The sequence below is a fragment of the Phaenicophaeus curvirostris genome, chromosome 7, assembly GCF_032191515.1.
Source record: "Phaenicophaeus curvirostris isolate KB17595 chromosome 7, BPBGC_Pcur_1.0, whole genome shotgun sequence".
In the NCBI taxonomy this organism is placed as follows: Eukaryota; Metazoa; Chordata; class Aves; order Cuculiformes; family Cuculidae; genus Phaenicophaeus; species Phaenicophaeus curvirostris.
This window is the reverse complement of record NC_091398.1, coordinates 20,292,619-20,420,100: the sequence shown is the minus strand read 5'-3', so window position 1 is coordinate 20,420,100 and position 127,482 is coordinate 20,292,619. Positions and strand designations below refer to the sequence as shown.

Genomic DNA, 127,482 nt, shown 5'->3' with positions numbered 1-127,482 from the left:
GTGTGAAATTGATATGTAATTTGAATAAATGTATTAGGTCTGACCTGTAGACTTACAGTTTAATGTCAATTTATGGTGATTCTAGAGCACTTATCTTTCTCTTTTTCATAATGTAAATTAGGTACATGGAAATCTCTTACACAATCTGAATAATTCAGTATAGTAAGGAATAACAGTATTTGTAAAGTGAAGAAATTCTGAGGATACTCATGTGGTTTCCATTACAGAGGAAGAACTCTTCTTGTACACATGCCCAGCATAATTTTCTCTGCGAGCACTGAAGTGCAACATTAGTACAAGAAAAGAGAAACAAAATTGCTCTGAAAAAAACCCAGAAATAACTTATACAAGTGTAGTCTTTTTCCTATTTATGCATTCAGGAATTAAGTTGAATAAAATACAGAAGACAAAAAGATTCTTTGTTTTTCGTAGCAGTAGCTAACTGCTTTATTATCAGGAAACCCATTACCTGATAGCTCTCTGTTTTACAAAAATCAGACTAAGGAACTATTAGTGTGAAATTCCGAGTTCCCTTACTCCTTTGTGTTTCAGGGGGCGCTTACCACTCACACCACAGCTTGCAGATAAAGCCTCTAGATCAAATGCAGGTGCAAGGTGAATAATTTAAAAGATCAAATCAGAAAAGCTTATGGTTCCGTTATTTTCATTAGCACTCTCTTCTTATTGAGACAAACACCATTTACATTACCTAACAGTAACTCTAGATGCCAAAAACTCACCAGCAAGAAACTTTTTTCCTTATGGAACTGTGACAGCTGGACGTGATGGAACAGCTAAGAAACAAATTAACTTGCTCTGCAGTTATGATGAAGATTGCTATTAAGAATACCTGCTAGAAAGGACACCCAGGTAGAGTAGCATGTAAGCTGGGTGTTTTCTTACAGAACCATTGTGAGCAGCCGCTGTTTGCTGCTTCAGGCAAAGCCTCTGGGCACTCTGCCTGGAACAAGGGAAATGTTCGTCTAGTAAGGATTATGAAAAGGTCATGTGCTAGTGCGTTCATGTTGGGCTTCACGTAATTCAGTTGGGTTCCACCTAAGGATGTTTGATACAGGCTTTCTACTGTTGCCAGGATGTACAAACCCTAAAAGATATGAGCGAAAAAGGGGAAGAAGTAGTCAAAATGTGGTTTTCTAAGGTCAGACCACAAAGAAATTTAGAGAACAGCAACTGAGTTCTTCCATAACTGCCAAATACTGCTACAGGCACCAGTACAATGCCTTTAAATAGCCTTTTTTTCTGGAAGGTGTGTGAATTGATCTGGTACATATGTAGCAATGCCTCACTAATAGTAATTGCATGGCATATCTGAACCTTTTATTTTTCTCCGTCTACTGAGAAATTTAATTAGTTCTTGCTAAAACAAAGAATTCAGACATTTCCTGCAAACGTGTTACTTTTGAAGAATGGATGAATAGTATAGTAATTGTCAACTAGCCCTATTCATACCTGAAGGAAGTTGCTGCGTATCACATGAATTCCACGTGTCTCTCCCAATATAGAGATTGAATAGGTTACGAGTACTAAAAGATGGAAACAGGTATTCCAGTATTTAAATCAATGTTAGAGACATTTGAGGGAACATATTTGTTTTGCAGCTGTTTCACAATCTTAGATTTTCAGAGAGCACTTGAAGCTCTCTGGTTGTTAGACTTGGCATTTACTCAACTATAACTTTCATATTCATTTCTGCTTTACTGAAGCTACAAAATATGACCAAAATAACCATCAAGAACTCCAAAAGAATTTTCTGTCAATGCATTCTAATGTTTATGGATTAAATAAACTAGGCAAACTGCTTACTTTGGATAATAAGAGATTAAAATTAATTGCAGAAACAGAGTGTTTGTTTTTGTTTAATAAAGGGAAGTCAGTATCCTGGCAGAGTGAAGAGTTACAAAGATGCAATTGTTAAGAACTGCCGTGGTTGGTATAGCTTAAGCTTAACAAGTCTTTTAGTAAACTGGGAGTACAAATGCCTTATTCCTGCCTGAGTGGGGAAGGAACATTGTGTTCTTGGGAACATTATACTTTCAGGGAAGAGTTAAGCGCACGTTCTTCACAGGACCAGATAAAGGAAGCATGGAAGAGGAAGCTAAAATTCACTGGAATTACTCTGCACAATGGCTCAAGAGCTCTGCCTTACTTGAGATGCTTCAGGAGAAGCAAAGCACTCCACGTGATCCACAGGATTGCAGGCTCACCCGCCAGTCCCCATAACAGCTGCTTGCCAGAAGCCAGATGGGAAAATTATCCTGTTAACATGTTTCTTTGAACATTCCACATTCAGACTCACACATTGGCAGTCTTCCTGATTATCTTCTGGATCTGCAGTTAGTCTCAACTTTGGGTATGTACGTGTGTTGCCTGCTTCTAACACGCAACCCTCAGCTCAGTTGCAGCACATTTCCATGCTCTGGGGCAGAGAACTAGGAAACTCATGACTATCGACACCACACTTCTATTTTAGCCCTTCATATTGCCATTGCTCCTTCTTTCTACTGCCTGAAAGGATTTTCTGTCTTACATAAACGTACGTTTTGCAAACCATAGCAGCGTACGTCCAGCATTTCTACTTCAACAAAATCACTTTTTATTTTCACTTCAGTATGAGATCTCAATGATCAGCTATCTGGACAGAAAGCAAAAATGGAATCCCAGAATTGCTACCTCTGTAATTATTTGTATTTGATAAACGGAGGAGGAATATCCCAGTCAGTGTCTAGGAACTGAAAAGGTAGGATGGACTGGCTTCTCTTGAGAAGATTTGCTTTGAGCGTAAAAGCACATCCCGTCTTTCCTTTGTCATTGAGTCCATATTCACTGACAAGGCTGCTGAGCAGTGAGGAAGAAAATTAAAAAGCACAAGACAAATAAACATGCAAGCAGTAAAATTTTCTAATCTTCCTTTGGCAGTTCCAAATACCGCCCCACAGTTCTACAATTTTCAAAAAATTTTGTAAAATACTTTAAATTATTAGAAAAATATCTTACAACTCACAGAAGCAAAATGTCTATGGATTGAAGCACAATAAAGAGTTTCATTGCACAGGTAATAACAATTGGCCTATAATCAGTATAGCATTTTGGATAAAAGCTGCACTGTGTGCCTTATTCTGTCTCAGTGAAAGCTCTCTCCAGAGTGGATTATTGCTGGGAAAGGTCACATTCATTAGGCACAATTTTTACAAAGATAAACTAGTGATGCCCTCTACAGCGAAGTTCAAATGATTCTGCTGCTTAGACATGGAATTCAATGCCAAAACTAGTAAAAGAATCACTGTGGTTTGTTTGTGCCATTCAAACACTAATTACTTAAACTCCTTGGTCAGTATTACTCCTGGTAAGATAACATCTGAGTGGGTATTTCTAAAGCTGCCACTAGTGTCAGTTAAATTAACTGCCAGACCAAGCCTGGCTGGACCATCTCAGCAGTCTTGTTTATTTACAAGATGAACAGCCATTAAGCTTCTGAAAAACACATCCAAATCCTTTCATGGACACTGTAACTTATCTGAAATGTCCTGTTCTTAAGGCTTGGATCTTGAGTGATTTGTCCAGCATGGAAAAACAGAGATAAAGTCATAGCTGGTAAAAGAGACTCAAACCTCATTCTAACCACAGCTCTGCCAAGTCTGTTATGGATCACTGGAAACTCAGAACATTTCCTGTATTAAAAAATTTACATCAGAAGTGCAAAGTAATGATCTATGGTGACATGGTGTGTTGCTTAGATAAATATTCATGGACATTCATGTCTAGGCTGCTGCTCTCAAAATATATGAATGGTATAGCAATGACGACAGAAGTTGCCAGGTAGCCACATGCTGCAGATGCAATTCAGGCAGGAGCCCCTTGCTGCCTTTTCAAAATACTCTTTGCTTGGTTTGCAGGTCTTATTTTGCCTGTCTACTTTATAGGTTCCTCCAGGTCTGAGGTCACAGTCATCCCACTCCTACATCTGACAAGGCAGCAGCTGAAAGATAGAAGTGTTTATTAGGTGATGTCCCAACAGAACTGCTAAGAGGGAGCAGTGTGCTGACAGAGCTGATGCTGTATGGGAAAAACATCAGAGTGCTATGAGAGGTGGAGGCTCTGGGGAAGAATGGACATTATGAACTGCTGTGGCACCTATCCGCAGTAATGGTTAACAAAAGCAGGTGTTCACTGATCCCAGAGACTTGAAAAGCCCATACAGGCTAGTTTTGGTTTTCTGCCAGTGGGAGTTTATGTTCCAAACAGATTATCAAAGACATAATGCAGCCCTCAACAGTCAGCTGTATGATGCCGAGTTCCCACCCCGATGTAAACATTCAATCCCCTTGGATATAGTATCTGTGCTAAGGATTGCTTCTGGCTTCATAGCAATCTGACAGATGCATCAAGCGGAGCAAGAAGAGGTAGAAGAATGGGAAACAAGGGGAAATACACGAAGGAGTTATAAATTGTGCTGCCTGAAATTTCTTCTGCATCACAGCTGTTCCACAAAGTATATCTTGCTTTGTCTAACAATTTATTTTGCACTTTTCCCAGGTTTGGCTTCACATTCTGTAAGCTTTCACATTTCTTAAATTATGTTTTAAAAACAATTTGTTCATGGATATCTGCAAAACTGGTCTTCATTTTTCAGCACAATAAAATTCTGTGTATGCTGTTGTTATGGGCTGCTTTAATAGGGCACACCAGTTTGAGCTATAGGAATTCATTGAGATCTTCTGACGTATATAGTTTTAGGCATGAGTAATATCCACTTGGGTAGAAGGTTCCTGCATGTTGTGGTGATTGAATGCAACTAAAGCTTGTTGAAAACAGTAGGAACTGAAACTATTTTGCAGTCTGGAGATTTGGGTTCATAGAATGTAGCATGTGTTTATTTTATGTTAGTTTGTAGGCTTTACAGAGAGGACATTTTATAGGACCACCTCATATAACTGAAAAGAATGACATATTTTGGGGCCTATGAATTCCTTTTTTTGAAATTACACGTAATAATTCTGTGATTCCCTGTATGGAACTGACAAGCACTAAGACACTGACGCTTTGTGTTCGTAACATTTCAACATAAATCTGAAGGTTTTACAATACTTCCTAACTAAACACTAAGTTGTTGAAAATATAACTGAGATTATTTCATTGTTTAAAAGGCAAGGAGTAAAGGATTCCAGAGAAGTAGAGAAAAAGATATTTTTAATGGGTAAAAGTATATAGAGTTAAATCATGTACAAATGCTATGCTGTTCAAGCCACATGACATTTTTTGTGCATAGGGAGGCAGATTTAAGGTTTTACTATACACTGGTTTGTGAGTAAAGGATAGGACAACTCAGTTCATTTAAACAACCCACAGAAAACTTGGTGAAATTTTTATGAACATAATCTTGAGGTGACCCTGCACGCCTCCTGAGCTAATGACAATGTGGCATCTTTGGGAGTTCATGCATGAGTGCCTACATCAGAAGCTTCAGGACTCACGTCTTCACTTGTCTTAGACAATGTGAAAAGTATCGATGTTCTGGTTACTGTCGTTACTAGAATGAGCAGCCACTTAAATCCTGAGAGCAGGTAACACCAAACGAATGCAAATTAAAGCTAAATATCATTATAAAAGCAATGCTCAAGTCAAGTTTCACTTTAAAATGTCAGAGCCCAACACCTATTTTTAGGAGATTAGAGAGAATAATGAAGAAATATATTTGCATCCCACTCCAATCTGGCTTCATCTTCATGTTTCCATGTAGATGTTTCCAACGCTTCAGTAAGTACTGGGTTTGAATTGGCAGATACTCTACTAAAACTATTTTAAGTTCCATAAACAGTTTCCTTTCATTTTTTAAGCCTCCTTCATTTTTAAGCCTCTCAGCATGAGATATCCGACAGCTCAAAGACTGGCCAGAGTGAATAGTATTGCTTTCTCTCAACCAGTTTTAAGTCATATGTATTTTGACACCATATGTATTTCAAAAGTAAGCTAATCAAATACCAGAAAAATATGTTGAATATCTGTTTAAGCAAATCCTCCTACTGCATTTGACAGGCTTCAGAGCCAGCTGAACGCTCTATGGCAAAGGAAAAAGCAACTGGATACATGATTTGACAAAACTGGTCTAATTTATCAAGCTGTATTTTTGGCTAGTGCTGCCTGACATCTCTTTTGCAATTCTGTTTTGTTTTCTTCTGTTTTCCTCTCTAACCTCCCCGCAACAGGCCCTTCTGTACCTGTTGGAATTGCCTTAAGATTTGATATATTAGATGTTATTCAACACGACAGCACCCAAATATTTCATCACGCTTAGGCCAGAGTCCATACATGAAACTGGTCATTATCCGGTTTACATTTACGGTGTTTAGTGAATCCAATGGGAAGGAAAGAAGACTTTCACGATGGAAAGTGCGCTCCAAGTGCAGTTTTTACTGTCTTCAGGCTTGGTCCTGCTTCGCGCATTCCATGCGCCCTGCCCCTTCACCATGTCCCTGCTTTATCAGTTCACGCGTTTGGGTCTGCTGCCTTATCTTTATGGCAGGGCTGTAAACCTCCTCCCTGCACCCCTGCCCCATGGGGCCAGGCTGGGGCAGATGCAGCTTTTCTTGATGCAAGTGAGGGCAAGAAATGCTCACCAAGTGGCTGAAAAGCGCTGAAAGCAAAAAAACAAAAGGGCCCCCATGCCGGGTGACCAAGTCGGGGAGCAGGGCTGGGCAGAGCAGGGCACTGAGAGCAGTGGGATGAGGTTTAACAAGGCCAAATGCTGGGTCCTGCACTTGGGGCACAACAACTCCGTGCAGCTACAGACTAGAAGAAGCCTGTCCGGAAAGCTGCCTGGAAGAGAGGGACCTGGAGGTGTTGGTTGACAGCCGACTGAACATGAGCCAGCAGTGGCCCAGGTGGCCAAGAAGGCCAATGGCATCTTGGCTTGTATCAGAAACGGCGTGACCAGCAGGTCCAGGGAGGTTATTCTCCCTCTGTACTCGGCACTGGTGAGACCGCTCCTCGAATCCTGTGTTCAGTTCTGGGCCCCTCACCACAAGAAGGATGTTGAGGCTCTGGAGAGAGTCCAGAGAAGAGCAACAAAGCTGGTGAAGGGGCTAGAGAACAGGCCTTATGAGGAACGGCTGAGAGAGCTGGGGTTGTTTAGCCTGGAGAAGAGGAGGCTGAGGGGAGACCTCATTGCTCTCTACAACTACCTGAAAGGAGGTTGTAGAGAGGAGGTTGATGGCCTCTTCTCCCAAGTGACAGGGGACAGGACAAGGGGGAATGGCCTCAAGCTCCGACAGGGGAGGGTCAGGCTGGACATCAGAAAAAAATTTTTCAAGGAAAGGGAGCACAGGCTGCCCAGGGAGGTGGTTGAGTCCCTTTCCCTGGAGGTGTTTAAAGGACGGGTGGACGAGGCGCTGAGGGACATGGTTTAGTAGTTGATAGGAATGGTTGGACTCGATGATCCTGGGGGTCTTTTCCAACCTGGTGATTCTATGATGCTGTGGTTCCGTGTGCGGGTCTGGGAGCGATGCGGGGGTCGCTGTGCGGTACCGCCGCTCCCTGCGGGCTTTAGGCAGCGGGCCGGTCGGTGTCCGCTCCTCCGCCCCGCCCGCCGCCCCGCTCCGACCCCGCCCGGCCGGCCCCTCCTTCGCGGGGCTCGGAAGATGGAGGACTACGGGCGTTTCTTGGCGCTGCTGGTCTCGGCGCTGCTGGTCGGCTTCGTGTCCGTCGTCTTCTCCCTCGTCTGGGTGTTCCAGTACCGCGAGGGGCTGAGCTGGGACGGGGGCACGCGGGAGTTCAACTGGCACCCCGTGCTCGCCGTCACCGGGTTCGTCTTCATCCAGGGCATCGGTGCGTGCGGGGCCGGCGGGGGGAGCGGGGCGAGGCGGGGGCGCCCCGGGAGCCTCTCGCTCCGCTGCCGCTGCTCCGGCTCCGCCCGAGCCCGGGGGCAGCGGGGACCGCTCGGGAGACACCCGGGAGCGAGGTTTTTGCCAGAGAAAACGTAGCGCCACAAGCTTTGATAAAATGCTGTCTGTTAGCTCAGACGGAGCCTAAATTCTTCTGTAAAATATCGCTTTTAAACCCATTCTTAATTCTCTTGCCTGAATAACGCGCGAGGGTTACGATTGCAGGACTGTTTACGAAGGCTTGTAGCGATAGGGCACGGGGCAACGGCTCTAAACTGGAGAGGGGCACGTTTAGACTAGATATACGGAGAAATTTCTTCGTTATGAGGGCGGTGAGGGCCTGGCACAGGCTGCCCAGGGAGGCGGTGGCTGCCCCATCCCTGGGGGTGTTCAGGGCCAGGCTGGATGGGCCCTTGGGCAGCCTGGGCTGGTGGGAGGGGTCCCTGCCTGTGGCACGGGGCTGGAACTGGATGACCTGTAAGGTCCTTTCCAACTCAAACCATTCTATGATTTTTATTTTTTTTTAATGGAGTCTATGAACATTTGATTGCAGAGGGTTCAGCCTTGCACTGGCTTATAAATGTTCCCCGTGACCCGTATAACTTCAACAGTGTCTTCTTTCCCATCCCACACTATTTGTTAAGTCTTAAGTGCAAGGGTTGTTCCTCAAGGCCAATGGGAACACTGGAGTTTGAACTGTGCTTTTGCTGTTAGCATAATTGGCTGATTCCAAGAAAACAACCAAATTGGATACACGGTAGGTGATAAATGGTATGGATTTAGGAAAGAAAAATACACGCTCTCTGTAAAGTTTAAGAAACCAAGTAATGATAAAGCATCACAGAGGGGCTGATCTAGCCTGTAAATGTATTTAAACTAGAGCTAAATATTGCAAAAATAAGGGTACTGGAGTGTACTGTAAAAATCCTGACATCTGAGAGTATCTATTTATGCTAATGGCATTAAAACTACTGGAGAAATTTGACATGTAACAGTAAATGTTTATGAAGTCATTGACAAAATCCTCACTAGTTTCAACTAGTGAAACGAACTAAACAAAATGTTAGTAACATCTCCAAGGTTGGCAAATAAATACTGCAGACAACAGTGGAAGTTCTCTCATAGTTTTGCTGCTGACTTTTAGGGGTAGAAATCTGGGAAGGTTTTACTGTTCCTAAGTAATGAAGAACCTGTGAAGACTTACAGTATAAATGTAAGTAGGAGTATTTTTTATTTGTAATAGAAGACAGACTAGGATTTTGTCTAGACAAACTTAGAATTTCATTTTTAATGACCTTATTTACACTTGCTTCATTGCTGAATGATACATTGCATTCATCCATCCAGAAAACTTGTCCAGCGCATCCGGACATTCATGCCAGTGGCACATGTTGTTTGCATCACGTGTGTGCTCACTTGCTCGCTTTTTGTCAGGAGCCCAGCCAGTCAGAGGTTGGAAGATGCAGGAGGAAAGAGTGGCTGTCTAGTTCTGGCTATGAAAGGAACATTCTGATTTCAAGATAGATTGAAAATTTTTGTTTTTTTCAGTGGGAGCAGGGTGTGTTCTCAGCTTTGTGGCAGCAAGACACAGTTCACTATTGAGCAATGAACAGTATTTTGAAGTTGTTCTACATAATATTGCTCAATAGGTCATGGGAAGTGTATTTTCAGGCTATAAATAAGGAATGAGAAACACCTGTTGAATTCACTAATATATAACTTACTGTGACCAAATTACTGTGTTTTATATAAGCATAGACTTTTCGAACAAAAAGAAGGGAGTTTTTTTCCTACACATTTTCTTTTTTTTCCCCTCTGAAACTCAGTTTGTCCCTGGTTCACAGAGTAAGGATGTTGCCTCAAGTCTTGCATAAGTAAAAAATGTGGCTGACAGAAGTCTGCCATTGAATTCAAAGTAATTTGGATGACCCTGGCAAATAGGAAACCTCTTTGCACTCCTACAAGAGAAAAAGTCTTAACTAGTTAAAAGTGGAAAGGAGTAGCTAATATTAATAACTTGGTTAAATTTGTGTGGCAGATTTGATATAATAACCAAGTCAGCTGCTTCTTAAGTTCATTAGAGTCTGTACAAAGGACAGAAGTGTTGTATTGGTGGGACTGTAGGAGGCAGAGGGGCTGACTATAATAATGTGCATATTGGGAAGCAGACAGGTGCTGGTAAACGTGTTGTATGTATTTTGTCAATAAAGTAAAAAAGCTGTAGGCACACTAATATTAAGGCTCACAATTTGTGGATCAGCACCTTTAGGTAAATGATACTTGACAAAATAGTATCGGTGCACAGTAATTGTCCAGATGATTTTCTAGAATTAAAGTGGGAAAACCACAGACAATAAAAGTCTGTGTGCATACTAGTACAGCAATGTTTATGAAAAGAATAAGACAGGAAAAAAAATACAAGGAAAAAATGAGTTTTAAGAAGAGTTTCAGGAATAGAATGGGTGTAAATATAAATATGATAGAATGGCTTAAATAAATAAATCAGGAATCCTGTCTTATTTTACATGTCAAAACATTAAACAGGCTGTAGACACCAGGGCATACTCTGAAGGAGTATTCGCTGCTGATTTGTGTTTGGCCTGCAAATGCCAAATGCTTGGTTCTCTCCCAAAGGACTAATTAAGGAACCCATCAAGATATTATATGGAATAAATGCTTTTAGAGGATTTCCCTTACTTAATAAAAGAATATTTTTTTCTACAGAGATGTGACTGAGGAGCAGCATGGTGGGTATTGGGGTTGTGGAAAATTGAAGAGTGAGTCAGAACAAGGAGGGTGGTTAGTCTTTGTCTCCCATCCTCAGATCAGTCTTCTACTGCCTATGAGTCACACGTAAATTCCATACAATAAAGTTGTATGTTGACACTATGAATTCTGGAAGACGCTAGCACAATTAATATTCCTCATCATATATGCTTTATAAATATCCTATAAATCGTACTTCAAACAGGCTTGAAACACGAGGATGTTGCCTAACGTCAGCAGTATATTAATAAAGGAATATAACAGGAGTGTTGCTTAAGAGTTATTACAGAGAAAAGAGGACAAATCCTGGTCTGCCACATTACCATGTAGTGTTACAAAGTCAATTAAATTTCATCTGTGTGGATGAAATTGTCTAGGTGAGTGAGACAATCCAACAGCTCACTGTGGCTGAAATGTTCCTGATTTTTGCCTCCGCTTCTCCCTTTAGGCTTTCTCCTTGCCCCAGACATTATCTTCCTACTGTTTTGTGGCAGCTCTGGCCTTTGTCAGACCCAAAACCTGAATTAACTCAGGCAGCAGGAAACTAACACCTGCCCACCCACCACAAGGACAATTTTTACGGCATAGAAGGCTGAATTGCCTGTACAAAGGGTCTTAGAAGTGGGAGAAGGGAGATGGTGGTCAATGTGCAAGAGCAAGGAGAAGCAGTACAAATCTGTTTTAAAATAAGCATAGTCTTTCATCTTGAAATAACATCTAAAGATAATGCTTGCTTTGAGTTATCTGACAAACATTATTACCTCTGCTTCAAACATACACCCCCCCCCATCTGTTTGAAGGAAAAATTGCTAATTCCTGGAGTTTCTAACATCTAGTGGACTGAAGAATTCTCAAGAAATGGAAGGCCAAATGACTGCTGAGTGCTAGAGTCTCATCACAGGCAACTTACGAAGTGGCAGCTCTCTTGAGAAGCTAGTTAGAAGCCCTTTGAAATCATAAATGGGCGTTTGTCCATTCTGGTGTTAAAGTGGTTACCAAAGAATCTAGTGGGCATTCAGAACTTGCCAAAGGTAAGTAGCAGGATCAGCCAAGAAGGAGCAGGAGAGGAAATGGGAGGAGTGAAGAGGAACATTCCTTTCTGGCAGCTGTGAGGTGCTGTGCAGTGTGTTCTCAGTGCTCTAACAGAACTCACTGTGTGCCTTCTAAGGAGGAAAGCACATCCCTGACACCTCCCTACAGCATGTGCAGCACATACCAGGCAGAAATACTAAAGAGAGAGCCAACTCTAGAATTTTGCTTTGTACATTTGGCAAAGAACAGGTGTCCCATGCCAGGTACAAGATGCTGCAAGATCACTCTGTCTATGTGATGTGCTGTAAAAATCAGAGCTCAAAACAGGGTTGAGAGCTGAGTGAAGAGGGAGTTGAGGGAGCTGGAGTTGTTCAGCCTGGAGAAGAGGAGGCTGAAGGGAGACCTCATTGCTCTCTACAACTACCTGAAAGGAAGTTGTAGAGAGGAGGGAGCTGGCTTCTTCTCCCGAGTGACGGGACAGGACAAGAGGGAATGGCCTCAAGCTGCACCAGAGGAGGTTCAGGTTTGACGTCAAAAAAAAATTTTCTACAGAAAGGGTCATTGGGCACTGGCAGAGGCTGCCCAGGGAGGTGGTTGAGTTGCCATCCCTGGAGGTGTTTAAAAGACGGGTGGATGAGGTGCTGAGGGGCATCATTTAGTGGCTGATAGGGATCATAGAATCATAGAATTATAGAATAACCAGGTAGGAGGAGACCCACCAGATCATCGAGTCCAACCATTCCTATCAAACAAATGGTTGGACCCAATGATCCTGGGGGTCTTTTCCAACCTAGTGATTCTTTGAAGAAGCTGAGTCTAGGGATATCTAGGCTATCAATTACAATCCCTATACAAAAATTTTAGCCTGGAACTGACCTTCTGACATCAAAGACTGAAAACCGAGACTATGATCTATGTGCATCAAACTTATTACAAGATACAGAGAGTCCAGTTCTCTGCTGCACTTAGGATAAATTATTGAAAATCTTACAGTCCATATTGTATGGATGGAGCAAGAAGGATTTACTGGAATGGTGAAGCTTTTTCAGGGCCTTTTGGCATACCTGCTTTACAAAACTAGAAATCATAAACATAAGTACTAAATTAATTTATAATACCCTGATGCAGGCAATTATCTCAATATTAACAAGGAATAACTATCATATAACTTTTGGGGAACTGTTGAAGGTGCTTGGTGTGCTGAATCACACCTGTGGCATGTACATTGATTACTGTCAAACTGCCTAAAAAAACAAGGCTTCTATCTTCCTGATCTTGTAAGATTTACTATTGTTACTTCTTAAACATGTAAAGCTGAGAACTACCTAAGCGCTGTATTTATTTAAATATTCTAACGGAGCCTTTAATTCCAGCATTATATTTTCACGCAGTATGTAAAAGCAGACATTGGTTTAAAGTCTGATCATAGTCTGCAAATTTCACTTGTGAACAGTGTTTTCTTTGTGAATTATTTAGTGCAGTACTGCATTTCTTGGTGTGTGCCCAAGTTCAAAAAAAATGTGTAAACAGGACTTTGAAATTAATTTGTTATTTATTATTTATTCATCACAACATACAGAGTGAATATCCTATTTATTTTTCATAACCTATGCTTTTTGCATATAAAGCTCAGGCTATGGAGAAATAATGAGTAAGGCACGTGAGAATCAGTCAAGTAAATTCTTAATCCTTGCACTTATCAGGTAGTACCTTTTTTGTGGTGCACATCTATTTCTTAATGTTTGGAACAGGAACTTTTTAAAAAACTTGCATATATTCTTACTGCTTTGTTTTAGAATAGCTAATTAGATACAAAGATTTTAATGTAATTTCATAAGCAGAATCTTTAAATGAGGATATGATTAATCAGATGAACAGAGCTCAGTCTTCTTGCACAGATAAGGCATTATGGATGCAGGCATTAGCCTTAATTGGTCAAGTGATCAGGTGTCCTTGTATGTTTGTCCCCTGTTATCTGAATGTACTCACATGCTGTCACACATCCAGAATTACTGCCTAGTTTATAATTTGATGTCCCTGGGGCCCCAGTGATCTGATTTGATCTCTGTCTGTCGCCTGTGGAAAGGACCTGCATCACACGACAGGCTGTGATGGTCGTGACAGGAAAGGAGCAGTGGAGACCTCGAGGAAGGAGCTTGGCAAGAAGCTGTTCTAGGCTGTTATTCGTATGGACTATTAAATAGTTGGGTTTTTTCAGACTGACTGCTAGAGTTATTAATGCAAATATAGGCAACCCCCCCCCCTTACATTCATCTAGAAGTGTTGGAAGAGTTTTAGTTGCCACATCTTTTTGTCTCTTGAGTCAGATTATAGAATCATAGAATCACTAGGGTGGAAAACACATCTTAGATCATCAAGTCCACCCATTCCTATCTGCCACTGAACCATGTCCCTGAGCACCTCGTCTACCCATCTTTTAAATACCCTCAGGAATGGTGACTCAAACACCTCCCTGGGCAGCCTCTGCCAGTGTCCGATGACCCCTTCTGTGAAAAACTTTTTCCTGATGTCCAGTCTGACCCTCCCCGGCGCAGCTTGAGGCCATTGCCCCTTGTCCTATCACCTTTCACATGCGAGAAGAGCCCAGCTCCCTCCTCTCTACAACCTCCTTTCAGGTAGTTGTACAGAGCAATAAGGTCTCCCTTCAGCCTCCTCTTCTCAAGGCTAAACAACCCCAGCTCCCTTGGCCGCTGTTCCTTGTAAGACTTGTTCTCCAGCCCCTTCACCAGCTTTGTTGCTCTTCTCCTGACATGTTCCAGAGCCTCAACATCTTTCTTGAAGTGGGGGGCTCAGAATTATGATTCCTTTATGCTGAGTAGCATTTTCCCATGTAGTCCTACTAATATCAATGCAATGGATTGTCATATAAATATTTACACAACTGGAGAATAGCATTACCCAAAGTTGGCAAAGAGAATAAATATTAAAGAATAACCTTACACAGTTTTTCAATAGGTTGCATTTTGGATATAAGAATTGGGTCTTGTTCCTCTAATCTGACTAGTACCAGAAAAATCAAAATCCAATGTAAAATCACTGTTAGATCAATTTAAGATATGAGAAAAAGATGACACTGAGTTGTCTACTTCCCTTTTTTTGAAACACGCTTAAGTTGGTGTTTTTTAAATTAGGAAGAAATCTCTCTAAAAGCTATATTAAAGCCTCAGTTGTACATTACCAATATGCTGTGCCGTGTGTAGGAGAAAAAGGCTTTTAATAGACTTTTTTAGAGAATTAACAGTTGGATTTTCCTGTAACTTACAATGGAACTATGTGAATTATGCACATTTCTTAAAATCTGAGAGAAATTACCCTGTTAGACATAAAATCTTGTTTCTGTTCTTTCTTCAGCTATTATTGTGTACAGGTTGCCATGGACCTGGAAGTGCAGCAAACTCTTCATGAAGTTCATACATGCTGGACTAAATACCATAGCTATGATTCTTGTAATTGTTTCTATGGTAGCCGTATTTGATTTCCACAATGCCAAGAATATTCCTAACATGTACAGTCTGCACAGCTGGATTGGGCTGACTGCTGTTATATTTTATTCTATCCAGGTCAGAATATAACTGTATTTATAAACAGATTGTAAATGTGAAGAATGTCTTGAGTAATTCAGGCACAACAGGCACTCATTAATACACTATAACTAGTGGGATACACATTTTACGTTCTATGATTTGGCAAGTTAGTATGTAAACGTGCAAATACTGCATCCTTGACTTCAAAGAAAAATGTATTTTAAAGCATATTTTGTTTATTTGCTAGGATAATGGCAGTTCATTTACTATTCAGTTATACAGTGGTGTTTTCTAACTGTTGAAGTTAAAGCGAGGGATTTGGTTTGTTGGCAGCATATTTAAATAGTTAGAACTTTTATTAAAGAAGTCTGGAAGTTATTGTTTCTCTTTTTTTTTCCCAGCTATCATAATTTTAAGTATCCACTTCTTGTCCCCAAGGCTTTTGTTTATCAGCAGAACAAGTGCAGCAGGGAGCAGTGCAGATCTAAAGGATCAAGCTACTACTGGCTGAACAGTTCTCCTGAATCAGCAAAACTCTGATAAATGTTCATGTGCATGCTTTTAACTGCTCCTGTTGGCAGAGAACTAGCGTTATCAGAGTCTAAAATGAGCAAACTTTATGTGTTTTGCATTTGGCATAGAAGAAAGGCAGGCATGCCCTGACATTTAATGTACACATACAGATGTGATGTTTCTGCATATAAATACTGAATTCCCCATATTGTGTTATTACACTATGGAAATTAATTTTGTTCCTTCAAATTGTGATTCTTATTTTTTTTCTTAAAACACTAGGAACTAAAAAATAAGAATTTTCTCATGATCAAGCACTGAAAATCCCCTGCTGAGGGATTTAGGTTCTGGACTTTTATCCTTCACTGCTCAGGCTGGGAGGTACAGGAAACAGCCTTGAAATTGTGTTTTGAACACTCAGAAAAAGAAAGCATATTGCAGCATTGTTGAGTATATTCTTTACAGTTGATCAACAGCTTATGAAGAAGAGGGAATAATGTTAAGATTTTCCTTGTCTTGATAATGTGGTTTTCAGGGAAATTTGTGCTGCCACATTACTGAGTGTTAGCATTTATTCCGATGGTTAAGATAAAGAATTGCGAATAAGATCTTAATTCTTCTTTTCCTTTTGCTATTATAAACATGATCAATGGCACTTAATGCCTTGCCTGCCTCATGAATAGAACTGTGGTCTTACTCTCTCCAAGCTGGGAGGTAAGTCTCCAGTCAGAGATGGGTGGTGTTAAGTGATAGAGCATTATTGCTAAAAAATAGCCACGAAGTACTGTCTCTGTTAATAGAGAAGGTACTTGGCATTTGCCTAAAATGATATGTCCATCTCAGAACTGAGAAATAAATTGAGAGTGGATGTTCACATAGTACTACAACTACAGGAACAGTAGTGTAAATGTATTGTCTTTAAGCCAAATCTATGTTAATACAGTACAGCACATGGCCGTGGATTTAAGAATGGGGAAGAAATGTAAAACAAGAGACTGTCTCTTGGAAAGCAGTGGCTCTGGAAAGATGTATTGAAAGATGACATGAAGCTCGACATGAAGCTCAAAATGAGTTTTCATGTTGGAAAAATTAATTCTCTAATAAGAAATTATCTTAACCTCTATATATGGTGTTGGTGAAACTAATATGAAATACTATGGAATAATTTTTTTAAAATATAAAAAAAATACAAAGAAAAGCAAAGAAAATCTGGAAAAGTAACTTGAGAGCTGGAAAACCTGTCTTCCAGTGAAAAACTTAAAAAGCTCCAACTGTTTAGCAGATCTAAAGAAGATTAAGAAATTTGATGATGGTGTATTAAAAAGCTTCCCAGGGAGAAAATACCAAGCTTTTTAATCCACCATGGAAAGACAAAACAAGGACTAAGACTGGAAGTTAAAGCAGGATGAAATACAAATTAATGCACTGTTTCTAATTTAGCAGCAGGGGTGTGTACCGGTAGAACAAACTATAAAGAAGGGATGCAACCTCAATATGACAGGGCAAGCCTGTGCCTGAAACCACGTCAGATGATGGGTTATCTTCCATCACAAAATTAGCGCTAGTGGGAGGACTCTTGTCCCCTGAGTAACTTCACACCACCTACACATATCTTCACTCTGTAAATGCCAACTGATTGATATATTGAGATCCAGACTATTGCTTTTCTAAAGACACGTGCTTTAATTCAAACAAAACTCTAACAAGGTAAAAGTATTTAGTCTACCCAAGTCAGAAGGTTACACTGCCTTCTGAGTTTCAGTGTGTGTAAATCGGTAACAGAAGCAGAGAACAAGACTTGAAGGAACTGTAAAAATGTAGCTACTCATACCTTTAATATGTAACCGGATCAGTGACGTTGAAAACTTCTATTTCCAATACTTAGTTAGGTTGTAGTTTTAGGATTACCAATAAATTTGCACACTGACATTAGGCAGGATTATTTATAAGGTATTTCATGTCTGCTTCCCAATTATTAATACGGAATCATTGTTTTGGTTGTGAAGGGAAAGACATTAAAAAATAAAAATGCCTATTTTTAAATTTGTGCCTGAAGACATCTCAAGATAGAATTTTAATGATGATTTCTATTATGCTTGAGAAGTGCAGGTTGTTTCCCACGTAGCTTTAACTATGCATCTGTTTTGTGTTTAGCTTTTCTTGGGTTTTGCTGTCTTTCTGCTCCCTTTTGCTCCAGTTCCTCTCCGAGCAGCGCTCATGCCAATACACGTTTATTCAGGTCTCATCATCTTCACAACAGTCATTGCAACAGCTCTCATGGGAATCACAGAAAAGCTTTTATTTTCATTGTAAGTAATTTTTTTTCACTTTTTTATTAAGGTTATTCATTGCAAACTGTACTTCTGTTTGCACAGAATAGTAACCATCTAGTACTGGAACATTATTTTTTTTTAGAAAGACCTTCTGCCTAGCAGGATACTGCTCTTTTTAGAACAGGATTATCTTTAAAACAACTGACCTTTGTTTTTTCTTCCCCTTCCAAAGGCAAAATCCTTCATATAGTGCACTGCCACCAGAGGCAATTTTTGTCAACTGTCTTGGTTTTTTGCTTGTCATATTTGGTGCGCTAATTCTGTGGATGGCAAGCAGGTCCCACTGGAAGCGTCCCCCAGAAAAGAATGTTAAAATTCTGCAGCCCATCGGAGAGACTCCAGAAGGCACAGAAGCGGAATCCACAATGGCAGATGGCAGTAATGCAGATAAATCTGATCTGAGGATCAACAGTGAAGCAGCCAGAAACCAGAACCTCAAATTTGATGAAGCAGGCCAACGATCAACTATGTAAAGCAAATAGACAGGATAACGGTACCATTATACTGCCAACACCCCGCCCCCCCCGGCCCCAGGTCCTTCCAATTTATTTATATTGATATATAAATAGGTTGGGGTTTTATTTTCACCATGGCTTGTTCAACGGTACTCGAGTTTTCTGCATAAGAATTTAAATTCCAGTAAGTCTCAGACATTATATTGGTTCATGCTCAGTTTCTTATTTAAAAAATGAGAGTGTGAATGACATCGGATAATGGGAAAATCACATAATTGGGAAATGTTTTCCATATCACTCCTTAATTTAATGTTTATCTTATAGTCATGAAGAGTTAACAAGATTGAGACTGTATTTTGCTCTGAGTGATTTTGCAGGTGATGAATTGGAGTCGTGAAGTACACCAGACAGTAGAATTTAGTTGGTCACACATACTTTTTCTGGTAATGGTCACTTTTTTAAAGCTCTGATTTCCCAAGCTGATTAACCCCCTCACCAGCTGCTAAGATCTGTTGGATTAGAGATCACATCCTTAAATGTTATCTTTCCTTAAAAAACTTTTTTGTTTAATCAGAGCGTATCTGTTAACTTTTTAACCAGCTCTACCTAATATATTGCATACAAACATTTGGCTTTGGATTATGTATGATCATTACTGAAATCTAAGGAGACTCTAAGACATCCAAATGCAAAATTTGTCTTATTTGGAAAATTATGCATATACTTAAACCAAGTCTTCCTTTTATCCCAGAAGGCAGCATTTTCCTATCTTAATTTGACTGCACAGTTCTATTGATTTATGGCACTAGACTAGAAATTAGGAGGTTAGAAACCAGAGAAGACTGCCAGCAGTCTCTCAGAAGAAAGGAGCTTGAAGTGAGAAGTGCTTCCTCTGAGAAACAGCTGAGCTTTGCTGATTTGTTTAAAATTCTGCTCATTAACAGAAAGCCAGTTTTGGTATCTTCACACTTGTGTCAAAGTCATTATCATCATGGGCATAAGAGACACTTCAGTTTATAAGCGAACTATACAAGCTATACTATGATTTTTTAATTTCAAATTAAAGTGTTAATGCAGTTTGAGTCTCCACTAGCACTTTACTTCTATAGCTCTTTCTCGTACTCAGAATATTGATGTATTATGCTCATTCATTATTTTCACAGATATAAACAATATATTTTTACTAATATAGAAGAGTAAGTATAGTAGATTATTTTGATTGCACATGTCCAAAATTATAAGCCTTTCTATTATAATCTCTTGTAAAAGCTGCAGAGTTGACTACAAGTCCAAATTTACCACTGTCGATGTTGAAATACAGTTTCAGACAGTATATAATTTCCTATTTTTTTATGACTACACAATTTTGTATCTAATTTAGCTAATTTGTTTAAACAAATTAAGTTTTAGCAGATATGCAATTTTTGTAGTTCAGTGTTGCATTAGCACAAACAATATTGGTCATGAGTTATTTTGGATCATCTCCGACAAGAAGCACCTCAGTTCCCGTGATTTGATTTGTAATAGCATTTAATTAATAGGTGAATGCAGTATAGAAAGCTAGCATAGTAAATTATTTGAAAAACTTTTCTGCTGTACCATTTGGTGCTCAAGGACTACATTCCAGAGTTCTATGTTTTTGCTCAGATGTCTTTGTGAATGACTGGGACCAACCTAGCATCAGTGTATTGTTTCATGTGAGATAATACCTGTTTTAAATGCCTTAGTGTAGAATTCAGGTATGGCAAAAGAATGCTATCTACAAGTGTGAGCACTCCCCCAATCCCACTGTGTGCAATGGATCAGACTGCTTTTTCCCTGTTTTTCAAGTTCCATGTAATTGTCTTCCCTAAAATTTTTCTGCGCCTCTTCAGCATAAAATCCAAATGGTACCGATAGCAGCTTTCTGAGAGAAAAGAGAACTTGTTTTACATGACATTAGTGCTCAACTGACACAATTATGCATCCTATTACAAATGTAGATATTGAACTTAAGTAGGAAGAGGGATTCACAGTAGCTTAACGAGAACACAACTGTGCTCTCTTCTTCTGATCTCATTATGTTCTGCTCAACAAGTCGGCTTTTTTTGGTGAAATCAGTACACATCTGACAGCTAATGGATGCACATTTAGTCTTTGAGAGATGCCCTATTAACACTTGAAGTATAACAAGTGAAGTGAATAAATGAATTCAATCAACTGTTCTAGTAATTTACTACACTAACTTTCTATACTGCATTGACACAGGCAACAGCATTTAAAGTTGGTATGTACTGGCCTCTTTCTATGTCTCATCTACCTGTGGAAATGGGCTCAGTTGATCCTTGTATAGTACTAAGTCATCTAATAAAAGCGTGTGTTTGTGTGGAAGGTAGTCACTTGTCTAAGGATTGTTCTGGAAGAAAATTTACAGCATACTGGAAAACAAAAAATCTGTGATTTATTACAAGACTGACTGGGATGTATTGAAATCAACAGTTTTTAGCTCAGTGGTTGTATTTTCTGCTGAAGTTAAGCTGTAGGAACCAGTATGCTTTCTGCTTTCCATTTTATTCTATGTACTGTTGAAAGAGTAACAAGACTTGAAAAAGAATGGTGGCATTTCTTCATTCTGATGATATAAAACTAATTGAAAATTAAGGACTAGCAAACTTTTGAGGGTAGTCTGACAGACTATTTTGGGGTTGAGGTTAGATGTCATAGTAGAAACTTGATGAGATCTGGGAGATTCCATTTTGGGAAATTATCGTAATCCGTGATAGCTCATGTGTATGAACTGTAGGCTTCTGGGTGCTCTAGTCTTTGGAAGACCCCTATGAGATGCAGTGGCTGTGAGCTTCTAAACCTTGCTCAACCTTGGTCTGTGCAATTTAAAACAGACTCAAGGTGCTAGAGACTTTTGGCTTCTGTTCTGAACTGATTAAAAAGGTCTTTATGTATCCTTACATGGTATGAGGTTAGTTCAAGTGCTAAATAAAAATACGTAGGACTTTGAAAAGTATTTTTCTCTGGAAAAAATATTCCTGAAGCTGCTTCTCAAAGCGGGCTTCCATTAACTTTCCTTTCATGCAACTTTTCTTACCTGTTGCAACAGTAGCAACACAGAAAAGAAAAAGGTATATTTTCAAAGATATAAATGGAAGGTAGAACTCTAGCTTTTTATCAGGATTTTTTCTGCATGTTTAGACATCTTCAATGCTGTTGTTTTTACAGCGACATGATTATAAAGCTTACATTCCAAATTTGGATTCCTATAAAAACATAGGAACCTGTTGCAAAATCTAACACTAAACATTTTTTAAGATGCCTGAAAAAAAATTTAAAATATATTTACATGTTGGCATACAGTGCTGTGCACAGATGAAAACCAGTGTTTTTTTCCCAGCATTAATTAAACTGAGAAATGAGTGTGCAAATTAGATTATAAAATTGAATGTACAGTAATTACACGTATGCTTCTCACTACATGTAACCGAGAAGATTGCATATGATACTGTAAATATTGAATACTTGTTTACATCAATATTTTATTGAGCGACTAAAAGATATTGCCAAATATTTTCTATTTCAGAAGACCCTTTTGCTTCTATTTCAGAAAATTTCTTCCTGTTTCTCACTGTTCACAAGAACTTAAAGAGTTAATTTTAATGTTTTATTACTCACAATACTCATTTGTAGATGAAAGCAAATGTCTGTTTTCCTTATTACAATGTCTATTTTCCTTATTCTTTTTTGTATCTTAATAAAAATGATTTTTCAAGCTTATGATACTACTGAGTACAGATTTATATTATGGTACTAAAATACAACATTCCAAATCTAGCAAAAGATCAAATTATTCTTAGGATTACTTTTTTTTGAAAACAGGAAAATAGTTGTACAAAATTTCTTAAATATTTCCTTATTCTGTGTATTCCTGTTGATCTTTCTGATGAAATTTATGTACTCTGTAGTTTTAGAAGGATAATCATTATAAAGCAGAAAGTTAAGGAGTTCACTGTATGGAGAAATAATCTGTATTTCACCTACTGATCATAACAGAAATTGCTATTAGCAGAGAGTAATTCACTGTATAAAGAAAGAATCTGTATTTCACCTTCTGATCAAAATAGAAATTCCCCATAGCAATTGTTATAAGTGAAAAAAAAATCCAAAACTATCCTCAGTCATGACATTGTCACAGCAAATAAGGGAAGATCATAAATTCTGATGTATGACACTGCAAAATACAAATACTTTCAGATAAATAACAGCCAAAGTGAATGCTGAGCAAAAGTTTTGACACCATGGAATCTTCTGACCCAGATTTAACATCTGTACATCAAGTTATCATCAGTAGGTTGATCATAAAATGCTATCAATGGTAAAACTAGCTAAATGAACATATCTCTAACAAGTAAGAATTAAGTTATGTTCTTGAGCTTAGTAAGATTAATTGCAAACTCTTTTAAGTGTAAAGCATAAACTGATTATTCCCAAATATCATACAGATGTGGGCTCAAACGTTCCAACATCATCATCATAGAAGAGTAAAAAGTACTGTTATAACCACCAGTATAGCTGGAAACTTCCTGTGTTCCATCCTGACAATTCCCTGTTGCTGATAACTTCTCTTAACTGTCTCCTGTAGGCTGGGGTTTTGGGGGAAAGTTCTGGTAAAATAGTCCATATTTTTTTCAATACGTTGATTATTACAGAATTCAATAAAAGCTCGATTGTATTCACACTTGAAAGAGGGGACTCAAAAATTTTGCAGGAGTTCTGTGTTTGTGTGGAAGAATGTTTTTTTATAAGTAATTGATGGAACCTTTGTAACGTATGTACAGATTTTTGCATGGTGTTACGGTATGAGCAACATTTCATCTCTAGTGGGCAGCAATGAAGGGTAAATTACTGTACAGGAAGAGACTGAAATCCAGGTAAAAAAAATGGATTCCAGTTGATGAGGCTAACAGAAGGGAGCAGGTAAAGTTGAGAAAATCTACTGTACATGTACCAGAAATTTTGTTGTAAGAAGAACGAGAAGGCCACAGTTAACTAATAGAAGAAGTAAAAACAACTTCTATGAATCAATGAGCTCACTTTTGTTTGCTAGATATGGTGATCATAGACTACCAACCAACGTATATTAGCTTAGGCTTGAGTTTACAGTTGAGTCCATGGCCATGTATATTGACTACTTGTTGGTTGTCAGATTCAATCTTTTGCCTATTGCCAAGTCAGGAATAGCTACAGAGCTACCAGAAAATGGATAAAAGTTGTGAAAATGTTCACAATTTTTATTTCCATTTTCACTAGCATTTCATTCCAGCAAAAATATTTCCATCTAGTGGTATTCAGTGTCTACAGGATATTATTGAATACTATGATTAATAAGCAGATTTTCAAACATTCTTGTAGTAGATCATCCTTCTCATATGTGTATATAAGCAGTAATCCACTAGGTGGCAAGCATTACCAAAATGGCCTTTGGCAGATGCTCACCTATCATTGCTTTAGATACAATATTATGAGTCATCTGCCTTGTAATAAAATTACACAGTTAGCAGACATAAAACACACAGTCAGAATTTATGTATTTAGATTTATATTCTTTTAAAGGATCCACTTAAAATGCAGTATTTCTTCCTCTTTGATGGTGAAAATCATTCTTGTGCACTACTTCAGGCTCAAACTCTATTTGTAACTTCTGTGTGAGTACAAGCTTGGCTGAAAGATGTAACAAAGAGAACTTAAGAGCATGGATGTTTAGGGATAAGCTTATATGTAAGATATGACAGCAGCAAGAATTAGAATAAAATCAGGAACTTTCAATATATTAGCCTTTTGATCTTGCAGGCTCACATAAAATTTTACCCTGAAAAATTGAACATTAGTGCCAATTTCAAATAACCAGACAATAAAGTTCTCCCCTCTGACATATGCTAAGAGGTTCTGTGCCTGATTTACTCCATTTGTGGATACTGAATTTGTGAGCATGATTTTTGATATATTCCACAGAAAATACTAGTTTTAGTACTACTGAAAGCTATTTTGTACATGGTACCCTAGTGCTACTTCTTGATCTGACTTTCTTACCTGTGTTGTCAGGCTATGCTGGAAGATATTTTGTCTCCTATAGCTAACTGTGGCAGTGATTTCACGGCATTAGTAACAGAGGGAGAACTGATGTAAACAGGGCACTGTGTTGTATTTCCAGCAGACACCTGGTAGGTTCAAGTCCCCCAGAAGGACATGGGCTAGCAAAGAAATGTCTAGCTGTTCACAGGATTGTAATCAGCTCTTAACCTTGGAAGGAGAGCTTGGCATTGCTGTGAACTGCTCCAGCCATGTGTTTATCCATTTCTGTGTTAGTTCCTGAGTAACAACTGAAAATTTCAAGGAGGCTCAAACAGAGTATGCAAATCTCCCTGATGATGATGTAAGCTTGCAGAGAAAGAAATCAAAATGAGCACTGTATGTAATTCTGTGCCAGAATATTTGAATTAATAGAATAAACAGGGACAAACAGATACAGTCAGATATCAAAATAACATTGAACTTTACCATCTCTGAAGTCCACTAAAAGCTCTGGAAGCAACTCTTCCTTAAAGATACCTTTTTTCAAAACGGAGTAACACTACTATGTGGGAATGGCTGCCTGCCTGTGAACTTTCTCTCATTCATTTGAGGATAGGATAGCAGTGCTTAGGTCTGAATGCAATTTCTTTGAGCCGAATACTGCTTTTGGTTTTACACTGTATCAGAAACAGCATGGCCAGCAGGACCAGGGAACTGATTGTGACCCCGTACTCCGCACTGGTGAGGCCACACTTTGAATAATGTGTTCAGTTTTGGGCCTTTCACTACAAGAAAGACATTGAGGTGCTGGAGCACGTCCAGAGAAGGGCAACAAAGCTGGTGATGGGGCTGGAGAACAAATCTTATGGAGAGCAGCTGAGGGAACTGGGTAGGCTGGAGAAAGGGAGGCTGAGGGGAAATCTTATACCTCTCTACAAATACCTGAAAGGAGGTTGTAGCAAGTTCAATGTCGGTCTCATCTCCCAGGTAACAAGCGATAGGACAAGAGGAAACAGCCTCACATTGCAGCAAGAAAGGTTAAAATTGGATATTAGGAAATATTACTTCACTGAAAGGGTTATTGGGCACTGGCACAGGCTGCCCAGGGAAGTAGTTGAGTCAACATCCCTGGAGGTGTTTAAAAGAGGGGTAGATGAGGTGCTCTGGGATATGGTTTAGTGGTGAACTTGGCAGTGTTAGGTTAATGGTTGGACTTGATGATCTTAAAGGTCTTTTCCAATCTAAACAATTATATAATTCTATGATTCACATTTTCCCTTCAAATTGCATTATTTTGCACTTACTAACATTAAGCTTTCCAAGCCACTGAGTTATGTGCTCCATTCACTAAATAACATTTCTTATTCCAACCTCCATTCTCCAGTTCTTTTAAGGACGTTTTATTTCTAACTCTGTATTCCCTAAATCTCTGTTCTAGTAAACAAAACCTTTATATCTCTGAGTACATTTTCCCTGTTTTACAACCCCAGTAATCATTCTTTCATTTTGCAGAAGGCAAGACAGTTTAGTGTGAAAAAGACAGTTCCTTCTAATGCCTTAAAAGACTTACTCACTCTGAATTAAGCTCTTGTGGAATGTTATAATTGGATACAGAGACATGTTGTATGTGAGTCCAATATGTACAAACTCAGGTTATATTACAAACCACACTTGAAGTTTTATCATGTCAACATATTTATATGATAGTTATTTATACTATACTTAGTCTTCCTTTGCCTCTAAACATTTACAATGCCCCAATCAAATTACTAGTAATATGTTTTAATACAGCTGAATTTATGAATAATAAAGGATTCCTTGGGGTTTTGATCTAACATATTGAATTTTCAATTAAAAACATTTTTTGTGGCTTTAGAGTTAGTCTGTACATAAAATTCATAAAATCCATTCTGCCAGCTACATCCAACAATTTTTTGGTTACTTTAAATCTATAATTTGAAGTCTGACCCATTTTGAGAGTAGACAGCTTCTGTAGCCTCTATGCAAAACACAAGGAAAAGCAGAAAGTTCAATTTATTCTCTTTATAGATTTGTTTATTCAGAAAAAAGCTTTGAAATAAAAGGCTTTGAAAGGCTGGCAAGCTTGCTGAACAATGAGTCATTATTCTTTGAAAGCATATTATCTTAAAAATCACAAGAAAACCTGAGTGTTTCTAATGAGTAGAACTCTTTATTTTTGAGAGAAAATAAATGGAAGAGTTTGAGAGGATATTTTTTGTTGTTTCTTTTTCCTCCTGGGGCTGCCTGTTGCTCTTACGTGGAAGTTCCCTGCTGATTTAACTTTTTATTCTGCTGTGAGACTGATGCCAAGATTTACATGATTGCTGTGGATGGGAACAGGATTTAGCATAAGGAAGGTAACTGCTTTTCCCCTAGGGAGAGACAGAAAAGGGAAAGACAGAGTAGGGCATGTAGACAATATTATTTGAAGCTATATTCTTGGTCAATTATTTTATTAGGCCTATGCTGCACCTAATAAGAGGCAGGAAAGCTACTGGCCCAGAGCCAGGAACACAGATGAGCAAAGAAACTATTTGTGGTTTAATGCAAATGTCCAACTATAATGGAAGCAATATACTGCTTTTATGTAGTGATGACCATAGTGCATCTTGTAACATGTGTAATTAAGAGAAACTGTCATTAGAATTTGCCAGGTGGAGATTTGCCTTCTATACAACGTCCTTCAGCAGAGAGAAAAGAGTGATTGTAGAACTCTGCACCATTACAGTTATTTTAGCAATTCATTGTCTGTATATTCCTTGGCGCATTGTTTGATTTTGGATTACATGCACTGAATGCTGAAAAGGGGGTTAAGAGTTTTGCTTGTAAGGCAGACTTGTGCAACAGGAAATCATTTACAGCCAGTTGTCAGACTGTTGTCTTTTGTTAACCTACATTACCTATGGAAAATGCAACTTTTGAGACACTGAAATATGTTTGCATCACAATGCAGGGAACTCCACAAGCAAAGCAAGACACCACAGTAAGCAGACAATAAATACTGAGGGCAGAAGGCCGTCTGAGGAAGTTCAGCACTGACAATGTAGGTTTTCAAATATAATTATTAACAGATCATTTAGCAAAATTTTAGTATTTTTTCCAATTAAATCCTATACACTGAATAAATAAATTTAAATCACATATTTACTCAGTAACTAAACAAAACAGAAATAAATATTTCCTATTTGGTCTAATAGTTTAAATCCAGTAATTGGAAGATAGAACCATATTACTGAGGTAAATATTCTGGAGTTCCTGAACAGGATGTATGTAATAGAAAAATGGGTAAGAATTCCCATCATTCTCTTTTCCTTCACTTAGTTGCAAGGGAACAGTTTATCCTTATATTAAACTCATGAGATACACAGAATTTTAACGATGAAATTTAAGGGAAGAGGTCTTACCAAGAAGTTCAAAAAGTGTGAATTCCAGCTCCTGTGGACTATTCTGACCTACAAATCACAGGTTGTAGGCTTTTTATTAATAATTCCCATATCAGCTCAGAAATTGTGCCTCAGGTACATGGAAAAAATATGGCAATTAAAGAACTTAGATGACAGAACATTCCTGCTACCTAGATACATTGTTCCAAATTTTAATGAGTCAAATTTTTTTAAAGTACATAATTAATATTTTTCATTTATCTATGTTTAGCTTTCAATAATTGGATATTATGCTTTTATCTGGTAACTAAAGGATTCTCTACTATTGGTTGTTTTCCTTCTATATAGATGTTTACAATTATGACCAAGATAACTCATTATCTTTTCCATAAAGCTAAATGGAGAGTCTGCTTATCAAAAAGATAGACTGTAAGGAAAAAAAATGCTCATTCTCCTGTCCAAAATTAAAGACCCCACCTCACAAAATTGACTACACAGAGGAGGATCACTTTACACTCTTATACAGGGCTATAACCAAGCTAAAACCTTTTGTAGCTCAAGGCTGGGGTTGTCCCTGCTAGCTCAAACTGTCACCAGATTCATTATGTTCTAAGAGAATCCAGCAAGCTCTGTGCAGAAGTAAAGCAACTTCACATTTATTCCTGCAAAATTCAGTATCAAGCTATCCTATATATGACAAAGGCAGCTTTAGGACTTCTTTGAGATACACGCATGCACATAAATTTTCACAACTTCATCTGAAAAATACAGTGTTTTTTAGGTTTGTAAATATTTGGAATAAAACTGACTTTTGTAGCAAGGTAGCAGGTCACTTTCTTTCCAGTAGTTCTTTTGGCCATTTCATTAATTCCTATGGTTCAGTGCAGGACTGAGACAAAACTACCCACAGCTGGCAGCACTTCCTTGCCTCAATTCTTTTCTACGCTCGCAGTACCAGTCAGGGAAGTGAGTGACATCATGAAGATGAAAGACAATTCATCAGATTCATCCAAAAGACAAAACATCATATTTTATGTCTACCTAGCACAATCTGTACAATGAGATTTTTAGACGCAACCAACCAGCCATGATTACAGTTAGCAACAGAACCAGGACAGCCTTTCTGAACGGAAAGGAAAAACTGCCAATGAAAAGGAAACACTCTATGTAACACCACATCAGTGCAAACTAGCTAGAAAAATACCACTCTCCTATAAAACACAGCAAAATTTGCCAACACTCTTAAATATATACATAAACTGGATTTCAAGCAGAAAAAACAGAAGTCTTGCTGGCAGCTTCCCAGCTTTCCAGACTGCTGCTGCTTTATTAACTGAGACTTACTGAGCTATTTTTGCAAAATGAAGAGCATATTGCCCCTATACTTAATAATAAAATATAAGTAAGTACATACGGCAAAGACATTTTCAAGAATATTACTGCATGTTGTTTCACACCTGGTTAAAAAAACCTGGAAGGTAAACATGAGTTTATAACAACACATAATGCCTTTTTTCCACTACCAATGTCATCTGTGTTAGTCGTCGGTAGAACTGGAAATTTAGAGATGTCTAATTATGCTATTTCAATTAATTATGTAAATGCTACTGGTTAACCAGATTAGTTAAACTAACTATATTAGTTTTAGGACACTCAGTTTTGCTTTGTATGACCAATACATCTTATTTCTGGCAAGAGACTTTGTTTTGACAGAGTTTCATCTGACGACTCATCAAGTGGCTCTTGCTTGCTAGACTGTCTCATTTTCCTCCTTCTCTGCCTGGTCTCCCAGCAGGTCTAGCTTTGCCCACTGACAGGTTCGAGTGAATATTCAGACCTGGACTGAGGAGCTGGTCCAGCTTCTGGTAGACACACAAAATGGGCAGCAGAGATAAACCACTGCAATCTGTGGTTCCATATATATTTCCTGACATAGTTGATTTGGGTGTACTTCCTTCTGTATTTGGAACACTCAGGTTTCTGCACCACTGAACAAATATTGATCAGTCAGAGATGCCTGGAAAATGTTATTAATTTTTCGTGCTCCTTGACTCAAAGGTACAAGCATGGATATTCTCATAAACCAAGCTTATCTGCTCATTGTGACTTAATGGATTGTCCTGGTTTCAGCTGGGACAGGGTTAATTTTCTTCCTGTTAGCTGGTATAGTGCTGTGTTTTGGATTTACTGTGAGAATAATGTTGATAAGACACTTAAGTTTTCAGTTGTTGCTAAGCAGTGTTTATACAAATTCAAGGACTCTTCAGCTCCCCACGCTCTGCTAGCAGGGTGTGCAACGCTGGGAGGAGACATAATGAGGATAGATGACCCAAGCCAGCCAAAGGGATTTTCCATGCCATATAATGTCTTGCTTGGTGTGTGAACTGAGGAGGCTTAGTATATTGGCCAGGGAGGGTGATCACTGCCTGGGGACAGGCTGGGCATCAGTTATTGAGTGGTGAGCAATGGTATTGGCCATCACTTGTTTTGCATTTATTATCATCATCATCACCTCTCCCTTTTTTTGTCCTATTAAACTGCCTTTATCTCAACCCACAAATTTTTTTTTTTTTTCATGCTTGTCCCCATCCCACCTGCAGGGAGGTGGAGGTGAGCAAACAGCTGCATGCTGCTTAGTTGATCAGGATAAATCACAATATGGGTTTTCATCAAAAATGTCTGCAATGAAAAAGACTCAGAGCTGAAGCACCCATGCAATACACAACCCTATATGTCCATAGGCAGGTGGTGTCTGGATAATTAAGAATGACATGGAAGGAAAATGAAGTGAAGAAAAGCAAACAAGTAGGCAACTTTGACAGTCGTTCTCCATTTCAGAGACTGCTGTTCTCTGAGATAAACACTAGTTTGGAGTGCCATGATCACTTTACAATTCCAAAGCAAAGATGGTCAATAGTTGTAGGAACGTCTTACACCATAAGGTAAATATACTGTAGAACATTAGAGGAAACATACAGAGAGCAAGGCAGGTACAACCTTTTAGACTGAGGTTTCCAAGTACAAAGATTCTTCCTCAAGTGGAGTTTCAATGAAACTCCAATTACAAAAACTCTACCAACATATGACAATAAACTCATCCTATAATATAAAGTTAAGGCAGCACAAAAGACAGAAGTTTTCTAGAACATGCTGTAGGGTGATAAATTCTGATGCTGACTAACCTACCAAATTCTAGGGTATCTAGAAAACTATAACTAGATGCAATTCAATAAAACTTAGCTTTTTATCTGGAAGTCAGACAGTTTCTAGAATCATAGAATCATTTAGGTCGGAAAAGACCTTTAAGATCATCAGGTCCAATCGCAAGCCCAGCACTGCCAAGTCCACCACTAAACCATGTCCCTAAGCACTTTGTCTACATAACTTTTAAGTACCTCTGGGGATGCTGACTCAACTACTTTCCTGGGCAGCCCACTCCAATACTTGACTACTCTTTCCATGAAGAAATTTTTCTGAACATCCAGTCTAAACCTCCCCTGCCAGAGCTTGAGGCCATTTCCTCTTGTCCTGTTGCTTGCTAGTTTGGAGAAGAGACCAGCAACCCTCTCACTACAACCATCTTTCGGGCAGTTGTAGAGAGGAATAAGGTCTCCCCTCAATCTCTTTTTCTCCAGATTGAACAGCCCCACTTCCCTCAGCCACTCCTCATAAGACTCCAGACCCTTCACCAACTTTGTTGCACTTCTCTGGACACACTCCAGCACCTCAATGTCCTTCTTGAAATGAGGAGCCCAAAACTGAACACAGTATATTCAAGGTGCAGCCTCATCAGTGCTGAGTACAAGGAGATGAACACTCCCCTGGTCTTGCTGGCCACATTATTCCTGATACAAGCCAAGATGCCATTGGCCTTCTTGGTCACCTGGGCACACTGCTGGTTCATATTCAGCTGGCTGTCAACCAACACCCTCAGGTCCCTTTCCACCAGGCAGCTTTCCAGCCATGCTTCCCCACGCCTGCAGCATTGCATGGGGTTGTTGTGATGCAAGTGCAGGACTACTTCACCTCCTCTGCATTTGAGGCTGTCTTGTATCTGTAATACACAAGAAATTAAAGTCTGACCTTAGTTATACACTAAACGTTAACCTAATGAACCTGACTTACTTCAGAGTTTATGGATATAAGCTCCTTAAACATGACTGTACTTCATGAGTAAGCAAACTATCAATACAAAATATGAAGAAAGAAAAAGCACAAATGTAAGTGAAGTCATATACTCCAATAATTCCTTGACTGTAGGGAAATATCACACTTTTTTTTTCTTTTCCAGTTTTTGGGGGGTTTTTTTGAAATATATATAGCAAGGCTCCACAGCCCTTTAGCAAAATATTTCCCTTGGCTCATATAAGTTTTTTGGTAGTAGAAAAATTCCACTTTTTGTTGATCTAGGGACACAGCAGTACAAGATATTTGAAAAGGAAAATTGGAGGGCTTTACACTGTATACAGTGTTGCATACCTGAGGCTTTTAACTTATGCATTCCCATGAAGAGTAGCTAAAGGAGGGAACTTCGCCTACCCGCTTTGAGTTTAGACATCTTCTAGAATGAAAGAACTAACGCACAGCAATGCAGGCACATATACGAACAAACACACATGCATACGGCCAGCTGATGCTAGATGCTTTGTAGGAGACAGACATACATTCTGAACTCTGAATCTTTCTAAACAGCTTCTGCTGTGACATTAGTAAAACTCTAGTAATAGGCTACACACCACGCATGCATACACAAACAGCAGATTTTGCCCCAAGCAGCAGGTAATTTAAGATATCTCAAAGCCAGCATTTGAGCCTACTGTATGTCATGATCCAAAATATATGGAATAACTTTAACACCTTAAAAAAAAGTTATCTATAAATGTAGAACATGCTAGATCTATTATTTTTGCCAAATGTTAAATTTTCTTTTATTTTGGATAATTAAATTACATATCTAATAGTGACCTAATAAATCACCTCCAACTGCCTATGCAACTGTCAAAATGCACAGGTAGCTGGCTTTCACAACTAGGGAGCTCTATTCCTCTTCCTGGAAGCACAAAGTTTTTTCTTTAATGTGTATCCTCCTGACCAATAGATACTACATGAATAGCCTAGAAATAGCATAATTCTACAGACAGAAGGTTTTTCTGGAAAGGAAGTGCCTCGACTACTGAGTGTGCATGTGTGAATGTATGTATATATCTACATACGTACACGCACTACAGTATATATATTGTAAAAACCACGCTTTGCTACAGTTGTTCTTCTAACAGCTTCTATGGAAAGAGGAGTTCAAACACTGTTGTAGCCAACTGACTTCTTAGATTTTCAGGTGAAACTACTAAAGAAGGGTCCTAGTTCCGAATGCCCTGCCCCACTACTGTCTTTACAACCATACAACCTTAAGAAATTGGATTGGAAGTGCCACTGTTCACTCTCTCACCCTTGTTCACAGTTCTTGCTGACATTATAAGTAATTTTATACAATTTTGGCACTGATAGTGGCCTATCAAAAGCTTGAATGTTTGCATTCAAAGTTAAACTGCAACCATGAAATACAACTGTTAGTGCTGTTATAAAGTGCTACTTAACAAAAAAATTAAGGACATTCTCCTTGAAAATATATTTGTGTTTTCTTTCTTTTCTTTTCTCAATTATATCAAGAAGGGCATCTAAAGATTGTTGGTTCAAAGACAACAAAATTATTTAAGATTATTTTTTGCTTACTGCCAAAGTTATGCGATAAATGATACAGGCTGAATTTCAACATGCATTTTCCTCTGAAACAGTTTTCTGATACATTGAAGTGCAGCTGCATTTTTCCTCTGAAATAAAGGCAAAGAGGTTTTCTATGAATACTGGATAAATCCAGCATGTCTATTGTTTGCATCATAAGATTTTTTTCCCAACTATCCACCTCAAACTTGACTTAGAAATTGAACATTAAACACATTTTTTTCTTAACTATGAAGGCAGCTTTACATGCCATCATTTTGTTTGCACTGATGGACCTGACTGTTCTTCTAAATGGAAGGCAGGAATTAATTTTTGATGCCTTAAAAGTATAATAAAATCCAACTAAAGGTTATTCCAAGATGTATCTACACTGGAAAATTACTGCATAATGAGACAAGCTAAAAGCCCTCTACCCAAGAGCTACTCTGCACAAGTGCCCTTCAGGTGTTTTAGAGTACATTTAAGCACGGGTTAGCCTCTGCCAGTTTGAGAGCGCTCATCCTTGTATTCTATTTGTAGTAAAAGTAAAAAAGCCAGCCAGAACATATGAATGTCTTATGATTTGGAATGGGTCCAGAGGAGGGCTACAAAGAGGGAGGGAGGCTGGAGCACCTCCCATGAGAAGACAGGCTGAGAGAGTTGGGGTTGTTCAGCCTGGAGAAGAGAAGGCTCCAAGGAGAGGATAAGGTAAGAACAGACATGGACAGAAAAACATCTTAAAGTAACTTAGGGAATTCTGTAGAAGGGATCTACGGTTGTTCAATTCAAACTGACTTAAGTTATAATCAGAAGTTTTTTTAGTTAAAAATACCCTTTAGTTAAAACATGGCTTACAAATAAAAGATAAGGAAAGGATGACTTGGATAAAGTCACACTTTTTATACTAGCAAAGTTAATCAGGCGACAGTGTTTAAGACAGAACTTCAAAACTGTATTTCTAAAATTATATATATCCCACAGGTTTCCTGATCATATGGTAAGTACAAGACATATAGTGAGCCTAACATCTGAATGTGTGGTAGGAGGAATTCAAAATACAAAGTTAAAAAAATCCAGTAAAATTGCAAAGTATTTTATAGTATTGATCCTACAGATCACATTACCTCTCCAGTCCAGAGACAGAATCTCATAACATCATCCTTTTCCAAACAAAACAGGTGTCCAAGTAAAACAAAGTTGTGCTTTTGGCCACAGTTTTCAAGGGGATTGTTGACTTTGCATAAGTCCATTTATGTGTGTCTACTTGAGATGTGCTAGGACTTCTTCAGAACTGTTAAACATCCATAACTGACTGCTGAAGTCATTATAGTTCTTAGCGTTCATTTTAGCTACAAAATTAAACTCCAAAGTAATACCCCTTGGCCACCAAAAATCAGTGTCACTTCAAAAGAAATAATAATTTCCTTATTTTATCCTCGCTTACTTTGTCTTTGACAACTGTCAATATGTGTATATATTTTAAATTACTACGCTCAAGCCTTCAAGTACAAAAGGCTTTTTTCTGGCAGATATTTCACATATTCTATTGACATATCTGACTCACATACATAATAATCTCATTAAGAGTATGTAATTTGTCATTATCTTATTCAGCAGTTCTATTTTCTAGACCATATTGACAAATGTATTACATATAAACCTTTTCTTTCTTCAAATCATTATCCATGGATAATTTCTTTGCTCTAGAGTGCTCTACTGTGGTGTTCTGGAAGTTGTTCGAGATATATGCAATATATTTAGTACATTCCTGTACAAATATATTCTAGCATCATCATTTTGGCAAGGCCCTTCCGTACAAAATCAGTTGTGCTTTATACGCAACACCTTCATTCTGCAGCCTCAGAAATTTCTTCCTCCACACTTCCACAATCTTCTGACACCCAATTTCACAATCTCTTCATCTTTCTGTTAATTGCTTTGGACAATCCCCTCCTACTTAAAGCTAAACACGGAATAAAGTATTTCTCCTTAAATGCTTATCCTTTCTCTTTTCCTGTTGTTACTGTTACTATTGCAAGCTTGCACATTTGATAGCATTTTAGACCTTTCTATTTACCTTTCAAGCCATTCCAGAATATCACAATATTTTTTTCTTATTTTAGAACAGAAAATCAACTTCTTTCTTGCATTCAAATGTAAAGCAACAGCAAAGAGAACCTAGCTGTACTTTTAAAAACTCAGAACACCAAGGTCTGATTAGTATACTGAAGGAAGTCCTTTAAAAAGGGAAATGTGAGGAACGTGCTTTTGTGCACTATAGTACACTGCAGAGATCTTTGCGTACTGATGACAGAATCTTTAGATTCTCTTTTAGCTCTCTAGGGAGTCGTACGAATTTCAAATGCAGTAGCCCATGGTTCAATTTCTTGCTGGAATGGATTCTTCACAAGTAGGGATAATCCTTCATTTGATGTTTACTCACTTGGATACATTTCTGTATTCCATACTGGCCATATCAGGCTTTGCAATGTTTTTTTTATTCTTGCCAGAATGCACTCCTGCATTAGCTGATTCTATTATACTTACACGGTTGAAATGGCACTTTTATTCTATGACCTTCTTTTCATTAGCTTAAAATAACTTTTCAAGACAATTACCTGTAGGCCAAAGCAGGACTTGTTCTCAGACTAACAGTCACATTTTTAGTTTGAAGAGAATGCATTTGCTAGCTTTCAAGGATCATGTTTTCAAATATATACAGCTACATCTGTTTTTATTAAACACTTGTCAATTACAATAGTACCTTATTTCCATTCAAATTTGGGGTTTTTTGCCCCTCTTAATTATAAATAGGTAATATACTATAACTCCACAAATACCACTTGCAAAAAATGTTTGGTTTGAAATTCCACCTTAAGGTTGTCTCCTCTCTGGTCCTCTTATAAGGTATTTAGAGCATCATTTGACCTGACTCACTATCTGAATTTATGCAATAAAGCTAATATTAACCTCAGTATCTCTATGATATTAATTATAAGTTAATAAATGTACTATATACCTGTACTGATGTATTACCTACATTATATAATTGTAATTGATATAACCATATTGTATTGTAATATCTCAAATAAAATGTATCTTAATTACATTAAATGGATGTTAACATAATTTTAAATATATAAAAGCTATACAACTAGCTAAGATTTCAAAAGAACATGCTGTTCTTTAGGTATATACAGCACAATGTAACAATATATAACACAACACAATATGATCTCATAGTCAATATAATATTTAACAATAATGCAGTTTAAGGAAACAGATTGTTAAGCCTGAAAGATAGCAGGCAGGTGAAGATGTGAGAAATGGAAAAATGAGCTTTATGCAAACCTTAAGATGCACCACCTGGCAGCTTGTGTCATGTACTCTTCAGCCATCACCGAATCTCCTGTGAACAACAGAGGATTAAAATAAATCCAAATCAGAATAAGCCATGTATTTGTCACAAAAATTTCCTTGTTTTCCTTACTGATTACATATTGGGTGATCCACTATTACTGAACTGACAGATTTAGTATTGGTTAAGAAACTTCTAAAAGCATTTCCAACATTTTCTTAGCAGACACTGGTTCAGAATTTTCAGCCCCTACAGTATCATACAAAACGTCTATTTAAAATGTATTTCAAAAAGTCTATCTAAAATGTATTTCAGTCCAATACCTGACATAACAATTTCTCATCGCTTAGCTTTCTGGTACCAGCACGATTCTTCACAGTGCAAAAAAAAAACCCTCAAATACACAGAGTCACATCAGCATTTTGTTGACAACTACATGTTTCAGCAAATAAAACAAGGTGATTTGACAGTCCCAGATAGAGCTTCATCTTTTTGGATAAATAAAAAGCAGTAAATTAAAGCACTTCTTTTCATTTTACACAGTATTGTGAGATTTATTTTAATAAAATGAACTCCAATATCTAATTGATTGGTTTCCATCAGTAATTTATAAACAGATTTTCAAAGGCATGAAAGCCTATTAAGAACACATCTAATTGATTTTCAGAATGAGTTGAGTACTTGATCCTGCATTCACTGCAGTTAGCAGTGAAATTTCCATCGATTTAAATAAGAACAGGTTCATACCTGCAGGGACTGGCTGCTAGTTATGCCTTTCACATTATCCCTTTCATAGCTAGAGATCTCTTCCCATTTTTTGCACAAATAATCTCGCACTTGATGTGAAGTGAAAATGCTAAAAGCATTGAGTCAAAACAAAAGAGGAAAAAAAATGCTCATTTTGTACATACACTCAGTATAATTCTGCCTAATTTTATAAAAAAATAACAAGCTGTATTTGCAAAGAAAGAAGGAAAGTTTTAACATTGAAGATCAGTGAACACACTGCAACTACCATTCACTTTTACAGTGCCTCTCTCCATTGCAGTGAATGGAATTATTTGAGTAAAACAACCAAAATGTTGAATACATAGCATTGTTCCTAGGTATTTAGAATTAAATCAGTTTACTCAGACATGTTTGAGTACTTATACTTAGAAGTATTGCTTTACTGCTGCTAAAGTGAGGAAAATGTTATCAAATACTTAATTCTATCAAGTACATTATCAATAAATAAAATGTTGTGATCTTATTTGGTTTCATTTAGTAAAGAAATGCATCTGAATTGGACTCGATGATCCGGTGGGTCTCTTCCAACCTGGTTATTCTGTGATTCTGTGATTCTGTGATTCTGTGAATATTTAAACTGTATTACTACCTACAGAATAACTGACTTCTGAGAGAACTGTCACACTAATATATGCAAAGTTCAAAAAGTGGTGGTAGTGTTAGCATGCCAAATTCACTTAGATGAAACAATAAGATAATTACACTTAAAAAATTCAGTCTTATGTTCAACGCAGTAAAGGATCAATTTCATCTGAAGGCAAGTGGAATGTACACCGTATCATCTGATCCAAAGTAGTGACCTTCCTGATTCAAATGCAAAATGCCTATTCCTACTGCAGATGGAATTTATCAGGACAAAATGTTCAATAGAAAGATTACATTTCCAGTGGGGCAGAAAGGTATTTGTCTGTGTCTCATTACAGCTTTGATACAAACATCTTGGATTTCAATTAGCTTTGAGACAGAACAGTAATGGTCAGGCATCGAGACTACAGACAGATCTTTGTTTCTTACACCATTACAGGTGAATTTTTGTTTCATTTGCAATGAGATATTGTAAGATTTCCAAAAGAAAATAAATAGAAAGAAATAACACTCCAGTCATTTTAATGTCAGAGATATCACTTAGTGATGTCTGTCTGATAACTTTGCACTAGGAGGCAAGGGTGACATCATTTACATTTTTTCCAGCATAAATGAAAAATGCCAAATTCCTTGAACCGTAAGTGTCCCATCAGTTCTTCTGCCTTCACTGTCCCACCTCCTGTTATTAACATACCATATCCACTCTGATGCTTTTGATCCTTTTCTATGAAAAGTAATTTGCCTTTTCAATGGAAATAAATATGAAATTTGCTTTAGTACATTTCAGGAGTTTAATGACCCATAGAAATTCTACCCTATAGAGGTCATCTTTTAACTTTTAACAAATTTAGAATTTGCAGTCACTTTAAAATGTGTACTTCAAAGTATCATTTGATATTTAAGAAAACTAGTATGCTCTTCTGAGTTGATCATGGAATGAGAAGTTGGAAGGGCAATTTTTAACTCTAACTTGAATATCTGTGAATGATTATGAGGTAAGTCCTGTGAAACTCTAGATAATATTTGTCACTTTATACCTGTGTCATGAGAGTAACTGTCAGCTTATGAAATCTGTCAGGAGGGAAAGCTCAGAAATCATGCATGCATGATTCAGTTGTTGATTTTTTTGTTAGTAAAGAAGTTATGATCTATGCCATGCAGACATGATTTTAATAACACTCAAAATTATAAATGCTGTCTTCCACTCAAAATGCTTCCTTTCAAATATAAATTCAAATATTAATTCACACAGCTTTAGCTGTAAGAAATTTTGTTATTGAAATAAATACGATTAATTTGACACATTAAGAAACTGAGGCTAAATGTAAATAAAGATATATCTGTAACCTAGGAACCAGTGGCAAAAACTACTGGTTCCTCGGTTACAGAGGGAAAACACCACTGTTCCTCCTTCAGTATCAAGGTGAAAAAGATGACTTAAGTCACTTGCCCCCACAATTCCAAGAGCTGTGAAGATGACCCCTTACAAGTTGAATTGTTCTGCATGCTAGCCACGAGCTGCCTTCTCTGCAAAATGCTCGATTTATCCGTAAACATAAAAATGATAAATACTAATGTATCTGTATTTTTTACTTCATTTTGAACTCTTAAATAGCTGTTATAAATAAATATATCACAATAACTGTAACTGTCTGTGGGCATAAGCAATGAATTAACCAAGCACTTAAAGGACTTCTTCCACACTCCTGAACTGCAGCCATCTTTAAGGGAATGAGTAGCAAGAAAAGATATAATACTTTATAAGTACAGTGAAATGAAAAATAATTTTCCTGATTAATGACAGCATTGTTTAAATACCATACACTTCCACTGACCTTAAACACAGCTGTAAGTACATTTTGTTCCTACATACATATCTGTAAATACGCGTTGGAGCCCATCAGCATTACTAGCATACACAATACTAACAAAATGACATTGTTTAATTTTTGTCATATTGTTATAAAAAATTAAACAGATTAGACTCTGCTCTGTATACATAATGCAGAACAAAAACTGCCAAATCATACCTCTAGATTTTTTTCAAGGAGACTATCTGAACATATTCTGTTTCCTGTAAAATGAAACCAAGTCTCCAGCTATAAACATATATTTCATTTTTTATCATAATGAAATTAAATTTAAACTTTATAACAACATTATTCTGCAATTATAATGTAGTTGAAGAATTTAATTGTTTCAAATTGTTTTTTTTTTGCACAGAAGTGAGTTTTGATTGTAAACTACTAAAGCTGCATAAGATTCTAGACTGCTGCTTCACAAGAAAGTGCTGCATGAAAAGAATTACATCAGGGTTGGGGTTTTTTTTCTTCCTGTACTCACAATTCCACAGGGACACAGACTTGGAAAGGACATCCAGGTATCTAGTCCAACCTGCTTTAGCAGAATCAGTGTACTTAAACATAAAATAGCTGTCTAATGCCCTGTTAATCCAGTAGCAAATTTAACAAAACAAAACCACAAACTTCTTCCTCTGAAACAAACAGGCTCTTGTATCTCTCATATTTTATAAAACTCTTTCTGACAGAAATGGCAGATATTACTCAACAGAAAACTGAACGCTGACATACGTCAAAACCCGTGGGGACAATGCCTATGGTTAAAAGCATCTATTAGATAAAAATTTGCCAGTGGTAGAGTATCCACTTATACACATACATACCAGCAAAATATACCTTATTTGCAGGAAATTGTATATTTCTCTCAGCCTTTGAAACAATGTCAGCAGCAGCTATTTGAATTTCTAACATTATGTAGTGTGCACATTTCATTGTCTTATAGTTTTCTTGAGTCTTAAAATCATGTGTCATGGGACAGATGTACAGGTACTTAAGTCTATACAAGTTGACACATACATATTCCATTTATGAGCCTTACAGAAGGCCTCTTGCAGTTTTTTCTTTTTCTGTCAGTCTTACTACATATGCAGTAATGTAATCAAGGGCATTGAATTATGTACCATTCAAACCTAAACAGATTACTTTTGTTCAAAATGTGGGTGTTCTTAAACAAACCACTTGCATAGATCAGCCTATTTCACCAGAAAACATAATCCAAAACACTTGTTAAATAGATAAAATAACAGGATATTAATGTGGTCAAATTTTGTTCAAGCAAAGCAGAAAGATCAAATTTATCCAGATTTAAAAAAAAAAAACAGCAAACAGATCAAATAAATAAAACAAAGGAAGTCCTGTTTATTTGGAGTATGCAGAACTAAACTAACATTAGCAAGTAGATGGGTTTCCCTATCCAAATCTTGTTTTCTAGCACTGTATGTGGTTTGAATTTAAAACTTTTTTTATTGGTTTTTTTCATAGGAATGCATGCAAATTTTGCAGGTTCTCAGTGATTTTAATATTTTTTCAAATGCAACAAAAAAACTAAATCAAATTCAAATATAGTTTGGTGACAACATTCTAGATTGACAGCCAACTAAATTTTCAAAATAGAAGTTTTCTTGCAAGATCCACAGGAGATTCTCTTAAAAACATTTCAAATTACGTGAGGCTTAAACACCACTCTGAGCACATTAGCTCTGTAAACAAGGAGGATGAGTTCTGTGACACTCTGGTAAATATTCAGCCAGAGAAGGACTACTTCCAGTGTGGACCAAGTCTCTCTAGACTTGTTTGGGACATGGAATACATTCCGATTATCTTGTCCCCTCTCACTGCCTTTGCTCTGTCACTTGTGGTATGATCCAGCAAGGTGCTTACTATAATCCAGATGGCTGCAGTAATTGCTACAGATTTACTACACTGTCTCCTTTCGGCTCAGGTGCTTTATAAATACAGCCTTGGAGCTTGGGTTCTGCTAGTGATGAATACATTTCCAACTACCTACTGCCTTGTAACTTACATTAAAAGTAAAGATTTATTTAAGTTAAAAAGTAGGAGCTATTATGAGAAAAAAATTATATTAAAAATTGCTTTTTATGTGTTTACTTTAAAGTTTAATTCTACATAATTTTTCAGACCTACTTCCAACACATTACCAAGTTTCTTATTAAAGATCAAAAAAAGGAAGAAACTGTACCTGTACTAACATTGCTGTCTGCAGTAAAATGATTCCATGGCACCATTCTTTATTGAATAGAACTGACTGATGTGGCGAGTTAGTGACTCAACTAATTCTCAAAAGAATGTGAAAACATGAAAAGTTAACTGCTACAGTTAACAGCTACAGAAGAATAAATATTACTCTGTGGTAACAATAGAAGACCAGAACCTAGGAATCCTAAATTCTAATCCCTGTGGTATAGTTACTTAGTCTTTTTAACTTTCTTATTTAATTTGTAAATAATTATTAAGTATTTGGAATGGGTAATTATTTAACATCTCTAGAATGAGGTAATTTGATGTCACTGGATGAAAGCTTCATTCATTTTAGTAAAAATTAGTATTTTAGTATGCCTTTGTTAATATTAATTCTAGACCACAGTACACATTACTGTAAAATACCCCTTTTATTATTTACAGGAAAACAATTGAATCCTTAACAAAAAGTTTAAAAAAGCTCCTGAGAAAAGTGAGCGCTTTCTTTCTCCTTATTTATCCTATTATCTTTTTGTCTAATAATGCTAACATAATAAAACCAAAAGGAACTCTGTTATCATCTTAGTAAATACTCAAACTTATTCCTCTTTTGATGAATACACAAAACTTCCACAAAGGTTAATGGGAGACAGATGCACAAGCTGAGGGTAGAATATAGCCTGGCATACAACATACCTGAAAATAGTTCCTTTTGGCTGATCTCTTGGCAGCTTCCGTGCTCCCTCTTAAAACTATCAGAACTAGCATAGCTTTTGGTGCATTACAGGATCCTTTAAGGAGCTACTATTATCTCCTCTCTTCTTAACCATGTAATAGAAAAAAATGAGAGTACCATAGACAAACCACACTGAGGAAAGAAAAGTTGCCTTGGAATTTTTCAGCTGGTAAACCTATTTTCTATAATGCTTAGTAGTGAATCACTCTTAAGTGCTGGACCATTCACTAGTGCATATGTTTTGTGCCAAAGGTTACCAGATTGCAAACGTGTTCTCATCTCAGAAAGGACCAATCATTCACCACCACCTTATTTTGACACAACAGAAACTAAATATGTCCATCTAGCGGGAACAGGAAAGGGGGGAGAAGGACAGAGAGAAACCTATTATTAGCAATGCAGCAAATTTTCTCAGGGAAAATCACAGACTATTAACTGATCCTAGAAAAATTGTAACTTCACATTATGGGATGAGATCTTCCTGAGTATTTCAATTCCAGTAAGTCTGTAAAATGGATTTTAAATTTTCCTGATATATGGGAAGAAAAAAAAAGGAAACTAAAATGAAGTCTTAATGTAGAAAGGTGGGTCAGCTGCCATTTCCCAGTCTCTCATACTGCCAGGGGACAGCACAGCAGTGGCAGTATTCTGAGGATGGAGCTACACTCTCCAGCACAGATCTTGGGCTCTTGCTCCAGAGCAAACCACTATTCTTCAGCAGCACAAACCAAAGTTGACAAACAAGGTGAGGGCCCATTTGCCTTTACGGTCTACCCTTCTTCTGATTCAGGCAGCACATAAGTCTAATGTTCTCCAAAAGACAAAAGTAGAGGCTCTTTGGAATCAAATGTTATCTTGCATTTAGTCTGGATTCTTGCTCATCTGAAGCAGAGACCAGATTTAATTTTATCATTCCTTTATATGTCTCAAAATAACTTCTCAGTAATACACTAATTCTGTTTATGTGGGTACACAATTGCCATTCAAGCTGACGTTCATATCTTAACCAAGCCGTGTTCATCCTTGACCCAATACAGGATGGGTGCATAAAAACCCCTCCAACCTGTTTTCCTGGTCCTCCATACAGAAAGGGTCCACCTCACAGTAAAACTTCCCCACATTCTTAAAGACCATTATAAAATCGAGGTTCACTGTATCGAAAGACACTGTCACCAGGAAGCTAAGAATAAAAGCAAAGATTCACTTGTAACCATCTACAACCAGCTTTCTCAAGGCTGTCCTACCACAACAAACCTAATGAGCCTTCCAGCTAATGAGAAAAGTATCATAATATTTAAATTTAAACCACTATTACTTGTGAGATCAATGACTGCTAAAAAGCCACAAATATATTTGTATAGAGTTAGCATTCTGCCAGTGTTTTTGTCAGGGCTAAACAGCCCCAGATAGGGCTATTTGAAAAGCATAGCTATCCTTTACAAAGGGGAATGTCAGTGTCGCAAAAATTAGCTCTTGTAGTTACAGTGTTGTAAAATCAAAGATTAATATAAAAACCAATAACATGACCTTCAGCAGATATGTGTAGGTTCCAGGCCAGGAAATACGCTTCAGTATTGAAGACCAATTAGCAAAAATCAATTGGCCAAATTCATTACAAATGTGAAATATCTGGCTCCTACACTCATAATTTGAAATGTAAACTTGAAAAATATTACTGGAAAGCTTGAAATACAAAATTAATAGTTCATGGCCAAAAAAAGAAGCATATGTAAAATACAGAATAAAACACATACTCCTGTTCTCAGGTACACACATTATCCCAAGCGATATTAGAAAATTCCAGCAAATAAATTCAAAGATGACAGCTGTTTGTGGAAGTTCATTACTATCATCTTCTTATTTCCATCTCTGAAGAAAAATGCAACCCCTTCTCTTGCACATCATACAATTTTCCTTGACAGTTTCACTTATTGTTTTTCTGAACGGTAACACCCACACCCTTATGAAATGCATGTGGGTTATTCAATGATCAGAAGCCATCTAGACAACAGATATTTTTTCTAATTTTTTTCAAGGTATGGTATGAACCCTGACTCACATGGAAGACTACAGAGGAGTAAATAATCAACACTGATTCCTGCAGCAATTGAAGTTCTCCCAGGAGCTACCCCAGCAAAGTACCAACCAAACTGTTCAGTTTGTGATACATAACAGGACTGCAGCCTCACAGAGCCTGACTGTAAACGTAGTCTTTTCCCAGTGCCTGTCAGCAGGAGTTCAGAAGATAAACTCACCAGAGAGAAATGCTTGCTGATTTTGAATAAATAATTCCAATTTGTAATAGCAGAATATTTAACCCTCTCTGGAGCTGTCAGTTATTGCTTTAAGAACTTCATTTCACAGTGTTGTGAACACATGCTCCTCTTGAACTATACAAATTGTCCATATTAATTCTGCTTTGATAAACAAAGTTTTGGAAGATCATCAGCCTTAGAAATCAAGCCCTTCACTGAGATACTGGTCAGTGGCCACTGGACAGTGGCTCAGCAGTTAGGGAGAAGAGGTGAGAAAACTCAATGTATGTTTCCAGAGGGCACAAGTGGCAATTGACTCATTAATTTAGGACAACCAGGAACAGCAAAATCTTTTACTTTGGGTTGGTACTTGCACCAAAATGAACCGTGACATTTCATTCCCACACGACACCACCACTGCTGCGGGCTGGGTTTGCACGGCTTCACCCCACACCGAACGCAGAGTGAAGTGGGCTGCTGACGCACAAGACCCCGCCAGCCTGATGGACGAATGCTGCCCACTGATGTCCACGCAGAACAGGTTTACTGTGGGCCACTTTGCCCCTAGCCTGATACTTTATCCTCAGGCCACTGAAGTGACTGTGGCCACCTGCCTGTGCAGCCTATGATTCAAACCACACAGTTCAGTCGCTGTCCCCATCAGCCCGACACGTGTCACGGCTTGGCTGCTGGCACAGTGGTGTCCACTGTGGATACTCAATCCCTGGGGAAGCCAAACCGAAGAATTATAGAATTGTTTGGTTGGAAAAGACTTTTGAAAGCATCCAGTCCAACCATACCTGCCCGCCAGTAAAATCCCTGTGATACCAAAAATGCCAGCAAATAAACTCCCTAAGACTCATTTTGGAGTTTTAGAAAGCAAGCATTGTTTATTACAGTGCTGGATGCATGAGGGAATGATCTCCATCGATCATGTGTAGCTAGACAAGAGCTGGCTACAGAACATATTTCCTAAATGTATTAATTTTCCCAGGAATCTTATGCATATTCTGTTACTTTCCAAGGACTAATTTAAATGTTATGAACTTCACAATAGCCAAATCTTTGCTAACTGGAGCCAGTTCTCTGTCTGACCTTGCATTTGAGACAAGGAAATACTGCAAACAGAGGTGATTATAGAAGACCCAACTGTTCAGCACAGATCACACTTAACACAAGACATTATCATTTCTCAAAGAACAGTGTCTGGAAAAACACTGAAAAAAACATGCTATAAAAAATAATGCTATCAGAGGAACACTCTGCCTAATGCTAAAAAAATACAATTACTTAAACTAAACTTAACTGGCGTTAGAAAACTAACTATACAGAAAATTAACTCTATGTTAGATTAAATAAAAATATTCCATTTTTTTGCAGCAGTAACTACTTCTTGTATCACCTGAGCACCACATCTCTTTGTAACACCTCCAGGGATGGGGCCTCCACCACTTCCCTGGGCAGCTCTGCCAGTGCCTGTGAGTAACACTTACTCACTAGTAAAATATTGAAAAGGACAAAGTCTTCGAAGCAAAGGCAGTAATATTTTTATTTTACAGTTCAGCGCTGAATCGGATGCATACATATCTTAAGAACGGCATAACATCTTACAGAAGCAGTGGGAATGTATTCTAGTTTTAGACAAAGAACTGTGTAAGTCCTCAAAGAATGTTTATTTATTTTAGGTTATCGATCCAGGTCTGGAGACTTCCTTCAGGTTCTCTCCTGACCCAAGACAAACACATCCCACACGTCAATTAAGCACATCAATAAATTCTCACAGCCCTAAGACAGGTTATCTCCTGACCTAAACCAGCTATATCTTACAAGAGAATTAAGCATATCAATAAATCCTTTCAGCTCTAAGAGAGCATTTATTCTTTCAGGTTATTTATCCACGACTGGAGATCGCCTGCGTATTATCTCTTGATACAAAGCACAGAATCATAGAATCATAGAATCACCAGGTTGGAAAAGACCCCCAGGATCATCGAGTCCAACCATTCCTATCAAACACTAAACCATGTCCCTCAGCACTTCCTCCACCCGTCTTTTAAATAACTCCAGGGAAGGTGACTCAACCACCTCCCTGGGCAGCCTCTGCCAGTGCCCAGTGACCCTTTCTGTGAAAAAGTTTTTCTGATGTCAAACCTGAACCTCCCCTGGCGGAGCTTGAGGCCATTCCCTCTTGTCCTGTCCCCTGTCACTTGGGAGAAGAGCCCAGCTCCCTCCTCTCCACAACCTCCTTTCAGGTAGTTGTAGAGAGCAATGAGGTCTCCCCTCAGCCTCCTCTTCTCCAGGCTAAACACCCCCAGCTCTCTCAGCTGTCCCTCATAAGGCCTGTTCTCCAGCCCTTTCACCAGCTTTGTTGCTCTTCTCTGGACTCGCTCCAGAGCCAAAGGCAGATTTATACGACGAGGTAATTAAACATACAAACCGACAAACTTATCAATTAATCCTCAGACGCCCGATAACCTCTCGGCGATGAAGTTATCCCTCATTAAACCCGCCTCGAAGGCAGCTTTCCCCTCGCTCCCCGGCCGCCCCGCAGCGCCCCCCTCGGCCAGGCGGTGGCGCTCGCTCCCCGCCGCCACATTCCCCACCCCCCCGCCCAAACTACAGCTCCCGCCATCCTGCGCGCGGCCGCGCCGGCCTCACCCCCCACTCCCCCCGGCGCTCCTGTTCTTCCGGCGGCCCCGCCTGCGGAAGGATCTCGTCCTCGCGTCGCTCCCCGCGCCGACCTGCTCCCCGCCGACGGTGCGAACCCTGGGGAAGGGGAGAGGGGAGGGTGCGTAGGCGCGGCCCGTCCCGACCCTCCGTGTCCTTCCGCGCGGCGGGAGCCGCTTTGTCCCTCGGCGCCCGCCGCGGGGCGGCGGCCGGGCCCGGCGCGGGGGCGCGGCCTCTGGGTCCCGCCTGGCGAGCGGGGGGTTCGGAGGGTCCGGGCGCGGGGGTCCCGCGGGTCCCCGCTGCGGCGGCTCCGGGGGCTCCTCCGGAGGGCTCGGCTCACGGAGGCCGCCTTCCCGGCGGCGGTGCCGGTTTAAAATGCCGACAGGGTGTCTATTTACTTAAATGTTCGCAGATGACAAGGAGAAATGTGTACGTTTACCCCGATAGTGGGGTGGATGTGCGAGCCTTGCGTCGTTTCACAGCCTTTTCGGTGCTTAGGCGTGCTGTGCAGTGTTCCTTTTATGTATTAGTGAATAGTTCTATTACTGATGCTTAACCTGCCCTCCTTGTTCTCCAGCTCAGTGCAAAAGCGTCTGTAGATCCCTCGTCTGTTGTAGAACCGCTGTAACTTCCTCAACTTACTTGGATTCACCTAAAAATAGTAAAGTTAAGCTTTTATCCGCTCAGACCATTCACACAGTTTTTCATACCTGTGTTCTAAGTCTTTTCGAAGTTCTGAAGAGGGTTTTTTTCTCACTTCGTTGTTGACCTTTTTGTCTCTACTTGAGTTAGTTACGTAGCAAAACATTTTGTCTTATTTAAAAGATCAACCAGTTTCTTAGCAGCATGCAAAAAGTTTGGGGAAAAAAACCTGATAATGCCCATATTTTACAGGGGTTTTTTTTGGACATTACACTTGTATTTGCTTTGCCTTGCAATTTATAGTAATCCTGATCGATTTTTTTTTTTTTTAATAAATCTGTACTGTGACACCTACAGCTGTATGTAGGACGATATATAGGTTACATACTGCTGAGTTGTAGTATGCGAATATTTAAGGTGTTGAAGTGCAAAACTAAGAGATAGCGGTTGTGTTTGTACTCTCCTTGCTGTTGGCTCTGTAAGAGTCCTACACCAAGATCGGATGATCTCATCTTTGGTGCCTAATGTTTTTTTTCAAAACGTTTTTCCTTCTAGCAATGTCAGAGTTACCTTAGGAAGGGATGCTGTCACCGTAGTGTAGTTCTGTCTGTTTCTTTTAATTCAACCCCTTTAGTATTGAGAATATGTTAAGCGAATTAAATGTGGAAATAGAAATGTGATTTTTTAATTTTTTGTTTAACTTTTATTTTAAGACTTCTCATAGTTCTGGTTTTAGTTAACTGCAGAGTTCCTTTAATGGTAGCTTATTTGAAGGAAAGCTGCTATCATCAAAACAAGACAGAAACCCAAACCAAAGACAAATAATGATATCATTTCTGTTGATCGGTGTTGCAGCCATGTCTGACAAAAGTGAACTGAAGGCAGAGTTGGAACGCAAGAAGCAACGATTAGCTCAAATCAGAGAAGAGAAGAAAAGAAAGGAGGAAGAAAGAAAGAAAAAAGAAGTAAGAAATAATTTTCACTTCGAAATTTGACTGTTTGCATATGTAACTTGGCCATACTTTAAAGGCAGGCTCACTTAGTCTTTTGCTGCGTGCTACTTGGGGAGTGTCTGTGTAGTGGTGGATTGCTAATGCAAATGTAGCTTTTTTTCTTTTCTGATAAGAGCAAACACTTACTGTTTTCTCTAGAATCATTTGCATGGTAGGTTAATAATTTTTTTTAAGTCTTACACTTGCATAAAGCGTGGATTTCTAAAACCACTTATGTGCGTGGGACATGAATGAAATCACTGTGAAGTATTGCACAAAATCTCTGCTTAATGAGTTGTGATGGTGTTACTTGGAGAGCTCATTTCTAAAGCACAGTTCTGAGGATGTCCTTATGAATTGTCTGACTCTCAGTATTATTGTTGTACAAACAACATGCTGCGTTCTCCTGTTCTTTAGGCTGAATTTTAGAATTGGATCAGCCTTTGGGATGTATATGCTATTTGTGTGTCAGATGTAGTTTGTTAACAGACTTGTGGACTTCTCTCTGCTAAAGTATGTGACGGTCAGTTATTTATTACCGTGTTTCTCCTGAATGCCGATTATATCTCACAAGTGAAACTTCTGCTGGAATGTGTTTAGGTGATTTTTGAGACTCCTTTGAGGGTTTTGGTTATGGTCTTGTAGGTGTTCTAAATCATGACAACTGGGAAGCTGCCAGCTACATTATTTGGGCAAAGAGAAGGAAATACCTCAAATTATGTTCAGATGACCTTTTTACAATGTATTGCCTGTGTACATGTGGTTCAATAGCTTATCAGTTGAGAACTTGCTCTGAAATTTGGGAATTTCTTTTTTAAAAGTAATTGTGCAGTAGATTAGAAGCATCATGTGCAGCCATGTGAGGAGGAATTAGTCTTTAATTATGGCACAGGGATAGAATAGTTCCAGATTTTGCTGCTTCTATCAAAGACTTGTGTTTGCATCCTCAATTTAAATTTATAACTATATCCACTTGCCCATGACAGAGTTGTGAACACCTTGAACTATAAATTACACTTCTGAGATTCAATGAGCAGTTAAATGAGCTTGGAAAGACAGCAAATGTTCAGCATCATTCACAGTAGAGCTTGTGTTATTTCTGAGTTACAGGGGTGTAATTTTTTTCATGAAATCTAGCAGGCAGTAATAGAACTCAAAGAAAACTACTTAAATCTTAAATGCCCTGTAGACTTGAAGTTAACTTCAAGTTTTTTAAGACTTTCTGTATTTTTTTAAAAACTGAGGTCCGAAAGAAAGCCTTGTCACTAATCAGCTTGGTCATGGCTTTATTTTTTTTAAAAAATGGTTTGAAGTACACAAATACAGTCATCACTTTTACATCTTAAGCATATTTCTTAGTCGCTGCACACTTCTTAATATGTGCCCTAATTAACCAAAGGTCCTAATATTTTCTTGAACAGAGGGGTGACTCTCTACTGTAATTCTAACACTACAGTGTTTTCTTTGATACGGTTATTGTCATTTCAAAATTGGAATAATATGAGTGTGTCTTTAAAATACTTTTATACACAGGTACATAATGCTTTTTTTTTTTTTCATTCTTTGCATTTTACAGTGCTTAGCATTAGTGTAAAAAGGTATTCTTGATATTATATAGTGTCAATCACTTTGACAAACGAGAAGGCACTTCTGCATGTTGTGTCTTTTGAAGACAGTAGCAAAGCTAAAAAAAATCAGTGATTCTTTTCTGTTTAGTTTATTTACTGAAAGGACCATCAAAATTACTACAGTAAAACATCTAACCTATACGATGGTAGATTTCAGTAGCATAAAAGAATCTAGGAGATCTTACAAAAGAAGCATAAGTTTTTAATACCTGTTAAATGCTATGACTTAATTATTGAATTATTTTTAGACTGATCAGAAGAAAGATGTTCTTCCTGTACAAGAAGAATCTGATCTTGAAAAGAAGAGAAGAGAAGCTGAAGCGTTGCTTCAGAGCATGGGGTTGACACCTGAGTCTCCTGTTGGTAGGGATGTTAACATTAGTTTGAGATAAATGTTTGGGGATTTTGTTTGGGTTACTTTGGAGGGTATGGTTTTCCGGGTTTTGTTAGTGGTGGTAGTGGGTTTTTGTTTGCCTTTTGTTAGCAAATAATATACTCTGGACAGTATTTTTTTGTGGGTTACATGTCTGGATTGTGTACTGTTTTATTTATTCTGCATGATCTTTGTTATAAATGTTAAATGATGTGCTTCAGTACACATTAATGCTATTTTGTGAAAGATACGCTTTACACTTAGTAGATTATTTGGAGTTTTTCAGTTAAAATATGTAAATAGCATTTTTTGGGTTTTATTTTTCCTGTTTTCCCTGCATATTACTCTCCTGTATTTTTTTTCCTTTCTCTTTTTCCATAATGCCAAATTTTAGTTTTGATATTTTTATGCAGAATTGGCTTGTTTCCTTTTTGCATCATTTACACCCTAGTTTCCCTTGCCTCACAAACCTGACTGACTTTGGAGTAATAGCAAGGTCAAGTATAAAATTTCACTGTCAGGGATGATGATTCCTATCTTCCCCACTCTTGGATGGGTTACCATACTGGTCGTTGCTTTTTGCCTGTACATAGCCACAGCTCTCTGGAAGATGAAAGCGAAGAGGGTGGTAATTCAACTCCACTTCTTGTCTTTGGCCCTGAAATCTAAGGCGTTTAAAACTTGGGCTCAGTGGTGAGGATCTGTTTCGACTGGATTTGCAAATAAAAGATTATGGTAATTTGTTATGGATATAGTAGATTGTGACTACATCTTCATAATTGCTTTTGCATAGTCCTGATGTGTTCAAAAGAGAATGGAGAACCATTATAGCTGCTCCCATTCCAAGAGCCACAGCAGTCGCATTTAGTAGTTCAACCTGTTCTTGCAGTTTAGATGCTGCATTTGGGCTATGTTAGCACTAGTGTACAGCATTTTAAGTCCTCAGTTCTTAACCTACTAGAGATCGTGTTTGGCAGACTAATAGTTGAACACTTTCTTGTGTGAGGTTTTGCTAAGGCAGATGGTAAGACTCTTGCAGAAATACATATCATGGTTGTTGGTGTTTTTTTGAATCTGTTAGAGAGAATCTAAAAAACACAGGATAACTGATCCTCAAGGCCAGTCATTGCAGGGACTTAGAGTAGCTGTTCATGGAAAGCTGTTTCAAGTACTAGCATGCAAGACCAGGGCACACCCTTGCAAGTGTTGCATTTGATTCTATTGAGCATCTACTTAACCTCATCCTCCAATATGCACAGTTTCACAGAGGATTCATTCTGTTCCCTTCAATATACCCAGATCTGAGCTGGATCCTAAATCAAGCTAAAATGTCCTACTTGCTAGCTCTCAGTAGTTCTGCTGACTGGATACTGGCAAAGTACAATAAGTACGGCAATTGTACACCTGAATTGAAGCTAACTCACAGCTGACCACCTTGGTGTGCAGATAGCCTGAGCTTGCATTGTTGGTGTGGATGGATAGCTTCAGATTAGATTCCTTCATAGAAAGTTGTATTAAAAATTCCTAAGGCAATTACTGTCTTGTTACCTGCCAGAGAGGGGCAGATCTTTTATAGGAGAAGAGACCTCAGTAACATAAGTGTGCTTTTGGTATCTACCGTAATTCTTATGTAAGAAGCCATAAGTTAGTGAACCAAAATAACTTTCCAGAAGGTAGTAGAGTTTCATTCTCTGTTGGGGCAGGTGGACTTCCGCTTCCTCTTTTCCCAAAACTGTTGGTTGTTAGGTTTCATCTCATTAGTGGGAAAACTTTCTTGAAAAGTTTGCCCCGCAAGAGGGCACTGTATGATCAGAACTGAGCTGCCGAAGCCTTCTGGCCGTGCTTGCTGGAGCTGGTTCCTACTTAGTAACAAGACAGGTTTCTGATGTCACCTCTTTGGTTAAGAAAGGGTGACATGAAAATTACATCATTTCTGATAGCGCACAAAAATAATGGAGTAATAGAAAGGCCTATGGGCGTGTCCTTTAGTATAAATTGTGGCAACATACACACCCTATTTATGTGGATATATGTATTAAGTGTGTATTTCTATGAATTCATGAGATGTAACGCTAGACCTATACAAGAGTTTCTCCTGGAGGACGAATGAATAAAGTGAAGTATTCACTGTGATTTTATATATTAAGGGTAGAATTTTTAACCAGAGTCACAGCTGTATTTGATATGGGATGGAAGCATTCTTCAAAATTTGCAATATACCTTTGATTTCAGGAAATTTTGTAGAAATATTGCAGATCTAAAGTCAGAATTTTCCCTTGCCTGGCCTCTGACAGACTGGATACCAGTTGGTGTACACAACTTATGTTCAGTTGGTTAAAGGTTCTTTTTAAAGGCTGCTAAGGAGTGAATGTGTTCTATGAATGTTTTACATTGCTGAAATATGAAGTACATGAGGATCTTCAACACACTTTGATTCTTAAGCATAAATCTGTTTATTAAATGATGAGTTTCACTCTTAAAAGTTGAGAGAAATGTCAAAAATAGCTTTGTGTTTGAATCAGATTGCATGATATCTTTCACTGTTATGTAACAGTTCCAGAAAACATGTTGCTTTTTAAACAGTAATCACAATCTTCATCTACATACTGATAATGAGCTAATTATTAAGAAAACATTTTAACATAACAGGATTAGGCTGTTTGTTAAGTAAAAAGAAAGAAAGCCTGAAAATCCCTTAAACCCCAACAACAGAAACTTTGTTGTAGTATACAAAGTTTGGGTTAGTTTGATTCAGACTAGAGCAAAAATAACAGTATGCTGGATGACAAAGCCACTTTTTGGGAGGTATGTTTCGATGATTATATATTTTGAAACAAAATTACCAGTTAAATACAGTCAGTGTCTAATTAAAGGAAAACTGGTATCAAAGCTGTATTACAGACTATCTTGCTTCTATGTTTAAGCAACATGATTTGGTGGAAATTACCCTTTGAAAATCAATGCCATCATTTGTCAGAAGTTCAGTTTAAAAATATTTTTTTCAATTCATTTTCACTTAAATGTCTTCCCCTCCGTGTCTCTTCATATGCTCCAGACACATAAATGCCAAACAATTGCATGAAAGTCCAGCATGAGTTGTTAACATGGTCTTTTCCCCTCTCTTTCTACTGTTCATTTTCATCCATGTATTTTTTGTTTTGCCATCACTTTTTTTTTAATACTTCATGTTAAATTAATTTGAAAACATCCTAAGCTGTGCAACCTCTGCGAGTAGTAACAGCGGATACCTGTCTGTTTCACTATTTAGTCCCTCCTCCTACCTCTCCATCTTCCAAATCTGTGAGTACGCCAAGTGAGGCTGGAAGCCAGGACTCTGGTGATGGCGCTGTTGGATCTAGGTATGTCACTTTCCTTGTCATATTCTTTTGCTTAATTATCATATTATGAACAATTAAGCTTTATAAGAGATCAAGGTTAATTACTTGATTATAATATAATAATATGAGGTTACAGTGTTACTGAATCTGTGAACAGTGACTGTTTTACACAAGCGCTTTACAGTAAAATTCGAAATGCAGCTACACTTCCTAATTTGAAATCACCAACATTAATGCAGAGTTGCTTACACTTGCAAGTTTAAAGTAAAACGAGTCTGAATGTCTTGTGGTAATGTTCTTGTAAGCATGAAGGTCTCAGGAAAATCAAAAACTCTGAAGTCCAACTTCTGGGCTTTACTCAGCTTCTTCTGTAGGAGATTGCGTATAGATTATAGGCAATTTCCTTTTTCCCCTCTATACTAGTTGGTCTAATAAGAGGTACTATATACAAATTTTGCCTTCTGATTTAATTTTTTTCCTTTTTCTGAACAGTATTTCTTGTTATTTCACTCTGCAGCAAACCCTGTAGCACAACTGTACCACTCACAATCTCTCTCATTTTGCCAAAACATAGCACCATGTTAATACAGCCATAGTTGGTTTTTTTCAGTTCCAGTACTTGCCACATCTATTTGACTTATTTTTTGTGCATGACAGTTCAAGATACGCTGCTTTAGAGAGTCGGGTAAATATTTCTGCTAAACTGTGAATTCAGAGTGGCAGCAAATGGGCGATAAGGTGGGAAATGCTACTTCTAAAAGGTATTTCTACTCTTTCCCATGCATAGTCTATGGATAAGAGCAGGATTTACCTGATTAGTTTTGGAAACTTATGTTTTGTCAGCAAATTAAATTAATGTACTTAAAATTTACTGAGTACATATTGTGGATGAAGTTTAGTAAAACTACAGTTACTAAAGCAGTTACCTGTTACTTTTGTGCTTTTATGAGTAGATCATTTGGAGAAAGAGTTAAAATTTAAACCACCTTGAAACACCTTCTAAAAAGACTGCAGTAACATCTTATATGTGTGTATTATGCGTGCATAACTATATCCACAACCTTAATCTGAAAATATTCAAGATCATAATGACCTGAAAAAAGGTTACAAGATGTCTATTTCTAAGTAGCACCCATTAAGTTAAAACAGAGAGTACATCAGGCAGCAGACAGAAACCCAAATGCTTTTTAACAGTGTCCCGTTGTGATCTTGCACATAGCTCATTCCCTGTGCAGTTGAAGTTCACTGGTCATATTAATAAAGAACAAACCTAATTTTTTCTTAACTGAGGAATAACAATATTTTAAATTACTTGATATCTGATTATTGCTTATAAAATTGCCATTTTATATTTAAATTCACTGTCTAAAAGCAAAACCAAAAATTATTTGATGATGCCTTTTTTAAAGCAAAATTCTTCTATTCATCCAGAATTTAAATTCGATATAAAACAACATGTATAGGCCACATATCTGTAACTGAATGCTGTGTTGTTTACAGAACTTATCTCCACCTCATAGGTGTATTGTGCTCTTTGTGCATTCCCAAACGTGGTAACATATAGTTTTATGCATTCATTTTTTATGAAGCCTTGAGAAAAGTCGTATCCTAAGCCTCTGCAACTTCACGAATTTGCAAAGTTTAAAACTAAATGTGTTTCTTTACTATCTCCCAGATGTTGAAGCATAAAAAGACAGTGGCCTTGAAGGCATGGAGGTATGAATGTACAGCTAAATTGCAGGCTGCGTAGAGTCACTGCTAAGAGTCTCCTTGCTTATTCTCCAACCACCAGCTAATATTCTTCCTCATCCCTCGTAAAAGTGTCTATATGCTAATATATCAGTACAATGCACAGCATCCCTGATGGACACATATACTTGAACCTGAAAGTTAATGGGAAAAGTGGAACTGTGTGATATCACTGGCTTTTCACAGGTGACTTTCATATCAGTGTGAGATGTGTTAGAAAGCCAGAGTTGTTCCACTATGCTTGAGATATTAGTGTATTTTTTCAGTTTGGCGGTTTTTTTGTCTGTGGCCATGGTCTCTGATCGTAATGCAATTATACTTTGTAAAGATATTCCCCTTTAGTAGTTTAGTGTTTTCACCTCTATGATGCTGAATCTTCTCAGCAACTTTAATTACTTAGTAATTAATAGAACAGTGTTCAGACTGTTCCTGCAGTTCCTTCCATCTGTCTTGCTTCATTTTCATCAGGAAGGAGTTTTGGTTCCCAGTTTCATACTGTTCTTTCTCTCTTCTCCTCAGTTAAGAGCATAAATTCAAGACTGGACATTAATACAGTTGATTTACTTTTAGGTTAGGTGGATGCTTCACAGAATTACTTTAAACACAGAAAATAATTTTTAGAGATACAGGAAGTGTTAGAAATATACCTGAATACAGAGAAGTTTGGGCATATGTGGAAGAACAGGCATTTCTGTCCACTGAAGCTTGTAGATGAATTCACTTAAGGCACAACAAACATCTGAAAAGCAAAAGGATTAGTATTTTATATCATTTTGTTACGTGTGTAATTGGTGAGTTTTATCTCAGAATGTTACTATTATTGTAGAAGTGTATATCTCTGTGAAGTATTTAACTATATAGCTTGTCCTGCTTGTTGACCTGAACTGTTTTAAAAAGCAGGCTGTTCTCAGTACCACTGAAGCAACTGTTGAAAGAAGGTCGGGAGGTGGGGTAGGGTTGGGCAAGAAAAATAGAAATCTAAAGAATAAGGATAGTCAAAGTAGTTAACTTTTTGGTAAAATGGTGTGTTTTCTGAAGCACAACAGGTATGGAAAGGTTTTAGAGGTATTAACTGCTATTGCATCCGTGCTTATGTAGAATGACTTGCTAAATATGAAGACAGTGAATTTCTATTTCTTTAATAAACTATAATTAATTATTATTCTGATGCATGCTTTCTACAAGAATGGGGTAGTGCATGACACATCTGTATTTATGAAGTTTTATGGCATCGCCTGTACATTTTTGAGATCAAATTTACCTTTAGATATCCTGTGCCTTGTTTATAAGAACATTACCATGTGTGGGATGGAAATGGAAAATTACCTTTTGTTGACTTATCATAGTAAAATATTAGTTGTTATTGTTTATCATAAAACATGATTTTAAAAAAATACAGTAGTATCTAAGAAATTCATAAAACCCATGCATGTTCAACTGTTAATCTCTCTTATAAGCTTATTTTATATTCTGCCTAATCCTGATAGCAGGCTAAAGGAAAATTTGTGAAGGCATGAAGGCTAAAAATGGAGGGAGAGGGAAGATTTATTTCACCCTTCATATTTCTTCTGATACAAAAGTGATTTGAAATGGAAATATTCTGCTAATTATTATGCAGGACTTTGAAATGTCTTGTTAATATAAAGCCCACTATTTCTAAGAGATTTAAATATCTTAAATGGAGTTGGCTCTAAATCAGATGACACTTATAAGCCCAAGGCAGTGCTTAACCCATAATTGCTGCAATGTCACATCTAGGAAACTCTAGCAGTTCTCTATCCCAGTGGAAATGCATTTTTGCCCCTCTACCAAAAAGCTTGTGTTGACTCATTTCCTTTACCAGTATGATAGTTTCTTCCACATTTACTGCTGTGGGCAAGATTGTGTTATGTTGACAAATCTGTCTTCATATGACATGAACAGATCTGAACCTATTTTTAAAGGAATTTGATGTTTTTCATGGCCTTTGTCAGCATTTGAGATATTTCATTTGCCTCTCATAAAGGCTATGTTTTTGTATGGATCTTCTAGCATTCATTCTTTAAAATAATTTCTTTTCTAAGAGCTCCAAATTCTGTGTTTGCTTTTTAACTTTTGTATTTACTGCATGTATTATTGCACTGAATGTTGACCAGATATCCCTTAACTGATGTTGCGTTGCTTTGTTTCTTGTGAACAATGAAATAACTATAAGCTTACTGTAACTCTAGCATTTCATAGTGTGTATTTGCTTCACTAATCTCTGGCCTTTTTTGCTAATGCTGCATGATTGCTCAACCTGGGGTATCAGGACGCTGCATTGGGATACTGATCCATCAGTTCTTCAGCTCCACTCTGATTCCGATCTGGGGTATTGCATAGCTTTCTTATATTCCCCTCTTGCGTGTACTTATGGATAATAAGAGCTTATCTTTTCTTTAAGACTTCAGGTTGTTGTTAAAAGATTGTTGTGTAAATAACAGAAATTCTCTGTCCCTAGACTTAGTGCAATTTGCTTGCAACGGGAAATTTTTGTATTATTTTATATACCTAAGATGCTTATTTCTAATAACAAAACTTATTTTTCATGTTTTTCTTTGGCTAAACGTAAGCTTTAAAAAATCATTTCTTTAAAATAAAAGCCTTAGAATAATTTTAAAAATAATGACTCCTATCTTTTCTTATAAATATGTTTATAAAAGCTGTAATTCATTAGAAACACTTACTAAACCTCATAGTGTGCTATAAGAATTATGATTCTGCCCACCTAAACCTTTCAAAAGGGGTTATTCTTTTTCTTCTACTTTTGTCTTGGGTGGATAATAAGAAACTGAACTTGATAGAAGTAATGCAGTCAATGCAGTATTAATATAACGCATACTGAAATTATCTTTTATAGGAAGGCACAATGACTGAATTAGTGTTGTGTGTTTTTTTGGAAGTTTGTTACGCATTGTAGTTTGATACTAGCTGTGACTGTGTTTATGCAGTCTTCCATAAGCTACAGTCAGGAAGCTCAGAGTTTTTCAGTGTGGTATTCTGGATAAATCACTTGTTGGTGGGAGTTCCAGATTAGACTTGCAGTTCTGCATTCAAAATAGTATCTTAGAAGTAGACAAAAGTAGGCAGCAAAATTAAATAACTAGAAAATGCTTTTTCTGTCAGAATAACTAAGACAAATTTTAAGCTTTAACATCCTAGAACCATTTCTGTACAAACATGACTCATGAGCAGATCTCTTCCTCTGAAAATAGGGATGTGTCATGTGTGGCAGTACCCTAGTCAACCACAAAGAACAAATTTTTGAAATTGTCCTGTAGGATATATATATATTTTTTTTCCACATCTTTGTCACAGATTTCTAAATACCTGCTGATTTTAAATAATAATGATAAATTAAGTCATAATCACATGACTCGAGTTAGGTTTCTACTAGACTTAAGCTTGACTAAGCAGTGCTGTGGCATGGTGACTGGGTATTATTCTAGGCAAAATGTGAAGTAATTAATAAATCTAAATATCTTTTCTGATTTCTCTGTTATTTAGACGTGGACCTGTTAAACTTGGAATGGCCAAAATTACACAAGTTGACTTTCCTCCTCGAGAAATTGTTACTTACACAAAGGAGACACAAACACCTGTTATGACTCAGCCAAAAGAAGGTGAATGGCGAACTTGCTAATACTTAAGTTATTTTTCTTTTATTTTGTCATGACAATGGTGACTGACTGAAGTGGAACCTGCACTTGTGATCTTGAAATTTAATACAGTAGAATGAAGGTTGATCTGTGAGGTAAACTATATTATTAAATTATTTTTTTTATATATATAAATTATATATTTTTTATATATATTATATATAGGTCTTGCTTAAGAGTGTTACTGTCATTTTGCATCTAAACTGTTGTTGAACATTACTCTTACCACTAATACATGGTATCTTCTCACTCAGTGGGTGTTCAGATTGAACATAGAGTTGCTTAATTAACTGATAAATAAAAGTGGCCTATATCTTGCATTTATGACATTTTAGAATTCGCACACAACCTTCTTGAAGGCTCTGTATCCTTACAAAAACCTAATGATTAAACTCCTAAACTTTTTAAGCATTCAAATTTTTATACCTGGAGCTTATACACTGAGTTTTAAAATAAGGAACTAATTTCTTAACCCATGCAGTTTCTGTTCCCTGCAATTGAATACATGCTTTCTTTCAGACATGACTTGTTTGCTTTTAAGAAAATAATTATTTCCGAAGAAAACATAGTTAGCTAATAAACTTGCTTTTCAATATTGAAACACTTGAATGTAACTGCAAATGAAGACGCTAATTTTGACCTAGTTTGCATGTAGTTCCACAACAAAACCTTAGCTGTTTAAGATGACTGACTTTGAGTACGTGTCTCTGCTAGCAATTTTAGGACCTAATTCTGTCTTCATAATTTTGCATTTGCCTGCTCTGTGGTATGAGAACTTTGGGGTGTTTCTGTAGGAGGTGAAAGCACTTTTAAAAACATGAATACTCAACTGAAATCCTATGCTGGTGTTTCCAGAAATTGTATGATTTACCTGCAAGTGTAACAGAGATGATTGTAGAGTGTAAAGTGTAATAGTGATGCAGAATTGTTGTTGTTGCTCCAGTCTACATCAATATGCTGTTCTTGTCTGGAGTGTTTCTTGAAGTCACTTTGGCAAGTTTAACTCTATGCAAACAATACTGTGAATGAGTTTAAGTAGGGGAGACACAGGAGGGAAAAGGAAGGAAGTAAATTGCAGCAGTACTTTCTGTTGAGAAGTTTCTTCCCTTCTTATTTCTGTGTATCAAGTATAAGGATTTGGTGTGTCTTTAGAACAGAAAAAACAACTTTCAAACTTCGTTATTCAAAATAATAGAGGATATGCTTTTTCTCTAACTGTTTCATTTCTTCATTTTATCTGCATCCCTGCACAGACTGGCATTTTGGATTTTCCTACTGAAGTGTATTCTGTGCCCTTACCTTTTGCTTTCTCTTTTTTACCTCCTGTCCATCATGTTCATGGAATCTGAAGACTTTGTTCATAGTTTGTGCACCTGAAGAGTTTTTCTTCTGCTGCTGCTGCTGTCAGTAGAAATTGACTGGGATTAGTTTCACACTGATCTTAGTTTCACACTGAATGGATAAGTTGTAGTTGAGGTTTACTGCAATGGAGCTGGAAAGATGGGTCTTCTGCATTCCTGCGTTTACCAGCAAGCTTTCTCAATGCAGATGTTGTCTCCTTATCCATTCCACCTTAAAAATAATACCGATGTCTTGAGTGCTGTAATCATTATTTTGTGTATTTGTACTCCACAAAAGTCACTAATAGATGCTATTTCATCATTTCATCATTGAGGATCTTTAAGGTCTGTCTTGTGTCTACATTTGTTCATTATTGAGCTCTGTGTTCACAACTTATGGTAATGTTGAGGTAGGACATGATTTAAAAAAAAAAATCGTACTACCTCTACAAAAAGTGACTAGGTGAGAGATTTGATTTGGGAAGAAGTCTTTAAAAACAATTGACAAAGGCAATATGCTGCATTTCCAAAGTACAATTAGGAAAAAGAAAATTTGATAGAATGTGTTTAATTGATTCTTGTTTCTTCTCACAATCTGAGTTTTTTTAATTTATTTTACTTAGTATACTGTAAACTAAAGGTAGTCTTATGAAGTACGCTTCAAAGTTGAATTTACAACTTGCAGCTGAATTTACAGGTTACATCTCAGCTAGATTAGCTCCAGTGTTCACACTTTCTTGTAAAATGAGGTGGACTGAACCTTTCTTAATCGTATCTCTTAATTCTTAATCATTTCTTGTCTTTATATTTTTATATATATATATTCTTTATATATATATTTCTTTTTATATATATTTCTATATTTATATATCTATTTATATATATATTTCTTTATATTTTAAAAAGCTGTCAGAGCTGTGCTTTTGAAGAAAAGAAAATAGAAGCAGTTTTATTGGATATGCTGTGCAGTCATTCTACAGGTTTAGATCCGCTTGTGCTGAAGGTTGTATTGTGCTAACACTGATTTTGAAGAAAAAACCAAGCACATAAACAAAAACAACCAAAAAGATCACCAAAGTAAAAACTTAGTTCCACTTCTGTGTGCCGCAATGGTTATGTAGTTATAATGTAACATGAAATGGGAAACACTCTCTTAGAAATCAGTTTCACTCTGTCATTAGAGATTGAGTTACTTTTAGTGCACAAAGTATTTTGCCACGGGAAGCCATTCACTGTAGTCTGAACAGTATGGAATATTAAATTTCTCCATTTGAACTTAATAAACATGTTTTATAGTTCTTATAAGATGATGTCCACGTCCAAAGTAGATTTAGAAGGTAAATTGTAATGCTTGTTTTATAAATTCTCTGTATCGTGGGTGCAACCCACAACTGCTCTTTCCTCAAGGTCCCATGTATACAAGTGACTAAGGATATGGAAGAAGAGAAGCACAGTAAGAAATGGTGTTTGGATGGTGGTCTTGGCACTCTCAAACTTCTTGCTTTGATACTGACATGTGTCTGTCTTCAGTACTTCTTTTTTCCAATTTTGTTTTTTTTTTCTTCCAGGATTTTCAATAGCATTGGTCTTCTAACACTACTGTTTCTGTAGCAGCTCTATGTACTATGTAAAAGAAATTAAATAGTGAAATGGTTCATTGTTTCAAGGAATATAGCAGAGACAATACACCCTTTTCTTTCTCTTGTTCTCTTGGCATGTCCTGTTCCTGGTTTTTGTCAGTCTGTGGCACAGAAGCATGTCCATCTTATTTATTTAGGGACCAAATAATTTATTTTGACTTGAAGTATTGTGCCATACTTAGTGCTTATCCCCCTTATTTCATAACTAATAAGTGTCTAAGTCTCTGCACCATTACTACACTTTAACTTTTGTCACAATCGTAACAGGAACGTCTTGTCTTTAGGCTGCTCCATTGCCCCGCATCCTTGTTCTGCCATCCCCATTTCTACTATCTAAATCCATTTCTCGCTTCCCACGATGCTGTGTGTAGCACTGCTGCCTGCTTCACTCGTCCAGTATTGGTGGACATGCTTCTTTAGTTAGTGGTCAATCCAACCTGTTTGGCATGCTCTATCAGACAGCAGATTTTCGGATCTGATTGCTGAAAATACATTTGAAATTGTGTTCCCTTCACACACTCATTTCTTTCTAGCAGGCAGCAGAAGCAGTTTCAGCAAGAGATGCAATTTGTGTGTGAACTCTGGTATATGTCTTAATGTGCTGCAGGTTCTGTGTTGGCCACCCCGCAGAATACTGTAATCGTTATTGCTGAATTTTTTTTTTTCCGACTTGTAGAGATCTGTGTAGCAAGAACTACTACGCTGTTCAATCTCTTCCTTTCTGATTTGCTAACACATTTTTCAAATTTACATGCAAAGAAATTCAGCACCAATACACCCAATAAAGATGTGTTAGGTCCTTGAAGTAGTTAATCCAAAGACAGATAAACACATAGGGGAATATGATTCTGCTCATCTGTCACAACTAGGGCTTTTCCTGGGCTAACTTATTGAGAGCTGCTGTACAATATTGTGCATGTGCAATCACCACTAGCTATAGACAGTATTACTGCATTAGCTCTACTCTTTGAGATGTTATTATCTGGTGAATTCCTCAAGACACAAATGAAAATACGAAGCTTTTTCGTCCTGTAAGTTCTAACTTAAGGAGAGTGATAACAATTTGGTATATAGGATTGGCTTCTTGGATGCTATTGCAATGAATATAGCATCTTTACATTTTACTATTGTAAAAAGAAATAGTGGACCTTTATATAGTCATGTATTATCCCGTACATGTCTTAAATATACAGTGAAATATAGATGGGGAAAACTTGATATGAAGACATTCAGCTTAACAAAAGCCGCCCGTTTCACAGATGATTTAACTTAGATTAACCTACTCTGCAGCAACAGATTACTTAGACAACAGGAACTTCACTCTATAGTGTTATTGCTAGGTGCAGCCTCATTTACAGCACTACTTTTCTTTCTGTCTTGCCAAAATAGGTCACAATTTTGATGTTAACTCAAAGTAAAAATTCAGTGGTTCATTAAGCCACTGTTTTTAGTATTGTCTGGCAAGAAATTTGTCGCTATTAAAGTAGCTGCTGGTTTTATGCCATCTTTACTGCTCAGTTTGTAACATTAGGTCCCCTGTTCCTCTGTCAGAAATAACGTGAAGTTAATCCCATAGCAAGCTATAATGAGTAGTCATCAATATATTGATGTGACAGAGTCCCATTTTCTGTATTCATGATTCTACAACTTTTCTGAGTCTTAACAGCCTTTTTTTTAAATGCAAAATTGTACTGAATGTATACTGACCATGGAAGTGGTGTAAAATGCCAGTAGGTGCAGTCAATAATGAATAAAGAGTGTGAAGTTAGACAGTGCCTTTAAGGTTTCCAAATTTATGTAGCTGACTGTAAATAAATGCAGTACAGCACTGTGTCACAGGTTCTTGACTGAACTAGATGTGGAACTTTTTCAGAAATAGTACATCCAATCTTTCAGTGTTTACTGGGAAATATATTATTTTTATGACAGTTCCTTGCATATTGTTAAATAATTTTAAGATAAAGGAGAGACAAGAGGAGTAATTAAAACAAAAATAGTCATATCTCGTTTGTTGTCCAACAGCTTCACGGTGCCTTTTTAGACTGTAAACTTCTCTTGGAAAGTATCCTGGTTTCAGATAACAAGCCATCCTAGTCGCAATAATGAGGACAAAATCTTGGGGGGGGGGGGGATGTTGTGAGGTTGGTTGGGGTTTTTTTTCTGCCAGATCTCTTAATGAGAAAGTTTGCATATGACTTTTTAAAGAGAAGGTTTTAGATTTATGTAGTCACAGATAAATCACAGTGAGATGACATGTTCAATTTCAAGTCTGATACTTCGAGAATATTTAAATAAGTGCTGTATCCTGCATTTAAATTCAGTAATATCAGCTGGCTGTATGCAGTGAAAGTGCTATGAAGGAATTTAGATCTCTGTATAATATATGCCATTTATGTTTCAAACATTAAAAGGCAGGAGCAATCAACTATTTGATCCTTTGAATAAAATATGTAGATTAGAAGGTCACTTAGCACTAAGGGGTTGACCATCTGCGTTTGACAAGAATTTGACTCCTGTCACTGAAAATGGTACTTAGAATCAGTGTAGTATGACTAATGGGGGGTTGGGCTGAAATTTCCAATTTGGGACTTTCAAAGCTAGAATAATGTATCCAGGGTGACCCAAAACCAAATTTCTGAATTTGAAGGCATCATTTAAGTCTGCAAGATTGATTGGCAGGGTGAACATGATGGGGGGGTTTATCCAAGTGGCTCAAACATGAGTATGTTGTCCTGTATTTGTTGTTCCCGAAGTCATGTGTATTAAATGGTATTACATTTTTTAATTAATCGGTGTTTGCATCTATAGTGATTTGCCATTAAGAATTCCGTTCTTTAGAATTACTACAAGTTAGACAGTTTTCAGATTACTAGTCTGCTGTACATGCGAATCCATCTAAAAAGGAGCAGTATCGTTCTGTTTCTCTGCGTGATTATTTTGCCCAAAAAAGCTTCCATTTTTTTTTAAGTAGCACAAAAGCTGTAATTGGCATGCTTTGTAAGGAAGTGTCAATGTGCAAGAGAGTGGAGATCACTAAGAATTCTTTTACGTGTTCTTTCCCCTTTGCACCACCGCCTCCTCAGCAGGGTCACTGAGATCACTAGCTTTTCTTGAAATGGCCATTTTCACTGGCAGGTGCATTATACCCTGTATTTTCAGATTGTTTTTCCATTCTGAATGTTTGGCAGGTTGATTGCTCTGGCTGCATTGACAGAGAAAGGGCTGACAAATGCGGTTGGGCTGGCTGAAAAGACAGTGATTACTGTTTTCCTTTGTGGCTGATTGAGGCCCTTGAAAGGAAAGATTTTAACCTTCACCATTTGGTTCAAAAGTATGAGCATATATTGAAATCATTCATGCCATTTATCCTAGTTCTGTAAACTTGTCAGAACATAAAAATCGCTCAATTTCAAGTAATGTAGGATTGGCATACGTCATTATCATTTTGATTAAGTTGGAGTTTGTATTATTGTGTGCATTATACAGTGTCATTTAAAGCTTTCTTTCCTACAGGTACAGTTATATTTTTATTGCCTATACTATGGAGTTAGAAAGATTTTCAGACCTCTTTAAACCTATCACTATGTGTGTGGTTTGGCAGCTGGTATGGCCTACAAGCTGTATTTTGTTTGCAGGGTAAAGGCTTGTCTGTAGACCTCCTGGAGTGCTGGTAATTGCACAGGCTTGCCATTGGGGAAAGACATGATTGGAAGCAGTCAGGCAGAAAAATGTTGTGCCATCCCATTGCCACCTCATAGCAGAGAGACAAACCTAGCAGTACCATCTGGTTGTTGCTATCTAGTCAGCTGGCCTGGCTGCTGGGACCATGGCTTGGCAGCTGGTTCCCATCCCCTGACCATGCTTTTTTTTTTTTCTTTCTTTTTTTTTTTTTTGTGTGTGTGCGTGCATGTGGATATTTTTTTTTTTTTTTTTTGTTAGATAACTTTGAACATGGGTCGGGGAGATGGCTGCAACAAACAAGCCTGGTCGTTGTTGAATACTGTCTCATTACTTGTGATGAGGCGTGCAGCAGACTCCTGCTGCCAGTCCTTTATAGACAGATAACATAGCTGTTTAACCAATAAAAATAGTCTTTTCAGAAGCTTATTCTAGACAGTGGATGAAGAAAAGCCAGGAAATGCATATTCCACAACACTAATTTCAAGATATTTTCTGGTTTACAGTATTCAAAGTATAAAATGTAAAAATGCAGAAAGTGCTGGAAACCTTGTCAGTATTCCTGAACATTAACATTTTATGTTATTCATTGCAATTAGGGAAAACACATTTTGCTGTAAAGTTCTCATTGCCAAACATGATACAGATAATGAGACTTGCATTTAGAATGACAGAAAAAATGTAATGTCTCTGCTATTATCTTTAGCAAAATTTGCCTCTCAGAATAGCAACCTGAAAGCTAATGTAAGCCATCTTCGTGCCATGTGAAGACCCATTAGACTCTGATGGTTTCAGATCACGAGTAAGCAGCTGCTCTGTAGACTATTTTAGACGTTTGATTTTTCTTTATTCTCAGCATTAATATGTCAGTATGTTACGTGGAACATGCATCCGCCATATGGTTTTGTGTGGAAATATAAATTCTTTCAAGAGAGATTTCCACTTCGGATTCTTAACAATTTCTTAGGCATCGTATTTCAGTTTATACAACTACGTAATTTAATGCAACTAAAATCTAGGTGTAGGCAGAGTTCCAATTATCTTTTGGTATGAGATAACGTTATCCTGGGGACTGCCTTTACAAGTATAACCATTTTGAGCTAAATTATACCATTTTGCATAGCTTATTTGAGATTCATATGGAATGTTACTGTTCCTCTTTGAAAATATTGACAGTCTCACCGTAATGTTTCTCCTCAGATGAGGAAGATGAAGATGATGTGGTTGCACCAAAACCTTTAGTTGAACCTGAGGAAGAAAAAACATTAAAAAAAGAGGAGGAGGAGGAAGGTACAGTTCACCTGAATGTTCTGAGCATGCCTTAAAGAAAGGCATCAATAATTTTTGGGTTTTGCTTATTTTCTTTCCATTAAGTTTAAACTAATTTGATTTACAGTTTGGCAATCGGCTAACAAAATTTTTTAAAATCTATGGATGTTGGGAAACAAGTTTTCCAACATCATAATACTCAGTTTTTCTTTCTTGGAAAGAACTGGTGTAAGTATGCAGTCCAGAGGATATATGTGTACTTCTTTTCCAGCTGCCCCTCATGAACTTACTGAAGAGGAAAAACAACAAATTTTGCATTCTGAAGAATTTTTAAGTTTCTTTGACCACTCCACAAGGATTGTCGAAAGAGCCCTTTCTGAGCAAATCAACATTTTCTTTGACTACAGTGGAAGAGACTTAGAAGACAAAGAAGGGTAATGTGAATGTGGAGTACTTTATTGAGAATGTGCGATACTTGTAATTGAAAAAGTGATCTAAGATTAATTTCTCTTAATTGCCTTTATAGAGAGATTCAAGCAGGAGCAAAACTGTCCTTAAATAGGCAGTTTTTTGATGAACGTTGGTCAAAGCACCGTGTTGTCAGTTGTTTGGACTGGTCATCTCAGGTAAAAAATAATGCTTACGCTAAGGAGTTATTTATTCAAATGCTTTTGGTTCTGTGTGTTTGATGCTTGTATGAGCACAGTTGATGCAGGCTGTATTTCTAAATGTGTTCCTTATGTGCTCTGTAATGTTCAAAAAGTAAATAGAGCTGTTAATCTTTAATGAAAAGCAGCAAAACATCTTCTGAAGAAAGTCTTGGCATATTTGCTTCTAATTTATGGACTGCTTCATGGAGGTAAGTGTTAGCTTCACTAAAAAAGTTGACTTAAAAATACTGGGTTTTACATTGAAAGCAAGTTATGAAAGAATGAGACTCTAACATGTATGTTAATACTGGTTTATGAGCTGAAGTTGAAACAGTTGAAACAGTTCCAACTGCTAATTTCTCATTCATATATAATCTAAGGTGGCTTTGAGGTTCTGATGGTTCTTTTAATACTATTTCCATGAAAGAAAACAGATTCTAGGATTGTCTGGATTATTAGCTAGTCATCTTACTTACTCTGAGTCTCTTTCACTTATTTTACAGTACCCAGAATTACTTGTAGCTTCTTACAACAACAATGAGGATGCACCTCATGAGCCTGACGGGGTGGCCCTTGTATGGAATATGAAGTACAAGAAAACTACCCCAGAGTATGTCTTTCACTGCCAGGTATGATTCTGTCTCAGGAGGCTAAAGATTTTACGTTGATGAACTTGGACAAGTACCTTCCTTATGCTTGTCAACATAATGATTTCATTGGGCTGGCACTCGTTTTAACTGTATGTATTTGCAAGCAGATTTTGATAGCTAGAGATTTCAGTTTAGAAACATTATTCTGTTTTAGAATTTCTGATGCTGTTCAGAACTCAGTCTTAAACATTTGAGAACTCATTTTCATATTTTTGTTTAAAAAACAAAAAAACTTTCTCGTGTCATGGTTGAACCACAAAGCAGGCGTGTACGTAAGGGGATTGAGTGGGATTGTATACTAGTAAAGCTTAGTTTACTGGATAAAGTGAGGACAGCCTGAGGAGAAGGAGCAAGGATGAAAATTAGAAACACATGCATCAAGAAAAGGGCAGGTAGAGGGTTTCTAATAGTTTTCTGAAAGATAAAAACATGCAAGTCTCTTTCATTATGCCAAGTCTGGGTAAGCCACTTTATTTCCAAAATGCCATGATTCTGAAAAATTACATGGTTAATTTTTTATTTAATCTCATGTTGTCAGATTACCGTCAAAGACCAGATTACAAAAGTAACTTTATTGCATCAAAATAGATTTGCACACTTTCCAAGAAAATGACCACAAAATGTGGCAAAACGTTATTAAAGTCTTGTGCACTACTGGAACTTGCCTTGCTAACAAACTGATAGGAGGAATTACAAATGTATACGTATGAAAGAAAAGAGGAGGAAAACTTTGTTCTGTGAATACAAATTAAAAGTAAAAGGCTGTTGGGGGCTCACAAAGAGTTTGAATTCTTAAGTAATTGCACAGTAAAATACTGCGTCAAATAAATCTAGGCAAAAAGCTTACTGTGATGTTTGGCGCCATTTCTTTAGTTTGAGACATAGTGTCATTGGATGATAGGTTTTTGTGTGTGTTGTTGTGTGTGTTTTGCCTTTCAGTCAGCAGTGATGTCAGCTACATTTGCAAAATTCCATCCCAATTTGGTGGTTGGTGGCACATACTCAGGCCAAATAGTGCTGTGGGATAATCGCAGCAATAAGAGAACGCCAGTGCAGAGAACTCCGCTTTCGGCTGCTGCTCACACGGTAGGAACTGAAATACCTTCAAGGACTGTTCCCTGTTGAGATGTAGGAAACTGTCCAGTGCACTTCGTTAATAATGCTTAAATGTTTATTTCTGTATTTTGCCAATGCTATCACCAAAAGCTAAGCTATTCATAAAAATCAAAGTGTCAGAAAAACAAGTATCAGTCTTATAGGGGAGTATTCCTTGTACCATACTGTGGTCAGTCATTTATGCTTCATTAAATGGTGAAGTTGTATATTTTACTGTGTAGTAATTATACTAGAATTGATTATTACATGGAAATTCCTTTTTCTGATAGTATCTTACATTTCTTAGCACCCAGTGTACTGTGTAAATGTTGTTGGGACCCAGAATGCTCATAATTTGATTAGTATCTCAACTGATGGGAAAATATGCTCGTGGAGCCTGGACATGCTTTCCCAACCACAGGTAAGAAAACTTTACATACATATAGTATCTATTCCAGATGACTATTCTTTAGGTTCATTAAGTTTTTACAAAGCATTAATAAACATTTTTCCAGCAGACTGAACTATACCTAAGGTAGCTTGGCAAGTCTTTGATAAAATATTTCCATGCTCTTGGAATCATATATTGTCTGTTGATCCCTTTGTATATTTTTTGTTGCACTTGTTTTAGTGGTGAACACAATTTTAACAGGAAATAACTTTCGTATTCCTGCCTAATTCTATACAAGTAAAATACAAAAATGTACTTACTATTCAGAAGTCTAAATGACTTCATAGATATTTCAGTTTTCTTTAGAAGTAAGTTGCTGCTGTTTTCACTACAGGATAGTATGGAGCTGGTTCACAAACAGTCCAAGGCCGTGGCTGTTACTTGCATGTCCTTCCCTGCTGGAGATGTCAACAACTTTGTCGTTGGCAGTGAAGAAGGCTCAGTGTACACTGCGTGCCGTCATGGCAGGTGAGTACAAACTTTTATTATTCAAAGGAAATAAAAGTAGTGAAAGGATGAGCCCCTACATACTTTACGGCCCTAGAAATATTTATAGTGCCTATTTACTCCTTTATCTGGAAGGAGTTCTAAATAGCGGTATATTAATTCCAGTGCATACTCAGGAAAAAGTAAGAGCTTCTTTAAAAGCAGAAGTTGGAATATCCAAATGGTACTATGCTGACTTCAGTGATTAGGAGTTGTTGATGAGAGCAGAGAAGGTCACTGTTTTTATTCATTTGAATTGTAGCAGAACATTCCAAACTTTGTATCAGTTCTGTAGCTAATTGTACAGTAACATCACGCACAAATCTTAAATTGGCTGGCTTTTCTCCTGCTGTTCAATCTAGTTTGAAATTGTCTGACTGTATCTTATCAATTGCTTTCTTAAATATAATTGAGTGCCCAGGTTTCATTTCAAATACACATCACCCTTGCTGCACAGCTTTTTGGTTCCAAAATACCCCAAATTGTATCACTTCTGTGTAACATCCTTCCCATCTCCCCCACCCCACCTCCTTTTCATCTGATAGGAGACTATTACAGATATATTGTTACTGGTTTATGTTTGAACCCCGTGTCCATAAGGTGCATGCACCTTCTCTTAAGCCAGTGGGAGTTTTATGCTCATTCCTGAGGACTGGATTTTGTTCTTTAAATGAATGGAAGTTTTAGATATTGCTTGGAGAACAGTGTAGTTAAATGTGTGGACTGGTACCTGCTGAACGAGTCTGTTTTCCCTGCAGTGTACTTGGGCATTTCAGGTTAGCAGAAAATAGATGTTGAAGGTAAGGTCCATGTTTAAGCCTGGTCTTCTGCAGTCCTGTTGTGATGAAGTCTTTTGCAGTGGGGTAACATCCATACAAAGCAGCAAAATCTTCTCGTGGCTATATTTAAATTGCATTTCAGTGTTGTCTTTGTCTGCAGATGTATGATTTCCAGTTAAATTAACCTTGGTTATATATTCTAAAACAGCAAAGCTGGAATCAGTGAGATGTTTGAAGGACACCAGGGACCAATCACGGGTATCAACTGCCATGCAGCAGTTGGACCTGTAGACTTCTCACATCTTTTTGTCACCTCTTCTTTTGACTGGACAGTAAAGCTTTGGACCACTAAGGTAACTGAAATGGATAGTTCAGTGATTTTCTTCATAGTCCTTGACACAAGATGGTGCTATAATGTAAGCTCATTGAACCTCGGTAAACTGAAGTCAAATCGAGTGAAGTGCTCTAGGTTCCTAGCAGCAGTCCTGCAGAGAGGAGACAGATGATGAACAAAACTGTAGTTAACAAATTAAAGCTTTGCTCTCAGATTGTACGTCATTTGTATACTTCTCATCCATTCTGTTCATCCTTTTGCCCTTTGTTATCAATGTTTACAATGTAATCAGTGTAAATCATGTTGTAAAATCAGTTACTTCATATTATGCATAAGGCAAATGTTTTGCTACAATTTTGTGGAGGAAGGGACAGCACCAAACCTGATGTCCATTAAACGCCAGGAGGCTCACAATTGACATGTATATCATTCCTATTGCCAGAATTGCCTCTTTTTCTGTTAGTGTGATGACCTGAGGAATGTGAAGCAGAATTCAAATCGCTCCGTAACAGTCTGAAGCACTGTCACTGAATTATCCTTGGCTTAATATACAAGATTCTTAATGCATTAAATTTACAATCCCTTATAATATTGGCTTGCCACTGATTGTTTTGTAGCAGCAGCCAGCAAAAAGGCTGTCTCTCTTTAATAGTAGCATTAATTTTTTGCTGCTTTTTTTGCAGAGACTTTTTTTTTTTTTAATGTCAGTCAAAATGGGAATCACTTTTTAGCTACTACTGATAATCCTGTCGAGGAGTGTTCTGTATTTTGCCTTACCTGTTAGCCCAAGAATTTTAAAGTGCAGATTTTGGGTATTGTGTTTGCTTTTTTCAGAATAACAAACCACTCTACTCCTTTGAAGACAACTCTGATTATGTTTATGATGTGATGTGGTCTCCAACTCACCCTGCCCTGTTTGCGTGTGTGGATGGCATGGGCAGGCTTGACCTGTGGAATCTTAACAACGATACTGAGGTGAGGCAGTCAGGCTAGCAGTCAAATGCAGCTGGAAAAGTGTACACTTGAGGAAAAAAAAAAAAAAGAGGTTAAGAATTTGCCATAGCATTTTGGTTTATTTTTTTGTTGTTCTTTGTCTGTAGTTCCAGTAGTTTCTGCATAACAGATATCATTCTTTGATTACAGGGTTGTAACTCAAATGACTCCTTGTAATGAATAACAGTGATAATTAAATTGGTTTAACCATAACAAGAGCGCAAGATGTTGATCTGTGTAACACTGATCCATGTTGTGAAGGTGATTATAGACCTCCCTTAATACAGCCTTGGCAGCCTATAGCTTAACAGTATGGACAGACCTGTTATCCACACGCCACTGGTGTTCCTGTTGTTGTAGTTATACTGCAGGGACATTGTCATTTGTTTCTAAACCTGGAGAATTGAATGTTTGGGTTTTCTGGTGAGAGTTATAAACCTGATTATAGTATAAATCTTTTCCAAGACTTAAGCTTGTTGGAGGTAGGCAAGAGGGGAAAATCCAGACAGATATTCAGTACCTTAATTTCACCTTCTTAAAACTGCATATAGGAGAAAGGGCAGTCTATAGGAGCATATACCAGCCTATGGCTTAAAATTGGAATTACCTGGTTCTGGCTTTTGGGCAGGATTTGACCTGCCAAAGCAGCTGATTTCATCTCTGTCCTCTGTCATAATCTTCCTTGAGATCCCAGGGCCTCTCCGTGCTGCCTGACTCAATGTGGGTCTGTGCCTCCTGTCTCATGATTGATTACACATGTGCTTTTTGATAGAGGACGTTTGGGCAGGGGACAGAAGATAAGCTGTTTAGGTCCTGTCACTGGAGATAGCTTAAGGTTGCTGAGCGTCTTTGAGAGCTACGCACTCTACCTTAGCTGAACTGTTTGGCAATTCTTTTGATACAATGCTGAGGGGACCGGGTGTGTGTTTTGATCTGTAGCTTATGGAATCTTCATGCATTTTTAACAACGTATTTTACATGGATATAGGTGCCAACTGCAAGCATTACCGTGGAGGGCAATCCTGCTCTGAACCGTGTGAGATGGACGCATTCTGGGAGAGAGATTGCTGTGGGTGACTCAGAAGGACAAATAGTTATATATGACGTGGGAGAGGTAAGTATACTGTGTTCTGCTCAAAGTGCATCACAAAACACTCAAGTTTCTTTGACTTTTATTTAGTAACTTTTCACTTTTTTCCCCTGTGATTAAAGGAATAGGTTTTCATTTTTATTTTCAAATTAATGTCATTTTTGTGTCTGTTTCAGGTATTCTAGAGTACTTTTGCTGCTAGCTGGCATGCTAAAATCAAAAAGTAAAAACATTATCGTAAGGCTGATGGGGAAAAAAAGATGAAAGAATCAGTGGGTTTGTTTGTAGAGATTTTATTTGGCTTGTAACTCTGGCACGTGTGAGTTCTGACCATAGCCTGAGAAGTACCAAGCAAAAAGTTTTGCAACAAAGCAGTCCTGGCTTCATTTCTACAGGGAAGCCGTTGCTACTGCAAGTGGGTGTGCTGCTGTAGTACGTAACTAATTGATTGAATGAGGACACAGCATTAATATTCCCTTTGAGAGGGAGTCTGAGATGTATCATGCGGGCTTTCAGTAGCATCATCACATACTTATATACAGGATTCTCAAATTCCGCTTCTTTTATTGTTTATAACTTTTGATGTTCAGACTATTTTAAATAAGTTACACTAAGTAAAGGTAAGCTTTTCTACCAGAACCTTTTCTGAACATTACTGAAGAAGCACTCCGCTGTTCAAAACGAGCTCAGTTTTTATTTATCAGTAGGTTTAAATAACATTCTCTTTGTCAACAGCAAATTGCTGTTCCTCGCAGCGATGAGTGGACTCGATTTGGTCGAACGCTGGCAGAAATAAATGCTAACAGAGCTGATGCAGAAGAGGAAGCTGCAACTCGCATACCAGCATAGATCTTCAAAACCAGGCTGCAGTGCTAGACTTGCGAATGATTTGATGCAGTTCTTAACAGTGTAAGCATGTGTCAGTTCAAATAATAGCTTAAAGGAGGAATATATGGATTCAGCTATGGACTTTGAAACTGTATTAAGATGACTGAAGATCAGATCTTGCATTGTCACTTTTTATATATAAACTACGAGCACATTCTTGGATTTATGTAACTTTTAATACAGTTAACTCAGAATTTGCAAGGAATTTCTTTTGCTGCAACACTAACCTGGTGTAAATTTGCTGTTGGCCTTCTGGAATTTCCACTTTGTAACAGTATCTATCTCTGAAAAGTAAAAATTCTGTTTCTAAACTAAACTTTCTATATTACACAGACTAGCCTTCAGTAGGTAGTAAAGCTTTGAAGCATTCTTTAAGTTGAACTATTCAACTTAACCAAGGATATGCATGTGTGTTCGAAGTAAGTTTCATTGTTTATGTATAGACAAGCCTCAGATTCTGGTAGTGGGTAATATATGTGAATAAAAATTTGTCTGTAGTTACAAACTTACTTGATAATTGGACCTGAATTAATTAAATACATATTTAATACCAAGCTCTTTGTTTGAGTTGGTGCATTAAAAGGTTAAACTGATTCATAAATAAAAATTAGATGAGCACTTGTCAGCTGCCCTAACTTCTACTCTGTGTCCCTTTAGCAGTTTGACAGTAGAAAGTTCCTGGGAGCTGCTGCTTTCATTTTACTACACATAGGACAGAGTGCATTTCTAACTCCAACCCCCACCTTGTACCACAGCAATCAGCCAAAAAGAAAAAGGCTTCTGTTGTCAAATTTTTCTTTTCCAACAGAGAAGGAAGTAGAATTTAACTTAACTGCTATAGCATAATGGTTTGTGTTCTGTTAACTACAGCCTTGCTACTAATTTTCCAATTAAGTTAAAGAAAGGTGTTTTCATTGTTTTTTAACATTTTTATTGAAACAACCTCTCAGTGGCTTTTTAACAGAAGGGTTAGAATTTGTTAATGGGTAAAATTTTTTTAGTACGGAACCTGAAGTTGCATTCTACCACTGTGGTACACTGTACTCGAGGACGCTTAACCCTGGAAGAAACACGTAAAACTAAAGATTGGAGAATTTAATACTCAAGTAAGCAAGGCTGAAAACCCACCCATCTCTTTGTGGGGTATGGCTGTATGGGTATTATAACTACATTTCCTTTAGGATTGTAGAAATCTAGACTCCCCCGTTTCCTCTAGCAGTTTGAGCATTTAACAATTACACCAGATCAACCTCTGGCAGACATTAAGCCAGAAACAGATCAAACTTTTCCTTTCTCCTCTCTTCCTGCTTAGCATCACACTCACCTGGAAATCTCACTAATCAGTTTTGCATACAAAACTATAAAGGTATTTTTTTTCCAGAATAACCTTTCAGTGGTAAAACAATCTAGCAATAAGGAGAACGCCTTCCATTTTTGTTATAAAACTATTTCCATTTGGAGAAAAAGCACTGAGTAATAAATCCTGTAATTATGGAGTCTGCTACTAACTGGTAAATATCTCATTTTGTTTTAAATATGCTACTGTAGAGGTAAGGTCTATTACATATTCAGCACTGCTGTGTATTTTGAGGGGATTCCTTGTTGGAAGGTAGTCCTGCAAAATAAAATACTGCATGTGCTCCTCTAATTACTGTGTTCTCTTACACCTACAAGCCAGCACATGCTGCAAGCAGCAGTGAAATGCTTTCCTTCAGAGGCCACGTCCTGTGCTGTATGTTCATTAAATGGGTGCCTCTAATCATTACATTCTAATATATGATCCATAATCTGTGGAGGGAAAAAAAATAAAATCATACTCAACAAGATTTTTGTAAACACAAAGAGGTGAACTGACTGAGGTGGTTTTAAATATTTTATTGTCACATGATTGTTAACAAAACACTTTCAAAACATTCTGTACATTTCAAGCTCTTTTGAACTGCAATATCATAATATAAATGTACGTGTGGAGATGTAGTGATGTCTCTGTACAAAGATGTACAATATGTACAGTCAGTAACACTAAACGCAAGCTGTGCAAGGCAAAGTCTAAGCTACAGATTCATGCCACTGGTTAGAACAAGGCATAGAACCACAGCTTCAATCAGTTCCTTGTGTGCAAATAAACAAATAAATGCAGGTATTTATTAATATTAGAAAGGAGTAATGAGATTTGCAAGCTTAGTTCAGCTAGAACAACATGCAGCTGACTGGTAAAAATACAGTACTACACTTGTGACCTTTTCCACTGCATCACTTTGTTAAGTTGAAACATGTTTGCGGGATTCAGCTGCTACTTTTTGCTTGAGCTGAGGCGATGCCAGGAGATCGAAACTTTGGAAGATATAAACCAAATTTATTTTCTATACCAGCAAACGTAGCTGTAGCAAGTCTGTATCCACCGATGTGCTCAGGGTTAGCAGGAGGCAGATCTGAAATTCGAGTTTTTGGGGCAGGTTCTGATCCAGAAGGTTTGCTGTTTGAAAAAAGAAAAAAAGGCTTTCCTTTATTTAAAGTGTTTTCTTAAGCCTGGATAACTTGATGAAATCTAGACTAAATACTTAGGCTTTTGCCTGAGTATGGAAGACCATTAAAGCTGACCTTAATTAACTCACTTCTACAGTCAAGTGAAGTTGTGAGTTCAGACCACTACTTCATGTGAAAACAAGGCCAAAACTCGAGTTACATTTTTACTGATAGCTTTGTAAATTCTTTTCATTTCCCGTGACATGGGGAAAACGGACAAAGTATCTTGCTGCAATGGGAAGACAAATTTTAGGTAGTGTATTAAAATAAATATTAAATTATTCTTTATCTCCTCGTCTGTTTAGAAGTAGCATGCAAGTTTCTCTCAGTTATGTAAGGATGGGGGTGGTCTGCAATTTTAGGTATAGGTGCTCGAAGTCACTGATTTTAAGTGGTCCCATGCATGAAAAGAAAGTAAGATCTTATTTTTTTTTAACTTAGCAGGGGGGTTGTGCAACCTAAAAAGCAAATATTTGACTTACAGGCCTCCAAAATCAACATAAAACCATCTCTGCAGAAGTTCATAGGTGACCAAAGTAACACCAAACTGGGGTGAAGATCTGAACACACGAGCTGTCAAGTATTACAAAGCATAGTGTCAAACAAAGACTCGCATTTCTCAGCAGAGAAGCTAAACATTTTTAACAAGACATTATATTTTTCAGAATCAGATCTCGTAAGGACTCAAATTAGAGCCGTATTTAACAAAGCAAGTGCTAATTTGCAGACTCTGGGTCCACCTTAATATACAGAGTGCGTTTCTCACCTCCAGCTCCCTTCCAAAAAGCCGAAGCACCTTCTTCCCTTAGAATCTTTCTAAAGCAGTCAATAACTCCACTGTATGTTGTCTGACCAGCGCGAGCTGCCACTTGCAGTCTTGTCTTGATGACATCAGCAGGGGTTACCAAAGAAGCAGCAGGCACACCTTTTAGAAGAAAACCACATTTAATTTGCACAAAGAATCTTGTAAAAGTTGGAACACTTCTAACTGAAAAATACAACTGCAAACTTTAATATTTTTTGCAAGAATTAGACTTTACAAAAAAAGCAAGTTCTTACACTTGACACTAACAAACTATTGGATTTGGTACAATCCTTTTGAATTTCTTTTAAAGGTTATAGCTGATAGTAAAGAAAATAAATAGTAATAAAAATCTAATGCTCTTGACATCTTCTAGTGGTCTGTCATTAACAGTAGTTTCAAATAGATAAGAGCAATTTTTAAATTCACAGATCTATATATGTAATAAGAGATATCTACGACACAAATTAGCTGTGCAACCTTATGGCGTTTGCTAATACGCTACAACATATTTTGCAAGTTACATAGATGATCAGTTTGGGAACTTGAATCCTACAAATCCATTTGTTAAAGATGTTAATAAGAAAATTACTACTTAAACCAGCTGTTCTGCAGGAATACATCTGTACTGCTGCTTGGATTGTTCTGTAGGAGAGTACATGCTGCTTACTTCAGTAGGCAAGCCATAAAAAGACTGAGGACAAGGAAGGTGTTTTACAAGTCTGCTTACTACCAACAGCGTGGTATTAGCCAACAGTGAGGGAAGAACAAATCTCCACTTCCAAGGCACCACTCTCAGCTTTCTAGTCAAAGGAAAGGAGAAAGTTTTCAGAAATGTACTCCACAGTATTGAACTGTATCTGAGCTATTTCTGAATACTTCTGAATACTGTAAAAATTTCAGCCTCTTAGAAAGAGGAACCACCCTCTGACTTCGAATTTTGAATTGATTTTGACTTCTGTTGAACTTCTATTGTTCAGCATTGAATTCAAAGTTTTACTCGCTGATTTGCACAGGTGATCATAAACTCGCAAAAGTGTTGCTGATCAATTCACGAGTTTTTAAAGGAAAACAGAAACGATGTAGTTAAGCCTACAAGCACATGCTAACAACAACCATATGCAGATTTCCCCTTACAGGCAAATGCGTTCAGACTGCGTTCTTCCCTGCTGCGCATGCATAATAGGAACAGATCAAGCAATCAGGAATTTGAAATTTGCAATTTGGAAAAGCAGATTCCTGTACATGCCATAAAACTGCACCTACAAGACTTACACACATTTTTAATAGGGTTCATCACTTAGTAGGAGTGACCCAGAAACACTACGTCAAACACACAAAGAGAAGCTGTGAAGTTTGCCTTCATAATAAAACCAGTTAAGTCTTTACACAACATACAAGTCAAATAATAGTATTTATACGTGCTTCTGAGTACAGTAAGCTAAATAATTTCTTGTTTTGGACAACTCCACGCTAAGTGAGAATAAACAGGGCTACAGATCAATTAGTAGTTTCCTAGCTGGTCTCTCCTGTCCCTCTGGCCTGAGGGACACCCCAACTGGCACAGAGCAGGTGCAGCTAAGCTCTGTACCAAGTCCCATATGGGAAACTGCTCTTCACACACAGATGACTATGGCCCATGCTTGTAAGTGATTCCTTACAGCTGTAACAAGTAACAAAAGGTCTCTTCAGCCCAACAATGTTTCTAAACTGCACAGATTCCAACAGTGAATCCTTCAGGACTGACAGGCTGCAGATACCCGTTTTTCATCCGAGTGCTCTCATACTCAGCAGTGCAGAATCTGGCCATCTCAATCAGTGTTTTAAAATATCCACTTCTACAGTTGCTATATCTAGTATTTTTATATCACTTGCCATTTAGTAAGAACAACATTTTATGACAGCTGCATATTCTCTTTATAATAAACATCTTTGAGAAGACTTTATAATATTTTAAACTTCAGAGCATGATACCTCATCTTCTTTACAAACTAATGACCTATTTTTAGCAATTACATTTGAACAAAGTTTCTTCTCGGTTATTCAGGAATCCACAACTACATAAGTAATTTTTCTTCTTAGCTCTTATGGTACCTCATTTTATGTTCATCAAAGATTCAAATTAGCCTTCAACTCTGAGAGCACAGTAACAAGTCAAACCCCATTGAGACAGACAGATCAAATTTGACTACAAGTTGCTGAGTTGCATTACGCTGTTTATCCACATTATGCAAATGTAATTAGCTCTCATCAAAATTACATCACCTCCCACTAAGGATAATAGTGATCAAATTTAAATTAAATCAGATACAATGGTACAGTATCCTTCTTTTATGTGAGGCTCCTGAATGAATATTAAATATTACTCGCTAAAAGAAAAAAAAAACCTACTTCTAGAAAATATTCTGCAAAATTACCTGCAATGGCTCCAGCTAGAAGGAGATTAAGCCCTCCCACATGGCCATTTTCATCAGCAAGCATCAGTTTACTATGAGCATAAACAGGAAAGTAGATTGCAGAAAAGGGAATGTCTCTGAGGAAACAGGCTTTGGCCCCCTGTCACACAGAAGAGAAACATAATACAAATAAACTTTGTAAATAAGGTTAAAATTGATATCCAGCAAGCAGCATGAGCGAGCCCAGGAAGTACCAACTCTCTTGATCCATCCAGGAAATAACACAGAAAATAAAATGTCTCAGGTAGGGCTGAACTTGAAAAAAGAACAGGGCTCATCTAAAGTAAGTTTCTAGCGTGAGGAAGATTCAAGGTTCGCGTCTAATTTTGGTAAGCAATACGTGACATCAATCCTGACATCAATACCTGGGATAAATACATTTCCCATATGATGTGTCCAAGTGCGATGAAGAGAGTAACAAAAGCCTGCCCTTACGTCTTGCTGACAACACAACCACGGAAGCAGCAAGACACGTCCTTGCGTGCCATTTTCTCTACCAAACACAAAAGCGCTACTGAAAGATCAGGGAGAACTGTAAGACCTCATACCAATCTCCACTGATCGTCATCTGGTTGACTGAAGAAGCTGCACTGGAAGGTCAGCAAAAAGAGGGAAACGGATATAAAATAGGAGTCGTGTGGTGCAGGGAAGACAAGGAGACAAAACTAGTGGGGTACAATGACGCTGCATGGAGTAGCTCCTGGCCACAAACTGGCATTAAATAATTTTCCTCAACAGAAAACTGCATGCTGTAAAAACAGAATAGTAATAATAAAACATATCTAATACTCCTCTTTTAGTAACTTCTGTCATCAGTTTCCTTCTCTACAAAGCTCCAACAAGCATTTACATGTACAAAAATCTCATTTGTGTTCCCTGAAAGCAGAAATCATAGTACTAAACCACCTCCGTTGCCTAAATACCCACCCGGGATACTCCCAACCCAACAGCTCCCAGTCACCCAGCAGCTGCATTAACAGAGAGCACACACCACATGGCTTAAGCAGGAGACCTGATAAAGAGAAATTCATTCCTTCAGCGCTCTTCACGCAGATACTTTATGCCTTATAATGAGTTCTTACAGTTATTCACAAATGATAATGCAATTCTCAAGAACAGCAGAATTTTTAGTAAGCTCAATTGTTTAACTTCTGCAAACGCAATCGGTAATTTTGTCCCATGTAGCAGAACATCTGTGATCTTTAGGCAATGTAACGGTTGTGAATCTCATCTACTGAATTCAAAACAGAAGCTTCATCTCTAAAAGTAAATTTGCACATTTTTATAGTATTACTGCAGGTCTATGGACAAAGCACCTAAAACAATGTCTTGTAAGTGCAGAGCAAATACAGCTGCTGAATTTACGCATCACCCCTTGCACTGGCAGAAGATACAGGAAGAAATACTTTTCCTTGTTTAAGAAAACTAATAGCTTCTGCTCCATTACATCTGATCTGTAATGATGGTAGTAAGTGTACCTGCAGGGAAGGAATCTGTTGACTGGCATTTTGCTGCAGTTCGGTATGGGCTTTTTTTCAGTGGAATTTGTTATTGACAAATCCCACCACTTAACTTCTTAAAAATCTGAATCCTACTAAACTCCACTACTGTTTCACTGCCATCAAATTATTAAGACAAAGAGAATATCCTGCTGCAAAGATAACAATAGAGACAACAGAGATTCAAAAAAAAAAGGTAAGAAAAATGCACAGGGAAAGCTAAAGAAACTTTTCACAAAACCCCACCAAATGAAATTATCAGTGCCAGAAGGCAGCAGGTCTGCAATATAGGACTCCCTGTAGATTGGTATAAAAGCCCAAAGGATAGAACAGGGGAGTATTTTTTTGTATCCCACTGCCATTAATATAGAAGTGGGTTTTCTTCAGTTTTCCACTGTGGAGCTGCCCTGCAGGAAGAGATTGGTTTTAAATTCAAAACATTTCTTTGTTTTTAACAGTTTTTGTTTCCACAGTATAAAAGTTTAACATAAAACGCTGAAGCCACTCAAAGCAGAGATACATACCTTATAAAGACCGAGAAGGCCTAAATCTTTTAGAACAGAGAGGGCACTGACTCTGGGTCCTGTAGTAATTTCTCCTGCTACCTGCAACCGAATCTTTACAATCTCCAGAGGATTAGTGAAGATGACCTGGGAAGCTCCTGCCTGTAAACCCAAAGGAGAAGAAAGTAAATTGCATTACTAGAGCATGTGGTGACAGGTTGACTTCTGCAAGGTGCTGGCTGCCTTCACTTCTCACTGCACCAGCTCATATTCTCATGTAAAAATGTATGAGAGAGATTTAATAAAGCACCTGTCTGGAAGTTAAAAGCCCCAAATCAGAAACTGTGGGTTTGTATGAATTCTTTTTTACGTTTATAGGTTTATATTCCACAGAGGTGGATTAATTCAGTTTGCCTCTGCTTCTCTCCTTGACATCACTTTCTAAAAGCCATGGCTGTGTTTAAAAGTTTAATAGATGTTACATGAAATACTAAACTAAAATAACCATTAGACTTGTGCTACTAGAGCATCAAGCACATATAAAGAAGACTTTATGTTTATTCAATAATAATCCATCACCAGTGGGCAGACGTGTTATTTGCATTTAGCGGTGATGCTGTTTAAAAGGTAAATTTGCATTTAATGGTGCAATTTTAAATAACTAGAAAAGGTGTTTAGAGCTTTGTTTAGCAGCCTTTAATTGTCCTAAGTGGAAACAAAATATAAAATTTAAATAGAAGAAGCAACATTTCAAAATATACTAGGTATTAATGGGAGTTGTGTCTCTCTCTGAGCTGAGTAGGATAGATTTACATGCAGGAAATTTTCTGTTAGTAGCGCTGAGGACTATCTTGTGTACTAAGCAGCAATAGTGGTGCAGAGCTGTTTCAGATTCTGCACTTTAACCCAGGACTTTCAAAGCACTGTGTTTCAAATTTGAGAGAGACTGAATCTGACAGTTCCATTTTAGACACATGTAAATCTAATTAAAATGACATGTTTAGATTTTTCCCCGGTTTACTGTAGTCACTACCACTCACTCCTGGAGAAGCTTCTCAATTTTACTAAGCTCTCTTTTTTCCCTCCCTCTTCCTAGACCACCTTTTCCATTTAAAAATTAAAACTACTTCCTTAACAGTTAGTCAACTACTTGAAAACAGCCAACTTTTTAAAAATAATTTCTTCCACAATTTAAAGCCCCTCTTAATGCTGATCTATTCATCCATCCCATCAAATTTTATTGAAGGAAAAAGATGCAGAACATCTGCAATTAAAGCTTTTTTCTCACTTCTAAATCGCCAAGGAAATAAACTCTCTTTGTGACAGTGAGGGGGGGGGTGTATGTGTGTGAAGGAAAATCAATAGTCTGCTACAGCACCTCCTGGACAGCAGGCACGGTGTGCTGTGCTAATTGATTCAGAACTAATGAATACTAATCCTTTCTGCCTAGAACACAATCTTCCTCTCTCTCGCAACAGACATAATAAACTTGAAATCAGCCCTGAAGCATGTCGTCCAAGTTGGTAACTTGAATTATTCTAGATTTCAGACAAAAGAACATTGCAAACCTGGGCAGCTCTTTTTGAGAATGACCAAGCACTCGGGGCATATCTACAGCATGAGGGGCATGAAGCATCAAATTCCTCGCTGACCAAGCACCCGATAGTTCACTGAACCTTTACCAAGCACACTGCCATCCTTTTATTGCAAGCTTAGTTTATTACTTCAGACATTATTGACATTTTAAATCACCATTGTTATGGCTTTACTAAAGCACCTTGACCCAAACAGTGGGAGATCAACCCCTGCTTTTGATTAATTATCTCCACTGTAGTAGCTACTTTTAACGCTTCCCACTCAAATAATCGGACTTGATTGATAATCTTCGTTTTATTCCCTCACTTCTTCATCTCTCTGAAAGAAAATCAAAGTCTACATTTTTGTGGGCATTTATTGCAACCATCAGGAAGATCATGAGAACTCCCAGACCAGCCAAACTGATTCCAGCTTCTCCGTTCTTTGGACTTACTGCACTGTGTTTACTCAGTCACCTGGCACCATTCATGTCCAAAGCCAGTCTTCTGGCTCTCTTTACTTCTCATCTCACCTTTTCCTTCCCCGTTCATACACACCTATGCATGTAAGATGAAACGGCTGTCCTGCCAGGCAAAGTTCCAATCCAAATAAAACTTACAAACTTCGCATCTGGCAAGTTCTGTTAAACAATAACTGATTTTTTTTGTATTGCATTAAAAACAGAAAACCAATTCCAAATGTTTATAAATCCCCTACATAATTTTTAAAACAATCGTGGTAGATAAAACATTAAGCAGATTGCTCCTGCTATATAATACAATGCAGCACACAAAAGAGTCAAGTAACTTTAAATGTAGACGCTAAGCTAGAAATTCATTCCAGCTACCGGCCTATTAAGTGCACATTCTTTGTTTACACATATATGTGAAATTTCATTTTTTATTTTTAATGTTATAAATCAGCACATCCTGCAGAGCAGCCAAAATAGCTCTTCCTATTTGCCTAACGCCCACCACAGAAACACAAATAGGCCAATTCGCAAACATTTCTATTTTCTATCCCGAATTCAATCTTCCTGCAATTAACATTCTCTTCTCCTAGGTGCACAACTGTCTTAACCTTCTGTTAAAATCAGCAACAGCCCCCTTCTGATAAAGAGATGAAAAGAGAAGGCTCTAAACACAACACATTTTAATAATTTAGTAGCAATACTAATTATATATACTACATTACAAATTGCATGTTGTTAATGCAGAATTATATATGATAATATTAATATTAAAACATGACTTGATGATCGAGTTATTGAGCAAAATAAAATATAATGAAAACCTTAACATATGCTTATATCATCAGCAGAAAACCATTTGAAAACTCTTTAATTACATTAACATTTTGAACACTGAGTATTTACAGTGTTGACAAACTTCTCAACGGGCGGCTTTCTCAAAAAGTGCTCTAACTGTCAAGCTGCTCAGCTAATGCTCCCTATTAGCAATATGTACTTCTGTCCAGCTCCTGACTTTTCATACAGTTGTTCTTGGAGCTCTGCAAACTTTTCTGCACAGTAGTGATCTGATTCACAGGGTGAAGCACTGAATTCACTGAAGCTGTGTGAATGAATTAGGTCCTCAGATGTGTCGCAAGTACAGATGAGACAAGCATTGGCTTTAATACAGAGCACCTAACACAAGAAAACTCACTTTCCCATTGTGGGTTTTTTTTTAATTAATGGAAGGGTTGCATTTGTTTATTTGTTTTTTTCTTTTGAAGTAAGCAGTTGCCTAACTATCCTGAAGAGCATGTGAGGTGGAGGAGAGAGCTGCCTGGGGAGCAGAGGAAGAGCGCTCCCCAGAAGAGGGTGCACAGGAGAATGAGACAAAGGATCTCCAAATAAAAATGAACTGGCAGCATGCAGGGTTACAATACAAATCTCCATGCTTCCGCGTAAATCATTGGCAATCATCATCATTCTTTTTCAAAGTATCTTACTTCAGCTGTCAGCCATCTGTGTTAAATACACGTGCACATGTACATACACATAGTGGTATACATTGCAGTCCTTGACTTCCTTTTGGAGAAGGTGCATTAAATCTAGTTTTTCCCCCCATAAAAATTTCCCTTCACACATAAATTACAACAGACACTTTAAAAAAGGTTGACAAATTTGTTTCTGAAGGGAGGTTATTCATACACATCAAAAATACCAGTAATAAAAGCTTCTACTTAACCTTAACGTCATGTAAAATAACTCTACAAGGAGCAAATAAAGGAACTAAATCTGACAGCAAAGGTTATGAGAGAAAAGATGTAGTCTGAGATCCCACAGCAAACGCCCCATGACATGCCAAAGGCTGAAGGAAATACACAAATGACCCTGCAACATGAGACCTCTTGCCCTTTCCAATTCCACCCCAGAGGCATCTGCTACAAAGGGGGAGAGGCCTGTTTCAAGCCCTTCCTTCCTTCCTTCCTTCCTTTTTGAAAGCACCACATCCTGGACCGCAACTATGTCCCATATAAGCAGCAAAAATAAGATGTTACTTGAAACAGTCTGGTTTAAAGACATCGTAAGAACTTGCCCTTCTTTCTCAAGGCAAAGCTGTCACTGTTCATGCACCTACCATAATCTTGCTGTCTCTTTTACTAAACAATACTTTTCTCCCTAACTTTAAACATACGAAATCAAGGTCAAGTAGTAAAGTCTAACCCTGCTTATTACTTTATGGGTTTGATACACATTAATAGAAGCAGAGTATTATCAAGATTTTAAAGGAAAAGTACTGACAGCTATAATTCTATGGGTTTGTGTTTGTTAAATAAAAAGTTATGATTTTAATTTTTTTTCTAAAGTAAATATTTGACCCATTCCTATTTGTCTGACTAGCCTATATACATGTTTGTGTGTTTGTATGCACATATAAATACACATGAAAATTCTTTTTATAAATAAGCCAAATATTTAGTCTAAAGCTTACATTTAATGTATAAATATATAAGGGATTTTGAATTGGAGGTAAATCTGGATTTATATGTATATGCATGTGCTTATATCATCACCCCCTAATGATCAACAGATGCATTGCCTACACCTCCAAGAAGGGTTCTTAGACCCTCTCTGGCACCCCACATCCTCTTCCTCCCTGCAGCGCAAATCGGAAACATCTTTCTGATGAAACAGGATTCATTCATTTAAAATGCTAAAAGCACCATGCACACTGCATTGATGGGAAGAATTCATTTTTTCCCAGTGTAACTCATAGGAATTATACCTTAAAATCACAGCATCTTTGTCTACTGTGACAGCACTTATGAATCATTTACATGGCATTAGATGTCTGCTTCAATATCGCCTCCCAACTGAGGATGAGCACTCGCCCTACAGCTCCTTGCCCTTCACAATGTACTCCCATGTGTCACGTGTGTTAAGTTCCTCTGAGAAGCCCTGTCCATATCAGGTGTGTGCTCTCTGCTTCCCCAGACGCTGTTGGGATACAGCAAAGCACTGCCGATGCCTCACGCAGTCCCCCTGCGACTCAAAGCTAACGGTAGCTGAAAAATCCAAACGCGAAGGGAGTGCAAGCTAATCACTGAATTACAATGAAGTGTAATTCAATTAATTACAGTAACGGTAGGGAAAGAAATTGTTTGCTTTGACCCTGTATAAGCGTGGATGGTGCTGTTGATCATTAACAAACCAGCATGCTCTCGGGAAGGCAGGAAGATTGGAGATCAGTTTCATCCACCAGGGACTGGAGCCCTTTCATTGACAGGTATGACCTGACCGCTGTAACTGGGCTGCCCCGTGGAGCTGTTCTGCAGATTTCAAATATAGCTACAGCTTGGAAGCAGCTGGGAATATCTGGGCTCAGGCCGAGCAGACCCTACACTTTCCAATGACATTTACATTGCCCAGCGGCTAGCAGGTAGGTTTCAAGGAGCACAGGGCACAGGCTGCCTGCGGGAGGTCCCTGCCCTGCGGTAAGGAAGGAAAGAAGACAGACAGGCAGCTGACCATACAAACAGGCCACCGCATAGGCACATGTCCATGTTAGCAGCTACAACGAAGACATTTCCTTTTACTGGGAACAGGGGCATATTCCATAACCTTACAGGAGCTGAGACTAATTGGAGCCTTGAGAAGAAAGACTCTGGTCAAAGAGATGCTGTCTCTTGGAGAGACTGTTTCTGGAGGAGGCGCATGCCTGCAGGTAGTCCCTCTGCTGACAGTACAGCACTTCTTGCAGACACTCCAGAGCTATTCAGCCTATAGAGGTTCCCTTGAATCACTGCTCTCTTAATGTCAAAGGTTTCACCTGTACTCATGTGCGGATTTTAGAAGATTGTAACACTTTATACAGGCTTTGATACGGCAGCACCATCCAGAGAGGAGAATTCCCTTGGTCTGCTGGAGCCTTTCCCAAGCATTCCTCAAGCATTTTTTTTTGTCCCTGGTTGAGGACTCTGGTGTGCATAATGTGCCTTTGTACGGCTTGCAAGAAGGTGAGCTGTCTTCAAAGGGTAGGAAGGTCTCTGCTGCAAACAGCTGAAAACAAGGCTCGCTCACCTTGCTCATCCACTACTAGTTCCATACCAGAAATGGTGAAAAAGTGCATTATTCCTGTTAATCAGAAGGTTCAACACTAAACACAGGCAAGTGATGGTCAGAGATAGTAATTAGTACATGGCCGAGAACTAGATACAAGAGTAATGCTTTTTCTTCTGATGTTACAACAAGATGAAAAATGTGTTTTGAATTTAGCTTATATTTGCAGAGTATTAGCAAAATGTTTATGTGTCAAACAAAGAAAAGCCACAAATAACAAGTTACCCAAATTCAGAGGCTAAAAATAATTTTGGCATATAAAAACCCCAAACAGTCGCACAGTTTCCCATCATTTTGTACTAACACAGAGAGAAGGAATAGAATGAGGGACAAAATGAATAAGAAAGGTAGCATCACCCAAACAGAAAGTCTTGCATGCCCCTGCACGTAGAAATGGACTAGACGTGCTTGTGGCACTTCCTTTGATGTAACTGTTGATTATGTCTCACAACATTTTGTAAAAAACCAGTACACAACGAACACCAGAAGGGCAAAGATCAACACTGTTTCCAGCAAGTCAACATAGAAAAGAGCTGTCACAATGAGGATGAAAAGGACTGAGGATGAGAAAGACTAACATACCATCTTGCTACTGCTTTAGTAAACTTTCAAATTTTTGAAATAAACTTTACAGACTTGCTAATAAAAATTCTGGTATTTAGGAAGAAGTGAAATTGCTAAAATGAAACTAACCTGCAGTACAGACAGAAAAGTCAGCAACTGGTAAGATAGGAGATGATCCAGAGGAGGCTCCAAAGAATCAAACAACCCCGAGAGTGCTAAACTGTGGTCAACTCCTCTCCTACAATGGCCAACTTTGTTTAAAATTCTCCCAGACTGAATGAGATAATACTGATCTTGAAAAAAGTGGTGAGAATATCAGCTAGAACAGTCAGACAGAAGGAAGGGTTGTCTTTGGATGGATTATAAATTTATTCTACTTCACAGAAACATCCAAATTTCTGAAAGCTTATCTGAAACTCAGATTTCTCCCCAAGTTTTGATTGTTCACTGAACTAAGACAATAAAATTATTTTGAAAAAGGAGTGGCTAAAATATAGGCTAATATCAGGAATTGGAAGAGCCTCTAATGTAGACTGAATGTAATATTCTACATTTTGGTACAAAAGAATAAAATAATAAAACTGATTATCAGATATTTGATTTTAATTATGAATTTAAGCACAGCACAGAGAAAAATACTACTGAATTTTATTCCCTTCTGTTATAAATTACCTGTATGTGCTTTCTGTGTTATTGAGCTTTCCAGAAAAAGGTTAGTCTTTTGCTAGCTTTGCATCACAGCTGCTTTCTCACATTTCTCAGAAAATAAACTTTGTACACTGACAGGTGAAGACTCAAGCATGTACCAGGCTGCCAAATTCAATCAGCCAGAACTATAAGCAGCCTCCCTTCAGGGCTGCTTCTTTGAATTAAAAGTTTGCAGAGGTCAACAACCTTTCTGCCCCAGGTTTTGTTGTACACTGAGGAGGTTCTATACCAGCCTGTCAGCCTACTCAACTGGAAGTTATTAGTGTTCTCAGCTACAAAAGAAACCTAACTAAAGCCTTAAACATTTTATAGGGTTAACAACTGTTGGGAAATACCATAAATGAAATTAGCCATTGTGCAAATAACAATAAAAAAATCTATCAATATCAATTAAAACTATTTACAGAATGCTAAGAAATCTGCTGAATTACAGCCCTCAATCCCCACGAAAACACAATTTGGTTTTGAGTGGTATTTAGATGATGGATGTAGTTAGCATCTGGAGTAATGCAATTACATTTTATATGAAGTCATTTAAACAGAAAATTCACTCACACTTGTTACCTGAAAGATAAGACTATACCATTCAGGTTTTCCAGGTTTTCATAAACAGAAAAAAATCATATATACCAAGTTGAAGAGTATGTTTCCTTTCCTCATTAAAATCTTCAGCAAGAAATTTTTTAAACTGTCCTAGCTCCACACCCCTCACCGAAGAAAACTCAAACATCACTTCTGTAATCCATTGTCAAGGACTACCTATACCTTTCCGAACTAACCACGAATGCCAGCCTGGGCAAAAGTAAGGAAAGGGAGAAAAAACACCTTCACGTTAGCCTGTTATGAGTAAAATCACTCCTGCAACCAGAAGTTAGAAACTGGGCCAAAGGAAGTTGTGCAAGCATGGAAATCCACGGGAAATCAACTCAGAAGTACACAAAGCTTTTCAAGCAGAAAAAGTACTTTTTCTAAGTTCTTGTGTCTGGGAGGAAAAAAACTCAGTTCTGTTCAAATCGACAAAGCACACCCATTAACTGTCATTCCAACTATACCGCACGTGACTAAAAATCAATTGTTCCTAGGAATACAGGAGAGATACTTACACAGCCTCCAGCAAGGACCTCTGCGGGAAGTGGAATGGAACCATCTCTCTTAGTAAATTTGTCTCTGACAAAGTCATTAACCTAATAAAGATACAATACATTACACACAATTTTAAGTTCTTTTTCCTCCTTATTAACATATATCAAGTACATCCATAACCATACATATTAGAGCGCTTGTAAGTGGTCACCTTTCACACATTTTAGGAAATCAATCCTGTGTATGTTAACAAACAAAAGGATGCCAGGGGGAAAAAAAGAAACCATACGTACAGTTAGCTTAATAGCCTTTTCTGGAGCAACACCTATCAGCTGTGGTAACAAGCCTATAGAAACAAAGACATCATAAGGCAACATTACCCTCCTAATACAGAAAATGGTATTTTATAAGAGCTCTACAGAAATGCCTGTCTGCCCATGGGATATCCTGTGAGGTGGGGGGCATTTTTTATACGACACTGCTAGCACACTGCATATGCATACTAATACAATTTTATATTAAGGTTTCTGTTGAAAATGGTAATGAAAAGGGTGACCCGATCTGCCTTCCACAACCAAGTTAAGGCTGATGCTATTGGTACACAGAAGGAAAAAAAAGGGTCAGGACTGAATATACACCTTGGATATGTCTATGACATAAAAGTTCATTTGATTTTTCTAGTTCCTTAATATAATTCTCACATAAAGCTTGCAATTAAATTTTTAAAATAAGAGAGCAATTGTTAAACATACCCATGACTATGATAAATTATCAGCTTACTTCTACTTGACTCACTAACCTGAGTTTTCCAAGGGCTCCAGTCAACTCAGGATATGAAGGATTTTCTCTTGTTCAGTCCAACATGGTAGCCTGAACTTCTTTAAACCCTATTACTATTAAGTATCTTTTATCTCACCAAGTGGAAGCATTAGCGTACAGAAACCAATTTGCAGAAGGCCCTTGCTCCTGGAAAATAGCTACTATCAAAATGAACTACCATTTGACAAAAGCACATACACTTTTCTAGGAACTAATAGGTTTAAGAAAAAAATCAGTAGATGGCAGTCTTAACTTCCTAACATACAAGATTACAGCAGTATGTTATTTTTAAATCCATTTTCTCCACAGTCGTTTTGGCATATATAGAGATTATAAAACTTTAAAGGCTTACTTTTATTACAAGTAGTCAATTCCTAATGCCATTCCATGTTTAGGGAATATCAATTTGTCAAAAGTGTTTGCTAGTTAACTAATAAAAAAACTTATGCTAATTATACCTAATATCAGATAACAGCAACAAAACTATATCAATGCAGCTTTCCACTATCCATTAACTGAAAATAGCTAAAACTTCATAAAGGATATTCAAAATTCCCAAAAGTACTTTGACTGTAGAATTTTTATACTACTTCCTTAAAAGGAAGCTTAAAGCAAACGTACCTAAGTAGAAAGTGCAGCAGATAATATATGCAGTGTAGTGTTTTCTTCCAACATAGTACTTTCTATGCGACTTACAGACATACTATGCTGAGGAAAGGTAGTTATTAAATACAAAGAAAGGTTGACAACAACAAAAAGAAATGCCACCCTCCCAGCCTGAATCTCTGATCTACCATGAAAAGAAAATCCAGCTCTGCAGTGCCTACATTTTAAAAACCCAAAACTACCAGACAAAACACCATAAGACAATCCCCCCCTCCTTTTACGCAGCTGAACTTGTTGGGTGCACACATTTGGTGTGCCAGAGAACATGGGACCCTGCGTGGTCTAGTGAGGGACTTCAGAAGACACTTCATTAGTCCTGAAGCTGCATTCGAAAGCGTCACAATTTCCTTGACCATAAATTGTCAGTTTTATTTAAAAATACGAAATTTCCAGTATGCGCTCAGATCTACTTTTTAAACTGTGGCAAACAATTACATTGTGCCGCTATATTACAATACAATTTAGGATAATCCAGCTCAGGAATATTAAGAACCCAGTAACACACCCGAAGTCAAATCCACAAATGTTTCTGTTTAGTTTAACATCCTTCCACAGATCATCTAATTCATTCTGTCCAAGGCCTTAGTAACACGCTGACCATTAAATGTAAGATTTTCAAAACAACTACGTGAACTTCTTATGCCAGACAATCTTAAAGACAATTATTAGGTAGACTATTAAGAAGTTCAATAAGCTGACATTCTTTCAAACAAGCACATTTTTTCTCAAGTGTAAAGCATTGCTTTTAACTCATCAATGGAACTATCATTGATTTCAAAGTGTTTGAGAAAGGTTAGAAAACAAAACTAAAAATAAGAAATGATCAGTTCTAGAAGCTGCGATGCAATCCTATGTGTTTAGGGGGTGGGAAGAGGAAGAAAACGGCACTGTAGAAACTCAAAGAGTGTTTGGTTTTGTAAGATTTAGTAACAAAAGGAAAACAATTTACCAGTAAGACTTAATTTAGGGAGATTACAGCTATTTCATTAACACTTTCACTGACATATCCCTCCCTCTACTCACTTGCAGAGCAAAATCTTGCAAGATTACAAAAAAACTCATTAGCCAGAATCCACAGATTCTCACATGCAAAAAACTTTTCAGATATGCCCTTAAATGACACTGTCCAACATCTTCATTGACAGAACACACCACAAAGCAGAAAAAAAGGCTGTGACCATCACAGAGGTGACTAAAAAAAGAGCGTGCCAGTTCATAAATATCTTACTGATCCTTACGAAAACCATGCACTTCATTAAGTTATGTGAAACAACAACTAAAAATAGAAAATTCAACTAAATATCAATTTCAGAGAAGTGGCTAGCATGCACCCTCTATGTAAGTCACCTTACTGATGTGAAAAAAAACCTTTCAGAATCTTCCAAGCTAAAACAAGATATAAGATAGCTTTCAGTCTAACTGATAAAACTGATAAAAAATTGCTTTGAATTTTTAACCTGTATTTCAGAGGAGGGCTTTTTCTTTTTTTTCTTTTATTACAACTTTTATGAGTTCCATTGCTTTTTGTAAGTAAGACAGTGCAACATAATACAACAGCAGGATGTGATTTCTTGTTCATGGGATAAAATCATAAAACAAGTCCCACTACCTGCAAAACTATAAGGCATAACATCTGGCATCCAGTTTAATAGATACATTTCAAAATTACTGTCTTTCACCTCTTTTAACAAAAAACATTTGCAGCAAGATGGGTCTTTGTTCCACAGACACTCATCTGCTCCTGATGGTTGCCCCCAGCCAAAAGTTACAATCCTCAGTCTCTGAGATAACAACCACTTCCACAACACTCACACCCCAGAAATCAGGACTTCAAACCACCTAAGCAGCAAGAAGCAAATCAGTAACAACAAAAATATGCCTAGGGTTAACCAGCATTTTTTATGATGAAAGGTAAGATAAATACTCAGCTCTACGAAACAGAAGCAATATTGTATATATCAGGTTTCCTCATTTTCCCATAAAAAACTAGCTGTTGAGATATGGAAAAAAAGCAGAAAATCCTTGACTCAGTACATATGTATTTTTTATTCACTTACCTCTGTAAAGACCAAAAAAGCCTTCAAACCGCAAAACTTTTTTAAAGCAGTCAAAGCTGTTTTTATACATCAACTCTCCTACAACTGAACCGGAGGAGCGCTGATTCTGCATACGAGTTTTCACCAGGTCTATGGGATATACTGCAGTGGCACCAACAGCTGCGAGAAAGCATTTGAAGTATTATTTCTGCAACATCCTTGTTGCTGTAGTATATAATTGTTATGATAATTTTCTACATTTATTTATACATAAAGAATACAAAGCTCTAAGATCTCCAATGCGCTGGAATTAAAAAAGGACAGTGCTGAAAGTCTAGAAAAAATTCTAAAGGAGAATGGATTGCACTATTACATAAAACAAGGTGCGTAGAACAAAGAAAACCAATCTGAATTACGAATAGGGAGGCAGAGTTACTGTTACTGAGGCAGAGTTTCAGCAGACTGTGGAAGGATATTAGAACAGAATAGATAAGGAATGAAAGGGAATGGCACAACCAAAGGTGCTTCCACCTCCAACTCTTCACATGTATAACCAAGAAATGCACCCTAGGTGAGACCAAGCAGGCTGGCATGACAGTGTTAAACTAACCCAAGCTTGAAAACAGAAACCAGAAATATTACTCACCTCCAGCAATTGAGCCCAAAGTGAACCTGTAAGCTGACTCAGCTACCTGGAGCCAGATAGGCCTGCCTAACTCTCCATAAGATTGCTGTGAGGAAGAGAAAAGGAAAAAAAATGCTTAAAATCTGCATGGGAAAACAAAGATGTCTGTGAACTGACTTTGATGACATTACAGAAAGAATCTGATAAAAATTGGTAGCTTTATTTTATGAAGAAAAAAAAAAGAGAAATTACTGTATAACCTCCACTGTGATGAATGAATAAAGCACATTTTTCAAATATTCCTTTCAGAAAATATTCTTCCTTACCCATTCCTACTATAACTGAAACAACTATGGTCACAAAAAAGTAGACAAAGTCAAATCAACTTTGTTACTTTTCATTCTGTTGCCTTTGACTTTGTAAGGCATGGAACTTTCTCTTGGCTCAAATATAACCCAATATCTCAAAAGGAATTCAGTATCTCACAGACAGCATCTTCCAGCACGGGATGTATTTTAACATTACCTATACATTAATACATAGCATAAGGATGACATTTCATGCCTTCAAAACAAGGATAAAGTCAATTATTCCCCAAAGTATTCTCCGCAAGACTTTTTCAGGCAGTTGGTAATTTACAGACACAATGATGACCACACTCACTTCAACCACATATGCTACCACAAATTTATCAGTGTTTTAAATAAATACAAGACTGCGCAGAAAATATTTGCAAAGACTCATATTATTAGATGGTTATCAGAAACAAGGTAACTGGTAAACAAGATGTAAAGGTTCATAAACTTGCATTATGAAGTATGCAAAATGGGCCATAAATAAGAGGATAAGAGAAGAATTTACAGTATGTAGTATAATCTGTCTAGGTTACTTAAGTGGCCAAGATAGTGACTGTTAAATTCCATATTAAAGGAGGTACTAAAGCCCATCTCCCAAATACAAACCCATTTTGCTTAGAAGCCCCCGTATTGTTAGCAGATGTGCTCCTAACAGCACAGCTGGAATGTATATAGACCTCAGACTGCTACAGGAGCCTTTGCTCTGGTGCGTATTATGAGTTCTCCACCAAGATTACCACATGCACGTTTCACAGCTAACTCACCAAACATTCAGCTTACTGAAGCTCTGGGAAGTGGAATATCCACAGAAAGACAGCATGTGCCTCACTGTTAGCTACTGTGATTGGATTATGTTGCATGTACAAAGACCTGACTCTGCTGCATAAAGTTGTACCGTACACGCACAACATAGGACAAAAGCCTATGAGATTAAGATGGGATCACTACCTACAAAAACCACCAATTATATTTTATACATTTTTCCCACACAAGAAAAAGATATGGCTACCACCATTTCCTTCCACAAGACTTCTCCCTCCCCCAACAATGCAGCTTAACAGAGAAGAACAGAGAAATTCTGGATAGCATCAAAATGCTAAACTGCACATATGGACCAGCATAAAAAAAGCATAGATCAAACATATTGCCTTTACAAACAAATAGAATCAATACAGAGATATCACTTTTGATTAATGTAAATAAAAGACACGTGAAACAATACCGCCCCAAAAAGGCTTAGAAACAGAACTGGTTCTTCATTTGACAAAAATTTTCTCTTAATGTAGCACATCTACTTCCTTTTAGCTGTTTTAAGGTCATTCATTTTCTTCTAAGCTCCAGAGTTATTATCAAAATCCAGTCATTACATTCAGACATAAATCGTAACGAACATGCCATTGGATGTTAAAAATCGAATTCTTTGCGAAGGAAATGGTACATTTATATTATTAAATAAGTGTCCACAAAGTTTGCAGTTTACTTGTGTGTTCAGATAGATATGTAAATGAATGTAATTAATGCTATAGCTTTCAAATCATGAATATTTATAAACAGAAAATTACTGTAGCTGTCATCTTCATAGGATATTCAGCTGCTAGGCTTTAAGAGAATCTTACACAATGAAACAATTGACAATAAAGTAAACATGGTTGAAAGCAGGCTAATTTCCATCTCCACCAAATCTAAGAAGATAGACTAAGTTTATGTAAAAATTTAGATTTTCCTTTAAGAAGGAATTTTAAAATCCCATAAAAGTGGTTACAGATTTGTTTTCACTTTCCAGGGACAGCTGGACACCACTGGGATGATATTCTTTCTTCCAAAGGGAAGAATTTTATCAATACAGCTAACCTAGGATATTTTATCAATAAAGTTTACCTATGATAGGATCTAGTAAAAGACTGTTCCTCATAAAACAAACAAACAAAAAAAAAGACTTTGCTTTCTGCTGTGCTTTCTTCACAAAGAATGTAAAATAGGATGAAAATACAATGTATTACTCCAAAAGTGTAGAGTATATTCTGTTCTAGTAATGCGTGAAACTTTAATCAATGAGTTCATTTGTAACAGTATCAAGCTACAAAGGTAATTATGAGGTGTAAAACACAGCAAGCTAATATCCTGTCTACTCAGAAAGGTGAGTGCCACAAAGACTAGTTAAAAAAAAAGTTGGCAGTTCAGAATCATCAAAACGTCATCAAAAATATTTCTTATTAGTACGGATAAACATTGTCTACACATTTCTGTGTCAATCCATTCCATCATTCTTGTCTTGAGGAACTCAGGAGGCTGTTACCATTAAGTAGGTTTTGGACTCTTATTTCATTAGCTCAGACATGCCTAATCACCTGAGGACCGCAGACAGGTAACAATAAGAACAGATCAGACACTGAGTTCCAGACAAATTTGTTCTAAAGAGAACTGAATGATCAAATCCACCTGTAATAACGGAGACCAAAAGATCGTCTAAGTCCCACATATTGGGACTTGGACTTGCTGTATTCTGCGTAGGACAATTTTTCACCCATAGCAGTTGAACTAACACTAGATCTTGTAGTGGATATAACTGCTTAAAGGAACCTCTTTGGAATATGCATAAAAAGTGAGCTGAGAAGTAAAACGCTTCATAAATGCAAGCTTTCATTTTCAGAGAGACTCCTAAGACCTCTCATTCACTGGCAAACACCGGACATTCACGTGGTGAACAAGGCACAGGTGAATTTGTCACTGTATTTCAGACAACCTGCAGCAGTACTGTCACTGGCATCACAGGGGAGAGAACCTGAATTCCACTTTATGGAAGACAGTGTGACTTGCAATGGCCGACAAAGTTATTAGTGCCAGCTGCATCATCTCCTGCCTCAACATCCCAGATGGCTGAGCTATTGGGAATCAGTTGCTGAATCACTGCAATTCAGGAGCAGCGTTTTAATGCAACTCATTGTAAGATGTAGCTGCTCAGCTGCTGATTCCTAAGCAACTCAGCTGTTTGCGTGGCAAGCAAGGTGTGGGCAGCTGGGAGCAGAACCTGACCCAAGCCGGGCTATGCCCGCTTCGGAATCAGAGCCCTTGGATGTCTTGATAGGGACCCCATAAACTCTTAACACAGACTGAAAGAGAGAGAATTGAAGATAAGAAGATGGGAACCTTCAGGATGACAAACTATGTTTATCTACTGACTACACAAAGATGTATTTAGTCAGAACTGCGGGATATGCTCATACAGGATCTAAAGAATTAGTTATCCTACTTCACTTTTATATTACAGAGAGAAAGAGGATGTGAAGACGTCCTTGGAGCAAAATGCATTTGTTCAGATGAATCCAAATGTATTTTCTTGTAAAGCTTATTCAAGAATGTACAGCTCTGTGTGGAACTGTCATTTCTCATTAATTTCTAACAGTACAAATAAATAAAAGATTGAATATCAGAAGCTTTTAAGATCAGATGGCATTTTTTTTGTTTTGCATAATAAACACTGATGTGCAACTGGCCTATGTATTTTATGATTATGCAGCCATGGAATTCACCACGTATCCTTGTCTTCCTTGCTGAATCTGCTGTGTAACCATTTCAAGGATTTTCTTGGGTGCGTTATTATCTTTAAGCTATAAGCAGTTGAATTAATTCCTCCTGAACCACTCTCATGAGAGCAGTCTCCTACAAAATGCTCCAGAAAAAAAAGATTTCCCTAGAATATATCTGGAATGGGATGGAATAGAATATTTCTGTTAGCAACACAGTAGATGCCCCATTATGTTGTGAGCTTCAATATTAGCATTACTTCAGATTCAATCTAAGAGGAAGGTTAAGGTACAATTTAATTCACAATTAATTCACGATATTAGACAGATCTGCTTGCAAAAGAAAACCTCTCAGATTATATGTTGAACTAAAAATACAATGAAGATAAGCTCCCAAAATCTAGATTTATTTTTAACACAAACTTGCAAGCTCTGCTCCTGAAAGTGAGAAGTAGGGTACCCAGCGACTGTGGCGGGAAGTCAAAACATAAAGCTAAACACCTGCATTTCTCACTGTAGTAAAAACAGCCACTGAACTAAGAAAAAAATTATCTTCCAAAATAGCACAGCCTGGGACTCTTAACTGTACTACACACATTTATAAGTTTAACAAGGAAAGAAACTATGATAAAAGCAAAGCTAGCAAACATGAATGTAAAAGTCTGATGAAATAGGAGCTTAACATTCTACTGCAATACTTTTCATCTTCTATTCTACCTCTTTCATTAGTTCCAATAAATTTGAGTTCCCCTTCTATTATCTAGGTCAGACAGCCAGTAAGTACAGTAAAATTCAATGATCATTTTAGAAAAAATGGTTAGGCCAATAATTTAATCCTTTTAAAAATATATATATATTTAGAAGTCTTGCATTTAATAGTTATATTTTTTACTGTCTAAAAATAATTTTATAATTACAGAGTTAGATTACCTAGTGAAGTGAAAAGCCTTTCAGGAGTTAACAAAAGTATTCACAGTATGGAATCCAAGTATCTATACATGCTTATATCTAAAAAGGCCACCCTTCACTAATACCTTGTTTAAACACATACTTAATAGTCTGCCCTATTTCTATCCTTATGACATTAATCACAGTATGTTTCATTTGTTAGTAAACTGTTCAAAGTGCATTATTCTTATTTTTCATATGCAAGTATGTGTAAATATCCACTTAACTTCAACAATTCTATTTTATATATCACTTCTGCCTACCTGCCTCTGGAGTTCTGCCAAGTTGTAAGGTAATGCACCTTCAGCCAGCGGAGCTATTCTCTCAATATCTGCCAAAGTTAAGCGCCTTTACACAAGACAGAGAAAAGCAAATTACTGTTAGACAAAATATCTGACATATTCAATGCAGTATTCCTGGCCACACCCAACAGAATATATTCTGAGTTCAAAACAAACGTCTGTCGTACTTGAATGCACATCTAAGAAGTTTGCTACACTGCTATAAAGAATCCTTAGATTTGGAAGGGCATTCTCTTCTTGAAGCTTGCAAGTGGAGATAAAGGAAGCTTGTGTTATTCAGTAGCAAGTTCTTGATTATGAATAATAAAGAATATAATACACAAATTAATTTGTTTCAAGGTATTCTTGCCTAAGGTTTCACATGCATTAAAGACCCATTATAGCTTTATCAATACTTGAAGTTAGCAATACCAGCATATACCAGGCTTTTGGGACTACTGTAATGTATTTTGCTATTTTATATGTATACCTACAACACGACAATAATAGTGCTTGATGCACACAATTCACTTACAAACAGCATGCATTCACAAAAGTTTACATGGAATACTTGAACTGTAATGACATACAATAGAACACAACTTTTCAAAATTACAATGAAACTGTGTAGTTTTCACAAAAAAAAACCAGAAAAATAATGAATGTAAAATTATAAAATTATTATGTTACCCAGTAACACTGTACAAATCAGCAAGTTGGTAGAGAATATCTATTTCCAGTGGTGTAACTTGCCCAAATCGGATTGCAGAGTGGGTAAATTCCTCTGGATTTAAAGGGAAAGAGAAACAAAGTAGTTGTGGTATTTGTCAAATTTCCTCATTGAAGCTATTTGTGGGCATTTAAAATTATAAAAATGAGATCTATCACCAAGAAACGAACTTCACAATGCAAAGAGAAAAGGTATCTTTAGGAGAATATCTGCCTTGAAACAGGCCTTTTCAACACAACTCTGATTTATGGTAAGAATTCATCAAAGCCAACAAAAATCCTCATATTAGCAAGGTTAATAAAACCAGACCCACAATTTGTCATTCTTATTTCTGAAGTTCTGCAAAAGAGAACAGAACAGAATATTGGTCCATTATTCACAGCTTTAAGGGCAACTGACTCATCTGTTGCCATCATGTCCATTTCTTTCTCTGCAAGCTCTGAATGACCCCAAGCGTAGGTGCTCATCTAGCCGAATTACAAGACATGTTCGTGTAGCCAAGCTACAGTAAATACGTCTGAGCAGTGAATATACAGTAGCTTTTTCTCACAACGCAAATCCAAGCAGGATGTATTCATGCATCTGTACCAAAGAACATTGTTAGGCACAATTTGGAGGATGAGGACAAGCGTTTCACACTTTCTTTAAGGGACAGAGGTACATGGAGCATATGAACATAAGACAAACGAAGAAAAACAAAGGAACTGGGTATGCTTTTTACTATACACAGGCCTGGCTGATCCCACCCACAGAGGTAATAAAATCAGTGATAAAATCTGTCATAAAATTACTACAAAAGCCACCAACACACGCCTGTGGCAAGACTGAAATATGACAATCTTTCAAATGCACAAGGATTAACTATGTCCTAACAGAAATAGACCATAGATTAAATTACTCATGCAAGTAAGCACTAAGAAGTTATACATTATTGCCACTTTTCTAAAAAAGATTTAATCATGGATAAAGTAACTAGGGTCAAAACAACATAAAGATTACTCATGATAGATTTTCAAACTCAATCCATTCTATCGCATTCCCTAGGAATTTTCTATCTCTAAGCAACTGTGCATCCCCTTCCCAGAGCAGTAAAATCCTCAATAATATTAAATACTGACTTGCAGCTACCCATTCAAACTAATAAGGGCAACAGGGCTCCTGCCAAAATCCCAATTCTTCTCCTTAATAAGCCAACTGAAAATCATTACTAACCCGTGAGAATTGAAAATCACACTTTAAGTACTTTCACGGTAACCCTCAGCTTGCATACTATTGCAGCTTCAGATTTGCCTTAACCCATATGCCACACCAGATCACAAATTGCCCACTAATTGGACTGAACAAAAAAAATTTATAAAATTTAGGAAATATACTTTACCTTTTGTGACTTCAACATCTTTTCTTGCACCTGCTATATTACTGTATATCTTCCTAACAAGATCCATGTTATTCAAAAGGGCATTAAATGCATTGAAATAGGAGAAGCTGACCTGATGTGAAACAGTTCCACCAGCTACCTTTAAAAATGAAATGAATGCAATTAAGTGTCTTAAACCCTCTTACAACATCTTATTACAAATTACCGAAACATCCATTTGGGCAATTAAGGAAAGAATTAAAGATATTTTTTAATTCCTGTAATTTTAAGATATTTTTAATAGCAACATGAGGGGAGAATTATTAGACAGGTTACTATCTTCTGGTAAAAACTGCAAATTAGGAAACAATCAGGAAATAATCATATAAGTAGATTATTATTCAATTTATCTGATATGTTAAATGTGTCACTGCGTATTTTTCTAATTGAGAAATGCATGTAAATGCTACTTTAGATAAGCACACTGACTTCTTGTATCACATACAGCAGTGACCATTTATTTCAAAGCCTAAAGTTAGTACGTACTATAAATTTTACAGAAGATGCTATGCTTTATTAGTTAGGCTAGGCAAGATTTATAGGTAAAATATTAAGAGAAAATGTATCACTTTATATTTTATATAACTTTCATTCTTAATATACATTTGGCTTATGGCTTTCATGGCATTACTTTACCTACAGATCTTGCCAGACTATCACAGCTGTAACCATTCTACCTCTAGAATTTACAAACTGATGTTCCAAATTCTGATCTGAAAAAGAAAAGAAGGTAATAGTACATGAAAGGAAAAAGACCGTAAGTAGTCTCCACTTTTTGAGCTCTGTCATATATTCAAATAATTAGACACTTTTGTCCTAAACAAACGTCCTTTCTGTGCCAAGAAGAGTTTGCGCTGCTCTAGTGGAAAGTGTAGTAGACCAATGCAAACTGTTTCCAACTTTAAGCACGTAAACCAGACTTACAAACTTTCCTTACTGCAGCCAAGGAGTGTTGCCGCGTTTCACCCTGCCCGCCCTGTTGTGAAGGTGATAAACTCTTGCACCAAGGCAAAGAGATTTTTCTTACAAAGTGGGAGAGAAACAGTAACATCTTAAATCGTTACACCTATGAAAAGCTGAATTAAAGGCACATTTCTTGACACTTACTGAAACTAAATTTTCTTCCACGAATGGAGTTAGCATATGCGAGCGAAGGGTTACCATGATGTCATTGAAGTCCAGCCCAGTTATCATACCACTTTTATTTTTGTCCTTTAATGCAAAGGCTTGTCTTGCATGTTCTGACTGCAGCTCCTAGAACGAATATTCAGAAAGAGCAGATTAGAAGTAAATTCTGTAACTCACTGCTCATAAAACTCTCACTAACTTAATATCCTTACAGCATAAGTCAATATGTCAGGGCATGTAGACCACAGCACAACTGCAGTTTAAGCTTAAAGGCCAGCTCAACTAAAACTACAGATTCATTCTTCTGCCAAGGAAAAGCCTCAAATCGACTGAAAGGAAATATGCACTTTCACTAAATTATTTGAGAAACAAAATTCGCATACCCATGTCCTGTCTGCTACCTGTTGCTTTATTAAATACTTAACTGCTAGAGAAACACCTGATATTGATCCTAAAGACTCAAAGTGAGCTGATCTCTTACACATTCAAGATGAAATATTACTGGGTTATTATAAACTAACTCATTGAAAAGTACTTGAAAATAAAGAGGAGAACAGTGAAAATTATATAATACAGATTTAGATTGCCCCCAACAGCTACCTCCCATAATGTCAAAAATAGTCTCTCATTTCAGACAATTTAAAGCTATTATACAATCTGTAAAAACCTTCACATAAAGCACACTGCAGTAACCTAACCTCAAGATAACAATGACGGTTGTAAATTCTACGTCCAGAAAAAGTTGTTTCATCCTATTCAAGCAAACAATAAAGCACATTCAGCTGTCATTCACACCTCTAGAAGCAGCTAATATAACCATGTTCTGACAGACAACAAGAAGAGGGCAAACTATCTAGCTTATATCACCTTTACAGTAACTTCTCAAGTCTTACAACCTCAAGATCAAGGTTTTCTAGATCAGGGTGCAACAAGTCTGCTCTGATCCAAGTCCCAAACACCACACAATGCTGTTAGACCAAAAAATGAAGCCAACCTGATCTAAAAGGAGGGACCACAATATCCAACTTGTAAACATACTGAAATTACTGCAGCACACACTACTTTTTCCCTATGAAAGGCTTTTATTATATAATAACAGTAAGAGGTTGCTGTACCTTACATGACAGCATCTTGGAACAATAAACATAAAAACAGAATAGCTATTTATCACTTTGTTCTGCGTTCCCAACAAAAAGATTCTTCTCAGTAGCAATCTGGGGTTTTTCTGCACCAGATTTGTGCTTGGGATAACTTAAAATATGTAGTATCAAATGCAGGACAGTTTATTCCTTGAAAGTAACAAGTTATACCACAGCCTTGAAGAACTGTGCGAAACTCCAGTATTTCTACTTATGATATAGACTACAGATCCTATCTGGTTAGACATGTTTTTCTAGAATCTGCTCTAGATCTAGTTACAGCTCAGCACAGGAAAGACATGGACCTAGTAGAGCAGGTCCACAAGAGGGCCACAAAATTGATCAGAGGGATGGAACATGTCTCTTGTGAGGGAAGTGTGAGAGAGTTGTGGTTGTTCAGCCTGGAGAAGAGGAGGCTCGAGGGAGACCCTTATTATGGCCTTTCAGTACTTAAAGGGGGCCTTTAAGAAAGATGGGGACAGACTTTTTAGTAGAACTTGCTGTGACAGGACAAGGGGCAATGGTTTTAAGATGAAAGAGAGTAGATTTATATTAGATATAATGAAGTAATCTTTTACTATGAAGGTGGCGAAACACTGGAGGCTGTCCAGGGAGGTGGTGGATGCCCCATTCCTGGAAATGTTCAAGGTCAGGTTGGACGGGGCTCTGAGCAACTTGATCCGGCTGGAGATGTCCCTGCTTATTGCAGGGAGCTGGACTAGATGACCTTTAAAGGTCTCTTCGAACCCAAACCACTCTCTGATTTTATGATCTATTTTTATCCTGGATAATAATTACAGATTATATTAAAGCACATCTTTACTTTTAAGACGGTACATCCAAAACTCTTTTGTACTGCAGGCCAGCTCTGGAAGTACATAGTCTACTTTTCTTCAGGTCTACTGTATAGAAAACTGTAAGTAGTATCATGAGGTGATCACTGCACATTAATTTATGGAATTCAGTACAATTACCTACAATTCCTCTTTCTCATTAATTACAATGTACATTTCTCCTGCTGCTCTCTTCTCTTTTATAACTGATGCCTTCCTCTAGTTCCTTCTAGTATAATGTTCAATTCAAAATATGTTTTTACTGTACATTTTTGGCTTAGCATGAAGTTCAGTTTTAGGAGCGAAAGCCTTTCAAGCCTGATCCCTAGAGGGTGCTTCAGCAACATTCCAGGAAAGCAGATTTGCCTCCTGTGAAGCTGGCTGCATCTAAGACCAAACTCCCAATATACATGTGGTAGCATACAGGCCAGTGAGAGCAAAAAAGGGTATTAGGATAACATTTATAAAAGTAAAAGAAATGTTAAAGAAGCTAAAGCCTTTATATAGGGAGTTATACAGTTAATAACAACTGATTATATAAAGGATGCAATCTTTCTCTGGCTGAGGTTAGTTTTGCTATTAAATTCCTATGACAGAAAAAGTAAATCTTCAATTCACTTTAACAACAATCAGTAAAATAGACAATTTTATAAACAGTATATATAGTCCCATTCTTTTATAGGACAGTATTAAAATGCAATGAGTACACACTGCTTCCAGAGCTTGGATGGAAATACAACAGCTCATCCTAACTGTCAGGGTTAGTATCACGTAACGATTATCACTACTGGAATAAGATCAAATTTTTTATGGTATTAGAGTATTATTAGAAGTGAGAATGAATTTCAGTTCTGTTTTGGGAGAAGGTTAATAACTGACCTGAAGAAACTGAGTGAACTCTGAATAGTTAAGATGCTTCTTCCTGTTATGTCCAAAATGCAGTCGAATGAACTCACAGTCCCAGTTGAAGGGGATTTGAAGATGAATAAGAGTTTGTTCAAATATTTCTTTGACGTTTGCTTTTGGGGGAGGGAAAAAACAACAAGTGAGCTTTGGGGTACAGTAAGTCTGCAAATATTCCTTGAAGGATACAAACAAGTGATGTTTTAAGCAGTGTTTAGGAAGTGTTTTAGTTTGTTAAGAATAATTGCTAACTGAACCTTTGGAGACCTGTGTAAGAACACATTTGCAACACAACATGATACTTTCTGTATTACTGCATAAAACCTTGGAGTGAGTGTTTTATTTAGTTTTAATTAAGATGCAATTTTCTTCTTATATGACAAATAAGAGCTATTTTGCATTTTGATATAAAAATCAATAGTGGTTCCTTGTCTGTGCTAGGAGTCAAATTAAGCCTTTTATCAAGAGCACGAATAACTGTACTATAATCTCACACAGTATTTGTCATACTAAGTATGGTTTGATTGAAACTTGATTATTACAATCACACTGTCTGAATATGTCTATTGAAGATAGGTATAAGAAATGCCATCTAAAACATATCATTAACTCAGCAGAAAGCACCTTATTAAAAGCTTTTGATAAGGCTTTAGCACAAAAATCAAATCCTATAAAACATAATTGGTAGTCTCAGTTATTAAAATGTTTTAAGATAAGTGAAGATAGAGATGTCCCCTTTTAAATGAAGTAAAGAAAAAAACTGTCATTTCAGAATATGGAATTCTCCATACGTATACTGTACAACTGAAACCTCAGTGCCAGATGTATTATCTGAATTCAGTCAAAAACCTCATCTGCAAAAAAGCATGCATTATTCATACACAGCATTGTCATGCTGCAAAACAATCCTGCTTCTTGTGCAGATTATCCAGCCACATAAACAATATAACTGAACACCTCTCCATATTATGTGAACACTTCCCAAAATCTACCTCAAAGTAATTGAATTATCAACTAACCCGTAACCTGCTAACAACCAAAATAAAATGTGGAATATAGCTTATATTTAGAATAAAGTACAAGATATTTAATCTGGAAACACCTTTTATGTTTAAATAGTTCTGCTAAAGGATAAAATGCAATGAGAAGAACTTTAGTATCATTTGATAATTCCATTGAGAGCTATTTACTTGGAGTAAATGTGTTGCTTCCACTATGCTAAAGGACTAGTTGATTCATTCATTCCTTCACTTCTATATCCATTCTATTCTAGACCTAATCTAGGCAAATCACTGTACGGTTTTATCTTTTCAGTGAGGTAAGGAAGAGGAATGTTCAGAACGAATCTATCTCAAAATGGGGACACACAAAGCAGATTCCTTGGCTAGATCACCTGCTTCACAGTTAGTTTGAAATTATATATTCAAAGGGCAGATTATGGCTAGTAAGTGACTTAACTGTAACTTAGCCCTTACTTAAAGATCAAATATAGATGACAGTCAAAAAAATGCAATCTCAACCATAGGTTCCACTATGCCAGATGTGGGTTGAGAAAATTATAAACCACCCAATACATAGTGGTAAACTATTTTACTTTGCCGTACTTCCACTGAATGTTTTGTCTGCAGTAGATTTATTGATCATCGCTACAGATCACGGAACCAGGAAATTTAAATTCCCCACCTACCACTGATCCACTGCAGCTTCTGTTCACACTACCTAGAGACATCATGTACTACAAACCCAAACAGATCAGTGCAGCTCAGAGCTGAGCTTGTCACATGGCATTGAACTGTGAATGGAACAGAGGACAGGTCTGCTTAATTGGATCTATTGGCTTGGCTACTAATGCACAGAGTGTCAGCTAGTGACTACCAACATGTCTGTAAAACCGATTTCTAACACACACCAAGTTCTGCTAATGAAAACTTAGGGAAGAAAATGCTGAAACAGCTAGGAAATTTAAATTTTACTTTCAATTATTTCCAATGATTGTTTCTTTTAAACTTAGAGTAAGGTTAAAAAAATCCTCACTTTTTTGTTATAAGAAATTATTCCTACATGTTCATATAGAAAAAATTTCCAGTTATTTTTAATTTTTTAATTTTTAACTCTCATTCAAACATTTAATTGTATTCCAGTTAAACAACCAAGAAACAGTTTCCCACCCTACTGATTTTTTCTTCTCAGAAATATTTACAACTAGTCATCAACACATCACAAGTCAAGATTCTTCAGCACATAGAAATAATACAGGTAAATTAATTAATAAATTCATATTCAATAGTCAAGTGTATTGGTACTTGAAGAATCCCAGTAATGGCTAACCAACTTTACAGAACAGTATCCAGATTAGCCTGCTGCTCCTCTGCAAATTGAGAAGCCTTATCCATTTTTCTTCCACAGGCAATCACTTGCCATCAGTAATGGACACTGCATATATTACAATAGTCTGGGTTTAAGGGTATGCTGTTGTATCTAATGCTAAATTAATTCCATATTTGGTTTATGAAACACTTGGAGTACAGGAGCAAAACTGTGTACCCGTTGTGAATAACTGATTTAATTAAAACCACTGAAAATCTAAATGAAATTTTCCAAAGCCACTTGGGGATTCTCAAATATCTCTAGATAAGCACTAAAATTTTCTACTTCTACCCAAGAGTAGCGATGCTTTCTTTGCAATATATCAAAAATACCTTTTTAATCCAATTTTGTTGGCTATTCTCTTACATTAAAGGAAATAGCCATCACCACAACTAAGAACTTGTGTGATGAGAACCAGCAAACAGACAATCACATTTTGGAAATTACACATAATATGATCATCGTCTACAGTTTCACCACTTTGAATTATGATCAAATGTCTTATTTTTAATTTATTTTTTTCACAGCAGAAGCAAGGCGCTGACAACAAAGAAAACAGGTAATATTAAGGTACAGTCGCTGGGGGGTTTTGCTTTTTTTTTTTGTTATCTGACTCAGTCAAAACCCAGTAATGCTTCTAAATTAAGATAAACTACAAGTACTTCAAATTTCCAACAGAGCTATTCTGCAGGGGGCAAACAGCAAATTATTTTTAAACCCTTTCATTTTAGGATGACATTTTACAGAATGCATTCACTGTCCCTGTCAATACATGTTGCTCATTTACTAATGTCTTCTCCTACTCTCTGCTCACCTTTCCATAGTGGAATTCTTTCCTACTGAGCTGATAACTTTCTTTGCAGACTTATAGCAATGCATTTTCTTCTCAGATAGGCATACAAGTCAGCAGCCTGATAACATACTCAACTTACCATCAGCCCCAGGAACAATAAACCTACTTCTCTAGTGCACTAGTACATTACCTCCAAGGCGACATGCATTCTCTCAAGATTGCTTCAGAATTTCCCCACCCAATCATTTTAAACAAATTATAGATGCCTGTAGCAGCTATCTGCAGGCAGCATACACATGGCTGGCTCAACCTCCATCAAACATCATTATCTATCAGGCACAGAAAAACGATATAAGAAAAACAAAGTTTTAAAGCAATACTGAATTTCACAGAAGGAGGAAGAATACTTTAAGTTATAAACACTATGATGTCCTGCTGATGGCCCACGGTGAGGATGAGCTCAGTACCCCAAGTAAGCCTTGAGTTAGTACCTATTATTTATTTTGACTTATCAGCACACCAACATGCAGAGGTGAAACCTCACAAAATTCCAGTGCGATCAGCCTGTTAACAGTTTGCCATTCCCTCCCACCGGTGATAGAACATCGCTCGCACTTGTTAGAGACACAAAATAAATAAATGTGATTGTTTTAAGTACTAGGGTAAGTATGCTAAAGGTTTGTTGTTTTAACAGGGCTTTTTTTTATAAAATGTCTAGTCAGTCATCTACTGTCCCATCTGTACACATTTCAACCTTAATGCACACGATGCATTTTAATGTATACTGTGTTGCTATTTTTCACTATTTCTGCTAACAGCAAATCCTATGTACTTGCGCTTTCAAGCATAAAATTAAAAAATCACAGTTAAAGGCAAAAAGATTTTTTTTGTGGCACCTGATGCAACAGAATTATATTAAGAGTGATCCAAATGTAAATAATACAATAATTACTTTGACATGAGAGCAAAACAACAAGTGGCAGGAAAAGTGAGAAAGCTTAACTAGAAATAGTTACACTGAATTTCGAATCACATTTTAAAAGGACTAGTGATTCCGTTTAAGGTTAAGATTAGTGACACCCATAACCACAATTTATAGATATAGATAATTTTATAGATATAGATAGTCCATATAGATAATATATAGTCCATATAGATAATTTTATTGCAGAGTTCTCCTTTTCCATTCCCTCCTGCTCATCTATGGTTTTGAACTTAATACTATATTATTATAATAAAAAGTCAAGAGGGGCTCCCATTCTGCACTACTCACTAATGCTTAAAAATGTGGTTTAAACATGAAAGAATCATACAACAGGAATGAAACAAAGAACAACAAAAAAACCCCATGAGGACAAAAGAAGTCATAACATACAGTGATGATTCCTACATTATCTGCATGTGCTAAGCAAAAGACATCTTGAAAACAGGCAACTAATGTCTGGCAACCAGGAAGCAAAGAAAAACAGCAGTTCTAGTTTACAGCATACTTAATAAAAAATGGTGGTTTTCTTATATCCTCACATCTGTAGCCATGTGATTATGAGATATTTTCCGTTTACATTTTAAAAGGTTTCAGCCTTTATGGTTGCAAATAATATTTTAAAGAGCAGAACTCTCAAGATAAACCCAAATCATGGCATTTTCAACCCAAATGCTCTTTTGGAAATGATGGAGGAGTGAGTACTATGAGTGACCTGTGTTTCTTGAAAAATAATACTCAAAGGCAAAGATCTATAACAACATTTATTTTACTCCTTCTCAATCACCTCCTTCCACTGTTCTCTATGTCCTGATGAAGAGAAATCTGAACTTTCCCTCCCAGATTAAAATTTGTTTAATAAAATAGACAAACAAGACTTCAGTATTACTGTATATGCAACTTCTGAAACTATTACATTGATGTTTATTATTTCAGTTCACCAATATCATGGTAATTTTCATATGGTTGCATACTAGGTATCCATTCCCCTTACTTCCTCCAGTGTCTTTAAAGAAGACACAATTATATTCTGCAAAATATTTTTAATTAGATGGTGAGCTGCAGGATGTTTTTAAAAGCCTGGTGTGCAGCTCCATAAATATTTTCCAATTATCTCCAAAATAAAGTAAAAAGTCTGGACGCAGAAGAATCATGAATATGAAGGCAGTAAAATTGTTTCAAAATCTCATTATTCTATCTTTCTTTCCATACCAGCATGTGTACTTAACTAAAAATGTGTTCCTGAAATTGTCCAGTTTATCAGAGAATGGAGTTCTTTGTGGTGACTCTGCAAGGAAGAACGGCTGGAAAAAGCCTTGAAATTGTACATTCCAATTAAAAGTGATACAGCCCAGATTATTGTATAGTTTGCTGAAAGGATCCTCAGAGATATAGAGATACAGAGAATCCTCTTACTTCCAGTTAGACAGCCCACTTCCGAAAGAACTTTCAGTGATAGTCACAGATTTCATCTTTTGATCACAGTAAGGATTACTTAATTCAGTATTGAAGGAAACCAAATAGCTTGAGCAGATTTAATATGCAGGTTTGCTTTAACCTGAATTCAGGTCAAAAGACCTTCACAGAATAGCCATTAAAAGAAACTTCCTTAGTACAACACCATTAATTTTACAGAGCATTTTTAAATATTTCACTCATGTTAAATAGCTTAATCTGTTACATCTCATGATCAAAAAAGCAAAGTGGTTGTCAGTCTTCTCTGGCTACAGATAGAACAAGAAAGACAATGCATGAAAAAAAGAAAAACCCAAACAAACAAACCACTTTTTCTTTATCAGCTTTAGCTGTTATCTTTTAAATATTTCATGGTTAAAGAAACATTGTAAGGGCTTATCAGCAGTGCATTTCCCATAAAATATTCACCTAGGAATCATTTATGAAGACATCCTAGCATCTGATCAGGACGATAAATGCTTTTTTTCTGTTTCTCCCTGATTAAAAAGTAATTTAAACTACACTGTCACTTGTATCAATGGGTTATTAAAATAATAATTTTATTGCTTTTTATTCATCGAGCTGGCAGCAAGTCCAGTGCAGCTGTAAAACATAAAGACTATTGAATAGGCTGACCGGCTTCCTCATACAAAGTAGGTCCAATTTCATGTTCTTGCAATGGACTCACTATACCAATACTGCAGTGCACTACCTGCACGTTCATGGCAGTCATTCATACAGGACTTCTGGATGTCCAAAACTTCCAGAAAAATGCTCCAGAGCAATAAGAAAGTAGATGACATAGAAGCGACAGAAGGCTTCCTGTTTCAACAATCCAAATTAACGTAAGATATTGCAGAGACAAAGACATGGATCATCATAGCACAGCCAACAAGTATTTCTATCGAACAGTTTCTAAATAATCATAAACCCTTTGTCCTCTTCTGTTTCTCAACTTATAAGACACAGGTTCTTCTGTAATACAACTTAATAGTTTTCTCATTGGAGAACTGGAAGCTAAACTTTTGAAGACAGAAGTGGCAGACTAAGTAGGACTGCAAGAAGCTAAAGTGCTCAAGTATGGTTGAAGTCCATGCCAGTAAATAAATCCTAAAAAGGAGATGTGAACCTGACTAGAGCAACTTGCATTCAAATACAGGGACAGCTCTAAAATCAACAAGTATACTTAACTTTCTCCAGATAACTGAAAATCTGAGTAGATCAGGATATTTTTTGAAAATGCCATAGTCCTACCTCAAATGCTTTTGAGACATTATCTCATGTCAAGCAAGGCTGGTGTTGGGTTCAAGTTATGGCCTAACAGACCCAAGCTCATTCTGTGTTCCATTCTCCAGTACCTCCAACCCTCGTTCCAGATGCTCACTGCAGAAAAACCTCAGTAAATCCATGCCACTTCTGGCAAGACTTAATGGCTTGAGTTAGCCTTGGAATCAATGCAATTGCATCCACAGAGCGCTGCATTCGAGCTAGAAAATCCTGATTCACATTTGCTCCCATAAACAACATGGTTTATCTGCGGACTGGACGTACTACATGTTCCTAAAAGAAAGCTGGCTTATCTAATAGCAATTCTCACGCTGATTGTCTAAATTTACTCCATTTCAGTATATTTCTAATAATCTATCATAACTTTTAACTTTAAGATCTAATTTTATATATTCTCCTGTTTTCACATGAAACTAAACTCTGTACCCTTCCGTTTATGTGGTGTAAAAATGAAAAAGTACAGGACTAATTTATAAACAGACTCTGTAGGACAGAAGACTGACTTGGAAATGGACTGCAGTTACCAAATTCTGAACATGTCATATATCGTCATTCACACTTTTCCCACATGCATTAATTTGTATGATATGCTTATGTAGTAGAAATAAGTAGCCCATGTTACAAACAACAACAGCAAAAAAGCACAAAAAAAGCAGCAGTAAATGTGGGAATTGTAGCACAAAAATATGTACCACTGGTATGTTACAACATACTACTCAATCTAGTAGTAAAAACAAGAAACCAAAAGCAAATTTTCAATTCCCTCATTTCCTACTCACGATTTATCAGCCTTACAAAAAAATTCAGTGAGAAAGATATGGAAAAAACTACGCAATTTTCCGCTTTACTGTTTCTCGTCTGTGTTGTTCTTTTAGCCTTTAACATAATGTTGTGCACACAAAACTAACAAACCTCAGTCTGATTAAGGAATCTGTATACAAGCTGAAATTACTTTTTCTTTACAGAACCAGCTATCTCAAGTGTGTGCATGAGAGCTATAAAGCACATATCCCTGTTTTGTGAACTTATTAAATGTACCATAATTAACATGGTCACATTGATTGCAGTAACTTTCTTATGACTGCATTTACTGACTTCACCTTAACTTATAAAAGATCTTCTTTTCAAGATGTTGCGTATCCAAATTGCTTACTATTTGACCCTTCAGTTAACAATGCAATTTCACAAACATTGTAGAGTCAAGTAGTTTGTTTCCATAAAAAGATCCTTGCTTTTATTTTTTCAACAAGTTGAAACAGTTCTCAAAGGAATGAAATAGTATAAAAGGCAAGTGGTTACAAATCCAAGCATAGTTTCTATTTTCTTTATTGTGAGCTTTATTCTTTTAGATAGAAATAACATTTAATTCTCATTCCATTTTATTAAAATTCTTCACATTGATTTATCTAATTTTCATAAACATATTAAGTTTTAAAAATAAAACCTAGTCCTCCTTAAACTGCAATGTGAATGACAGTTATTTAGCAATATCATAAAGCAGTATAGTTAGCCTAAAGAATTTTGCCCAATTACTGATTTATGTGATTAAAGGGAAAAAAAAGGTAACAAAATTTTCTTCCTAATATTTCAATTATATGATCTAGTCAAAAGTTACACTCATAACATTAAAGTAAGACTTGCTCCTCAAGAAAAGGAGCACTAAATTAGGAACTCAAAATATTATACCTCCTTTGTGTCTATATTGAGATCTTACTGTATCAAATGACAATTCTTCAAAGATATGTGGAGCTTCACAATATATTTTAGAAAGCCCTCAACACCGAAGGGTTTCAAGAAGTCCAAGGCATAGAATTAGGATGACAATGGACTAAACAACATTGTATTTACTACTTCAGGAACATGAAAAATCTTGTTTCAAGATGACAGAGCAAAATATACTTTGTCTCTGCGTATTTCTTAAGTTTGTACCACTTGAACAAAAAAAAATATTTTACTCATGCAAAGTCTTAAGAAATCAGTACAGCATCACTCAATATGCATTTCTATGCACCAATGGTGATGAATGATTATTATGATTTATACTACTGTAATCACGTTCTTAAACTGTTTTTCTTTAGGTATTCTTACCAAATGTTACTTCTCCATTGCCACTCTTGTCAAATAACTGAAAAGCAACAATAAATATTGCATCTGGAGTACACAAAACAGATTCAAATGCCAAAAATTCTTGAAAGGAAATCAACCTACAAAGGAAAATACGAAAGTTATAAAGATTTCAAAAATTATTCACAATACTAATGACATTTTGTGTTTGATGCTCTAGAAAACTATATGATCCAATTACTAAAATAAAACTCCAATACAAGAAAGTTAAGACTATACCTTAGAAACTGAAAAAGTATTTGTTACATTTAAGTAGTTTCTTAACCTTTATGCAATTAAGTTTCTTCTAGTATAAAAAAGACTGAATTCTTCATATCCATCAACAACAAAATATAATCCATTCTCAGGGAGTGTCTACAATTTATTACCTTGTAATTACAAAGGTAAGCAGACAGCACTTAAAAATCAAGACATAAACCCACAGAAATTCTACCACCAAGAGATTTACAGAGCTGTCATTGTATTACTAATTCGTATATGTATCTCTAATGAGAAAGAAAAGACAGTTTAATGTAGGCATAGAAATATAATACACAATATATGTATTTTCTTAAAACAGCATATAACATTTATAAAAAACCACACGTTTGGAAAAAAATACACTTTACTATGTATATAGAAAAAATATTACACTTCAAATATAACATGAACCACAAAGTCATGTACTTGAGGATGAGAAAGAAGGAAACTGTAAGAACATCTGGACATACAGACAGACATGATGAAGGCAGGGAGGATTTGTGTGTAAAAGCAGATCACAAGACTGAGCTCTGTACGCAGGACAGTCACCATATAGAAAAATGTAACTCAGGATGCATTAGGAGAGCTGTTTCTGTGCAAGAAAGGAAGCAGCAGTAACCCCAGACAGGGTTCCCACAACATCTCTGTAACGTTGCATAGAGATCCAAAATATATTAACTCAGATCTGAATGTATGCAGAGCTATCTGTAAGGATAATCATAAATAACTTTTCTGCAGAAGTTAGCCTACTCTCCCTAACAGAAAAAAGGGAATCTAATGCTGTATGTAAGAACACCTGCAGGAAGATAAGTCCTAAGCCATGAGAAGATAAAGGATAACATTGGCACAAGGACAAAATCACATATCCATAAAGATATTTAGAGCAGGCATATACTGTGGCTTTTCCAGAATACTGCACACAAAAGCCTTAGGTTTTAAGAGCAAACTCCGTTTATTAAAACTGTGGTGTGTCTTCATCCTTGTAAAACTAGGAGACTTAGCTTGATGACATAGAATATTCCTTCCAGTTACAAGTTACTGAGCTCAGTTTATAGAAAAAACCAATAGGATATCTATTTTAGCATCAAACAAATTATCAATGGGAATAAGAATTTTAATTACATTTAACTAAACAAAAAAGTACTATTAAAGTAGATGCTGGTAAAACATAGAATATCACTGTAGATGGTACATTTTCCTAGAATTTGGTACTCTTCGTAGGATATCATTAGCTCATAGCGATTACTTCATACATTGCTTAGAATTAATGAGTCAAGTATAAACTGTTCCCTAAAAAAAAAAACCACAAAAGCCAGATTATTCCTTAGTTTAACTAGTCTTTCTCTGTCAAAGTATATACCGAGCAGAATTGAGATACTTTAAACAAAAAAAAAAAGGTTGCATATGCTAACATTCTTGTGTGTGTGCATTATACAGAAAGTACAGAGAAAAAACATAGTGGTTTTGAAAAGAATTAAAATATGGCAAATACAGAATTATGATACTAGTTTATCACACTTCAGCCACAAGAATCAGAGATGTAAGAATGGCTCTTCAGATGCAAAGTCAATTTCATCCAAAGGGTGGTCTTGATAAACAAAGGTTTAGTATCAGAGAAAACAATTTTAAATTTAATACTAACATTTTCAAATATAGCTCACATACAAGCGTAAACTGGACATGCAAATTAATTCCTAACCAGGAAGCTTTATAACTGACAGAAGCAAGTGATGGTCTCTGTAGAATGCATTCATAGAAGCCTGAACCTGAAAGAAGCCGTCTTCAGTGGTCTCACTTTAACAGTGCCTACAGCAAAAGGAGACAGACATGTTCAATTTCCTTTTCATATACTCCACTTGCAATGCCTAAGATTTCCCCCGTGATACTCTGTTATCCATTGGGGCAGAGATAACAGGAGCTGCATTAAACAGAATGACTGAGCTTCCCACCCAATCGCTACTTCAAGTATCACCCAGTGAACCCACTGCATTAGAGAGTCCATAACAATATCAAATCACTCACCTTTCATTTTATCTGTAACATTTTAAAAAAATTCCTTTCCTCTTATTTCTTCTGTACTGCTACCCTTCAAAAGCCCACAAAGCAAGCCACCTGTTTACAGTTCTTCTCTATCTTTCCTTTCTTCCTACAACTCTTTGCTCCTTTTCCCCCACACAACATAGCCTTTAGATGTTACGTATAGCTCTGTTGTGACTCTCCATCCTGTGAAACATCAACTCTTTCTTCAGGACTTAGCTTAAGAACGCACTTCCAACTTTTAAGAATGATATGCTGATAAAAAGAGTATCCAGAAACAAGCAATTAAAATGAAGAATTCTGAATGACTGCTGTGAAATTTTGAAGGTTTGAAGGGAGAAAAAAATCTTTGATTTTAAAACTGCAATACCAACTAATGTGAATTGACTCATGTAATTGGGAAGCTGGCTTTGGTACACATATAGAGTCCATTATTCAGTGAGGATACTTATCCTAATTTAAAAACTAGTGCCTCCAGGCCAAAGACACGGAAATGCTTACAGCATCAGTGAAAGCCTGTTGTATTGAACAGAAAGCAGACAAGGCAGTTCAGGCCAAATTCTCATTCAGAGCTCATCACATTAATTTCTCAGAACACAGATTTGTAACAATGAGGAAAAAACCACTTTGAAAGTGAGCAGTGTTCTGTTTTAAGAACTACCTTACAGAGTTTCCCTACAGCAAATCAGTCTTGTGCTGTAGTAATGGGAGAAGGCAATAGCATTCTGGAACAGTTAAGTAAGGATCAAGTTAGAAAAAAATTAGAAAACATTTTCTTAAACGTATGCCTACAGACAAACAGCTCCAAGTGTTCTTTTTTCCTAAAGTGCCAGACTGAAACATAAATGAAATAAAAAAATATTAACAAAGAACAGTTACCGATAACACTTTGAGAATTTCTTTGAAATATGAACAGATAATGGGGATATAACAAATTCTTGACATTAAACACATATTAGAGATAAAGACAGATTGAAAAATTTAGGAAAAAAAGTTTCAGACAAGTATTGAGACAAACATTTTGCATTGCAAGCAATATGGTAATAATTCCTATTTCCACTGTTCCCATACAGTACATAAATCATACATACCCTTCTTTTACCATCTCAATTCAAACATTACCCAGATTAAAAAAAAACAAAAACAAAAAAACAACAAAAAAAATCCAAGCCAAACATATTCACAGGAAAAGCAATAAAAAAGTGACACCTCAACATAAAGTTCTGTTGTAGCAATAAAACAAATTATCGATTTCTTACTGCAAGAAATACCCTTTTATAAGACATTTTCTGAAGAAACACATACCGTAGAAGATAACCAACAGTTGTCAAAGAAACAAGATACTCAATGTGTTGGTTTACTAATCATCAATTAGACTATTATTTCAACAGATGCAAACAAAATAGCCTCTACAATCCATAACAATGCAACGAACTTCAGCCATGTCTTGCAAATACAGAGACAGGGTATCTAGGTTTAGATTTATCAAAGGTATGCCTGTATTAAATGTACTACTGAAATGCTGCAGCTTTCTAAAAAAAAAAAAATCATGTAACGTTACATCAAACAGGAGATCCTACATTCATTTACTTAGTGTAAAATGCATACAGAATATACAGTTTCATTGGTAAAGCACAGATATCGTGCAAGCTGCTCAGGATATTATGCAAATTAATAAAAATTCCAAATCAGAATACAAAATCAAAACATTTAAGTGATGTCAAAGGTCAGTTTTAGACTCTTCAATCCAAATTACATCTACATACTCACAAATGTATTGTATACTACTTTAACAGCAACTTTTTTTCTCTTCTCTCCCACTCCTTTCTGCATTCTTGACCTTTTCTCTGATCCATCTTAACCTTCTCACTTTAACAATGTCCATGTTTCCTACTACAATCCAAGGCCAAAACTAGAAGCCTACATACAGCAAGAGAAAAGGCTCCTTCAAAGACAAGTAAGGCAGAGGGCACTACCTCAGTGGAGTGGATGACTTGTTAGTTTCAGAGAACTGTCTAAAAGCAAGTAATACCATCTGCAAGCAGAAATGGAAAAGCTTTACTGGCACAACCTTATCTTGTTTAGACAAACACCTTTTTCCTTCAGTCACTAGCGTCCCTCTTTCCTAATAACCAGCACTTAAAAATATACCTCAATGGTTTGATTTGAATTGCACACTACAGAAATAAGAAAGCTTTTCCTATTTCCATGTTTAATTACAGGTACTAAAGTCTCTACATAGTGTCTAATCATGGACATGAGTATACAGAGAAGAACTTCTCCAAGGTAATCACACTGCATTAAACTGATTCATGTTTGACTTCCTCTGCATTTGTGGTTAATTGTTAAAAGCCCATAAAGAAATCTTAATTTTAAAAAATGTGCGTTAAACACTATTTTTTTCCCAATCACCACAAATTTACAGTCTACTGTACTTCAGAAAAACCTTATCATCTAAATAACCTTAAAGTGTAATAAAAGCAACAATATATTTTAGAAGATGAAATTCCCAAACTCATTCACTCAGGCATTTACCAAAGCATTACAAGCTTCTAATGGAAAGCAAAATTCTCACCCATCCTTCGTTTGATCAGCCACTCCGGCCAACAGCTGCACTGTTTTAGGATTGTAACGCGGATCTGTATAAAGTCCTAGGTATCTTTGCACAAAATCTTCCGGGCTCATGAAATGCTCACCATCTTTCTCAACACTGGCATACTAGAGGGAAAAATAAAAAACAAAATCCACACAAACAAAAATGAATACATTTAGATGCTAATTATCAGTGATTACCAAACTAGTATCTTTACTGCATATCACTTAAAATAGTGCACAACTGTCTGCACCTAACTGCTCTGAAATTAAAGGGCTTGATTAAACTAATAGTGTTACTATACTAGCTGCGAACCACCACCAATCAGATTACCCCTGTAGAACAGATGTGTTCCATAATGACCAATATCTTCTAATAGGAAGACAATTATATATTTTCAGAACCTGTCAGCTAATTGCATACATTTATAAAAACTGCAGTCATGCTGTAGCTTTCCATTTACAACTATGCTGTGAAAACACAGTACACAAATTTTCTTACGATTTCTAGTAGCAGATACCTTCTCAACTGGTGACTGCCAATCATTATTATATTAAGCTTCAAAAATACATATTATATATATGTGTATTATTTATTTTCTCTTTTTCTGGGAAATAAATCTTCATATTAATTTCTATCCTGAAACTAATGGGTTTGGCCTTTTTCTTTCAAGTAAAAATTCACAGAGGCAGGCAAAAAGGATGAGTCAATTGCAATGTTTTAATTTTATTTTGAGTTTTAATTTTATTAACAAGAAATTTTCAAATAAAATCCACAGGCAAATTTTAAGTTATAGAATTTAAGTACTAATAAAATTAACTAAACATAAAATAACCACTTGTAAACCAAGACAACTGTCACATATGGGTATCCGTATTCATACTGATCACTTTTCTCTCTTAAATCATTAATCACTGGTTCTTGTCCACAGGTCAGCTTCAAATTAAAAGTGCACTTGTTAGCATAAAGTAAACTCCATGCCTCAAGTGTCCAGTTATGCTGAGTAACACCAATCTTCAACTAAGAACGTGAGGAGGGAGGAGTAGAAATCATCACAAGTGATGAAAAAATGGGAAATGTATTGTGGAAGTTCATACCCTTCAGATCTGGTTTCAAGGTGGCAGTAGAGTTGCAGGAAAAAATCAATGCAGTTTATTTATGATATGTCAGTAATCTTAGAAATAAAACCTAAGATTTCAGGTTGCAAAGTTAAACTATGTTTGCATCCTGGAACACAGGGAAGTATCTCTCAAAAGATTTCTGGTTCCCTAAACTACTGTGTTCCAATCTAGTTTGATGACTGAGTTTGTTTCTCAACATTTTTGCTCACAAAACCTGTATGCTAACTGTATGCTAATAGTTGAAAATCCATCTCTTCTGTTCAGTCTCTGCTGTACAGGCTACTTGTACATGCAATGATTTAGTTGCAGACCTTTAAATATAAAAATAGAATTGTGTTCATTCTAAGAAAGTGAAGTTACAAAACTACAGAGTTTTTATTAGGTTCTTGCCATTAAAAGATGACTTCATAAGCATTCTCTGCAGAAAAGGCACTGCCCCCTACAAGACCTATAGTGCAAATCTATGCTAGTGAATTCAAACATCCTGTAATTTGTAACTTTTCCACTATATACTGCAGTATCTTGAATCAGTTGACAGAGCTTTATGCGAAGGAGTAACAAAATGAGCCCTCATTCTGCCAGGGGCCCACTGGAAACAGAATATTAGCACTAAGACCTACTACAATACCTGTTAAGGTGTAACACCCTATTACAATAACAGAGATAATTCACTTCTCGTGCTTGTTTCAGCCACATGCAACCCAGTCAATTCAGTCAGGACGCTATTTCAGTGTAAAGGAGCTTGCAACAATGTCAATGCCTGCTTAAGCATCTCCTTCAGCTCTTCCACAGTATCAGCCCCTCACGCCACCTCAGCACCTCTTTTACCCTACAGCTGCGATGACAGCTGTTTGGAAGACTGCACTGTAAATCAGATTATTGAACTAATGCAAAACTAAAATAAATTATTTCCACAAAAATAGGAACACAAAGCAGTGGACAGGAATCCTTTAATTCAGCACTGCTGCCAACATGACAAGATAATGAAATTGTGGCTTCATTGAATCTGAGTTGAAAGGTTCTCTTCTCAATTGTATAAACAAGTGACTAAAAATGTATTTTAAAGCACAATTCTGCTGCAAGACATGCACTCCAAAGAAAGTTTTACGTATGAAGGGCTATCAAACATGCAGAGTGTTGAGCATATCTTCAAGAATAACGGAATTTAACAGTATGACAGTAGAGTGCACATCAAAGATAGTCAAAATCTAAACATCATCATTGTCTAGTCCTCAGACATCAATTTATCAGAGTTTATTACAAGTAGTAAACTGTTACACAATAAAAACTCTCTGTGGGAAATTTTGTCAAAAAAAAAAAGGGACAAATATAATTACTGACAGATACATTGAGTTCCATATGAGAAGGTCATGGTATTTTGAAAGAGCTTGGCAGTGAGCCAACAAATTAAGGCCTGACAAAGTAGCTGGGCTATTCTCTTTCAGCATGTATTTACACGTGTCCTCAAGTTATCTCTTCACCATATAACTTTAGTCAAGAATCTTTTAGCACAAAATAGGCAATTGTAAATTACATCTCAATTTTCATATAAAACTTAACACATGCCTTTTCCTCAGTCTTTAATTATTTTACTTTATAACACAGAATTTACTCTACATTTATCGACTGTCTCAGGTAAGGACTTAATGAATTTGCATGAGACCTCTTTTTTTAAACCAAAACACATAACATGAACACAGATAAACTCTACTCTATTTGTACAATATAGTGCTAGGTGTGGCCACACTTTCAGAAACAATGCTTTTTTTGAAAAATTTGTTAAGTTTCCAATTTAAAGGGGTTTTCTATCCTAATTATTTTGTCTGGACAGAGAAATAAGTTCCAAACCAAAAGAGACGTATCGGTACTCTTCATCTTTATTGTTCCTTTACTTTAATTAAGCTAAGCTACGAATAAGAGATTCAGGACTTTTTTTTTTTCTTTTTTTTTTGGGGGGGGGGGGCAGGGGGTTGTTTCCTGGATTAAAATTGGAGCTTTGGTTTTGCTTCTTTCTCCACCTTGCTGGTACAGGTTCCACTTATTCCCCAAGGGCTGACTGTGTGTTGCCTAAGAAAAAAGAATGAGGTCTCACTAATAAATGTAATAACTTCTGTTCTACATAGAATTTCGCTGAACAGTAAAAAAGTTATTTTGTTCTTTATGGCTGTTACTGACATCAGTGGTCAGCAACACCTGAAAGGTGACTTATTTGATGGTGTACAAACATGAAATTTCAATGCCTGAATTTCCCAGTTACAGGTTTACAAAGAAATAATAGCACATCTTTTTAATGCAAGTCAAGCTTAAGACTTATAACAATTCAAAATAATAAAAAACACATAGCAAGCTTCAGAAAATCTAAGAGAAAGGTATATATCGAGCATCCATTAAGATACAACTAAAATGGATGAGGAGAAGACAGGTACCACAGCAGAGGATACGCAGGAACAGAAGGAAATTTAAGTATGCTCTCTATGAATAAGGCGGATGACGAAGAGGCCTAGAGTCACATCTTCTCTTGCATCCATTTCCAAGAGAGGCCAAATTTAGGAAGGAATGCACGCCCTTTAGCTGAAGCTCTCAGGACAGGCCGGCAGGCTCTGCAAAGAGCACGACATATCTGACCCCTGGTGTGTGCAACATTAGCAGTATTTGGTAACAAGACTCTGCAATTTAGTCTTGGAAAGAATGGGTTCTCTTTTCTTTTAAGTTTGCAGCTAAGTTTGCCTGCTACCTATCAAACAAAAGCGACCACTTCAAACTCAGTTGGAATCAAATATAATCCAAAAGAAATATAAACTCTCCTTCTATGCCAGAAGTGTCTGTGTTGTTTGCCTTTTCCTACTGCAAATCTCAGATACTGAGGAGGAGACAGGAGAGCTTTTGTATCTTTCATTCCTCAGAGTACAAAATAATCCACGACTTAATTTGCATGTTTCTTTGAAGATTGTAAGATAGACACAGAGACGACCAAAAAGCTGTTTTAAAATCAGACTGTCTGCTTTTTAGGTCAACAAAACTCATGTTGTCAGAGACAGTTTCAAGATCCAGTTGCCCGATGTTCTTCCTCTCCACTTTTCCCTGTATGACCAAAATCAAGGACTTCAAACAATTTACTTACTTCCAGAGGAAAGCACTTCTACTGACTGGAAGTCACATGTCCAAGCTGAATAGAGTATGTAACTTCTCCCTCTCAGGCCAAAAGGTAACCCTGTCTACTTATCATATGTAGAAACTTTAGATAATATGGTAGGCCCAAAAGATACATGTCAAAGATGAAATAATAGATTTTATTACTCACAGTATTAGCTCTAATACTTAACATTATATTATTTCCCTTTTCCATAGAGGAAAGCTTCATGATATTCTGTGTGATATCTCAACATAAAGGGAAAAGGAAAAGGGTAATTTAGTGATTTCAGAAATATCACTGGCCCAATTATGGATCTAAGCCATGGCTGTTGTTCTTATTCCATCTGCCTGACTCACAGCTTATTGTCAAAGTTTCAAGACTGACTGGATCGTGCTTCACTGTAGCCAAGGGGAGTAGAGAAAGCTTCGTGCTGCTATTTAGACATGTTAAATCTAAGGCCCTGCAAGGAACAATATTATGAAATGCATCCATTTTAAGAAACCAGTGTTATGTTCTAAAAACACTGTCAGTTGTCCATCCACCTGTAAGAGGAATACATGTGAACCCTGAGGACGAGACATACAGCCACAGAAAAAGAATTTTTTAGAACCTTTCAAAAGCGTATTGAAAAAATAACAGGATTTAGTTGCAGTTATAATTGTTTGCTTTACCGGAAATTAGAAAACGCTTAAGAAAACTATTTAAGATCGGAATTTGGAACCAGTTAATTGCGATTTGCGCCAGGAGCAGTTTCTGCTTGGCACCTGACGGCCCTTTGCAGAAACGCTCCGACTGCAACACGAACTTGCAAGCATCTCACAAGCACGACGAGCACGCGATGCCAGGGCGAACCGCTGAAAGGGCGAGAAATGAGTAAAAACCGAGCGTCTGTCAACTGGACAACGTTAGACGGGGCCTTTTACCTGCAGGAAAATACTCCGCAGCTCGGCAGGGTCCGCCCTTTTGGTGGATTGCACCTGCGAACACACCCAGGTCAGCGCTCGCCCGGCCGCCCGGCACGGCCCCGCGCCCCGACGGGGACAGCGGCCGCCCCTCCGCACCCGCGGCCCCCTCCGCGCACCCGCACCCCCTCCGTACCCACAGCCCTCTCCGCGCACCCGCAATCCCCTCCGCACCCGCAACCCCCTCCGCGCACCCGCGGCCCCTCCGCACCCGCAACCCCCTCCGCGCACCCGCGGCCCCTCCGCACCCGCCTCCCTCTCCGCGCACCCGCAGCCCCCTCCGCACCCCACTCCGCGCACCCGCCTCCCTCGGCGCGCACCCACCGCCCCTCTACATCCGCACTCCCACCGCGCACCCCCCCGCCCCCGCTCCCCGCCGCCGCTCCCCGCGGCCCGGCCGCCTCCTCCCCGTTCCGCCCGCGCCCCGGCGGGCAGCGGTCCCGCCCGTCCCGTCCCGCTCGGCGGCGGAGGGCGAGAGTCACCTTGACCGCCATGGTGCGCCCGGCCAGGAGGAGGCGGAGCCGCCCCCCCCGCCGCGCCGCCGCAGCAGCCGCCGCCCCGGGGCGAGCGCCCGGCCCCGCCCGCTCCGCCGGGCCCCGCGGGGTCGGAAAAGACCTTCGAGAGCGAGTCGGGCCGCACCGCCCGGCGCCGAACCCCCGCCGGGCACCTCGCCTTTGAGCGCCTCCAGGGATGGAGCCGCCGCGCAAGCCTCGGGCGGCTGGTCCCTGCGTTTGACATCCCTCTCGGCAGAGAAGTTTTTCGCGATATCTATGCGGAACCTCCCCC

The 127,482-nt window shown here is 37.4% G+C and overlaps 3 protein-coding genes and 1 long non-coding RNA gene across 6 annotated transcripts; 2 read left to right on the top strand and 2 right to left on the bottom strand.

The window, feature by feature from the left end:
- Positions 1 to 7,633: 7,633 nt before the first annotated feature.
- On the top strand, positions 7,634 to 20,912 carry CYBRD1 (cytochrome b reductase 1). Its single transcript, XM_069861145.1, has 4 exons — positions 7,634 to 7,842; positions 15,069 to 15,277; positions 17,909 to 18,063; positions 18,260 to 20,912. The coding sequence occupies exons 1-4, from the start codon at positions 7,656 to 7,658 to the stop codon at positions 18,558 to 18,560; spliced, it is 852 nt and encodes a 283-aa protein (XP_069717246.1). The 5' UTR covers positions 7,634 to 7,655; the 3' UTR covers positions 18,561 to 20,912.
- A 3,268-nt stretch (positions 20,913 to 24,180) lies between these two features.
- LOC138722686 (uncharacterized) lies at positions 24,181 to 48,033 on the bottom strand. Its single transcript, XR_011337741.1, has 3 exons — positions 47,943 to 48,033; positions 37,076 to 37,133; positions 24,181 to 24,251 (listed from the first exon to the last, which is right to left on the bottom strand). It is a non-coding gene; the product is annotated as an uncharacterized lncRNA (long non-coding RNA).
- A 210-nt stretch (positions 48,034 to 48,243) lies between these two features.
- Positions 48,244 to 76,468, top strand: DYNC1I2 (dynein cytoplasmic 1 intermediate chain 2). 3 transcript variants are annotated; one of them, XM_069861139.1, is made up of 17 exons: positions 48,244 to 48,262; positions 49,670 to 49,779; positions 51,683 to 51,797; positions 55,076 to 55,166; positions 59,185 to 59,244; positions 60,420 to 60,535; positions 68,430 to 68,519; positions 68,770 to 68,932; positions 69,025 to 69,124; positions 69,652 to 69,777; positions 70,738 to 70,884; positions 71,201 to 71,314; positions 71,679 to 71,812; positions 72,818 to 72,962; positions 73,778 to 73,918; positions 74,925 to 75,050; positions 75,762 to 76,468. In XM_069861139.1, exons 2-17 carry the CDS (start codon positions 49,672 to 49,674, stop codon positions 75,873 to 75,875), a joined length of 1,890 nt encoding a protein of 629 aa, XP_069717240.1. In that variant the 5' UTR covers positions 48,244 to 48,262; positions 49,670 to 49,671; the 3' UTR covers positions 75,876 to 76,468. The 3 variants fall into 3 exon arrangements, with proteins under 3 accessions (XP_069717240.1, XP_069717239.1, XP_069717241.1); XM_069861138.1 differs by lacking the exon at positions 48,244 to 48,262 and having other exon boundaries at positions 49,638 to 49,779; XM_069861140.1 differs by lacking the exons at positions 48,244 to 48,262; positions 59,185 to 59,244 and having other exon boundaries at positions 49,639 to 49,779.
- Positions 76,469 to 77,774: 1,306 nt separating this feature from the next.
- SLC25A12 (solute carrier family 25 member 12) lies at positions 77,775 to 127,256 on the bottom strand. The gene is made up of 18 exons (XM_069861137.1): positions 127,179 to 127,256; positions 126,658 to 126,711; positions 121,463 to 121,605; positions 116,575 to 116,690; positions 107,579 to 107,718; positions 104,707 to 104,853; positions 103,561 to 103,699; positions 102,143 to 102,236; positions 101,435 to 101,519; positions 96,365 to 96,449; positions 95,740 to 95,898; positions 92,491 to 92,543; positions 92,218 to 92,298; positions 83,722 to 83,862; positions 81,660 to 81,798; positions 79,207 to 79,365; positions 78,923 to 79,013; positions 77,775 to 78,390 (listed from the first exon to the last, which is right to left on the bottom strand). Exons 1-18 carry the CDS (start codon positions 127,188 to 127,190, stop codon positions 78,201 to 78,203), a joined length of 2,028 nt encoding a protein of 675 aa, XP_069717238.1. The 5' UTR covers positions 127,191 to 127,256; the 3' UTR covers positions 77,775 to 78,200.
- Positions 127,257 to 127,482: the final 226 nt, after the last annotated feature.

What these genes read in the sequence shown, in the direction of transcription:
- SLC25A12 (XM_069861137.1), bottom strand. An exon ending in GCTGATCAAACGAAGGATGG is followed by an intron (nt 116,691 to 121,462) that starts GTGAGAATTTTG and finishes TTTCCTTTGTAG; the next exon opens with GTTGATTTCCTTTCAAGAAT. An exon ending in AGATGTTGAAGTCACAAAAG is followed by an intron (nt 102,237 to 103,560) that starts GTAAAGTATATT and finishes CTTTAAATCCAG; the next exon opens with AGGAATTTACCCACTCTGCA.
- DYNC1I2 (XM_069861138.1), top strand. Translation starts at nt 49,639, where the DNA reads ATGATATCATTTCTGTTGATCGGTGTTGCAGCCATGTCTGACAAAAGT. An exon ending in GTTTGGACTGGTCATCTCAG is followed by an intron (nt 69,125 to 69,651) that starts GTAAAAAATAAT and finishes CTTATTTTACAG; the next exon opens with TACCCAGAATTACTTGTAGC. An exon ending in TTTCGGCTGCTGCTCACACG is followed by an intron (nt 70,885 to 71,200) that starts GTAGGAACTGAA and finishes TACATTTCTTAG; the next exon opens with CACCCAGTGTACTGTGTAAA.
- CYBRD1 (XM_069861145.1), top strand. Translation starts at nt 7,656, where the DNA reads ATGGAGGACTACGGGCGTTTCTTGGCGCTGCTGGTCTCGGCGCTGCTG. An exon ending in TTATATTTTATTCTATCCAG is followed by an intron (nt 15,278 to 17,908) that starts GTCAGAATATAA and finishes TTTTGTGTTTAG; the next exon opens with CTTTTCTTGGGTTTTGCTGT. An exon ending in GAAAAGCTTTTATTTTCATT is followed by an intron (nt 18,064 to 18,259) that starts GTAAGTAATTTT and finishes CCCCTTCCAAAG; the next exon opens with GCAAAATCCTTCATATAGTG.